Here is a 144,179-nt window from a genome sequence, read left to right as displayed (position 1 = left end):
GTGAGTGTGTGAGGCTGTCTGCCTGTGTGTGTGTGTGTGTTTGTGTGTGACTGCCTATGTGTGACTGTCTGGGCAGACTAGATGGGCCGAATGGTTCTTATCTGCCGTCACATTCTATGTCTGTGTGTGTGTTTGTGTGTGGCTGTCTGTGTATGACTGCCTGAGTGTGTTTGTGTGTGTGTGTGTGTGTGTGTGTATGGCTGTCTGCCTGCCTGTGTGTGTGTGTGTGTGTGTGACAGGGTGTGTGGGAAGGGGGAGGGGGGGGCGCTGTGAAGACTTTTTGCACAGGGCGCCTAAATGCCTAAGGCCGGCCCTGGGTGTGGTCTTGACAGGAAGGGGCAGGGCAAATTTAAATTAGGGGGTGCCAGAGTTCCGTCATGCCTAGGGCAGCACAAATTCAAAATACACCACTGGCTATGAGCATGGACTACCCTGAGTGGAGCTAACCAGCCTAGCTGCTGGTCTGTCGGACATGTATTCACACCCTCTTTTTGATAAGGATGCTAGCTGCAGCATTGGCAAATGGCAATGATTCAATATTCATACCTCTCAATATTGATAAGAGTCAGTCATTTTAATATATCACTAATGTTGTTTGTACTGTCTATGAGCACTTCAAAACCTGTAAAAATTCCATGATGGCCACTCCTACTCTAAATAAAGAGTGGTGTCTACAAGTGGTAATTGCAGTTATATTTACCATATTTATAAATAAAGACCAGTGAATCTATTTACATTTGACACTATCAAATAACTATGTAATATTTTGCTTTTCTGCTTTTTTTTTTTTTTTTAGTCAGTTCCAATTCAAAATTATTTTTTTTAAAAACATATATGGGAAACCATATTGTTTTTCATGGGTTTAGGTATTTCAGTACCTACTTATAGCATGTGAATACGCCTTGATATTCTATTTGGTACTAATATTAAACATTAAGCATGTAGGAAAAAAATAATAAATAATATTGTATATTCAAACACAAAGATAAAGCACCGCGCTTACAGCAGCAGTAGCTTAGTATCCAACAGCTCAAAATACACAGTAAAAACAAAGAGAACGTTACCTGCGCTCTGGCCTAAATCCCTATGTACATTTAAACAAAATGGAGGCGTTTTAGTCACCTGCCACGTCAAGGCAAGCCCCAAAAGGTGAGTCCTACTCTAGCCATTAGATTTGTTGATATCAGCCAATATTGTATCTTTATTGGAACCCACCTGGATATTTATATAATTTTCTTATTTGCTCATTGGTTTAGGGTATATGGGGGCAGAGTGAGACAATACTTACACTTTTGGTGAGCATGAGTAATCACTAATTATAATCAGTGCCTATCCAATAGTTAATTTAATTGAAATTGCTCAACACAACAAATGCTTTCTTTCCCCAAATTTAACTGGAAATTTAACATTTAATGACTTCTCCAGTCTCATAATTATTCAACCCCCTGAGTAGAATCCCTCACAACAGCACAAATATGCAAAACAGGTGTTGTCTCAAGCACACCTAATGCAAACTATCAAGGACTTCATTAGTAGCACCAGGTGCTATGCTAGGTGATATTGGAGTACACGTCATGCCGTCTGTGAGGAAGCTGAAGCTTGGACGTCGTTGGACCTTCCAACAAGACAATGATCCTAAGCATACCTCAAATTCCACCAAGGCTTGGTTGCAGAAGAAGTACTGGAAAATTATTCAGTGGCCATCACAGTCACCTGACTTGAATCCCATAGAAAATCTCTGGTGGGATTTGAAGGTGGTTGCAGCACGCACACCAAAGATGATTACTGATTGGAAGCCATTGCTCATGAGCAGTGGGCTAAGATTCATCAGAAATGCTGACAGTAGCTGATATTTGGCTATCCATCTCATTTGCAGCAGGTTATAACAACAAAAGGGTGCTCTTCTAAGTACTAAAGATGCTTGCCATGGAGGGGTTAAATAATTTTGAGACTGACAAGTCATTGAATTAGTTGCATTGTCTGTTGAATTTGGGGAAACCACTTGAAGCATTCATTGTGTTGAGCTAATTCAATTGCTTTTGTTTGATTTGTTCATTGCAAACAGCTGACAGTCTGACAAAAAAACTGATTTGTAATGTGAGTTGAATAATTGTGATTACAACTGTATATGTTGTAAATAAGTGAATCACTGAGTTGCATTCAAATATCTCGATTACTACTACTCCTTAAGTCACTACACCAGCGTTTCCCAATTGGTGTTTCGCGGAACCCACACCAATTGGGTTTCCGCCAAAAGTTAAAAAAAATTAAATGGCCATGGGCGGCGAGGGAGCAGTGAGCAGTCATCTCCCTGCTCAGCTCTCTCGCGTGCCCGGCAGTAATGCTGGAGCCGGAATATGACGTCACTCCGGCTCCGGAATCAATAAGAGGCGCGCGAGGGAGCTAAGCATGGAGATCACTGATCCCTCACCGCCCGCACGCTAACCGCTCAGCAGCCCCACTGGACCCCAAGGACTCCATTGCCAGCACTCCTAAAGGTATGGGGCTTAGTGGAGTAAAATGTAAAAGAATTAAATAAAAAATGGTATGTGTGTCTGTTAGGGAGTTTGTATGTGTTTTTGTGTCTGTCAAAGAGTATATGTGTGTTTGTCAGTGAGAGTGAATGTGTGCTTGTCAGTGAGTGTGTAAGAGTATGTGTTTGTCAGTGAGAGTGTATGTGTGTTTGTATTTGTGTCTGTAAAAGAGTGTGTTTGTCATTGAGAGTGTATATGTGTCTGTCAAAGAGTATGTGTGTCTGAGTGTGTCAGTGTGTGTATCTGTGTGTCAAGGTTTGTGTATGTGTCACTGTGTGTATCTAACTGTGTGTGTGTGTTTGTGCCAGTGTTTATCAGTGTGTTTGTATGTGCCTGTGTGTATATGTGGGTGCAAGTGTGTGTATATGTCACTCTGTGTGTATCTGAGTGTGTGTGTGTGTATTTGTGACTCAAGATGTGTGTGTCAGTGTGTATCTGTGTGTCAAGGTGTGTCTTTGTGCCACAATGTGCCACTGTGTGTCTGTGTGTCAGATATATATATATACACACACACACACACACAGATACACAATGACACAGAGATACGCACACTGGCGCATATAAACACAGATATACACACCTTGACACACTGGCACATACAAACACTGATACACACACTTTGAAACATAGATACACACACCTTGACACACAAATACATAAACACATACAGATACACACTGTGTGTCAAGGTGTGTGTATCTATGTGCCACTATCTGCCAGTGTGTGTATCTGTGTGTCAGATTCATACACACTGGCACATACAAACACAGATACACACACCTTGATACACAGACACATACAAACACAGATACACACACTTTGACACACAGATACACACACCTTGACACACAGAAACATACATACATACACATACACACACACAGATACCCACTGTGTGTCAAGGTGTGTGTATCTATGTGCCACTATCTGCCAGTGTGTGTATCTGTGTGTCAGATTCATACACACTGGCACATACAAACACAGATACACACACCATGACACACAGAAACATACATACACACACACACACAGATATACAATGTGTGTCAAGGTTTATGTATCTATGTGCCAGTGTCTGTGTATCTGTGTGTCAGATATACACATACACACACTGGCACATACAAGCACCGATATAAACACCTTGACACACACAGACACATACAAAAAAACGGCACAATTTTCTTTTTTTTCCAGGGTGATTCCACGGGAAAAAAATTTTTGGGAACACCTGCACTACACTCTTTTTTTGGTTTCCAGCAATCAGGTCTATTGCATTTATTTTAAATCACAACTGCAATTCTGGAAAGGCACACACAGGGCATTTAATGTAAATCAACTAGAATGTTGGCCGTGAAATGTTTTCTATCCATAACCACCAGGCCTGGACTTCGTCATATTTACAACGTAAAATTTAAAAACACTTCATTTATTTTCAGAATTCAGACTTCTTTACCTTTGTTGCTCTTCTTCTGTCAATGCAGTCAGAACTCTCGCAAACAAGAACCTTCTCCTCTGGGATTGCTTGTTCATCTAATGAATGAGAGGAAACAGTTTGAAAAGTCACATTTACATATATGCCTACAATAGTTAATTTTTGAAATTAAAAGGATGTGCACAAAAATTTGAGTGCAACATAGTACATCATCGACATTCAAACTTAAGCATAGCGATCACTTTATAACCTTGTAGTTGATCCAGTAAAAATTGGTCCCAGAAACAAAAACTGCACTCCTGTTTTTGTCGCAATTTTTGTCTTAAATTGAAATTGAATTTACTTCCCAATATTGGAAGGGGCCACTCATTCTGATATATTACAAATTTTGTTCTCTTAACTAACACCTTTATGGCACAAGCCTGGTAGTTACAGCTGCACCCTGTCTCGATGTGTATCACAAATGATAGACTCAATAATAGAATAAGAAATAAGAAAATAATAGGCTCTTGCAGGCCCGGACTGGCCATCGGGCACACCGGGCAAATGCCCGGTGGGCCGCGGTGGCCATGGGCCGAGGCCGGCAGGGGAAGGTCCCAGGATCTCCCCTGCCAGTCTATGCAGGGCCGGCACTATCCGAGCGTCGGCCCCGCTGTTTTCCATGACGGGCCGGTGGGGAGATCAAAGATCTCCCTCACTGGCCCATTTAAATAGACCTGCGGCTGGGGAGGGAGCTTGCAGCTCCGCCGGGTTCCTTTTGCGAGATTGGGACCGTTGCCATGGCAACGCCCCCGATCTTGTGAGAGAGAACTCTAGCCCTTAGGCTAAAGATCACTCACCACTGGACCACCAGGGATCATGTGCCAGTGCTGGTACCCCCCTCCCAGGTACCACCATGCCTGCCCCCCCCCTTCCAGGCTAAAGGTAAAAAGGGAGGGGGGGATTTAATGCCTGCTTATTTTTTTTATTTGTTTATTTACCCCCCTAGTTTTTTTATTTGTTTATTTACCCCCTTCGTTTTTTATGTGTTTATTTACCCCCTTAGTTTTATTATTTGTTTATTTACCCCCACTTAGTTTTATTATTTGTTTATTTACCCCCCTCGTTTTTTTATTTGTTTTTTTCCCCCACTAGTTTTATTATTTGTTTATTTACCCCCCTAGTTTTATTATTTGTTTATTTACCCCCCTTATATTTTTATATTTGTTTATTTACCCCAACACACAACATTTACACTCAGCACTCTCACACACATCACACTCAGCACTCTCACACTCAGCACTCACACACATCACACTCAGCACTCTCACACTCAGCACTCACACACATCACACTCAGCACTCACACACATCACACACACAAATCACATACAGCACCCTCACACAAATCAATCACATACAGCACCCTCACACAAATCAATCACATACAGCACCCTCACACACACAGAACCCATAGCACCCTCACACACTCAGCACCCTCACACAGCACACCACCCTCACACACAACACCCCTCACACACACATACTGCACTCCTCACATACACACTACAACCCTCACATACACACACAACCCCCTCCCCCCGATACACTGCATCACACACATACACAATACTTCCAAACATATTTATATAATATAGCACCCCTCACACACACAGCACCCCTAAACACATTACATTCCAGATACACACTAGATCCTTTACCCAACTCTGGATCATCTACACACATACACACACTAGATCCTTATATACACTCTGAATCTGTTATATACGCACACTCACTAGATCTCCTATACACATTGTGGGTCCTTCAAAACACACACTAGACTCCTATACATACATTATATATATATATATATATATATATATATATATATATATATATATATATTCACACACTCTGGATCCCCTATACACACACCAGATTCCTTGTAAGCAAACACATACTACACCCCTAAACACACACTCTCTACAAACACTACATCACCTATACATACACACACACACACACACACACACTATAGCCTGTATGCACATACTTGCTACATTCCCCTATACACACATTATCTACAGTCCCTAGCCACATATGCATTACATTACACCACAAACACAACACGACTAAAACCAACCTTATTACACAATACCACACCACAATCAGCTCACTCTACACACATGCAGTCCCACAAGCAGGCTTCAAACACACACACAATACTCTTTCCTGGCATTTTTGTCTCCTGGTATCCATTTATAGAGACACCAGAGACAAGTTGCAAGGAAACACAGTGCAAGCATGTTATTAAATTTTCTTGCGCTGTGTAGAACAAATACAGGGCTTTCTTTAGCAGAGCTCTGCGCATGGTCTGCCCTGGAAGAGCATTAAACCAACATGCTCACTTTGAGATGGAGCGTGTCACAATCGAAATTCTGCAGAATTTAGACTGACTTGGTGTAATTTTGAATCTTAGAATTTTTGAATCGAACTTAAACCAAAATTCTATTCAACTGAAAAAATAAAGAATCAGAACTGTATCAATTGGAAGAACCAAAAATGTTTGCCGTGCAAGTTTAATTGCCTCTGCGAATTCATCAATTTGCTAGTTTCAGATGATTATTTTATGTTTAAAGGATGCTGAAGGCATCTTTTTTTTTCTTTATTATAGGACTTCTCCAGCAATTTTCAGATAGAACCTAAATTTCAAATCAAGCTGAAAAATTGTGCCTGAAGTTCTTCAGAACCGAAGAATTTCGAAAGTCAGAACTGTATCAATTCAGGAGACCTAAAAATATTGCCATTCTCAAGTCTATTATAGAGAATATACTGTCAATAAAAAAAATATATATAAAAAAGATAATCAAGGCAAAATTGGCATTTGATATTGCAGTCTAAGCAATAATAAGAAAAAAATATTCCTCAGAATTTGTAGATATGATTATTAAAATCATTTCCAAAAAATATCTTGGAGGAAATACAAATCAAGCAATCTGTAGGCAGGCAGCAAAAAAAGAATTGGACATATTAACAGTTAACTTTTATTGCATACTGCTTAAAATAACATTTTCATTACTGAATTTAGCTTAAGGAACATTATCCATAACACTGACCTAGAAATTCTATATTCAAGTCATAATCGCCCATTTTTGTTCATATTTTCATCGGTCTAATTCTAACATTTAATATTGTAGAAGACACTGATGGGCAGTAAAACAGTTTGTCCAGAGAAACAGAAGAAAAAATCTTTGTATTTGAGTGAAGAAAAATATAACTGACTGACAACATATCGTATTTTTCCGTTTATAAGACAAAACCCTATTTTTTTTAACCCAAAATTAAGAAATACATATTTTAAGCATCTATAGCACTGAAATCCAGTTTGGCTGATCTGCCAAACTGGACTTTAGATCACACTTTAGATCATAAACTAAGCAACAATATGCAATGTCGGTCTCCCGTTGCAAAAGCTACAAATCAATGCGATTCAACCATTTAAAAATAATAATATTGAAGAGCTAGAAAAAGTGCAGAGGTGAGCTACCAAGCTAGTTAGGGGGATGTAAAACATTAGTGAGAAAAGGCTAGCAAAAAAACTGGATTTGTTTTCTTTAGAAACAAAATGTGTCTATATAGCACTATACAAATATATACAGGGTCAGTACAAACCGTTATGTGCTAGTCTGTTCGTTATCAGGAATATACAACAGACAAGAGGTCATCCTCAGTCATTGAGAATGGAAGAAAGATGTTTTCACTTATAGCAGAGAAAAATATTCTTTACAGTAAGAACATTGAAGAATTCCCTACCTGAAGAGGATGTCTTATCAGATTCTATCGATAATTCTAATATAGGCTTGGATGCTTTTTCTGCATAAACATAATATTATTCAAAGGTATAATTGATATGTCTGTGAACAGGTTGTTGATACAAGAAGAAAGCAAAACAGATTTTATTTTCTATTTTTGTGGCATAATTAGAAATGGCTAAAATTGGGGGGGGTTGCCTTTTTTGGATTAACAGCATAAAAGAATGGGCTTCATGGCTGAACATGATGAACTGTAGTCTTGCTTTTAACCTCTTGTTCCTCTGATCAGTCTTTGCCCCATACCATTAAAAAACTCTCATTACTCCATCTCCCTTCCGTCTCCTAAGTTTGTTTGTTTTTTCCACTGGAAGAGTGACCACCTCCATCACTCTGTCTGTTGGCTCCACATCAGAAGTCTATCTGCAATATATTCTGCTCTCTTTCACTGGTGATATTTGAGTTGGACCAGTAACATGTTTGCACCCCTACTCTCTGTCACAGCTCCTTCCTTCATGTAGAATTCCTTCAGGTCGAATTTGATGCTTAAGAATTGTGTGTAAAGGAGATCGGAGAGAAGTTATGCTTCATCCCTGCCACATCTCATCTTGGATGCTGCACTAACAGATTATCTAAATAAAACGTCTAGAAAAAGGATACGAGCCTGACCACCGTGATAAAACGTGGACCATTTTTGGTGCCTGAGGACTAGTTTGACAACTACTCTACTAGATAACTTAGTAAATATTTTGTCTAAATGTATTCATTATGTTCCACTAGAACAGTATAATAGCTGTAGCACTAGACAGTATAATAGTTGCCTTATTCATTTCCTAAATGTTCATTAGTTTGTCATGTTATTTGTAATTTTCATTTTCTTCCAACCTACATTTCCCTTTATTATTCAATTCCGCTCAACAGCTCCCTTGATGCCCACCCCCTCACATTCTCCTATTCACTGAGGAGTGAATATTGTACTTACTGATTTGTGTCAGAGTCACTTGACTTGTCCAAGCAGTTCAAAGCTACCATTGTCTATAACTGTTAACAAGCCTTATAAATGCTTTTACTGTATACGTTTAATGTGAGATTGATTAGGATACAACTCGTGTCCACAAAGCAAGAGATTTTATCTGAGTCTTTGGGACTTCAGGACTTTTGTCACGGAATGAATTTACTATTCAGGTTTGTTGATAAATACTGTTTGCCTCATGCTATTAAAGGTGGCTTCACTCTTTGAAGCTGTGTGTATGGATGAGATTCCTGCAGATAACCTTAAAAACTAGATGATTGGTGGGAGACAGCACACAGTGGTTCCTACTGCTTGTACTTAATTGAGTGGTTACATGATACCGATACCTAAGCATATTCCTGTATAACTGTTAGTGTATAGTCTAATTTAATGTTACTTTTTATAATGACCCAAATTTTTGCCTCACGCTAGCAATTAATCGAACTCTGCCCTGATTTTTGCTAGTGTTACAATTACTGTACATCACAGTTTATCTTCTGCAACAAATCAGATCTTTTCTGTTTCACAGATGTTGACAGACATTGCATCTCAGGTTCAAACTGCTTCCTCATAAACACCTACACCCTAACAAATTGTGGGTAGAATGTGAATATTCGAGGTAGAATGTGAATGCTGTGCGTGAATCCTGTGGGAGGCGTGTGAATGCTGTTGGTAGGGTGTGAATGTAATGTGTAGGGTGTCCGTTCTGTAGTCATCATCGCCAATTTCCAAGTGCGATGCAGTTGGATAGAGAAAGGTGATTTATAATGGTCGTGGGGGGGGGGGGGGGAGTATGCAAGCTATGACAAAACTCTAAATTAGTGTGGGATTTGAGAAACTCGCAGTGACTATATTTGTGTCTAGAAGAGTTATTTAATGTTGCAATATGACAAGCCTCTAGGTGTTTTAACGTGTGGGTGTTTGGATTTATGGGCTCTTTGTATCAATTACACTGGACAAACGTTGCTGCCTATGTTTCTAGTCATATCTTAAAGTGTAATAAATTGTATTTTCTGCTCCAACTATGTGTCATACTTTGTTTGTGGATATTTGGTCATACTGTCATTTCTTGCGTCTTTCTTAAAGGGATACTGTACCCCCCCCTATTTTAATCCTATTTGTGCAAGATTGTTTAAAACAAAATGTATGTAGAATGCCATGTTGAGAGCTATACACAGGTGTGAATGCAGTGTGCAGTGTGTTCCAGAAGTGTGTGAATGCTGCATGCATGATTTTCTTGCAGGATGTGAATGTTGTGGCAAAGATATTCATTTGAAGGGCAGGGTATAAATGCTATATACAGGGTTTGAATCCTCTGTGTGCTGTGAATGAAAGCTGTATAAAAGGTATGAATGCAGACAGGGCTGGCCTAAGACATTGTGGTACCTCGGTCAAGGATGAAATGCTGCCACCCCTCACCAACACAACGCCACCAAAACTTACCCACATCCTTTATGTTAAATCGTGTTAATCAAAACTTAAATGAAACATATCAGTGTGTGTGTGTGTAGAGGAGGTAGTGCGTTTTTTGCTGGGGATGCAGTGTGTGTAAGGAATCTATTGTGTGTGCTGATTATGCAGTGTGTGTAGGAGATGTAGAATAACATAGGGGATGTACTGTGTGTGTATGCTGGTGATGCAGTGTGTCTAGTGTATGCAGTGTGTATGTGTGTCGTTTGGATGCAGTGTGTGTGTGTTGGGAAAATAGTTTGTATGTGTGTTTGTGCTGGTGATAAAGTGCATATGTGTGTTTCAGTGCAGTGTGTCTGTGTGTGCTGGAGATGATGTGTGTTTACTGGGGATTAAGTGTGTGTCTGTGTATTCTGGGCATGAAGTGAGTGTCTGTGTGTGTGTTGGGGATGAAATGTGTGTCTGTTTGTGTGCTGGGGATGAAATGTGTGCGTGTGTGTGTGTGTGCTGGGGATGAAATGTGTTTATATGCATATTTGTGCATCTCAGCCTTCCCCCCTAACACACCTGACCATTTAGAATCTTGGGAGGCCTCCCAGGGCGCCCCGACAGAGGGATTAGTTGGAGAAAACAAGAGTTGTCCCAACTGGTTATTATCCTATTAGATAATAACCCAATAACCCATGGCCCCATTGGGACCTATGGATGGGCCGGTCCTGAGTGCAGAGTGTAAGTCTAGCACACAGGGTGAGTATTCACCAGAATAGGCAAGCAGTACACATAATAGTTAGCAACCAGATGCAAAATTAAAATATGACACAAAAGAAATTATTTTTGCAAAGCCAAGTATAGTGTGGCTGACAGAGGAGTGCCTATAGGTAGCTGCCTACTCCACCTACTGAGATATACCTTCCGAACTCCTTGCTGTACATACTTCCAATATTTTGCTCTAGCAAGTTGCGATACACCCTTTCCAAGGTAGTTTGAGACTTTCTGCTTAATTAATCTCAGAGAAGGAGAAGTCCACCTTCTGATTGCAGACCTTTCTGTGTTGAGGGGAATCATTCTTCGGAACACATTCGTACTCCCAAAGTACTTAAATACTGCAACCATCAAGAAATTCAAGTGCTGATCCATCTCACTCCACAACCAAGAATAGAGGTTCATAACCGCTGTTCTGTGGTCAAAATCCTCTCCCTGTAACCCTGTATATAGTTACAGCAGTAAAGTTGAATGTTGACTTACCATTTACTCACTGAGGACCAACATATCTTAAACAAGTACAACAATAATACATTCAAGAGCATTAGTATAGAAAATATGTCTTTGTCACCTAGGCAACCTAGAAAAAGATGTCAATGGTACCTTCATTTAAAGGGGTTACCTTGTGTTATACATCTTCAGAGACCTTAAATAAAACTGAGGATTCTGACTGTTTACTGTCGGAATCTCACAATACCCTAGAATAGTTACTCTCTAACTCTAAATCTTGCTCCATAAATATATTACTAAGATATAAAGGGAAACACCGCCCCAAAAGACATGTATAGAAAAGCCCGGTCAACCTTTCCTTCTTGAACAGACGAGACGGGGAGACATTTACACTATAGGGTACAAATGGTTTTGTCCCTTCTCTTGCTGTTAATGAGGATATCTCCTAAGAACATATTTATGTACAAAATAAACAAAATAGAGTCCTTAAAGAATTAGATAGCTGCATTGAAATATGCATGGGGTGTGAAACATATTTTTATTCTGCTCATGTATTAATACTGAGAAGCAAGCAGTGTGCGGTATATGCAGAACATAACCGGTGTGCTACATTAACCACATATTTTCAATTATAAAATGTCAGAATATGCCTGCATGGCTCCATCAAACTCAGACTCAACTTCAGACTCCGACAAAATAATCACCTGCCTTTAGCTATACATCTACGACTAATATTGTGCTTTAGGCTAGTTGAGCATCATGGGAAATGAAGTCCCAAAAAAAAATCTTGTTCTCCAAATTTAGCCATCGTTGGCATTAACGCATGTATTAATCATCTAATATTTATATTTCTAATGTTTATTTTCTTAGAACATTCCTTTGATTATAGTTTACTATATATTTTTAAATGCCTACACATGTAAAATGCATTTCAAGCTAATATTGTCAAATTTTGTTTATTTATATACTTTTTTTTTTTTTTTAGCATTTCTTATATATTTATCTTGTGATCATTACAGCTGACAGTGAAAGGGTTAAATTACGCACAGACTATACACTGCATTATGCATTTATATGATGTGTATTGCATTATTGACATTTTCTATTAATATAAATAAAAAAAGGAAAAGTAAACATACATAAAACAGTGATGCTGAATAGAAAAAAAATGGTCTGCCTTCCAACATAATACTGCGATTACAAAAACCGTCAAGATCACATTGTAATAGACTGCTATTCTCAAAGTGATTATGCAAAAATAGGATTTTAACTAAAAGCATCTTGCAGATTTTGCCATCACCTTAAATATAGACATACTGCGATCACCAATCAAGACGACAGATTCCAGTCCCTGTTAACGCTACATTTTCAAAGCAGCTTATTAGAGTATTTTCCTCCATGGAAACAGTTTTTTTTTTTTTTTTTCAACTTACCCATTGATTAAACGATCCTGTTTTTAGTCTTTTAAATTCTTTAGATCTTTGCACACGTTGTGAAAAAAAAAAAAATGCTCGAGAGCTGCTGATATGTCTCAGGCAGATTCCAGTCACGGCAAAGCTTACAAGGTGCAGACACACTGAAGAAATGTGTTTATCGCTTAATGTGCCCCAGAAATATGGAGCTGGAGTGTCGGAACTCAGCAACCATTCTCTGTGACCGACTCTGATAGACAGTGAAAAAATAAATAAAAAAAGTAGAAATAGTATATGTAGATTTTTTTTCCTCTTCTCTGTAGACTTGCTCAATTGGAGATGGAAAAAACTAAAGCACTTTCATTCCAGTATCGTATAAACAAAACTATTTACAAAAGCTCTTCGATGCAACTAATCCACAAACGATAAATCAAACCAATTAAAGAGCAATAAATTGACTTCCGCTGTACGAGATGCAGTCCACTCAATACAATTATTTTAAAATGACGTCCTTCACCACGTGTGCCTCTGTGAGTTATTACAATATGCTGCAAATTATTAATGAGTGTTATTCCATCTGCATAAACATCAGAGTCTAAAATAATTAACGTGGTAAAGAAGAACATAACATCCTAGAGACTTCAACGGACATATTTATGTTAACTTCACAAAAACCGACCAAGACCTGTCACCCGTGCATTAGAAATGCAGCTTTAATCCTCTTACTGTTTGAAGGCAGAGTTTATACACCATGTGGAGCTTTAAGTCGATCCATTAGACAGTCGACAGGCATTCAAAGTGTTAATTATTATTAGCATGACTTTATTTTAAGGAGTAACGGATATTGTGCCTTGCTATATTGTGGAAAGGGTTCTGGAATTCTAAACAGATAACTGTTTTGGTTTCCTCTAAACTAGAAATTGTGAAGAATTGACAAGTGAATTGAAATTGTTTCATGTTTGTAGTTGCCCAGAGCCAAACCAGCACATTGTCTCATCACACTCTGTTCCCTTTCTTAATTTCTATATAAAAATTTTTGGACTAAAATAACTGGACTAAAATAATAATACAAGAATATAGTTGCATGATATATTAGTAGTGTGATGTGAGGCAGAATCCCAAACACCTCTGTAAATTAATGGCCTGGAGGGTGGGGAGGTTGGTAAATGTCCCGGCTGCCCATTTTTCCAACTCATTCCATGGCCTAAAAGTGGCATTACAATTGAATTTTCTTAATAACCTTGTTTGCGTCTATTGCAATCATCAATATGTATCTAGAGTATGAAAACTCGAATAACAGAACAGATCTTGCCAAAACAGCTTGCCCTTTGGCAAATCACTGCTCAGGTCTCAAAATAGTTTTTGCTTACTTGTGCCATTACAGAGAGAACTTAATTCAAGGCATATCAGACTGAACCCCCCCGTAAGGACAGTCCAGAACCAAAATGCTGGTGAGTTCTCTCTCCACGAGAGATACAGCAACCCCAGATGGCCAGATGTTAGTTTCTGCCAGCCTTGGGCCTCGTCAGCGCTATATGTCCCTCCCATGGACATTTAGTGTTTGGCTGAAGATCATGGAATTTGCAATCCACCAATATCCAACATGAGATTTCTTGGCTGTTTTCATGACAATTTATGAAAACCGTGACAGATTTTAGTAAGCTGATAAAATATCATATAATATAAAGAAATGTATTCTCTATTTAATTGATTTATCAGTGTGCTTTGCTCCATAATGACTGTGTGAAGAGCACTGATCATTTGTGGTTTTCCTTGTTTAATAAATATATCTCCATAATGGCATTTACTGTGTAGATTCAGAAATTAAGAAAATATTGGGTCAACTCAAAATTAAATGACTCATGCTAATATTTGCAGTCCTTAGTCTCATACTTACTCTGTATGTCTTTAATTGTTATTCCCCTTAGTCTCAATGTCTCTTACTAGCAGTCCACTTAAGAATTATGCCTTACAATCACTTACACCAAGCTAGACCTAGACCTTTCCCTTCACATCTTTCTTCCAAGTTATAACTTTTCTTTTATCTTGCTGCCCTATTGTTTTACATGATCTCTCTTTCTTTTCTATAGTTTTATTTATTTTCCCCTTACTACATATTCACAATTACAGATACACAATCATTGATACATTTACAGGTACACGCTCATTGATAAATACACAGAATAACATACATTGACACAAAAACAGGCACACACTCATCAAGAAATACACAAACATTTATTTTGACAGATAATATACACAGGCACATACTTATTTATACTGATACAGGCCCATACACTGACACATATATGGGCTTGCACTTGTTGACACAAACACAGGTGCAATCTCATTGCCATATATATGTACTAATTGGCACATATTTAACTATGCACACTCTTATGGATACATACATAGGCACACATTCACATGTAAGTTCTCACAGACACACACTAACAGACAAACATGCACACAGGAACATGTGTGGACGCTTGTTTACAGACAACAGTACACAAATATGCACAGTTGCAAACACAAGCACAATGTCACACAGTGCACACAGATACAATCTGCATTGCCTGCCTATTACCCCAAGGAGTTTTACACTTTTCTACCTCTGACATTACTTAACATAAAGTGCCCATTTAATGTCTTATAAGTATCTAAGAGGTCTATGCAACGCAATACTATGGCATCGACAGGTCAAGTCTCCCTTTGAACACATTGGCAAGCCCCTGGTGTCTGCAACCCATAAGTTTGTAATCATTGCTCTAAAATATGCAATTCAACACAACTCCCAGTTAAATTAATAAAACACAAATATAATTTATTGTCTGAAAATCGTCTGGGAGCTTTCTCTGGTACCCCCAAGTCGAATCTACATTGAGTTTAACGGGAGCTCAGTTACAAGTTTCCCAATTCCAAACATTTTCAAAAACCTTTTCATTTATTTCCACTTATCTCACCTTGGTCTAACACTGTGACACATTTTCTCCTCACACTTGATCAATTTGGCTCAGACTAACCTTCTCTGGAAACACTTGGTGAATTGATTTTTGTGTACTTCCATTTCTGATCTCCTCTTGGACCTTTTGTGACCAGTACTTAAAGCTCTGATTATCAACCCTTTAGCACCATTATGTTGAGTGGTTAGGCAAATTGTATTATATCATGAAAGTTCTGGAATGTAATCAGTCATGATGGGTTTAAAGAATACTAAATCATGTTTATGTGACCAGAATAAATATTAAGCAACGTGTAAATAAAAATCACTTTCCTCTACTTACAGTGACCATTTTAAAAATAAATTCTTAAAGTATATATTTAGAAATAATTGAGAGGAAAAATGATTTGGCTTTTAGCTAAATATAAACTTGCTGTCTGAAAATCAAGATGTAAAAAAGTAAATTATGGTTTTTCATGGGGATAACATTGTTTTCATGCTTTTAAGGTAAAAATGTGTAAATGTTATATTTAGAAATTCAGAGAATGAATTATATGTATATGAATAATGCCAAATATTTCTAGAACAATTTGACAATATCTTGGAGTACCTTTGACCTAAGCAAAAGAATTGGCAGAGAGATGCGATGACTAGCGTCTGGAATTCAGTAGAAGTTTAAATGATAGAGTAAACAGCCTCCGCTACGTTTCATGGATTTCCTTAAGATGGAAAAATAAGCTAAATGAATTAAAACTTGTTTTGTCTGAAAATAAATGTAACGATGACCTACATCTTGTTTTTCTGCTGAATCTAATGAAGATGTATAAGCCTACTATGACCTTGGCTCTGCATAAGCCTGCAAAGAAGCACTATTGTGTACTCAAAATGTCATCTTTCCTCATGGTCAACAAAAATGAAACCACTTTACCTACAAAGATTTCTGGACACCAAATTGCCTTCTGGGGCATTCTTAAAAATGAATTGCTAGGAGTACTCATAATTAACATTTAGCAGACTATTGGTAATTAACTGTGGATATTCAAACTATGAAAACCTGTTAAGGTAAGTCACGTTTTGTAGTGAATTTTCCTTTAACCAGCGGGATCTTCAGATATGAAAGATATTAAATGTAGGAGAAGCAAACACCATTTTTTGCAGTTTTCCTTTGAATTGTATCACAGTTTGCGATTAGTGAATTAACCCTAGTTGTATCAATTAACCTGGACTCCATTACCCAAGGCCCAATGATCTCGCCATCCTATGAAAAAGCAAGAGATATAGAGAAAATTATCTAAATAAAGTTCCCCCCTTTACTCATTATAAAAACATTGGTGTACCCTCAAGAGTTGTTTACATCGTGTCACTTTCTAATCGGTGGATAACACAATATTAAATAACATGACATTAAATGTAACTACAACATTTAAAAATTTTAAAAAAAAATGTTCTTAATTGTGCACTTAGTAAATTCTCCACAACATGTGCAACTAAAGAAAAGTAACTCGACATAGATTCACCAAGTAGATTGCTGAAATGCCCAATATGACTAGGATTTCAGTTAATGTTTAGAAATTATAAAACTAGTATTACAAGGTGTGAATTACTGTAGGCTGAGATTACAACCTTAATAGTAGTCACAAAATCCAAAACCACTACACAGAAGTGTATATTAAAGGACCACTATAGTGCCAGGAAAACATACTTGTTTTCCTGGCACTATAGTGCCCTGAGGGTGCCCCCACCTTCAGGGTCCCCCTCCCGCCAGGCTCTAGGGGGTGGAAGGGTTTAAACCAGGGATAGGCAACCTTCAGCACTCCAGATGTTGTGGACTACATCCCCCATGATGCTCTTACACCCATAATGCTGACAAAGCATCATGGAAGGTGTAGTCCAAAACATCTGGCGTGCCGAAGGTTGCCTATGCCTGGGTTAAACTTACCTCTTTCTCCAGCGCCGGGCGGGAGACTCTCCTCCTCTCCTCCTTCTCGGCTGAATGCGCATGTGCAGCATGAGCCACGCGTGCATTCAGCCAGTCTCATAGGAAAGCATTCTCAATGCTTTCCTATGGACGCTGGAGTCTTCTCACTGTCAAAATCACAGTGAGAAGCGCGGAAGCGCCTCTAGCTGCTGTCAATGAGACAGCCACTAGAGGATGGATTAACCCATTTATAAACATAGCAGTTTATCTGAAACTGCTATGTTTATAGAAAAAAAGGGTTAAACCTAGCTGGACCTGGCACCCAGACCACTTCATTAAGCTGAAGTGGTCTGGGTGCCTAGAGTGGTCCTTTAAAGTGGGACCACTCTTAATGAAGTGGTCTGGGTGCCAGGTCCAGCTAGGGTTAACCCATTTTTTTTATAAACATAGCAGTTTCAGAGAAACTGCTATGTTTATTAATGGGTTAAGCCTTCCCCCAAATCCTCTAGTGGCTGTCTCATTGACAGCCCCTAGAGGCGCTTGCGTGATTCTCACTGTGAAAATCACAGTAAGAGCATGCAAACGTCCATAGGAAAGCATTGTAAATGCTTTCCTATGCGACCGGCTGAATGCGCGCGCAGCTCTTGCCGCGTGTGCGCATTCAGCCGACGGGGCGGAACGGAGGAGGATCGGAGGCAGAGATCTCCCCACCAGGCGCTGGAAAAAGGTAAGTTTTACCCCTTTTCCCCTTTCCAGAGCCGGGCGGGAGGGGGACCCTGAGGGTGGGGGCACCCTCAGGGCACTCTAGTGCCAGGAAAACGAGTATGTTTTCCTGGCACTAGAGTGGTCCTTTAATAGACAGTTGCCCCCCAGACTATTTAATAAAGATCATTTAAAACTTTTCATTTAAAGAAACGCTATAGGGTCAGGATCCCAAACATGTATTCCTGACACTATAGTGTTAAAACCACCATCTAGCACCCCTGGCCTCCCTTTGCCCCCATAAACATAATACAATCTTATTTGTATTTAAGTCTACTGCTGTTGGCTCTGCCCCTGATCTGCCTGCTTGGCTAACATCCTTAGAAGTGATTCTGTGAACCAATCACAATGCTTCCCTATAGGATTGACTGAGACTGTAAAGGAGGCAGATCAGGGGCAGAGCCAGCACAAGTCAACAGGGGAGGGCTGGCAGCCTTAGGCCTGGGGGGCAAATCCAGTCAAGTGACCCATTGCAAGAGGAGAGTAAAAACACCTTTCCCATGTGATTGAAAGTGTGTGTGTGTGGGGGGGGGGGAGCAGTCAACTAAACAGACAATCAATGACAGGCACACACACTTGCTGATTTGGCACACACTAAAAAACACACACTCGCTGACAGGCACACAGACACACACAGAAAGACACATTGTTACAGGCATACTGACTCAGACAGACAGACATACTGACACACACACACACACACACAGGCATACTGGCTGACACACACAGACAAACTGGCACACACACAGAGACATACTTGCACACACAGACAGACATACTTGCACACACAGGCACACATACTGACACACACACAGACAGACATACTGGCACACACATAGACAGACATACTGATGCACACACACAGACATACTGATGCGCACAAACACAGACATACTGACATACTAACGCACACACAGACATACTGACGCACACACACACAGACATACTGACATACTGACTGACACAGACATACTGACACACACAGACATACTCATACACACAGACATACTCATACACACACACCCAAACTTTACACTTTTAAAACCAGTGGACAGGAGCTTAGTAAGGGTACAGGGCTGTAGTGGGGGACAGGGGGTGGTAGTGGAGGGTATAAGCTGTAATTGGGGGTTTAGGAAATGTACGGGGGGATAGGGGCTGAAGCAGGTTGATGGCTACAATTTGGGAAAGGGGCTGTGGTGTGGGTAATATGGGTTGCAATTGGGGGAGAGGAGCTGTAGTGGGGATGTTATGGGGCTGAGGAAGGGGGCAGGAGCTGAGAGGGGGGAAAGGAGCAGGGAAAGGGTGGGACAGGGGCTGAGGTAGGGGACAGGGGCTGAGGTAGGGGACAGGGGCTGACTAAGGGGACAGGGTCTGACTAGGGGGACAGGGGCTGAGGTAGGGGACAGGGGCTGAGGAGGGGGGACAGGGGCTGAGGTAGGGGACAGGGGCTGAGGTAGGAGCTGACTAAGGGGACAGGGGCTGACTAAGGCTGAGGTGGGGACAGGGGCTGAGGTGGGGACAGGGGCTGAGATGGGGACAGGGGCTGAGGTGGGGACAGGGGTGAGGAGGGGACAGGGCTGAGGTGGGGACAGGGGCTGAGATGGGGACAGGGACTGAGGAGGGGACAGGGGCTGAGGAGGGGACAGGGCTGAGGAGGGAACAGGGGCTGACTAAGGGGACAGGGGCTGAGGAGGGTGTACAGGGGCTGAGGAGGGGGGACAGGGGCTAAGGAGGGGGGACAGGGGCTGAGGTAGGGGACAGGGCTGAGGAGGGGAATAAAAAAAAACACTAAAGTGTATTTCCCCCCTCCCTGAGTGTTAGCTTAGGCCAGGGAGGGGTGGACAGCAGCCAACAGGAGCAGCAACCAGCAGCAGCCAGTGAAGTCGTCCTCTCCTGATGATGTCAGGAGGAGGGGCCGTGACTTCCTCTGCTCTTCTCCCAGACTCCCCAGCGGTCTTGTGAGAAGAGCAGTGGAAGTCACGCCCCCTCCTCCTGACATCATCAGGAGAGGCCGGCTGACTCCACTGACTGCAGACTGCAGGAAGAGTGAGGTAAGTTGAAAAATCTGACTCCTCAGCCAGAAGCAGGGGATTCAGATTTTTCCTTTTTTTGCTTGGTGTGGGCGGCCCTGGGTTTAGGGCGGCCTGGGGGGCAATTGCCTCCCTGCCCCCCTTCCCAGCCCGCCCCTGCAAGTCAAACACAGCCCTGAGCCAATCAGCATATACTCATTGAGATTAATTGAATCAATGCATCTCTATTCATCAATATGAGGAAAGTTCAGTGTCTCCATGCAGAGGGTGGAGACACTGAATGGCAGTGCAGCACTGCCCCAGGAAGCACCTCTAGCAGCCATCTGAGGAGTGGCCAGTGGAGGAATCCCTAGGTTGTAATGTAAAGGCCAGGGTCTGTTTAAACCCTTGGGAGTATTCCTTGGACAGCTGACAGCTAGGGTATCACTGCAGCTGAACACAATCTGCTCAGCCACTGTGACTTCAGAGGATTTAAAGGACAGTTTGAGAACTGAATACAATTCATTGGTCAGTTTCAGGCCACTAAATATGACCCCAGATGACAGAGGGGAGCCCCAGGTATCTAACCCTGCTCAAAAAGTTAGGAGGTATCATCCAAATCGTTAAAGCCCATTCTTTGAAGGAAGACTTAACACATAGAAACATAGAAACATAGAATGTGACAGCAGATAAGAACCATTCGGCCCATCTAGTCTGCCCAATTTTCTAAATACTTTCATTAGTCCCTGGCCTTATCTTATAGTTAGGATAACCTTATGCATATCCCACGCATGCTTAAACTCCTTTACTGTGTTATGATGTCATTAAAAGTGTTAACATGATAGATAATAGATAACACTTAGTAATTATATAGTGTAGGAATTAAGTGTAGGTATGGTAATATAAGGTTAAAGGTTTGTCTTTACTGTTAGGGTATCACTGCAACTTACAGTCACGTGCAGCGGCAATTTCAACTACCATTATTAAAATGGCATCAGGTACCCCCGATGATTGCAACCCCTACTAATCCTTAGCAGACTGAGAAATGTATACACGGGTTCTGTCTTAGATTAGACCTACAGACAAGACACAGGGGTCCATGCATTTTTACCTATTTATTACAGGGAATAACCACACAAACAACAATCACCATTCACGCAGTATGGAATTCTAAAACATATAACAGGCAGGTCATGTAACAGATAGAGAGATAGAGGGATGAATGGATGGTTCGATAGATATTAATGTGATGCAGCTGGGTGTATATTAAAAATATTGTTAAATGTCTCCTCTATTCACTCTATAACACTCAAGCAATATGAATCTGAATATGAAAATAAAGAATAATTACTAGGGATTTGCTAGTTCACTTTCATCTGAAAACTATTCTAAATAGAGTGCGCCCAGGGAGCTTAGGATGAAAAGGAGAGAGATCCCACTAATTCGTTTGATGTTTTAGTAATGAAATGTCACACAGATAAAAGAAAGTCTATTCGGGATCTAGAACGGTATTGCTATAAGAGATTTACTAGCTGCAATATTGTTTCAAATACCAGCATTTCAGAAGTTTTGTCCACATTCCATATTACAAAAAGGCTCAGCTTTGTTTATGCTGGTTCACTCAGTCATAGAGCTGAATTAGCCAACAAACCCTCTCAAGTCTGGCTTTGTGATTTTTCAAATATCTTTATTTCTACATAAATCTCTTGGTAGTCTGAAATGGCAGGGACTTTTGAAAGATAATCCAGAGGGTACGTGCCACTTGTTATTCAACTAGACTCCCTGTACAATCAAGCTTTTGTAGTCTATATTTCTAAAAACAATAGTGTATGATGGGTAAAATAGTTCAGAACAGCTAACGTTCCAAAGGTTACCCATCATACCATCTTCGGAAAACAAATAAAGCAGAGTTGGGTTTTTACTGTCCTCCAACTAGTATCAGAGTATCAAACGTCATCACTGTCAGAGAGGCTAGAAAACAGAGGATGATATAAGCCCTGTGTTCCCTCTTTAAAATATGCAGAACAGGAACGTACCTAAACGCTGCAAATAAACTGAGCGTGAACACAGTTTATTTGTTTTTTATAAAGTGAACATTAGTTCATTAGTCAGATACACTGATTGGCCACAACATTAAAACCACCTGCCAAATATTTGTTGGCCCTCTAGTGCTGCCAAATTAGTTCTGATGCGTCGAGGCATGGACCCCACAAGACCTCTGAACATGTCCTGTGGTATCTGAAACCAAGACACTCCTTTAAGTCCTGCATGTTGCAAGGTGGGACCTCCATGGACCGGAATAGTTTTTCCAGCACATCCCACAGGTGCTCAATCAGATTGAGGTCTCAGGAATTTGGAGGCCAAGACAACACCTTGAACTCTTTGTCGTGTCCCTCAAACCTTCCCTGAACTTTTTTTTACAGTACATTATCCTGTTGAAAGAGGTCACTGCCATCCGTGAACACCATTGCCATGAAGGGTACTGCAAAAATCTCTAGGTAGGTGGAATGTGTCAAAGTAACATCCAAATGAATGCCAGGACCCAAGGTTTCCCAGCAGAACATTGTCCAGAGTGTCCAGAACACTGTCTCCACCAGCCTGCCTAATTTCAACAGTGCATCATGTTGCCATGTCTTCCCCAGATAAAAGATGCACCTGGCTGCAGGAAAGTAGCTCTTTCTATGGAGGAATGCTTGGTCTTGCGCAATCCTCCATAGACCTTAATGCTGTACTCTTCTGCATGAGCTAGAGTACAGCGCTGACATTGGCTGCCGGCAGCTGAAGTGCCAAGATCAAAAGAGGTAGAAAAGATAATGGATACCGCACTCTCCAGGCTTCCAGGGTGCTCAGGACCTGAGGATGGCCAGGTCATACTTCCAGATATAGAAAATAAATATTGATCCAGGCATTCAAGGATAAATTCCAAAATAGCAGTCTTAATTAGAGAAAAACAACAGCAATGCTTCAACCTAGCAGGGTCTTTGTCAAGCAATTCTGATACTTCCCATTATTTTCATTCTAGGGGTTTAATTTTCGCATACACTGCGTGCAGAATTATTAGGCAAATTAGTATTTTGACCACATCATCCTCTTTATGCATGTTGTCTTACTCCAAGCTGTATAGGCTCGAAAGCCTACTACCAATTAAGCATATTAGGTGATGTGCATCTCTGTAATGAGAAGGGGTGTGGTCTAATGACATCAACATCTTATATCAGGTGTGCATAATTATTAGGCAACCTCCTTTCCTTTGGCAAAATGGGTCAAAAGAAGGACTTGACAGGCTCAGAAAAGTTAAAAAATAGTGAGATATCTTGCAGAGGGATGCAGCACTCTTAAAATTGCAAAGCTTCTGAAGCGTGATCATCGAACAATCAAGCGTTTCATTCAAAATAGTCAACAGGGTCGCAAGAAGCGTGTGGAGAAACCAAGGCGCAAAATAACTGCCCATGAACTGAGAAAAGTCAAGCGTGCAGCTGCCAAGATGCCACTTGCCACCAGTTTGGCCATATTTCAGAGCTGCAACATCACTGGAGTGCCCGAAAGCACAAGGTGTGCAATACTCAGAGACATGGCCAAGGTAAGAAAGGCTGAAAGACGACCACCACTGAACAAGACACACAAGCTGAAACATCAAGACTGGGCCAAGAAATATCTCAAGACTGATTTTTCTAAGGTTTTATGGACTGATGAAATGAGAGTGAGTCTTGATGGGCCAGATGGATGGATTGGTAAAATGCAGAGAGCTCCAGTCCGACTCAGACGCCAGCAAGGTGGAGGTGGAGTACTGGTTTGGGCTGGTATCATCAAAGATGAGCTTGTGGGGCCTTTTCGGGTGAGGATGGAGTCAAGCTCAACTCCCAGTTTCTGGAAGACACCTTCTTCAAGCAGTGGTACAGGAAGAAGTCTGCATCCTTCAAGAAAAACATGATTTTCATGCAGGACAATGCTCCATCACACGCGTCCAAGTACTACACAGCGTGGCTGGCAAGAAAGGGTATAAAAGAAGAAAATCTAATGACATGGCCTCCTTGTTCACCTGATCTGAACCCCATTGAGAACCTGTGGTCCATCATCAAATGTGAGATTTACAAGGAGGGAAAACAGTACACCTCTCTGAACAGTGTCTGGGAGGCTGTGGTTGCTGCTGCACGCAATGTTGATGGTGAACAGATCAAAACACTGACAGAATCCATGGATGGCAGGCTTTTGAGTGTCCTTGCAAAGAAAGGTGGCTATATTGGTCACTGATTTGTTTTTGTTATGTTTTTGAACGTCAGAAATGTATATTTGTGAATGTTGAGATGTTATATTGGTTTCACTGGTAAAAATAAATAATTGAAATGGGTATATATTTGTTTTTTGTTAAGTTGCCTAATAATTATGCACAGTAATAGTCACCTGCACACACAGATATCCCCCTAAAATAGCTATAACTAAAAACAAACTAAAAACTACTTCCAAAAATATTCAGCTTTGATATTAATGAGTTTTTTGGGTTCATTGAGAACATGGTTGTTGTTCAATAATAAAATTAATCCTCAAAAATACAACTTGCCTAATAATTCTGCACTCCCTGTATTTTTACATACAATAGGACTCCTAAAGGCTGTCTACTTATCTTTCATCTTTGCTTTGCTTTCTCCTTCTGTTTACTTTCACTCTGTTCTACCTCTCTTTCAGCTACACTATCGTGAATTTTACTTCTCTCCTGCACACTCCATAGGCTAGAAGATAATAGTAGTGGTGTTTTTGTTGACTACATATGCTTCTCTAAGCTTTTCTACCATAATAAGCTAAATCACAGCATTTGTCTGTTTTCATTTATTTTCTTTACTTTCTAAACTGCTTAAGTTTTGATAATGCTGACATTTAGCACAGCAGTGGCATGTAAAAGCCAGGGCAGGACACACATTTGTATGTAAAGATCTGAAAGGCAAAATGGCTGCATAGCAAGAGAGAGAGAGGAAGTGAGGCAAGACAAGATATCAACGCACCTCCTCTCCAGCACCACAGAGATCATAGAGAACAGACAGTCAAACATCACCAGCAACAATGAGTCCTCCAGTACTTACAGACCCGGCACCAATAGCAACATACATACTATTTTTATAAAGCCAGTACCTACATTTTGTTTGTCACTCTTTTTTTGCTCTCATGAGATTTAGTCATGCTATGTTTTAGCTTTATGTTCATAATGTGATATGGTATGTATTATCTTTTGCCCTATTTTTTTATGACTGGGATAATATGTCAACACTCTATATCTTTTGCTTATCTATATGTCGCTCTCTTCTTGAGTGACCGATGACTTTTGAGTGATACATTGTCTTTTTCAATCTGTTTTATGTTCTTGTTATGGTCTGTTGTATACTTCCTATTTGCTATACTAAAACAATAAAATATTATTAATCAGAAACGTCTGAATACAACCCACTCACACTGCAATAAAAAGTATATAATATTTGCATAAGGAATTTCATTTACTAAACTGAAAATTGTGGAGAACCGGTGATGTAATTTTGGTAAAAGCAGACAAGCTGGAAAAATAGCTGAGTTGGGGAATATTTCAAATACCCTGTACTTTGGCTTAAAATGTACAATTTCCCGTCAATTCTTCAAAGTAAAGAATTTAAGGTGCAAACTCTCAAATACCGCAAGCTGCAATGGAAATCATTTTGTGGCTTTTTCTCTTGTAAGAGCTTAACATTATAGAGATTTACTTGAAAAAAATCCTTTGCAAAAATGATCACTTTTGGTTGTGAGATATGTGCATTTTGAAAGTCTTATCTGCCTACAGTTTAAAGCCGCTCGGCAAAGTAGACAATGTGCTACTGTGAGTTCGACATCACAGAGTGGACTCAAATGCAACTGCTTCTCATTGGCTACAGAGTATAAATTATCATTCGAGTTGCCCTTATGAATGTTACTTCAAGCCAAACAAGACATTCTTTCATTAGTCTGAGGCTATGAGAGACAATAGAGTGGTCTGGAGGCTGGAAATGAACAGAACACAAGCAAAGTACATTCATTTATCCAAAAATGATTCTCTGTCAATCGTATTTCTGAAACAAACATGTCAGAATTTTATGTAAAAAACAAAAACTGTCATAGGTCTTAGATACATTATTTTTACACATTCAGAATCTTTGAATAGGAAACTTCTCTGGAATTTTTTTACACAACACTCCCCATAAAGATGCATTGATATAACGTATCTCTATGAGGAGATGCTGGCCGGCACAGAGCAAGTGCAGCGCATGCACAGCAGGTGTCCCAAACATTGGATTAGCTAAGATTAGCATCACAATGATCTCAGCCATGGGAGGAGTAATAGCCACACGACGTGGGAAAAAGGTAAGTAGATATTCTTTATTTTTATGTAGTTTACTATTATCCATAAGTATCTAGTTATGAAGTAGACACATAGAAAGCTCTCTGAGCAAAATCATCCAAAGAGGTGCAGAGAATTGGCGACTATTTATTAGATAGCAACATATGCTCATAAGTAGGATATAATTACGCCAGAAATACTACTCGTAGGACAGGCGAATTAGCTGAATCTTTGGCATCGTAGTTGTCAGAGTGTCAAGAAAGGGAGACATTTCCAGAATAAATTCTACTGTGGAGGACCAATTACAATCAAGTCAAAACCCAAATGTGTTTTTTCTCACTAAATAGCAATTTAAAAAATGATTACCTAAATTAAAGTGATGGGTGTTGCAGTGAGTTAGTGTCTAATGAATCTCATGTAACACATTATATAAAATCCCATATCATTGTTCATACATACAGTGGCGTACACACGACCCATGCGGCCCCGGTGCGAAAATTGATCCGTGGGAGTGCTGAGGGGATTCCCTGGGGTCCAGTGGGGCTGTCTGGCGCGCGATGGAGCAGTCTCCTGGCTGAGCGCTCTCTGCCCAGCTCCCTTGCGGGAGGGAGCTGGGCAGAGAGCACTCAGGGGAGAGTGCTCCCTTGTGCGCCTGCCAGTCAGCCAGCTCGGTGACACCAGGGCCAGCCTCGGGGGGCCCTGAGGTGGCCAGCTCCTGGGCCCCTCAGGAGAAGAGGCTGGCCACACTGGCATGCATATCGGGTCGCAGGGTGGCCGGGCCCCCTGGTGGGCCGGGCCCGGTCGCAGCTGCGACCCCGGTATGTACGCCACTGCATACACATTTTATATAGTAATACTAACTGTGGTAAGAGTAGGAGTTCAATGACTTAAAATTATTGCCAGCATTACAAGGCCATATTCATTTGCAAGACTATTTTCATACACATTAATTTTCCTCCATTAAATTTTGCTGATTATATTGCTTTATTGTATTTTCAAAACCATTGCAAATTTATCTCACTGAAATATTATTTCATACTTTCAAACGTTCGACAATATCTAACATTCTCCCTCCAGAGTAAGCTCTTTCGAGCAGGGTCCTCCTCAACCTACTGCAACACTTTGTAATTGTTTCATTTATTGTTAAATTTACACCTTTATCATATTGAATATAATATAATATTGTGGAATAAATTGACGCTATATAAATGCTAATAATAATTCTCAGTAATATTTCAGCAAGATTAACGTTTCCGCAAGCCGGTGGTTTGGCTTTGAAGAGGCAGACTCATATTTTATACTGGTATATCTACTTGCGCCGCAAATTTGAAAGGTTTATACAGAGAAATCTTTTATTCTCCAGCTGTCAAAATATACTTGTATTTCTTGCAAGCTGGACTAGAAAATCTCACAGATCTTTGGAAACAAAGGCATTTACCACTTTAGAACTTATACTGGTTTTCCCGCATACTAATAAAATGTGGAGTAAATTCCAATATCACTTTGACAATGACAGCCCTTTACAATATATATATATATATATATATATATATATATATATATATATATAGTAATATAGTTGCCTCGTTTCCCTCTCTAAAACCTGCTTTGCACAAAAAAAAAAAAACATCGCTTCTTGGGTGCAGTGGCTTTGGATGGGCGGTAGAGGTGAGTTATACTTACCTGTTGCGGTTTCTCACTGGCTCCACTATCTTCAATCTTCAGCTACTAGTTCATCATCTACCAGGAGCCCATGTCAGTGATGTACTTTCGCACAAAAATGAGAGAACAACACTGATATCTATGAAGCATTCCGCAAGACCACAGAAGCCTCCATAGATATTGTCCTCACGAGAATAAGACCATGCCTTTTTATCACATCCATCGTTACCTGGGTAAAGGGATGAAACTTGAACTGGTGACTTCGCCTTTTGTCAAATCTTGTCAAGTTAGAGATTTACCATAAGACAAACTAGTCCTTATTTTGACTGATTTCTTTTGACTGTGTTGGCATTTCAATGAAGTTCCAACACAGTCTTTATGAGCATCTCATAAAGATGTTATCATTATTAAATGCTCAAAAAAACATTTTTGGGTGAGAGAGCTGCTTTAATAGAGTCCACCTGATCTTAGTTCCAACACCAGGAAAATATTTACCCTCCAAAGCCTCTCATGGGCCTATTTCCCAACTATATCAATATATCAAAATCATTACAACAATCTTAGACATCCACATACAACCTTTCTTAACCTAAATAATGAGTCCCAACCAGTCAGGCTTTGTGGGGGGAAAACACAAAGTTTTACATAAAGTTTTAAATGTGATTTTCCTCATCTTCTCCAACCAAAGGTATTTTGTTTCCCTTGCTCCAATCTATGGCTACTGAAAAGGCTTTCAGTAAGGTTTTATTACCTCATTTGATAAGAGTGTTAACAATATACAATTTTTTTTATATCCATTGTCAAAAACTTTCAAACTTGCCCAATTATATTTTTCTTGTAGCAGGAGGTGCAATATGGCTGCCCCAACCCATGCTTTTGACTCATTGGACTTTTGATATGTACCCTCCTCTTCAACCTTTGAAGGCAACAAGGCATACTCGTAGGCCCAGTTACATAAAAAACTACATTTTGTAGAAAAGACAATATATTACTTTTCAATGACCCTTCCACATCTTTTCTTTCCATAATCATAACTTAATCAGACTTCCAAAAAAGTGGACAGTTTTGTAGTGAAATACACACTGATTTGTTAGCCACCGGAGGACTATAAAGCAACAAAATACCTTTGTTTGGACCTCTCTGCAAGTGGAGCACCAAGGTTGCTTTTCATTAACATCTAAACATTTAGTAGGCAAATCCCACTGAAAAATTCGGACCTCACAGAAACTTCTGCATATAATCTTCCTTATACAACATTAATTGTCCACACAATGCGTGAACATCAATAATATGGATGGAAGTTTACATGTAGGAGCCTGAATTTTTGCACTTTTGTAGTTAACATTTGCCAATTGGATCTCCTGCATTCTAGATCCCCAATACACCTACTAAATCTACACTCTCTAAAATGTAAGCCTCGAGGATAATAAAAAACACGTTATATTTTTGGCAGAATATTCCTTTTAAATATGTCATTTTTTTTTAAATGTGAATTCTAATAATGTAATTCAGCTTGGCCTCACCATCACCATTTATACTCTCAGGACAACTGAGTGAACAATTCTTTAACACTTATGACCGAAGGCACAAAAAGGCAGAAGGTGGCATATACACATATAAAAACAGTCCTAACTACTAGCTCCAATAGCTCAAACACAATCATATTATTTAAAAAAAGATATCAAAGTTTACTTTTCCAAAATATTACAATTTCATACTTTGCAGATTCCCCTTGACCATCGCAGAAACATCAAATTCTTAGTTTAACCATACAGCATAAAAGGATTAAAATATTTGATGCACTGACACATAATTAAGTTTATATTTAACAGTAAAGCTAGGTGACTTTTAAGTTAAACTGCTAAATTTTGGATCAAATAGCCTAGTTGGGAAAGAAGCTAAATTGCAGAATTCTTCCAACTCAGCTTCTTTGGGCTAAATTTTCAAATTTGATTTGTAGTTTCACCAGAAATCTCCTGATTTAAAGGACAACTACAGGCACCCAGACTACGTCATTTCAATCGACGGACAGACAGAGTGTGCATACATCACAGCATATATTTGAATGGTTAATTACAATATACCACACTTTGTACAGGTTTACATCCCACCTTAATGTTCCACATAACGTGATAATTACACATACATTCTAAAATGTGTTAACATTCTCAGTCCATTTAAAGCCTCAAGATCATGTGACGTACCAGCAAGATCTTCAATAATATCCAAAGATGAACTCCAGGAAAAGCGTTCCACTGCACTGTACCCCATCTCCGTCAGTGATGCCGGGACCGTTTCTAGCTCATAGGCACCCCGTTTCTTCCAGTATAGGAACATATTGAAAAAAAAAATTCTAAATAAAATCCTTATTATAAAAAATAGCAATAAACAGGCTTTATTGATGAGATTAATTAAATGTATATTTTTCGTTTCAAAAATACAAATCGTTAGATATTTGGATCTTTTTGGAGCTTGGTTTTAAACATTTTAATGCTGTCATTCTGGGGACGGGGAGAATCGGATGGTCAGTCTTTTCTCCCAAAGCTTTCTGTTATGAACAAATAATTAAATCATTTGCCCAAGAGACAGAATACTGCTACAGATCTGGGTAGATTCGTATACTGGCCAATGGTCTCAGCACTAGGCCAGACAAAGAGACTTTTCTTTAGCCTCCTACAGACGTTTTTAAACTCTGAAGAAATATGACATTTATGATTAGCATAATCAACAAGCAGAGCATAATTATTTCCCACACAACTTCGTACCACGTCGATAGGATATGAAAAGAAATATTTTGACCACAGGCAGTAATATGCCGTTCTGGCATGTTAGTCAAGTCATCGAAAGTGCAGTTCTAAGGCATGAACTTAGCCATTTTTAAAAAGACCAACCAGTAGATTTATTTAAATCCTTTGAAATATAAGCAATGAAATCTGGATTTTTATTCATAGTAATATTCTACTCTACATATTTTAATTAAACTCAAGCTAAAAAAAAAGTAAAGAATATTGGTTTACATTTATAATGTCCTTGAATTTGAACAAATATGTAGAAAGATTTTTCATGTTTTCAAATATATCATGTGATCCTAAACATTACAGTCTTGTTACAAGGTTACACATTTAAGATACACAAAACATAGATAATCATCAGCTATCGCTAGTTTAATTTGATTGAAAAAAGCTAGAGACACAGAGGGGCACCACTTGTCTCAATTTCTCCTGATTTTGTGTACAAACATATAGAGGAACCCATAAAAATAAGTATGGGTGCTCTAAAAACCCCAATATAAACTTCAGAAAGGACCTAACCTCTGCCAAACCCCCACTCCCTGTTATGTGGATGGGGGACTGTCATTTTCATGTTTGAGCACCCAAGGACTTTTGTGTCATTCCGCCTTCAAAGGGTGGTGGGATGGGAGTAATAATATACATAGGGGGGCTGACATCTCTAACTGCCCTATAAAAAGGTGGATGTTTACCAGAATTCACCAAAAATCTTATTCTAACTGCATTGTGTCAGAATAGACTAAACCCTAGCATGCAGGTCAAATAGAGAAAAAAATATTAGAAAAAAAAAAAAAAAAAGAGGAGGAAGTGTATTACCAGTCCTTGAGATTAGCTGGATTTAACTCAAAATGTAAATAAATAGCAGAAGCCTGAGACAAGGGGTACACAGTATCGATAATAGTCAAGTTCAGGATAACAGATGTGCAATTGATCAAAACAAGCCGAGGTCTGAAATACCAGACAAACACACAAATATAAGCTTATCTATAATATATCAGAAAGATAATAAAAAATGTTATGTGACAGGAGGCGCTTAGAATATGTGTGTTTAGCTATTGATCATACAATTCGTGCAGCTGAAAACACTCAATGGCTTTCTCAATAAACCAACCAAATAGGGGGGCGTGGCCTGACTGTGAAGCTGTGCAGTCGCACATGTTAAGGGCTCCTGGGCCTGGGCCTGAATACCGGCTAAAATCAGGGGCAATCTGCGCAATCCTGAACCCTAATTTACCACAAATTGTTCTGCAGAAGCTGACGACCTAGGGGACACCCCACACACCTAGAATCCCTGCCGGAATGACCGACCTGAGGCCTGGTGCCTGCACCAAGCTCGAGGGCAGCAGCCGATCTCCAGATGCTGGGTTCGCTGCACGCCACAGACCTCCTGCCAAACCGCAACCCCCCCCTATGGACCGGCAGGGGATATCCCGGTCCCCACTGGGGAAGCCTCACCTCCACGAGGGGCATTGCTCCGTGAACCAGCAACCGCATGGCGCGTCCAAGATGGCCGCCAAGTCGGACCGCACGATCCTCTCAGACAGCCCAGAGATCCAAGCGTGGAGAATACAATTTGAGCACAGATTCAACATGGTGTGCCAGGCATTCTGGGACCGAATCCAGCAAAGAGCCCAAGACACCGCGCTCCCTGCAGAGCCAGGGACTCCAGCTCCCACTCGGGAATGCCAAAGCCACCCGGGGCCTGGTACTCGACAGAAGGGGAAACCCGCCGACCGCACAAGCAGACTAAAGCACTCTCCTAACATGAAGACACCTTGAACTGGGAACTCAGGGCAAACTGAACAAAAGCTCCTGACACGGGCAAAGAGGACACGGCCCGAAACACGGATACCGGAAAAAGCCAAGCATGCACACCGCAACCCACCCCAACCCACCAAGCCACATCACAGCACCGAGCCCCAACGAGAAACCAGCAGACTTATGCACCCCAAGACTGACAACCTACCAGACAAAGGAATTGGATGAACAGCCACATGCAGGCCCCTTGGGGTCATGCTCCACTTTGGGGGCAAGAGATGAACTGGCTTGCAGCTACATCTCCAGCCGTTCATTAAATTGCATAATCTCTCCTCTGATATGACCAATGATGGGGGGCAACCTAGTGGTCTTATTGTTTTATTATTTTATCGTTTATTAGTATTTTCTTTAACTTTGTTCTGCAGTGCATTTTAAAAGCATAATGTTTCGACATAACCCTGCCCTCAATGATAAGCACTCAGACAGCATAACCATATATTTAACTAAACGCCTGCCCTGGCGGGTTCATACTACAGTGAAATACAGTATGTCTTGACTCAGCATGTAGATAATTTAGCATGTCTTTTCAAACTTACATTTAACTCTTAACACGCCTAGTTACCCTAGCATGTTATGTCATATAAGAGACTTGTATTAGCCTAGTCAGGGCCGGCGCGTCCATAAGGCGGCACAGGCGGCCGCCTTAGGGCGCACCAGCTCTGGGGGCGCCAGATTTCAGTGACCGGCAGGAGGGAAGCGCTCCCTCCTGCCAGGTCACCTTCTGGACCCCCGGCGGGCAGCAGCGTTCTAATGAGAGGCTGCGAGGGAGCTCTAACCTGTCTGCTCTGCTCCCTCGCGCGCCGTGTGCTGATGCTGCGGGAGCCGGAATATGACGTCATATTCCGGCTCCCGGCATCAGCAGACAGCCCGCGAGGGAGCAGAGCAGACATGTTAGAGCTCCCTCGCAGCCTCTCATTAGAACGCTGCCGCCCGCCGCACTGAAGCCCCACTGGACCCCAGGGACACATCCACACCAGCTCTCCAGGTAGGGAGGCTGGGTGGATATTAATATTTAATTGTGTGTGTCTGAAAGTGTATGTGTGAGTGTCTGTGTCTGAAAGTGTATGTGTGAGTGTGTGTCTGAAAGTGTGTGTGTCTGAAAGTGTGTGTGTCTGAAAGTGTATGTGTGTGTGAGTGTGTGTGTGTCTGTGAGTGTGTGTGTCTGAAAGTGTGTGTGTCTGAAAGTGTGTGTGTGAGTGTGTGTGTGTGTGTCTGAAAGTGTGTGTGTGAGTGTGTGTGTCTGTGTCTGAAAGTGTATGTGTGAGTGTGTGTTTGTCTAAATGTGTGTGTGTCTGTGTATGTGTTTGTCTGTGAGTGTGTGTCTGAAAGTGTATATGTGAGTTTGTGTGTGTGTCTGTGTCTGAAAGTGTATGTGTGAGTGTGTTTGTCTAAATGTGTGTGTCTGTGTATGTGTTTGTCTGTGAGTGTGTGTCTGAAAGTGTATGTGTGAGTGTGTGTCTGTGAGTGTGTGTGTATGTGTCTGTGAGTGTGTGTGTATGTGTCTGTGAGTGTGTGTGTGTGTGTCTGTGAGTGTGTGTGTGTGTGTCTGTGAGTGTGTGTGTGAGTGTGTGTGTGTGTGTCTGTGAGTGTGTGTGTGTGTGTCTGTGAGTGTGTGTGTCTGTGAGTGTGTGTGTGTGTGTGTGTCTGTGAGTGTGTGTGTGTGTGTGTCTGTGAGTGTGTGTGTGTGTCTGTGAGTGTGTGTGTGTGTGTGTGTGTGTGTCTGTGAATGATTGTATGTATGAATGTTTGTGTCTGTGTGTGTGTGTTTGTGAGTGTCTGTCAAATCAGTGAGAGTATGTTTGTGATTGAGTGTGTGTCAGATCAGTGAGTCTGTGTCTGTCAGTGACGTCTGTGTGTTTATCATTGAGTGTGTGTGGCTGTTAGTGTGTATACACCACTGAGTGTAGCGTGGCGGAGCGGAGCGCAGTACAGGAGCTTCTGTTTCCTGTACCCGGCCAGACTGAGAGGAGGTGCTCACTGAGAGAGCACTTCCTGTCAGTCCAGCCAGGTACAGAAAACTGAAGCTCCTGTAGAGGGTCTGCTCCGCAACACTACAAGACAGGTAGGAGGCACACCAGGAAGGGGAGTGTGACCGCTAAGAGGTTGGGGGGTGCACCAAGGGACAGAGAGGGGAGGGGAGAGAAAAACCAAGGGACAGGGAAAAGAGGGGGGAGGGGAGAGGAACACTAAGGGACGGGGAAGAGGGAGGGGCTGGTTAGGAGGCACATAGGTGAAGATGTTAATTTTAGAGGGGGGGAGGGCGGAAAAATTCTTCTTCGCCTATGTACCCAAAAATCCTTGCACCGGCCCTGAGCCTAGTCTAACTAAATCATACTACAGCAAACACAGTATGTCTTAACTCAACCTGTTGTTAATCTAGCATGTCTTACCAAACTTACGTTTAACTCTTAACACGCCTAGCGACCCTAACATGCTATGTTATATAAGTGACTAGTACTGGCCTAACTGAACCATACTGCAGCAAACACAATGTTTTTTAACTCAGCCTGTTGTTAATTTGGCGTGTCTTATCAAACCTACATTTAACTCTTAACACGCTTAACTACCCTAGCATGTTATGTTATATAAGCGACTTGTATTAGCCTGGCCTAAATGAACCGTACTACAGCAAACACAATGTGTTTTAATTCAGCCTGCTGTTAATCTAGCATGTCTTATCAAACTACGTTTAACTCTTAACCCATCTAGCTACCCTAGCATGTTATGTTATATAAGCGACTGACTCTTAACACGCCTAATTACCCTAGCATGTTATGTTATATAAGCGACGTGTATTAGCCTGGCCTAACTGAACCATGCTACAGCAAACACAGTATGTTTTAACTAAGCCTATTATTAATCTAGCACGTTCCATCAAACCTACGTTTAACCTTTGATACGCCTAATTACAATGGCGAGTTGTGCTATGTTATATAAGAGATCTGTAAAAGCCTAGCCTACTTGAACCATACTACAGCACACACAGTATATCTTCACTCAGCCTGTGGTTAGACTAGCATGTTACTTCAATCCCACATCTCACTTTTAAAATGCCTACTTACGCTAGAATGTTATATTCTAAAAAGCAATGTTTAACAGCCTGTTACTCTTCTGATTATACAAAAATGTGCCGACCAAACTGCCACATATTGGAAAGTCTTGAAAACGCTTGTAGTCGCTGTTGTGGCTCTACACGCCTGTTGTTATCGTATGCACAAGAAAAATAAAGAATTAAAAAAAATAAATAAACCAACCAAATAAACAGACAAAATTGTATTTAAACTCCCACTGTTATGGTGCTACCATTTAGCATTCCACAGAGAGAGTGAGATTGCAGCGTAAAAAGATGTATAAAATATAGGCACTTACCCCTTTAAAAACAAACTTCAAGGGGGTATTGCATACATGAAAATACAGAAGAAAACACAATAAGTAATAACGTATGCAAAACTCACATGGTAGAAAACTAGATGCAGCGTAATAAATATATATATATATTTTTAATTCTTTCTCACCTTTTATGGAGCATATTAGAACTGGCTCCAAGTATACAGGTATTGTGTCAAATTAAGGGTTGAGTCCATCCTCCTTAGACCGGATAGAAGATGCAGTGGGAGAGGTAAGTATATAAGTAGCTTTAATAACAAATACAAATAAAAATATATGTTTATTAGGGATGAGCATGGGGAAAAAATTTGGTTCGGCATTCAGAAATTCGGGACTTCAGATGTTCTCTTGCAGCCTCTTAGTAGATAACTCCCTAATTCCCACGGTATTAGGGAGCTATTTACCAAAAGGCTGAAAGACCTAAATTGGTCTTTCAGCCAAATTTACTAATACTAAGTAAAAATTACTTAGTATTAGTAAAATATGCCCCTACTCACTATACCGCGGCCTGTGGCTGCTCAATGTTAAAAAAAAAAACAACAAAAACAACGGGGCCCTGGCGAGTGGGGGCTTTTAAACTGAAGGGGGGACCTACTGCCCCCCCCCCAACCCCCATCCCTGTGCGGCAGGTTGGGGCCCTTAATTACTTCAAGGGGGGGGGACCCCCCCCTGGCCCGCACCCCTGAGCGGCGGGTGGGGGGCCTAAAGTAAAATAAAGGGGGGGACCTATTGTCCTCCCTCCCAGCCCCCACCCCTGAGCTGTGGGTGGAGGCCCTAAATTACTTGAAAGGGGGGGGGACCTATTGTCCTCCCCACCGGCCCCCACCCCCCCCCTTTTATTTTACTTTAGGGCCCCCACAGGCTGCTCACTGTTTACTAGACATGCCCCTACTTGTGAGTAGGGGCATAATTTACTAATACTAAGTAATCTTTACTTAGTATTAGTAAATTTGGCTGAAAGACCAATTTAGGTCTTTCAGCCTTTTAGTAGATAGCTCCCTAATACCGTGGGAATTAGGGGGTTATCTACTTATTCACTCCCGTCATTCCATTGACTGGCCAAGTAACTTACATTTTATATGAATGTGTGTTACTTGATTGTTGTAAGTGTTGCAAATGCTAACAGCTGAATCCTGGCTATGTTTGTATACTTTTTATTTAAACTTGTATACAGTGTAACATTCTTCATTCCTCCACTGGGTAGGTATATTAGTACTTTGGCAATACTGTGCTGCGGAACTTTGGCACGTCGGGACTTCAGCTATTTGGACATTCGGAAGTATCCGAATTGCCCAAAATTTGTCCGAATTCACATTCTGAACGAAACGGATTGCACATGTCTAATGTATATAAAAAGAATTTATATAAAAAGACAACAGTCTTCAAAGTAAATAAAAATAACCATAAAAATGTCCTCCTCCCCTGTCAAGACGCGTTTCGCCTGGTTTGTGACTTTCTCAATCGATCTATACCAAATGCTTTGACAAAAAAAAAAACATTCTCTGTGTACCACAACCACTACACTGAGCTGTAGTGGTTATGGTGCTTAAAATGTCCCTTTTACCCATTTGCCTGTTGGATGCTTATGGACATTTAGTTACTTTGGATATAGATTATTTTGTAGGTAGATAACCTATTGAACAGTAGGCAAAACATATTTGTAGAATTATACATTATAAGAGTTCCTTGGAACCTGGTGTACTGGTGCTTTGTGTCTGTTTTAGAATGGTTGACAACTACAACCAATGCCTTATCACACCTCACATAGAACGTTTCTTTATGAAATAGGGTACAAGGCAGCGTGTTTTTTCATTCGGTATGGTAGCACTGTTGATTATACCGGAGATTCTTTTCACCAGCCTTGACCCCGACGATGTGAGCGACTGCTTAGCCACGAAGCTAACCAAGGCCGTGCATTGGCTAAGAGAATCAGCTGGTCGATGAGGACAGTCTATTATTGGACATGTGCAGGTAAGTGAAGACCAGATGCAGGAGAAGACCAGGTGCAATGAGTATGTCCAGTGGAACAAGTACACAATTACACAATTTGACAGTTTTGATAAAATTAGTGGGCAGGTGCCTTTAGGCTCCTTGCACCATAAACATTACAGTAAACTGTAGTGGTTATGGTGCTTTAGTTAACCTTTTAACTTCTCTTCCTAAATGAATCATTTTTTTTTCCATCAGTTTTTTGGCATTCGCATTGCCAGCAGTGATTTTGTGAGTGTTTCACATGATTTCTAATACTGTTATCTCTCCCATTTTAGCCTACGTTGCATTTTCCTCACATATAATCACCAATTTCATTTTCATCCTCTCTATAAAACAAAAATTATCCAGAAACAAAAGGAAGGTTTCTATAACATAAAAACAAAAAAAAATTGAAAAAAGGCCATCTATCCTTTTTATGGAATGGCAAGAATTCTGGTTATCTTTCACAGTATGATTTGTTTGAAAAAGCATTGATATAATAAGAAGGTAACATAAATTAAATAAATTCATTTATTATTTTGTCTATAAAAAAAAAACCCTGGAAGAAATGCTAATATTTTAGGATTCTTTTATCAAGGGTGTATTCTGATAAGGGTGTCTTCAGCACGTGAATAAACATATCGTAGCTAAATAGACAATGTTCGTAATATTTTACAGTCACTCCAATTAGAAACCTTTTTCAATCATTAAATATATTGAGAAATATGAAGAAAGGAAAAGAAAGAACGCTCACTGTTGAAAAGTCGGCTACACTAACTATGCCACTGGAAACCACTAGAAAGTAACCAAGAAATAGATATCTAGAAGTTGAAGGAAACATGGTGGATTATTAGTGTAGGACCCACCTACAGAGGCGTAACCTAGGGTCTCCAGCGCCCTTGGCGAGGAGCTGTATCGGCTGCAAGAACTCGTACCCATGAAATAGCAAAGCTCCATATACAATGCTTTCCCAATATAGGGAGTGCAGAATTATTAGGCAAGTTGTATTTTTGAGGATTAATTTTATTATTGAACAACAACCATGTTCTCAATGAACCCAAAAAACTCATTAATATCAAAGCTGAATATTTTTGGAAGTAGTTTTTAGTTTGTTTTTAGTTATAGCTATTTTAGGGGGATATCTGTGTGTGCAGGTGACTATTACTGTGCATAATTATTAGGCAACTTAACAAAAAACAAATATATACCCATTTCAATTATTTATTTTTACCAGTGAAACCAATATAACATCTCAACATTCACAAATATACATTTCTGACATTCAAAAACATAACAAAAACAAATCGTCTTTCAGCCTTTCTTACCTTGGCCATGTCTCTGAGTATTGCACACCTTGTGCTTTTGGGCACTCCAGTTATGTTGCAGCTCTGAAATATGGGCAAACTGGTGGCAAGTGGCATCTTGGCAGCTGCACGCTTGACTTTTCTCAGTTCATGGGCAGTTATTTTGCGCCTTGGTTTCTCCACACGCTTCTTGCGACCCTGTTGACTATTTTGAATGAAACGCTTGATTGTTCGATGATCACGCTTCAGAAGCTTTGCAATTTTAAGAGTGCTGCATCCCTCTGCAAGATATCTCACTATTTTTGACTTTTCTGAGCCTGTCAAGTCCTTCTTTTGACCCATTTTGCCAAAGGAAAGGAAGTTGCCTAATAATTATGCACACCTGATATAGGGTGTTGATGTCATTAGACCACACCCCTTCTCATTACAGAGATGCACATCCCCTAATATGCTTAATTGGTAGTAGGCTTTCGAGCCTATACAGCTTGGAGTAAGACAACATGCATAAAGAGGATGATGTGGTCAAAATACTCATTTGCCTAATAATTCTGCACTCCCTGTAATGCCAAAAATAATCTGTGTTATCAACCTCAAATTATAAATATATATTTACACACACATATTTAGACTTGCACGATGATCAAGGCCGGCGCTACCATAAGGCGGCCCAGGCGGCCGCCTTAGGGCGCACCAGCCCTGGGGGCGCAACATCAGGCTGACCGGAAGGAGGGAAGCGCACTGCGCTCCCCTCCAGCCGGTTACTATTTGTAGCGTGGCCGAGCCCAGAGATTCCCGCCTGCGGAGCCCAGCCTCTGCCCGCCCACTTCCTACCCTGGTGTCTGCCGACTGCCGCAGGCTGTGTGGAGGGGGCGGGGATATGACATCATATCCCTGCTCCCTGTGTCCCACACAGCACGGCTGGCGCCCAGTGATGGGGCTGGGCTGCAGGACAGGACTCCAAGGAGCCGGACAGCATGCACCCAGAGGACAAGATTGAACTGATGTAAGTATGAAATTATGTATGTATGTATGTATCTGTATGTCTATGTCTGTCTGTCTATGTATGTATGTATGTCTATGTCTGTATGTCTATGTCTGTATGTATGTTTCTGTGTGTATGTATGTCTCTGTATGTCTATGTCTGTCTGTCTATGTATGTATGTATGTATGTATGTCTGTCTCTATATGTCTATGTCTGTCTGTCTATGTATGTATGTATGTATCTGTATGTATGTATGTCTCTGTATATTTATGTATGTCTGTCTATTTATGTATGTATGTCTCTGTATGTATGTATGCATGTCTGTCTCTGTATGTATGTCTGTCTCTGTATGTCTATGGATGTATGTATCTATCTGTATGCATGCATGTATGTATGTCTCTGAATGTCTGTATATATGTCTCTGTATGCATGTGTGTAACTGTGTGCCTTTATGTCTCTGTATGTACGGATGTATGTATGTGTCTGCCTGTCTCTGTATGTCTTTGTATGCATGTTTCTGTATGTATGTATGTATGTGTCTGTATGACGGTTTGCCTCTGTATGTATGTATGTATGTATGTTTGTATGGGTCTGTATGCCTGTATGTCTTGTATGTATGTTTCTGTATGCCTGTATGTACATATGTATGTGTATGTATGCCTGTATGTCTTTGTATGTATGTTTCTGTATGCCTATATGCCTGTATATATTTATGTGTCTGTATGGCGGTATGTCTTTGTATGCCTGTATGTATGTATGTTTCTGTATGTCTTTGTATGTATATTTCTGTATGCCTCTGTATGTATGCATGTCTTTATATGCCTTCATGTCTCTGTATGCATGTATGTCTCTGTATGATTATTTCTGTGTTTGTATGACAGTGTACCTGTATGACTTTGACTGTGTGACTGAAAAATAATGTCTGTGGCTTGGGAGGAAATACACACAGGTGAAGATGCATTTTTTTTATTTATTTTTTAAAGGAGGGTAAGGGCGCCAAAATGCATCTTCGCCTGGGTAACTAAAAATCCTAGCACCGGCTCTGACGATGATGGTGATGTGCCAGAGGAATGCTTGTCAACATATTGCAAGTATAGTAGAGGCGCATCACACCTTATGACAAGCACAGCACAGGCCATTACACCTAATTGCAAGCAAAACATTGATAAATCACACCTTTTTACAAGCATAACACTGGGACATCACACCATATGAGTGCAGGAGTGGGGATAAAAATCAGCCCCAGAAAAAGTTTTCTACCCATTCACAGTACTTGCCCCAGGACTTTCCCCAGCACAGAGATTGCACTCACATGACTTTTCACAGTACCCAGTACCCTGGCATTTAGATTGCACTCACAGGACTTGCCCGAGGACTTCACAAAGCCTCCTGCATGCACCATGCAGAAGGAAAAAGATGCCGGATATGAGATTTCCGTCAGCAACACATTCCGTCAGCGATATCACATTGGCCGAGAGAGTACTCTCTCACACTATTGTGGCCACATCTGCATCCCACCACTGCCAAATTCTTAAAGGCCGCATCCCACAGGGCCAGACTGGAAATGAAAACCAGCCCTGGACATAATTGCATACCAGCCCAACAGCTTACAAACTAATACACTGCCCCCTACCCCATCCCTCCATTCTAATACACTGTCCCCCCCCCGCCCTTCCCTTTCCTCCCCAATTCAATACACTGCCCGCACTTCCTTCCCCCAATTTAATACACTGCCCTTCCTCCCAATTAATACACAGCCCCCACCCCCTCCCGATTTAATACACTGCCCCCACTCCCAACAATTTTAAAACACTGCCCTCCCCTTGCATCCATATCTCCCCCCCCTTGCCAGCCACCCCCTTCCATCCATATCTCCCCCCCTTGCCAGCCTCCCCCCTTGCATCCATATCTCCCCACCTTGCCAGCCACCCCCTTCCATCCATATCTCCCCACCTTGCCAGCCACCCCCTTCCATCCATATCTCCCCACCTTGCCAGCCACCCCCTTCCATCCATATCTCCTCACCTTGCTAGCCACCCCCTTCCATCCATATCTCCCCACCTTGCCAACCTCCCCCTTCCATTCGTATCTTCCCCCTTGCCAGCCTCCCCCATTCCCCTCCATTTCTCCCCCTCCCATCCATTACTCCCCCTTGCAAACCTCCCCCTTCCATTCATATCTCCCCCCTTGCCAGCCTCCCCCCTTCCATTCATATCTCCCCCCCTTGCCAGCCTCCCCCCTTCCATCCATATCTCCCCCCTTGCCAACATCCCCCTTCCATCCATATCTCCCTTGCCAACCTCCTCCAATATCTCCCCCCCTTGCCAGCATCCACCCTTCCATCCATATCTTCCCCCTTTGCCAACCTCCCCATTCTTCACCATCTCTCCCTTGCCAACCTCCCCTCTTCCATCCATACCTTCCTCTCTTGCCAACCTCCCCATTCTTTATCTCCCCTTTGCCAACTTCACCCTTCAATCCATACCTCCATCTCTTGCCAGCAGGCAAATAGTGAAAAACCCTGAATGGTGCAAGGGTTATGTGGTGGCTGGCCTGCGCTTGCTATCCTAATGCACTTAAAAAATAAAAATAATTAAAATCCTGTTAGCCTTTTGATGGAAGTTGTAAAACCTTCATATGCATCCAACGGTCAGGTAGGGAATGTCTGCTAAACTAATAACTAACAAAACATTAAAAGGTGCCCAGTCACAAGAAAAAAAACTGTAATTTTTTTTTATTGAATATAGTAAATGTAATCTGAATTTGTCAGAAACCTACTTTTTTATTTGTAGGTAATAAGCTGGATAAGATCCCATTAAGAGTCTCTTAAATGAGAGTCTGTTCTGTGTCAATTTACCACTAACTGCATGAAACAAACCCATTCATTGACTGCTGTCTGCAGTTCTACATTATGTCTGCTTAGGAGACTGCAATGTTATTATTCATATTCCACAAAAGGCTTTCATTTGGCACCCTATCACATACCACAGGGGAAAAAGGCATTTTGTATGATGGATTTAGCAAAGAAAAAAATGAAAATTGCACAAGTGTTTGGGCAGATGGTAATGTGGCATGGGCATAAGACAGACAAAAAAAAAGAGGGAATATTCCATTTAGAGTAACACATTGTCAATTATAAACATACTTAGGGTAATTAGGATATAGTGGTGAGGGTGGAGGAAGCCATTAAATAGCTTACTGCCATAGAAAAGAAAGGGGAAAAAAAATTGTAACCATGGCTTGATGTCATCAGAAATATCTAAGTAAAGTGTGTTCTAAAAAAGGAAGCACAAATAAAACAGAAAAATGGTGAGCCCTAGTAAGTCATTGTAACGGATCGACGGGCACCTCCATTGATGGATGTTCCTAGCGCTTCCTGAGGACTCCAAGCACTGCAGCAGACACCACAACCACCGAACCGGAGAAGCATACGAATGCTCTCAAGCATGTGAATGCTGTAAACAGCTGAACAGGAAAAGCATACAATCAGCTTACACTCCTGGCAATCAGCATACAATCCAATTCCCCCAATAACGGGACAACACTTCGTTTTGAGGTCAAGCAGAACTGACTGTATTGGCACATACAGCCTCTTTTATTCACATTCTACAAACATAGTACTGCCCACCGGGTTTTGAAACACAACCAATCAATCCATACAATGCACACAGACAACACAAAATCCTCCCCTCTGCCTGTGATATGATTACTGAACACAATGGTTAATATAATTATCACAGGCAGAGAAATACAATATTATAAAACATATCACAGGGACCCCAAAACATGCAATAACCCCATAAATTATATCCTCGGAACCGGCAGATCTGGGTGAACCACATATCCAAAATTCACTCAGATCCGTTCAGTAGTTTGGAAGATACGGTTTAATGCAGATTCTGCAGAACACAGGGCCGCCATCAGGGCATGACAACCGTGACAATTGTCACGGGCCCGGCGGCCCGGGCCCCACGTATATCAGCTTAACTGCCGCCGGTGCATTTGCACCGGGGCCTACCAGGTGGCCCAAGCATTTAGGGCCACCCAATGGGCCCTATTATCTTCAGGGGCCCGGTCAGCGCTGTAATAGCGCGACCGGGCCCCTTTTTAAAAAAAAATAAAAAATGCAGCCGGAAAAGGAAGTGCTGCTGGGAGGGAGTGACATCCGGCCACTTCCTCCCTGTTTACTCCGCGCGGGAAGGAGAGGAGAAAGGCCGCGAGGAGAGGCAGCCGACTCACATCATCCCCAGCCACCCTCCTGCGATGAAATGGTAAGGAAGAGAGGAGTGTGGCTGAAAATGAGGTGTGTGTATGTATGTATGTATGCCAGTGTATGTGTGTATGCATGTATGTGTGTATGCCAGTGGATGTAAGTGTGTGTGTGTATGTATGTATATATCAGTATGCAGTATGTGTATGTATTTGTATGTTTGTGTGTGCGTGCGTGTGTGTGTGTCTATATGTCTGTCTGTGTGTGTGTGTGTATATGTCTGTTTCAGTATTTGTATATGTTAGTGTGTGTGTGTGTGTGTGTGTGTGTGTGTGTGTGTGTGTGTGTGTGTGTGTGTGTGTGTACCTGTGGGCGGGATTTGGAGTCGGGCTTGAAGGGGGGCCCTTGAACTGTGTTAGGGGCCCCAAAATTTCTGATGGTGGCCCTGGCAGAACATATACAGGCTATATGAAAAATAATTACTGTTAAATGTGCCCCCTGTTCTGTAGTTTAAAACTACTGCACGATGTCTTTGTGCACCAAATACTGGCGAGATGGCACCGTGAAGAAAAGTCAAAACAGTGTCTGTGAGTTAAAATGTTCGCCATCCATTGTTCTCACCATGTGCCTCTGATACATAGAATACAGTAAAAAAATTTTTAAAAAAATGTAGAAATCCAGCGCACTCACTTATCAACTAAACAGCTACTTTGATGCAGACAGATTTTACTAGTTTTATTAAAAACACCTAATCTAGGCAAAAAAATAATGGGGGTTTGGTTACACTATATGATCATACATTGCATAAGCCTGCCGCAAACGTCAATGTACCCCATCTTTGGCAGGTCCTACTCACTGCCAACTGTCTACTAAATGAGCTACTCACTTGGGGAAATCCTTCCATCTTGAGTTCTCTGCAATACAAGGCGTAAATAGGGTCCTGAGATGAGACACCTGTGACAGGGGGCGGTGCAAAACCAAGGAGCTGGCTAGACTCCTAAATATATATGGGAAAACAAGGGGCTGGCTGCACTCACCTAAACATGCTTAAATTGGGTGCTGCTGGGGGCCAAGTAGTACAGTAAAAATGAAATGGTGGCCACCCAGTAACTCCACAGTATGTCCCCAGATGGTTCTTAAAGGGCCAGTAGCAGCATATTAAAATACAATATGCCCAAATCAGTTCCTAGAAGGGCAATACATCCCAGGGCCAGTCGCAGGGCAGGAGGCTGGCAAACAGGCCCCTCCAAAAACCAGTGGCGAGGTCACTTTCGCCAGAGCCATTATTCAACAATGGGTGTTTTTTTTTTTTTATGCCAATTCCTATCAGCAAAACCAGGGACACAGAGACCTACTGCATTCTATAGATTATTTAGAAGGAAAATAACTTAATTCTTCCTCTAAATAAAGGGCTATGCCACCTTTTTCGCATGAGGGCTATATGCCCTGTCTGTGTATGGATGGAAGGCCGAAATCTTAAAAAGAAACTAAACATTTAATATAGTAATGATAATAAAAGTGATAGTAACACACTGGAAACGACCCAATTTCTTAATTCTGATATTTGAGTATTTTAATTTGGTTTCCTTATGCGAGATTGCAATATACACAGATACCAAAATTAAGGAGGGCCCTACTAAACAGCTGACAGATCAAAAGTTGCAGCTTTTTGGTTCTTCCTCTTCTCATCCATGTCCCATATAATTTTTGAATATAGAAATTATATATAGTGACAAAAGTACTCCTTTCCTTCGGTACCTTGTCCTGGGATTAGAATGTTACACACAGTCTTTTCAGGCTTCAGAGACATTTCACACGCTGGATGAGGTAAAAGGACCTGCTCTTTTTATTGTGATTACAAAATTCAACAATAAGCAGTAAGGTATAACAAAGTATAATGAAATAAAGAAAAACAAAATCCTTGCTCTTCTGAACACTAATTTAACAATATAATAAACTAACTGGGTTATTATTATTATTATTATTATTATTATTGCCATTTATATAGCGCCAACAGATTCCGTAGCGCTTTACAATATTTTGAGAGGGGGGATGTAACAATAAATAAGACAATTACAAGAAAACTTACAGGAACAATAGGTTGAAGAGGACCCTGCTCAAATGAGCTTACAGTCTATAGGAGGTGGGGTATGATTGAAGACTAGGGGAGAGTCTGATGGCAGTAGGCAAGTTATTCCAAAGGAGAGGAGCCGCCCGTGAGAGGTCCTGCAAGCGTGAGTTGGCCCGTACGGGTGCGAGCAGCGGTCAGGATGTGGTCGCGGGCAGAGCGGAGGGTACGAGGAGGGGCATACCTCTGGATCAGTGAAGAGATATAAGAGGGGCTGGAATTGTTCAGTGCTTTAAATGTATGGGTTAGCACTTTGAATTGACTCCTATAGGATACAGGGAGCCAATGTAAGGACTGGCAGAGGGGCGAGGTGTGAGAGGACCGACTGGATAGGAAAATCAGTCTAGCTGCAGCATTCATTACAGACTGTAGCGGGGCAGTACGGCTTTTGGGGAGACCAATCAGGAGAGGGTTACAGTAATCCATGCGGGAAATTACTAGAGCATGGACAAGCTCCTCGGTAGCATCTTGCGTAAGAAAGGGGCGGATGCGGGCTATGTTTCTGAGTTGGAACCTACAGGACTTGGCAACAAACTGGATGTGAGACTCAAAGGTGAGACCAGAGTCAAGTATGACGCCAAGACAGCGCGCTTGTAGGGATGGACTTATGTGGATATCACTGACTTGAAGGGAGAGTGAGAGAGGAGGATCAGTATTAGGAGGAGGAAAGACAAGGAGTTCAGTTTTAGAGAGGTTAAGTTTGAGAAAGCGTGACGACATCCAGTCAGAGATGGAAGAGAGGAAGGCAGTGACACGTTGCAGGACGGCCGGGGAGAGGTATATCTGAGTGTCATCAGCGTACATGTGGTAGTTGAATCCAAAAGAGGCAATAAGTTTTCCAAGAGAGGCAGTATAAAGAGAAAATAGAAGGGGACCAAGGACAGAGCCTTGGGGAACTCCAACCGAGACAGGGCGAGGGGAGGAGGTATCCTTGGAAAAGGAGACACTAAATGAGCGTTGGGAGAGATAGGAGGAAAACCAAGAGAGGACAGAGTCACAGAGACCGAGTGATTGAAGAGTTTGAAGGAGGAGAGCATGATCAACTGTGTCAAAGGCAGCAGAGAGGTCAAGGAGAATTAATATGGAGTAGTGACCTTTGGATTTAGCGGAGATTAGGTCATTAGTCACTTTCATAAGAGCGGTCTCAGAGTGGAGAGGGCGGAAGCCAGACTGAAGAGGGTCAAGGAGAGAGTTGGAATTAAGGAAGTGAGACACACGGGTAAAGACAAGTCTTTCCAAAAGCTTTGATGAGTAAGGGAGCAGGGATATGGGACGATAGTTAGAGGGGGAGGACGGGTCAAGAGATGTTTTTTTCAGGATAGGTATTACAGTGGCATGTTTAAGGTCAGCAGGAACAGTGCCAGAAGAGAGAGAGCAGTTAAAGATGTGTGTTAGGATAGGCACAAGACAAGGGGAGAGAGATCTGATGAGGTGAGATGGGACAGGATCAAGTGGGCAAGTGGTGGGGCGAGAGGAACGGAGAAGTGCAGCCACCTCTTGTTCAGTAGCTGGGGAGAAAGTCTGAAGGGTAGGGAAAGCATGATTTATGTGTGGTTGAGAAAGAACGGCAAGGAGGGGAGAATTGTTTCCTTAGCTGTTCAATCTTGTCAGTAAAGTAATATGCAAAGCTATCAGCTGTAAGGTTAGTTTGGGGGGTGGCCACAGCAGGGCGGAGAAGGGAATTAAAAGTGTCAAAGAGACGTCTGGGATTGCGGGAGCATGAACTAATGAAAGAGGAAAAGTAGGACTGTTTGGCGAGGGCAAGGGCTGCGCTGTATGAAAGCAACATGAATCTATAATGAAGATAGTCTGCCTGGGTGCGGGACTTCCTCCAGGAGCGTTCAGCACAGCGGGAGCAACTCTGCAGATAGCATGTTGATTTATTATGCCAAGGTTGGGGTCGTGTTCTCCTCGAGGTGCATGTTTGGAGTGGGGCTGCAGTGTTCAAGGCAGATGTGAGGGTAGTGTTATATGTGGAGATGGCCAGTGAGGGACAGGAGAGGGAAGGGATGGATAGCAGTTGTGAATCAATGTCAGCCGACAGCTGCTGGAGGTCAATAGAGTTAAGGTTCCTCCTGAGCTGAGGGGGGTTAGGCTGAGGTTGTTGGGTGAGGGGGTAATTGAGAGCAAACGATAAGAGGTGGTGATCAGAGAGAGGAAATGGAGTATTGCAGATATTAGATAATGTACATGAATAGGAGAAAATAAGGTCGAGGGTATTGCCAGCTACATGAGTGGGAGAATTAGCCCACTGCAATAGTCCAAGGGAGGAAGTAATTGAAAGTAGTTTAGAGGCTGCTGGGGTTAAAGGTGGGTTAATGGGAATATTGAAGTCTCCAAGAATTAGGGATGGAATTTTGGAAGAGAGGAAGTAGGGTAGCCATGGTTTGTCAAGGTAGGGCTGGATGGTTTGTCAAGTTCCAAACATATATAAACAAATACCCACCTTACTGTTTTAGGTTCTCTAAGCTTTCTCTTTCAACTCACAGGAAGCAAACACACTCTTCCCTCCTCCTTTGGCATGGGAGAACTTAATAGCACCTGCAAGTAACAATCTTTTTCAGGTGAGGTAAATCAGAGTGTTGAAACTTTGGAACTGGGCTCCTCACCTGCAGTTTCCAAACAACCTCCAAAATGTGAAGTGGAGCACTGGCCCACCCTACTCTCCATGTGCTCCACCCCAGGGACCAAACATACACCTATAAAAAGTGCAATAATCATTTTAATACAATACATTTCCCTGATGTCAATTACACAAAGTGGGAACCTTGCAGAATCTGGGGAGATATATAGACTCCATCCAGCACAATTCCTTGCTCAGTCACAATATGCACACACACACACACACACAATTTTTCCATGACACAATGGGTTAAAAGTTTACAAACCAGTCCGCATGGCCCACCACGACGTGCTGGAACCATAAGGAGTAGCTTGCCATGTTCCACACATGTCTCCCTCGCGGCCGCTCTGTAGCCAAGTCAAGCGCCACTAATGTGCGCCGCCCGGAGCAGTGTGAAACTCTGCGGCTCAAACAGCTCCTGCCAATCGAAGCAGAATGTGACGGGCCGGTGTATTGCGGACGTCGGGCTTAATGCGGCCGACCTCTGCTCTAAACCCTGCATGTTTCCTACAAGGTTCCTTTAAAAATGCATTCTATATACACCTATGTTCTGTTTAACAGCCACATATTTGCATAGTTTGTAGAATGGTCCCATGAATGAGATTAGGAAAGAAAAACAAACACATAACTTGTACAGAAACGGACATTGACGGTATGAGCAGGTTATTGGTGGAAATGACGCAAAAGGGATTGAAGGGTTAGTGACATAAATAAATGGTATAAGTGAGTAATGCCAATAAATATCCTTTTTGTTAACCAAGTAAATCATTAACTTTAGAACTATTTCATGCTAAATGAAATGGCTCATACATTCTAATGCACACTTAAAAAAATCTTTATTTTGTATGTGCATAGATTGTACAAACACGTTTGCAGCGCCGCAACAGCGAGAGCAAACAGAATCATAGACATAGTGAGACATTTGATTGGCATTCAAGAACACTGCACATTTTTTAAACGGTAATGTAGAATACGGGAACATAGAAAACATAGAAGCTATGGAGCCACTCGGTACACATAATTAAAGCATAAAACAGAAAACCCTGCACTATTAAACAGGATGGTATGAAGATTTCGGTCAGCATGGGATCACCAAATACCACAAACAGTCCTCAGGCAGCCCGTCTCCACACCAGACTTAAAGTCACCACTCACTCTCACAAAGGCCCCAAATGGTAGCCAGGTTTCATGCAGATGGTCAGCGGGAGGTTTGTAGGCTTAATTCCTCTGTGTCTTGACTTGATGGGGAGCCAGTAATGCATTCTTAGGAATCCACTCAGTGTGAACACAGGCCCCAGGGCTCTGCGGTTTGCAAGGAGCCTTCCGGCTACTTGAGTGGGTGGGGTGGACGCACCTCTACGTGGGCCTCCTGCCCAGAACAGGATTGATGAACCGTTGCCGCTTCCTTGTTCTCCGGAAACGCAGGTGAGGAATGCAAGGAAGGTCTGTGCTGTAAGCTTGGCATATCTGCTCAAAACGGATCTCGACGTTCTTTCTCTATTGCCGGAGCACTGGACCCTTTTGAGTTTGCAAAAGGTGCAGCATGGCGGCCATCTTAAGCGCGGGTGTGCCTCGCTGCTTGGCAACAGATTCCCTTGTTGCATGTAAGTGTGATCCCCCACCGTTCCAAAGGAGGGGGGGGGGGGGAGAGAATAGCAGGGAAACAGGGGGGCTTTTGTGTCACCAAGTTGCCTTTCATGCTAGGCCTCATAAGCAGACCCCAGCCATCCGGCGACAACCACTAGAGAGATCAGCATCATGTCGCCTGTCCTCTGGTGGTCTGTATTTAGCTTTTCAGGGCTGTGTTGTGCTGTTTTTCCACGGTATTTGTTATGTGGACCAGCAAGTGTCTGCTCAGCTCTGAGTTCAGACCCCACCCCCCTAATGCACACTTTTTAAAAATAAGCCTGCACAAATATGAGTTTATATCCAATTCAGGTCTAGACAAATTCCACCCTGATGGGGGAAAAATACGTTTTTTGTTTTTTTTTAATTCTTTATTTTTGTTGTGCAGAAATTAGACAGACAAGTTTGCCGTGCCACGACAGTAAATACCGATTTTTCAAGAGGCATAGGACTATGGCATACGATAGAACTGCACATTTTTAAATGTAAACATATTAATGCATATAATGTTGCTTAACAGGAAAATTGTAGGGTTGCTTGAGACATACTATATAGATTGACATTAACGTAGTCGATCATGATAAAATAAAGATAAAGTAACATGCTAAACCGTGGTTAATTTTCCAGTAGGTTAGCCGCTGGGCACCGTGGGCGCGTGGGAGACTAACAGGGTGTAAAATTATGGTTGCACGGTCATGCCCATCTCAGCCCGAATGCACCCACAGCAGTAGGGAGGATGTCAGTTAAATAGGCTTGTGTGACCTCAGCGAAATGCCGCCCGGGCAGGGAGCCTGCATGGCCCACTCTAGCTGTATTATGACAGTATGCTTACGTTGAACAGTTGTCATGGGATAGCAGGCTACATGGCTACATACATAGTGATTAATTAGCGCATGGCATTGAAGAGTTGGAGCCCTGTTTCACAGCCAATATAATAAACATGGTTAAGGCATAATTTCATGTTAGCTGGAGGAGGCAGATGGGTTTAGCCGCTTTGGCGTCTGAAGATTCTGCCGATGGGGCTGATGGCAGGGTGAACTTGCCGCCATATTGGGTCGCGACCTGGTGCCGGATCTATGGGCTGTCGCTTCGTCTGTCACCGCAGGTGTAGCAGGTGAGTCTCGAAGGGTAGCTCTGTGCTCCAAGCGCCTCCAGAATTCCTGTCATATAAGATCGAACCACATCTCAAAACGGTCTTTCCATGTCTGGATCTCTTGTTCCCCTCGAGATTGCGGAGGTTGTGGCTCAGCGGGCATTTTGGGTTCAGCCTGTATACTTTGCTCCGACAGGAGACTCTTGCTGTAGGTATCTGGACTTCCCCAGCGGGGACCGGGATAACCCCACCGGCCCAGGGGGGTGATGCGGGGAGCCAGGAGAGTTGTTGCTCTGAGAGGCCCCCAGGTTGGAAGATCGGCCGTCTCCCCCATCCCTTAGGCCTCCGTATGCTTTAGGCCGCATTTGTGAGGTGTGGGATATCTTGATAAAAAAAATCACGGAGCTGGTACCCACGAGCTCCCACTCGATTCAGCAACAATCCACAGTTATGCAAAGCTGCAATTTTCACGATTTTAGTCAGTTATAGCTGAATTTAGGCTCCTTTATGCCAGAGCTCTTTGTAAGCACGTCTGCTTAGCTCGGCAGTCAGGCCCCGCCCCCCAAAAATACGCTTTTTTAATATGCGGGATCAAATCCTTTTTCTTTCTTTTGTCTACAATATCAGGGTGACAGTCTTCCTTTATGAGCTGTCAAGGTAACAAAACCTACATTTTAAAAAGGATCTGGTCTGAACCTCTGTCAGTTTTCCGCAGTCAAACACTTCCCCAAAGCCTTCACAACTGTCACCTTATGTCACCTTATGCCAAGTGCAGACAACAAACGACAACACAATATTGAAAAAAAAAAACTTGAAATCTTTATGTAGAAAACAAATATTTACATAGCAAAGCTGTTCATTTGCTGAGAAAAACTGGAAAAAAAAAAAATGTAAAAACAGTTTTCAAATTTGGGATGCCCGCATTAGAAGTAACATACTAAGGAAATTATTGATGCTCGCGCCTCTTTAACTTCTTGTTTATCTTCATCTTTCCAGATCCGCAAATGTTAAAGTCATATTCCGCAGTCACATATGGAATTTCTCCTTTAATTCCACGCTGCAAATTTGAAAATGATTTTTTTTCAATTAGAAAACAGAATAAAATATATAAATGAATGTTTTAAAAAAAAAAAAAAAAAAAAAAAAAAAAAAACAACAACATAGCTTAGGCAATACATAATTGAATTCACTTTCTCTCCGGTTACACTCCCACATTAGTTGGGGGCAAACATTTCAAATATTGACAGGACACTCCAAAGCAGATTAACACATTAATTAATACTTTTCCTAAGTGCCCCCATTTTGCAGCAAATTCTCAGCATCAAGTCATTCTCCAAAAATATTAAAATATGGAGGTCTTTTTCATAGCTGTATCAGTATTCTTTATGTGTGCATAGGTAACGGAGTTTGCACAAATGTGTATAAAACTAAATATATTAGACACACGTGTGTAAATTAATCCGTAAAAATCAGTCATAGGTGGTCATTTGGGCTTCAATATTCAGTCACTATATAAGAACAGGATTTTATCCGTTTACCCAAAAGATCATTGATAAGGGGCATCCGTCTCCAGGCTCCCAATAAGAACATTATAGTTGCCACTTTTACATGAAGGGCCTCTTATCTAAATACCATGTTTAAGGGCATTTTGACAATTTGGGGTCTTTGTCAAATAATACCATCTGAGCTTGCAACTACCAATGAAGAGTATAAGAAAACCTAAAGGTCAACACCATAAGTGAAGCTTTGTATGTAGAGATGGCCACTCTTTTCACCCAAGATATTTGTGATCGACACGTTTTTCTAGATGCTCAGACAGGTGCCTAAAAAGGTACACACCACTGCCCAAATACAAGAAATAAATACAAATAACTATTTGGTAGAAGTTATATACCCCAAATGGAAACATGCATATATTTGATTATGTTTTTTTTGTTTGTTTTTTTTTTTTTAAATTGAGGGTATATCTAAAAACAGTTTTGCAAAACCTGCAGTTCTCGTTTTCTGCTGCTTCCCCAACCCAGACTTTCTGTGGCTATGCAATCACAGACTTCCCAATACAGCTCAATGAGAAGTCTTTGCAAGACCAGAGCAATTTCCTGCCTCTTGAACTAAACAAAATCAGGCAATGACAGGACCGGTTATCTGCTTGAAATCCGGGGGTGTGACAAGGTTAATTTATAAAAGTGCCCCTAAAGACAAGTAATAAAAAAAATAATATATAGATCACACACTGAAGTGCATTAGGGGTCCGAACGTTTCATCAAAAAACTTTTTTTTTTTTTTTAAATAGTGGGTTCCCCTTATGGGACGGCCCTTGTACTTAATGGATAAATACGATAGGAAGATTACTGGCTGGAAAGCCACTAGCACACATTGCTAGTTTCAGAGTTAACAAAAATGCCCTATGGGATTTCTACAGTGAATTTTCTGTCACCACAATGCTGGAAATGTATCAAAGTGTAAAGGTCTAAAGTACTAAAAGTGGGGTAATCAACATGGAAACCAGCAGAACCAGTCGGCACATTTTTGTGGGGGGAATTCCTCCCTTTTTACATCTTTTTAGAACAGACACTTTAGATCAAAGAAATCTGGGATGTCAACTTTGGCCACCACCATGATCTCAGTCACTTTCATAGGATTGCATGATAAGACTAAAAACCCACAAACATGTTTGTGTTGAGGAGAATTAATTTGAAAAGAAACAGTATTGGTTGTTAAAGATTCTATTTTTACCTGGTTCTTGAAGATAGCATGTGGTATGGAAATGTTCCCAACTAACAAGCAGTTTACTAATCGCAGAGTCTCAGGCGGAACAGGTGTTAGGATGTGGTAAACCTTTCTTTCCATATTAATACCTCGAACAATTCCTAGAGAGAAACGTTTTAAGAACATGACATATTTCATCAACCACATGTTATGGATGAAAAGATTATGACACTGAAAGCTTATCCTGCATTTAACAAACACACTCTCTCTGTCCATGATCTGATAAAACAGCTAGACATTTCCAAATCTATATTTTAAATCTACTCAGTCATTTCAAATAATAATAATAATAATAATAATAATAAACAAACAGTAAAACTTAACACACAGAAAAAAAATTAAAATGATCCCTTACCAAATCCCAGGCAATCGCAGACCGGTGTCTGATTTAGTATTACAGGACCATCATCTTCACTTCTGATATCATCTAGAATGTAGCACAGCCCAACCCAGCTGGCGTTAACAGAGTACATGATGTGGGAAGGTGAGACATCGGAATGGATCACACGCAATGCAACAGAGCGGAAAGGCACCTAGAAAAAGAAAGGAAAACAAGATGTTCTGCCAAAATGTTTCACGTTGAACCACTACACTTTAATTCAAAATAAGATTCTTAGACCACAAAGTCATTTAAGGGTTAAACCCCCCCCTCCCCCCCAAAAAAAAACAGATTTCCTAAAACAGTAAAGCTTTTCAGCTCAGATGTTTGTGAACATTTACAATGGTCATGGGACCATTTAGGCTGGCTAAGCATCATGGGAAATATAGTTAACCATCTGATGTTTTCTCATAGTAAACCGCACATAGAAATAATCGAAAATAATGCGAACTGACTACTAGCATTAACTTGTGATACAAAACAAAAAAAATTGGAATTTAAATGTTTAAAGGTAATTTGGAAATCAATTCGTATAACCTTGAGGACGGCACATTGTGTTTGTTTGCCAAATGACTACATTCCGTTCTTTCAGAGTACAATGTTCTAAAGATATTTAATCAAACCCTTCATAAAAATACCAAAGCTAAGGTGTAATAAATGAATTTTAAGCCAAAGGAAAATGATAGCGAAATGCAAGCGTCAGTTATATTAAAGTTACACGAATATAGAATTCATTTTCTACTTTCACTAGAAATAGCTAAATAAATGTTTTCTACCCAACATTCTTATGGAACATTTGTAGGTATTGTTCTCCTAATCTTTCTCCTAGTAAATCATGGGATTTGCTTCCTCTGCTAGAAAACTAGACTAAGAAGTTTGTGAAAAGAAAAAAAGAAGAAAACAGAATGTCAATCTCAAAATCGTTCACACACGCGATCTTAACATTGGTTATCATGGGAGAAGCTCTGTGGTGTATAAAATAAATAAATAATAAATCTCACCTCATAAGGCAATAGACTATTCAATGGAATAACCTGCAGAGGATCAAATTTCTGCAATTTACTGAGATAGCCCATCATTGCAAGATCACGCAGAATACTACTATGGCACCTCCTTAAAATTTAATAAAGGAATAGGATTAATATATGGAAGAAAGAAAAACCACAAAGCTCTGCATTTTAATCAAGAAAAGTGCATAGGTTATATAACATATTAAACAGACAGGAATTCCTAAATGTTATAAAGGCAATGACAATGAAATAAGAACTTGGATTTGCTACTTACACATTGCCAGATTCTCCAGCTCCAGAAAACTCGGATTCAATAGAAATGAGGTGGTGTTCCAAGGATGATCTGAAGTAAAGGCTCTCTGCATAGTCTGGCTCATCATCTTCAGAGAAATCTGACCTTTTATTTCTACTTCGGGACTGAGAGCTGTTTTTTGTTAGGAACCCTGGAGAGTTCTGAACATAATTCTGTGTCAGGGGCTCCATGTCATCACTGCCCTTAGCAACAATTTGGACAATGTGACTGGGAGACAGAAGTCGAATTAAGTCAATGAGGAGAAGCAATCCAAAACCTTTATTAAAAAAAAAAAAAAGTGAATAAATTGGCACAAATTAGACAAATAAAATTGCTGAAATTTGCCATAACATAAAATCATACCCTAGTAGAAAATAACCTGGCTATTGGCATCGGTGAATCCAGCGTTCACTAAGCTTACCTAACCATACTCTACTACTACAAAATCTGGCAGACAAATTCTTAACATAACTGAGTGAGTGGACGGAAAAGCTCATACAGAAGATACCTATCTGTTCATTACCTCCCTTTGGTCCCTCTAAGAACCGGGTGCTGTGATACCCCAGAATTTTCAAGTTTTTTTTTAGGTCTGTCCTTTATTGCATTGTTATGCTATGACAAAACCAAAATAAAGAATATATATAATAAAAAAAAATAAAAAAATCAAACCCTCGTTACAGTCTTGACATAAATAAGGACGTTGTATTAAAAGATCACTATAGTGCAAGGAAAACAAACTCGTTTTTCTGGCATTATAGGGTCATTAGGTCCCCCACACCCTTAAAACCCCTACAGCGCCGGGAAACTGTCCTCCCTCTGACTATGTCAGATCCGAACGCGCGCATTCAAACCGCCCATAGGAAAGCATTACTCAATGCTTTCCTATGGACGTCAGCGTCTTCTCACTGTGATTTTAAGCGGAAGGTAGCGGATTTTTGAGCGGAAGCTAGTGTCTAGTGGCTGTCAGTGAGACAGCCACTAGAGGCTGGATTAACCCTCAGTGAAACATAGCGGTTTCTCTGAAACTGCTATGTTTTCAGCTGCAGGGTTAAAACTAGAGGGACCTGGCACCCAGACCACTTCATTGAGCTCAAGTTGTGTTGGTGCCTATAGTGGTCCTTTAAATTGTACTTGATTTGGCTAGGAAATGGCTGAAAGCAAGCAGCAGAAAGGCGTATTGGCCACTAAAAGATATACACTAGATTTAATTTCACAGCCTGGGTTTATTCACTAAGCCACGATAGTTGTGAATAATTGACAAGTGGGATTGCTAATTTTAGGCCAAACTAGCCAAGCTGAATTCCCAACTTAGTGAATAATAAACCTGTGTGAGTAAACAGATCTTGCCTGTTCACGTCAGCTGAAAATCCTAACATCCTCAAAAAATGTGTTCTTGACAAAGTATCCTCGTTTAAAAAAACCATGCAAGATAACATTATATGGGCCAAACATAGCCAGGCATGCTTTAGATAGTTTAGTTATTAAATGTCACCATAGGGTATGTATCACCTTTCTAAAGACATTAAAAACACCACATAAAATTGTATATTTCTTTTGTGTAACGTTTCCAACAAAATCTCATCTCCCACTTTTTAATGGAGAATTCATAAGTATGTATGTCATCACAAATATGCAAATATTGAATTTAAGTTTATGAATTTCATCTGATGTATTATTTCCACGAAATTTCATCTAAAGTACAATGTTCCTTCTTTGTATTATTTGACACCACCTACTCTTTGCGACTAGTTTCAGAAGAAGATCCACAAGACTCGCTTTGTTTTTACTCTTGATACTCTTCATACTTTGTTCATTTAACTTCCAGTACAACTTATACACTGATAACACTAATAGAACTTGCGTTCCATCCTGGATAATTGTCAGTTTCCTGAAACTCAAACCACCCCAAAAAAGATCTTATCTTTCCTCTGAAATCAAACCCTTTAATGTTGCCATCATTTCAGGTCAATGAATGAACCGATCACCAAACCTTGCAATGGATCACCTTCAACTAAACACAGGAAGCAACAAAAGGCACTTGCTTATTCACTTATTTCAATCATGCCACTCTATAATCTGTAATGAACTCTGCTGCCAGAATCATTTTTACCCGCTTCCCTTTGCCAGTCATTAAACTGGCTTAGATGCATGCCTCTTCATGACCAGTTGGCTCAACCAGTGCCGTTCGCTAGTCGTCTGTTTATACCAACATGGCTCACTCATTTCCAGGCTTTAGAGTAGTACCATTCCTATGAAATGCACTTCCTGGACAATGTTACTGGGAAATCTTTTAGAACACCAATCTACCTATGTGTTTTATCATTTAACTCATAACACCTATACACATGCCATATTTTATTTATTTATATATATATATTTTTTTTTTACATGTTTCTTAGGCGTTCCACCTATACTGCCTTCTATCTCCTTTGGCTTTCTTTAGACTGAATGCATGTTTTTGAAGAAGTCCCATCTTCACATCTATTAGGTTCACCATTTAATTGGCTATCAAGTTTTTTTTTTGTTTTGTTTCTTTTTAGGTTTCAATTGCAAAGCATAGCTGATTATATTGGTCGAACATAATTAAAATAATAGTGATCTTCAACTGGAAGAAAAGAGATTTCATCAAAGGCAAAGAAAATTTTTTTTTTTACAATAAGAGCAATAAGGATATGGAATTCTTTGCCTGAAGAAGTGGTTTTGTCAGAGTCTATACAGATGTTTAAACTGCAATTGGATAAATACTTGCAAAAACACAACTTACAGGGATATAATTTCTAATTAGTGGTGTAATAGCTGCTTGATCCACGGAGACATCTGACTGCTATTTTGGGGTCAAGAAGGATTTTTTCCCTAGTTTGTTACAAAATTGGAAGCGCTTCAGACTCGTTTTTTTTGCCTTCTTTTGGATAAACAGCAAAAACATATGTGAGGAAGGCTGAACTTGATGGAAGCAAGTCTCTTTTCAGCTATGTAACTGACAAACTTTAGATATTGTGACCAACACCTTTATTCCCCCAGTTTACAGAACAAAATTTAATGGAGAAGCAGTCAAATCAATCACTACCAACAATTGCTAATAATTACCTTTTACCCATCCCATAGTATTGATGATCAAGGGCTGTTCTCGTTTGTAAGAAGCAAGAACATATTTCACTGATTCGACAAATCGCTCCATTTCTTGTTCACAAGTAGTTTCCCCAAAGTAAACCATTTTCTGTGCATCACGCTGGTGACTGAATGGAGGACCTAAAATTTAAAAACATCATTAAAATTTCAATTTAAATAAAAAATAAAATATATAGACTTTCATAAATTGTAAGCAACCTTGACATTTCAAATTATATATGGAACCGTGACATGGGAAGTGCAGAAATTTGGGCCGAAAAAAAAAGCAAATAAGAAAAACTGGAGCTTATTTTTTATATTTTTTTGGGCCGTTTGGTCTAAAATTAGCAAATCCTTTGTCAATTCTCCACAATTAGTGGGGGGGGAAAAAATCCATCCAGTGATAATACTAGATAGGTAACAGACTCAGACTTGAGATTCCTTCAGCTTAAACCATTTTCCTCTATTGCATAGAGTACATTTACAGAAATGGCAAACTTGGCAACACGAGCGTTTGTTAAACCACTTCCAACAAGGCATTAGCAGCTCCCAGGCTGGCAGTGTTTTATGTAAATGGTGCAATGCAAAGGACAGAGACGGGCTATTTAGCAAAACTAATTTACCCTGAGTCAATCATCAATCTCTTACCAAAAACCGGTTTGGTTATGTTCATCAAAGACACACATCCTGGAGGAGTGAATTCAGTTTGTCCCAAGTCACAATCAAGATAGCCAACACTGGGTATGCTTTATTTTAAAGAAAGAAACAAAACAAAGGCTGTTTAGATTACAGGAAGTTATAAAGCAAGTCTACAAAAAAAAAAAAAAATATATATATATATATATATATATATATATATATATATATATATATATATATATATATATTCTAGATAAATGAGAGATAAATTTTTTTTTGGGGAACAGTGCCAGAATTTGTAAAAAAAAAAAAAAATATATATATTATATATATATATATATAAATATAAATAAAAAAACAGTTTAAAAAGTCACAGCCAATGCTGTAAAAAAAAAGTTGAATAGTAAAACATTCAGTATGCTTCCAAATCAAATCATTAAAGAGAGTTACTCCAAACACCATGACCACTTCAGTGTTTTGAAGTGGTCATAATGCAAGGCGCCTGTAAGTACAGAGTTTCAGTATGAAACCCTGTACATACAGAGTTATTTGAGCTTGCTGACGGAGGTGTAACTCCCCCTCCAGAAGCATCATTAATCAGCGTAGAATGGACTGAGGCTGGCTAATCTCAGTTCTGTGCATATTTCTATCCACAGCCAATGAATGGGTGGCAGGATGGGCATCTGCAGGTTTGTAGAAGCCAGATCCAGTAACATTATATGAGGCTCGGTGCCTGGCAGGACTCAAGCAACGAGGCAAACTGTTGCAAAACAGTTTGTCCCATTACGGAGGAAAGGCGCCAGGGTACTCAGTCTACTACAGCAGTCTGTAGTAGTTATGATGCTTTGAGCAATCCTGTAATGGTAACACAAACGTTTGCAACATTATATGTTGATTTAAAAAAAAAAAAAAAAATAACAAAATATAGCAGCACTCTGAGCAAAATACTAGTTTTGTATGCCAAAATAATGAAGGCGTTTCTACCGATTAGGATTTTATACTGTTAAGCAGGTAGTATGTGTTGCACCTTCTTTTGAAGTCAGCAATGTAGAAAATTCCTTCAGATTGAATTCAACCAAACACAGTTGGAATCCAGTTTAAAGAGACACACCTATCACCATAATAACTTTGGCTAAATAAAGTTGTTATGGTACCAGATGGCCCAGGCACCCTCTTACGTTAAGGGGTTAAACCTTGCCTTCAGCATAGATCCCTAGGCGGCATCCAACTTTTAAATCTCCCTTACAGGAAGCGCTGATTGCCTGCTCATTAGCTCCTCGTTGATTTAAATTTTTTTTATTTTTTAAAAGACCTCCTGGCACCATAACAATTGTCATCTAAATTAAGTTGTTATAGTGACTGGAGTGTCCCTTTAAATTAAAACCAGTAGCAAGTTGTGCATATGTACAAATAAGAGCAATATATTTCAATGCATATGTACAATGGATACATTTATAACAATGAAGATTGCCTCTCACTTTACAAATTCCCAAAGAGAAGACACATGAAGGCTATACAAGGTAAAACAAAATGTGAAACTAAAGTGGCGAGGTACATGCTGAGCAGATTGAAAGAAGCATTAGGGAAATGTGTATTCTGTTCATAGTTAGCGTACACATGACATAATCAAACAAATATAAAAATCTACTTACTGGTTTAATAATTGGTTGATTAAATATCTATTAAAGGTTGATTTTCCAACATTTTTGGGCCCACATACAAGGATGATTGGGCAGCCATGGTCTTCTTCTGTAACACACAAATTAGTAATTATATTCTCAGCCAGTAAGATTTACTTTAAGAAATGAAACGTTTTTTTTTTTGTTTTTTTTTAACCATTTGATAAATTAAAATTGGTTGTCAAAGGGAAAATGTGGATATTTCCAAGACAGAACGCTCGAACATTAACACAAAGAAAACAATATAACACTAACACACCTCAGTTTAGTAAAATTAAAGGACCACTCTAGTGCCAGGAAAACACTCGTTTTCCTGGCACTAGAGTGCCCTGAGGGTGCCCCCACCCTCAGGGACCCCCTCCCGCCCGGCTCTGGAAAGGGGTAAGGGGTAAAAACTTACCCTTTTCCAGCGGTGGGCGGAGAGCTCTCCTCCTCCGATCCTCCTCTTCTCCTCCCCGTCGGCTGAATGCCCATGCGCGGCAAGAGCTGCGCGCGCATTCAGCCGGTCACATAGGAAAGCATTCATAATGCTTTCCTATGGACGCTTGCGTGCTCTCACTGTGATTTTCACAGTGAGAATCACGCAAGCGCCTCTAGCGGCTGTCAGTGAGACAGCCACTAGAGGAAATAGGGGAAGGCTTAACCCATTCACAAACATAGCAGTTTCTCTGAAACTGCTATGTTTATGAAAAAATGGGTTAACCCTAGAAGGACCTGGCACCCAGACCACTTCATTAAGCTGAAGTGGTCTGGGTGCCTAGAGTGGCCCTTTAATCAAATGTATTAAAATAAAGAATATATGAATACAAATATAAATAACCCTTCTTTTGCCATTGTTTATTGTTTTTTTCTTTTAGTACTACAACTAACTAAAAAAAAAAAAAGTAAAAATAAAACACACACGTCATATGACTTAAACTTCAAGACTCCATCAGCAATTCTGCGTTGCTGACCAAGTAATTCTCAGTAAATCTGAGGTTAGATGTGAAATCTCAGAACTAACTCTAAAGGCAGTATGAAAGGCAGAATATTGCTTAATTTTAGTTGAACCTGCAGAGAGTGCCATAAAAGGTTTATAGATGTTAGGCTGTAAAACAAAAACAAAACACTTTTAACAACAAGTAAAAGAGTAAATTATTTTCCAATACTTACCAATGCAAGCATGAGTTAACTGCTGTAGTGAAGATTTCCACTGGTCAGACACATTAATGCCTGTATCTGGATCTTGATTTTCAATTCCAATAGAGTGTAAAACCGCATTGTCAAAGGAGGAAGATACTTTTTCTTTCTGTTTAAGAAGATGAAGGAACATTAAAGAACTCACACCATTCAATAAAACATTACCTATATCTTGTTATCAAATGCCGTTTCCTTTTCCATTTATATTAGAAATTTAACAAATTATAACATAATCCGGTCCAGATAAGGCAAATGCACAGAAAGCATTGCTAGTGAAGAGGATATATACAATCAGTTTCATTTCTCCTGTTCTCTGTATACTTTCTCTATGTTTGTACAAAAAAAACTATATTTATATTCAAAGACTTTTGACACGTAAATATAGCTACGAATACAAAACAGTAGAGTATAAGAGTCATAGATACATAAAATTTGTGAAACAATGTCACCCATCTAACATTGCACATACACACATTGAGTCCTGAAGATGGATTATCACTAATCAATTATTTAAACACATTCATCAGGCAGCAGGCATTCCCAGATAGGAAGATGAGCGTATAAATTGGTAAGACAAGGAAGCGTGGATACAGGTGGAATGAGAGAGATTTTCTCTATGATGACTGCCAATTGCAAAAGACAGAGCTTATTGCAATTATTGTAATGGGGCTAAGATGGAGATGTCCATTGCTGCAACCAAGGAAGCACCTCTAGTGCCTGTCTGAGTGACTGCCACTAGAGGTGTTACTAGGCAGTAATGTAAACACTTTTTAGGATAAGCCATTGTTTACATTAAAAAGCCTGCAGGCACAGGCAGTATACACCAGAATATCTATATTAAGCGGTTGTTGTTCTGGTGACTATAGAGTACCTTTAAAAAGTCTCAACTTTGAAAGAATGCAAAGGATATGGAATATGGAGCACCCTGACCTACTTTCAGTCTACTCTTTAAAATTGAGGGTCATTTGTAGCCCATTTTTCTTTCTAAGAGAACAACTTTTTCTTGTTTACAATCTAATTTATTTTTCAGACAATTGTAAAATAAAAATGTGTGAACATTCCACACAAACAAAAAGCTAAAATGGACATACCGGTTTAGTAGAGAATAAATTTGCATAATCTGGGTGAGACAGGATAAAATTTGTTGCTGAATTTTCTATACGTTCCAGAAGCAAAATTGAGGATGATGATTTAAAGCTCTTCATTACAGCACGTCTGCAATCTATGAGAGGAGACATTGGAAAACACAGGGGGGAAAAAAGGAATTATCTAAATACATATATTTTTTTTATAATGTGGTAATTGTCAGACACAATTTATTAACATGTAAGGACTGTTCCCTGATCTGCAAAGGGGTTAAACTACTACATAGTGACCTACAATCCATTTCCAAGACAAAAGTCCTATAGATATAAAATATATATATATATATATTCTCTTTTAATAAATAAAAGTATTTTTTACCGAGAGAAAGACATCCTCGCATTGATGCCCTGGCCTCCATACGGATCTCTTTTCGAGTTTTTGATGATTTCTTATTCATTAGTCCTTCAATTGACAATGGTGAAAGAGTATGTGGTGATAAAAGTTCACAATTCGATTGGTTACGGGTGACAGTAAAGCCCAAAACTTGCACACTGCCATACAGGCAAGTTAGGCGGCATTTTCCATAGAAGGTTAATTTCTAAAAGACAAAGCATACAATATATACAATTAAGACAAAGTTAGAGAAGGCTTCCAATATATGTATCTAATAGTTGTGTTTACAGTAAGAAAAACGACATAAGGCTTTTATCATAGGAACACGCATCAACATTGAATATTACATTATTTCAAATAAAAATAGCAGAACATTCCAGCTCTGTTGTAGGTTTTCAAATTTCAGTACTTCCTGCTTCTCTTTAAATATATATGTAGAACATTGTTAAATTTATATACAAGAGCGATTAAAAGAAGTGAGTTGGTGTATAAAGCATAAGAAAGAAGCAGATAAATATGAAGAAACTAATTAGATTTACCTGCTTTTTTCAGCCTGTAGAGTGAGGCAACTGTCTCATTCAAAACAAAAGGTTTTGAATGAAACAGCTTTCTCAAAGTGATGCATGTCCTTTTAAAAGATGTAGCTGTAGTAGTTATGCCAGAAGTGCCTTGGTGCCGCATTGTAAGAAGTCAAACAATTTTAGAACAGTTTGAATCCTTACCTGGCGTTTACTGGGCTTCCCTATTTCTACTATTTGCAGGGGGTGCGCCAGTGACCTCCTGGTACCATAATCCCTGCAGCACGCTGTAGAAACACTCCCAAAAAATTTTAAACTTCGAAACGCTTTATATATTGTGAAGAGAGTATCCTCGTTTTGTGCCAGCAATTGCCCAGAGCACCTTGGAAAAAAGTCTTAATGAGCTATATAGGGAAATCTGTAGGACAGCCACAGAAAGTTTGGATTGGGGAGGAATGGTAGGGCCTGCAAAAGCAGCAGACTGGAGATCTGCAGCATTTGCAAGCTGTTTTAAACATACCCCAAAAGGAAAAGAAAATGCATAATTAAATGCTTGCATGTTTTCATTAGGGATATATTTTCTACATTGTGACTTTTTGTTTACTTGGGCAGTGGAATGAGGGGGGGGGGGGGGGGTTAACCGTGAAGTGGATGCCAATGTGCTTTGTGTCTCACAATGAATATATTTGCGGCCTGGCAAGTTTGATATGCTTACTTTTAAGGCAGAGGAGGCACCTGCTCTCCCCACATTGCAGGTGCCTACTCTGCTAAAAAATTTACCAGGCCGGGGAAGAGGACTCTGGCAGCGGCGATGGAGCTCAGTCTGTTCTTCCTGCTCCTCCCCTCGCGGGTGTAGTAATGCCAGGTGCCGGAAAACAACACCATTCCGGCCCGGCATCAATAACTGCACGCGTGAGGGAGCAGTGAGGAGCAGGAAGGGAGATCTCCAGAGAGGATTCCCACTGGACCCCAAGGAAAGGCCCCACACCAGCTCCCAAATGTAGGAAGCAATAAATAAAATGATTTGTGAGAATGTGTAAATGTGTTTGTCTGTCAGTGAGTGTTTTGGTCAGTGTTGAAATGGCCACGGCTGGACAGTGGAGGACATGAAGGTGCATGGAGGCACACAACGCCACCTCACACTCCGACGTGACACCAACGTGCTCCACCTTCACAGGATTTCAAGGAGTAGCGGGAGAATCTGCTATGGCACAGGGTGCAGACGGCGCCATTGGGGGTAAACCAAAGGCTGGACTCCAGAGTTGCATACTGGCAGCGGCAATGTGACTGGAGTCTGCTTGTTTGCTAATATTGTTTTTTTTTTTTTTTTTTAAACAGGGTCCAGGGTTTAGTATAGAGGGGGGACAGGGACTGAGGTTTAGTATAGAGGGGGGACGGGGACTGAGGTTTAGTATAGAGGGGGGGGGACGGGGACTGAGGTTTAGTATAGAGGGGGGGGACGGGGACTGAGGTTTAGTATAGAGGGGGGGGGGACGGGGACTGAGGTTTAGTATAGAGGGGGGGACGGGGACTGAGGTTTAGTATAGAGGGGGGGACGGGGACTGAGGTTTAGTATAGAGGGGGGGACGGGGACTGAGGTTTAGTATAGAGGGGGGGGACGGGGACTGAGGTTTAGTATAGAGGGGGGGGACGGGGACTGAGGTTTAGTATAGAGGGGGGGACGGGGACTGAGGTTTAGTATAGAGGGGGGGACGGGGACTGAGGTTTAGTATAGAGGGGGGGACGGGGACTGAGGTTTAGTATAGAGGGGGGGACGGGGACTGAGGTTTAGTATAGAGGGGGGGACGGGGACTGAGGTTTAGTATAGAGGGGGGGACGGGGACTGAGGTTTAGTATAGAGGGGGGGACGGGGACTGAGGTTTAGTATAGAGGGGGGACGGGGACTGAGGTTTAGTATAGAGGGGGGACGGGGACTGAGGTTTAGTATAGAGGGGGGACGGGGACTGAGGTTTAGTATAGAGGGGGGACGGGGACTGAGGTTTAGTATAGAGGGGGGGACGGGGACTGAGGTTTAGTATAGAGGGGGGGACGGGGACTGAGGTTTAGTATAGAGGGGGGGACGGGGGCTGGGGTTTAGTATAGAGGGGGGACGGGGGCTGGGGTTTAGTATAGAGGGGGACGGGGGCTGGGATTGAGTATAGAGGGGGGACGGGGGCTGGGATTGAGTATAGAGGGGGGACGGGGGCTGGGATTGAGTATAGAGGGGGGACGGGGGCTGGGATTGAGTATAGAGGGGGGACGGGGGCTGGGATTGAGTATAGAGGGGGGACGGGGGCTGGGATTGAGTATAGAGGGGGGACGGGGGCTGGGATTGAGTATAGAGGGGGGACGGGGGCTGGGATTGAGTATAGAGGGGGGACGGGGGCTGGGATTGAGTATAGAGGGGGGACGGGGGCTGGGATTGAGTATAGAGGGGGGACGGGGGCTGGGATTGAGTATAGAGGGGGGACGGGGGCTGGGATTGAGTATAGAGGGGGGACGGGGGCTGGGATTGAGTATAGAGGGGGGACGGGGGCTGGGATTGAGTATAGAGGGGGGACGGGGGCTGGGATTGAGTATAGAGGGGGGACGGGGGCTGGGATTGAGTATAGAGGGGGGACGGGGGCTGGGATTGAGTATAGAGGGGGGACGGGGGCTGGGATTGAGTATAGAGGGGGGACGGGGGCTGGGATTGAGTATAGAGGGGGGACGGGGGCTGGGATTGAGTATAGAGGGGGGACGGGGGCTGGGATTGAGTATAGAGGGGGGACGGGGGCTGGGATTGAGTATAGAGGGGGGACGGGGGCTGGGATTGAGTATAGAGGGGGGACGGGGGCTGGGATTGAGTATAGAGGGGGGACGGGGGCTGGGATTGAGTATAGAGGGGGGACGGGGGCTGGGATTGAGTATAGAGGGGGGACGGGGGCTGGGATTGAGTATAGAGGGGGGACGGGGGCTGGGATTGAGTATAGAGGGGGGACGGGGGCTGGGATTGAGTATAGAGGGGGGACGGGGGCTGGGATTGAGTATAGAGGGGGGACGGGGGCTGGGATTGAGTATAGAGGGGGGACGGGGGCTGGGATTGAGTATAGAGGGGGGACGGGGGCTGGGATTGAGTATAGAGGGGGGGGGGGAGACTGGGATTTAGTATAGAGGGGGGGGGAGACTGGGATTTAGTATAGAGGGGGGAGACTGGGATTTAGTATAGAGGGGGGAGACTGGGATTTAGTATAGAGGGGGGAGACTGGGATTTAGTATAGAGGGGGGAGACTGGGATTTAGTATAGAGGGGGGAGACTGGGATTTAGTATAGAGGGGGGGAGACTGGGATTTAGTATAGAGGGGGGGACTGGGATTTAGTATAGAGGGGGGGACTGGGATTTAGTATAGAGGGGGGGACTGGGATTTAGTATAGAGGGGGGGGGCGTTTTATTTAGTATAGAGGGAGTGGGGGGGGGGGGAGAGACTGGGCTGTGGCAGTACATTGCAGTTTCTCAAAAACTGCAAGACTAAGGTGGACAGGGACACTACATCCAGACCATTTCAATGAGCTGAAGTGGTCTGCGTGCCTATAGTGTCCCTTTAACTGGTTTGGGGGCATACATATTTAGGGAATACTTTCTTATTTGAGCATGTAATAGCCCCTACATCATGCTGGATAATCTCAGTAAATGAGGAATCCTAACTATGATTTAAAAGAATCGCCAGGATATTCTCCATTAATGAACGCACACTTTATAACTCAGCTCTGCCGGCTGACGGGAGTGGTAGTCCGGGGGCAGTGACGGGAGTGGTAGTCCGGGGGCAGTGACGGGAGTGGTAGTCCGGGGGCAGTGACGGGAGTGGTAGTCCGGGGGCAGTGACGGGAGTGGTAGTCCGGGGGCAGTGACGGGAGTGGTAGTCCGGGGGCAGTGACGGGAGTGGTAGTCCGGGGGCAGTGACGGGAGTGGTAGTCCGGGGGCAGTGACGGGAGTGGTAGTCCGGGGGCAGTGACGGGAGTGGTAGTCCGTGGGCAGTGATAGTCCGGGTACTGACCTGGCCAGGCTCCAGCACGGTCACACACATGCCATCCTCCACCAGTAAGGCGGGTATCTCCAGGCTCGTCTCCCCGCTCTCGGACGTGCTGGGCGGTGGCTGGCAGTCCGGGGCCCCCTCTCCGGTGCCAGCATGGCGGGGCCGGGCCAGCCGGGAGGTACTAGAGGTGCCGGCCCAGGCGCTCTGCAGCCGCTGCTTCATGGTTTACAATGAGCGCCGCGGGTCTGACTACCACGGCGGGGGAGATCCGGAACACGGGCCGAACATTCACACCCCGAGGGTTAATTCTGCAGGACAGACACAGCGCTGGATTTCCCAGGGTTACTGCTGTTTGTGCTACTCGTACTGCGCATGTCAGAGAGCTCAGTTTGTGAACCAATGGGGATTGTTCCATAGAGCCAGCAATGCAGACCTCCTATCAGCTCTAATAAGAGGGACACTGTCACCTAGGGGTGTTAGTGGGGTAATAAGAGGGACACTGTCACCTAGGGGTAATAAGAGGGACACTGTCACTTAGGGGTGTTAGTGGGGTAATAAGAGGGACACTGTCACCTAGGGGTAATAAGAGGGACACTGTCACTTAGGGGTAATTAGAGGGACACTGTCACTTAGGGGTAATTAGAGGGACACTGTCACCTAGGGGTAATAAGAGGGACACTGTCACTTAGGGGTGTTAGTGGGGTAATAAGAGGGACACTGTCACCTAGGGGTAATAAGAGGGACACTGTCACTTAGGGGTAATTAGAGGGACACTGTCACTTAGGGGTAATTAGAGGGACACTGTCACCTAGGGGTAATAAGAGGGACACTGTCACTTAGGGGTGTTAGTGGGGTAATAAGAGGGACACTGTCACCTAGGTGTAATAAGAGGGACACTGTCACTTAGGGGTAATAAGAGAGACACTGTCACCTAGGGGTAATAAGAGGAACACTGTCACTTAGGGGTGTTAGTGGGGTAATAAGAGAGACACTGTCACTTAGGGATAATAAGAGGGACACTGTCACTTAGGGGTGTTAGTGGGGTAATAAGAGGGACACTGTCACTTAGGGGTGTTAGTGGGGTAATAAGAGGGACACTGTCACTTAGGGGTAATAAGAGGGACACTGTCACTTAGGGGTGTTAGTGGGGTAATAAGAGGGACACTGTCACTTAGGGGTGGCAGTGGGGTAATAAGAGGGACACTGTCACTTAGGGGTGTTAGTGGGGTAATAAGAGGGACACTGTCACTTAGGGGTAATAAGAGGGACACTGTCACTTAGGGGTGTTAGTGGGGTAATAAGAGAGACACTGTCACTTAGGGGTGTTAGTTGGGTAATAAAAGAGACACTGTCACTTAGGGGTAATACGATGGACACTGTCACTTAGGGGTGTTAGTGGGGTAATAAGAGAGACACTGTCACTTAAGGGTAATAAGAGGGACACTGTCACTTAAGGGTAATAAGAGGGACACTGTCACCTAGGGGTAATAAGAGGGACACTGTCACTTAGGGGTAATTAGAGGGACACTGTCACTTAGGGGTAATTAGAGGGACACTGTCACCTAGGGGTAATAAGAGGGACACTGTCACTTAGGGGTGTTAGTGGGGTAATAAGAGGGACACTGTCACCTAGGGGTAATAAGAGGGACACTGTCACTTAGGGGTTAGAAGAGAGACACTGTCACCTAGGGGTAATAAGAGGGACAGTGTCACTTAGGGGTGTTAGTGGGGTAATAAGAGAGACACTGTCACTTAGGGATAATAAGAGGGACACTGTCACTTAGGGGTGTTAGTGGGGTAATAAGAGGGACACTGTCACTTAGGGGTGTTAGTGGGGTAATAAGAGGGACACTGTCACTTAGGGGTAATAAGAGGGACACTGTCACTTAGGGGTGTTAGTGGGGTAATAAGAGGGACACTGTCACTTAGGGGTGGTAGTGGGGTAATAAGAGGGACACTGTCACTTAGGGGTGTTAGTGGGGTAATAAGAGGGACACTGTCACTTAGGGGTAATAAGAGGGACACTGTCACTTAGGAGTGTTAGTGGGGTAATAAGAGAGACACTGTCACTTAGGGGTGTTAGTTGGGTAATAAAAGAGACACTGTCACTTAGGGGTAATAAGATGGACACTGTCACTTAGGGGTGTTAGTGGGGTAATAAGAGAGACACTGTCACTTAAGGGTAATAAGAGGGACACTGTCACTTAGGGGTGTTAGTGGGGTAATGAGAGGGACACTGTCATTTAGGGGTGTTAGTGGGGTAAGAAGAGTGACACTGTCACTTAGGAGTAATAAGAGGGACACTGTCACTTAGGGGTGTTAGTGGGGTAATGAGAGGGACACTGTCATTTAGGGGTGTTAGTGGGGTAATAAGAGAGACACTGTCACTTAGGAGTAATAAGAGGGACACTGTCACTTAGGGGTGTTAGTGGGGTAATAAGAGGGACACTGTCACTTAGGGGTGTTAGTGGGGTAATAAGAGAGACACTGTCACTTAGGCGTAATAAGAGGGACACTGTCACTTAGGGGTGTTAGTGGGGTAATGAGAGGAACACTGTCATTTAGGGGTGTTAGTGGGGTAAAAAGAGGGACACTGTCATTTAGGGGTGTTAGTGGGGTATTAAGAGGGACACTGTCACTTAGGGGTGTTAGTGGGGTATTAAGAGCGACACGGTCACTTAGGGGTGTTAGTGAGGTAATAAGAGGGACACAGTCACTTAGGGGTGTTAGTGGGGTAATAAGAGGGACACTGTCACTTAGGGGTGTTAGTGGGGTAATGAGAGGGACACAGTCACTTAGGGGTGTTAGTGGGGTAATGAGAGGGATACTGTCATTTAGGGGTGTTAGTGGGGTGATAAGAGGGACACTGTCACTTAGTGGTGTTAGTGGGGTAATAAGAGGGACACTGTCACTTAGGGGTGTTAGTGGGCTTGTTATGAGATATCTCAGGCTACTTAATAATAACAACCACTTATGCAATTACAATGTAAATGGTAACAATGTATCTTATTTACACAGATTGATTTATAAACACATTTATTATAGTTTAAAAATATATTACAGTGAGTATTACTGCTGCGGAGCTCTGTTATACACTCACAATTGGAATACTGAGCTCCCTGAAAGGAGGCAAATGGATAGAAAAGAGGGACAGAGGGGTTTGGGCCCAAAATAGGGACTGTTCCTCCTAAATAGTGTCCCATTTGGGAGGTATGGCGAATGCCCCTAATAGCAGGGCTACTCTATGTAAAATGAATGCACAATACAGGAATGGTGTGTTTCACAAGGCATGAACCGTATAACACTGGGGAAGCTCTTATAGCTGTTAATGATCAATATAGCAAAGAACATCTAGTATAGCGGGGAATGGTCTATAACAAGGCATAGTTTCCAACATTTGAAAAACAATTCCAGGGCCACTTTGTACTACGTATGCATTTAGATATGCACAGTCAAAAACACAGACAGATATATTCAGTGACACACTGGCACCCACACAGATACAGTGACAAACTGACATATACAAAAAAAGGGCCCTGCAGTGGCTTTGGTAGTTCTGGTACTGGAATGCAGGACAGAATCTGGGACTTATTTTTGCCTCGACAGGCGCCTAAAATATGTGACTGTGCCAGCACATTTGGGACAGATGGCAACTATGACAAAGAGCGCTCCTTATAGTAAGGAATGTCCCATTTAGGGGGAAGTGCTGATAGTGGGCAGTGCTCTGTGTAACAAGGAGTGCACCTTATAGCCAAGGCTACTAGAAATCTCGGGGGTCCCTTAAAAATTATTTGGATGGTTCCCACCTAGAAAAACACTCAATGCCAGGCACAAAGATCCACACTCTTCAGAATGCACATTGCCAGATATACATACACTATGTCAGGCACACAGACACAGATTCCTGCTTTCATACACACATGCACAGTGTCAGTCCCACATATAGACATGCAAACACAGTGTCAAAGAGGCACACAGTCGGCCCATACACACCGTCAAACAATCTCTCATATACTTTGCACACAAGGTGTGGAGCCCTCCAAAAAAGTGTCTATGTTCGCTGTATACAGTATTCATTACGAGAGAATGTGATCGAACCATTATATTTTAAAGAACAAGTTTGTCATTGATAAAAAAAACATGATCTGTGTTGAGCCTCGAAATAAAAATGAACAAAAATAAAGTGTTAATGTTGCCCGTCTATTAAGCCGCACCATATTACTACAGTAGTTTTGGCCAGGGCCGGATTAGCATAGGGGCTGATGGAGCTGCAGCTCCAGGCCCAGGCCCATGGAATAGGCCCATTTAAAAAAAACAAAACACTTTTTTATTTTTTTTACACACTACTCTTGGGTTTGCCACCTGACTAGTATTTTACTACCACAGCTGGTATTTGAGGCTGCCTGGCCGTGCCAGTATAGCAGTAATACCGGCAATACAAATGCAGATATTTTTCTCAGTATAAACAGAGATTACTCTGCAATACCAGCACCAGCCAGTAGGGGTCACTGTGTGTGGAGAGAGGCAGGGATAGGAAGTTACAGCATATCCCTCCCTGCCTCTCTCTACTCACTGATCTGCAGGGGAGCAGCAACAGAGCACAGATAGTCCCAGTATCTACATGTCTCCCAGCCAGTGTCCTTAGTGTCTCAGTTTCCCCATGTCTCCCAGCCAGTGTCCCCATGTCTCCCAGAGTCCCCAAATTTTTCAGTGTCCCCATGTCTTTTTTCAAGCTGTCCCTTGAAAAATGCAGCCAGTTCGTGCCGAAACGTTGGGGGTGGGAAGTATTGTGATTCGTGTTTCTGCCCAGTTAGGCTTGTGAGAACTCTGGTAAATTGTTACTGTTTGATTTTTGTTGCCTGTTTATTGTCACTTTGTATATTTTTTGCAATATGCATATTTAACCAATTGTTGGTTTATTAAATATTTGCATACATTTCTTTTTGGTTCTGGTGTGCATTATCTTTTATATAATATTAATGTATTCACAAGTGCCCCCATATCTCCCAGTGTCCCCTTGTGTCTCAGTGCCCCTGGTGTCTCAGTGTCCCCATTCCTCACTGTGTCCACATGTCTCTCAGTGTCCCCTAGTATCTTAGTGACACAGGAAACACTGAGACATGGGGACACGGGAAGAAATGAGGACACTGGGAGACTAGGGGACTGGGCGACATGGGGACACTGATGCCAGGCTGGCCTTCCAATTGTTTGGACAGACATGCCACCTTTTTGGGCATGTTTTCCCCTTTGGCAGTTCTGGTCACGTGATTCACATCAGTGGCCCACCCTTTTACCCTGCCCATTGACTTGCTTCACTGGACACTGCTGTTAGGGGGTATGGATTTACTTGAAAGATAAAAGCATAAATTAGAGAGAGATTAGCATAGAGTATGTGTTTTCTTATAGCTGCAGCCTTTGAGTTTCCCTCCAACACCATCTCCATCAGATACATGACGCTTGGGAGGTATGACTGTCTTAGTGTTTTTGGTCGATAAGATTCTGTAATTAGGCCCTTCATAATTTTCAGCACCAGGCCTACTGGGCTCTTAATCTGGCCGTGGTTTTGGCACAAACCAATCTTCCATTGTACCTTTTGCTGCTGACAAATTGTCAGTCTCCATGTACCCATTAGCCAGCACTGAAAAGATTGATAGACTACTGTCATTCACAGCAGTGAAAAACCTATTTCCAAGGTTTACAATCTCCCAGTGTGTGCTCAGAAATAAAAGTATTTGAATATATCAAGTGCATGTAAACCAAGCAGGTCAAACTCAAAGTCTAGCATGGGCCACATAAAAAAAGCTTAAGTTTATGTGGGCCGCAAAAAAAACAAAACTACTTACATTTTCATAGAAACGTAGGTTTATTTTTATACCGCAACCCCCTCTACTAAATCCCAGTCCCCCCCTCTACTAAATTCCAGCACCCCCTTCTAGCCAACAGGAAGACTCCACTTACATTGCTGCTGCCAGTATGCGACTCCGGAGTCCGGCCTCTGGTATTCCCCAAAAGGCACCGTCCGCACCCTGTGCCAAAGCGGATCCTCCAGCTACTTCTTGAAACCCTGTGAAGGTGGAGCTCATCGACTTCACGTCAGAATGTGACATGGCGTGCCTCCGTGCACCTCCAGGTACTCCACTGTCCAGCCGCGCCATCAAAATACTGACCGACACATTCACTGACAGACACACACTCACGGACAGAGACACACACACTGACAGACACACACACACTCACTGACAGACACACAAACCGACAGACACAGACATACACACTCACTGACAGATACACACAGACAGACACACACACTGACAGACACACTCACTGACAGACATACACACACACTGACAGACATACACACACTCACTGACAGACACACACTGACATACACACACACACTGACAGACACACAGACAGACATACACACACACTGACAGACACACTCACTGACACACACACACACTGACAGACACAGACATACACTCACTGACAGACACACTCACTGACAGATACACACAGACAGACACACACACTGACAGACATACACACACACTGACAGACATACACACACACTGACAGACATACACACACTCACTGACAGACACATACACTGACAGACACACACACACTGACAGACACACACACTCACTGACAAACACACACACTGACAGACATACACACACTGACAGACACACACATTGACAGACACACACACACACTGACCGACACACACAGGCATACACACTCACTGACAGACACAAACACACACTGACAGACAAACACACACCCACTCACATCATTCCCTGGGGTCCAGTGGGAATCTTCTATCTGGAGCTTAGTGTTCCTGTTCCTCACTGCTCCCTCGCGCGTAGATTAGTGATGGCGGGTGCGGTAATATGACGTCATGTTCCGGCGCCCGGCATCACTACAGACGGCGCGAGGGAGCAGTGAGGAGCAGGAACACAGAGCTCCCTCGCTGCCACCCGTGTCCTGCTTCCTCTCCTCCGGCCGGGTAAATGATAGCAGACTAGGCACCTGCAATGTGGGGCGAGCAGGTGCCTACTCTGCTTTTACACGAGGCATGTACTCGTGGCTCACCGGGCCGCAAGGAGGTCTATTGTGGGCCGCATGTGGCCCGTGGGCCGCGAGTTTGACATGCTTGATGTAAACCATCATTATTATAAGAATTAATAAATAAATCAATAATTTAAGTCTTAGTTGAGGGGGTGGGCTTTGTTCTCCCATTTTTTTTGGTCAGGATGCTTAGAAATGTTACTGCCCCCATAACCACTACAATAAGCTTTATTGACGAACCAGCTTTAAATGGTTCCCTTAACCCCTTAAGGACACATGACATGTCTGACAGGTCATAATTCCCTTTTATTCCAGAAGTTTGGTCCTTAAGGGGTTAAAGGACCTCTAAGGTCAGGGTGTGGTGGGCCTGAAGGTTTCACTCTGCAATGTAAAATAATGCATTTTTTTTTTTAGAAACTGCTATATTTACATTACAGGTTAAATCTCCTCTAGTGGCTCTCCTACTGGGACTAGAGGCACTTTCTGCTGCAGTAAATGAGTTAACTTTGTCACGTGACTACACTCCCACTGGAAAGCACTAATTCTATGCTTTACTATGGTGAAATATCATGCACCCAGAGCGCTTGCCCCGCTTGTGCATCAGGTCCCCAATGCTCTTTTATGAAGACCATTGGATCTACTCCAGAGGAGGCCATGCCTCCTTGACGACACCACGGAGGGAGGAGAGTTAAGCCGCACCAACAGAGCCTGGGAACTGTAAAAATGTGAGTAAAAAACTATTGTTAGTATTTTTTATTCTGAACTGGGGGAGGGGGGACCCATTGCTATTAGGTGCAGGGACACCAAAGCATTAGGAATACAATTTTTTTTATTTCTAACTCTTTAATTTGAAAAAAAAAAACTAAACGATGCACAATTTCCAAACATGCACTAACATGAAGTGAATTGGTGGATGCCTCATATATTGGTACATATTTATATTAGTACGGCATATAAATCCTAATGCTATGACAGAACCTGAGGGATTGGTCTTCAGGTATGCATAGCCCAGCTTCATATTTGCTATCAAGTCTTCCAAGCATGATGTATAAATTAAATATATTCCCGAGCAAAGACAAACATGTTCTATGGATGACTGGTTCAGTGTAAGCCCATATTTTTTCTTCTTTTATATTATCCTCTTGCTGTCTTACAGTTCTGCTGTATTCATTTTTTTAAGTACAAAATAGCTGCTTTGTTTACGCTAGAAGTGCTAATTTAAATGTGAAATCCGTGTTATTTCCATAGCAACCTTACGTGCTGCTCTTGTTCCTAAATGTATACATTCACATTATTTTATTTGTATTTGTACCAATTGTAAAAGTCACTTATAAAGTTTGTTCAGTTTGAATAACATGTCGTGTGAGCATACATTGTATTTACATTTGGATGTGATATATCGGATTCTTTATATTCCCTCTTTCATAATAGCTCTGCTGCTACAACATGTAATGGGATACACATACACAAATACTGTATGCTAATTTTGTGGTGGGACCTGTATTTATAATATGTATTTACTCAAAGACCTCATCTGGAGAAAGGCAGAACAAACACTACTATTTATAGACAATAGAGCTAACATTTGCCCATACAGCGTCCTTCTTTTTGTTGCCAGACATCCCATAGCCACGCATCAGAACCTGGTCATCTGAAAGAAAATTATGTTTATTTGTAAAAAATCTGTTTACTGGCTGTGTTCTCTTTTTCAGCTGTACTTTGCTTTGGTTTGCCAAGAAGATAACTACAACAATGACTTTAGTATTCCCGGAGATTATATAATTGGAGGTCTGTTTCCAGTGCATGTGTCTGGTGCCGCTTCCGGATCTACTCCGCGAATCAGCATATGTAACAAGTAAGGAGAACATTTATTTTGTAACGCTGGTTATACTTTTATTCTCAACTCGCTTACATAGTTATTCATTAAAGTGAGACTTCGAAGTCAATTTCAAATTTAAGGTGAAACTAGCCAAACTGGAATAATTCTCAGTTCGGCTACTTTCGTCTTAAATTTGAAATTCACTCTGAAAACTTTCCCGAGTAAACACATCTGTTTTCACAAATTCCCACCAATCCACAATTCAGTGAATTAGACCGTTACTGAATGTAAAATTGTATAGTCGAATTGGAGAAATTCACGTGACATGTTACTTATGAAACTACAAATTGCAGCGATTTTTGTCCAGGTGAGCTATTTTAGTCTGAATTTTGCCATTCGACTTTCAATTTTCTACAATTTTGGTTTTGTGTACAAACATCTGACATGTTTTCAGTTTGGCTTATTCTGCCATAAAATTTGAAATCCACTTTGAATTTCCAACAATTCACATTTAAGTAAACCTGACGTTCTGTTTGATTTCCCTTATGTTACTCAAGGCAGTATGTCACCCATACGTAATGCTGATCAGTTGGAGACACTTTGTTGGATTTTCTGCTCATTTTTATATATTATACAACTATAAATATATTCAATAATGAATACAGAATTCAAGGACACAAAAATCTATTTGGTTGACATAGTAAAATGGGTAATAACATCAGCTGAAAGCTAACTAGCCAAGCTAATGTGCACATAATTTATGTGAATGTGGAGATGTTATTGATTTGCTTCCAGCCAAGATCTGCAGTAGAAATGCTTCATAGAAACATAGAAACATAGAATGTGACGACAGATAAGAACCATTCGGCCCATCTAGTCTGCCCAGTTTTCTAAATACTTTCATTAGTCCCTGACCTTATCTTATAGTTAGGATAGCCTTATGCCTATCCCACGCATGCTTAAACTCCTTTACTGTGTTAACCTCTACCACTTCAGCTGGAAGGCTATTCCATGCATCCACTACCCTCTCAGTAAAGTAATACTTCCTGATATTATTTTTAAACCTTTGTCCCTCTTATTTAAGACTATGTCCTCTTGTTGTGGTAGTTTTTCTTCTTTTAAATATAGTCTCCTCCTTTACTGTGTTGATTCCCTTTATGCATTTAAATGTTTCTATCATATCCCCCCTGTCTCGTCTTTCTTCCAAGCTATACATGTTAAGATCCTTTAACCTTTCCTGGTAAGTGTTATCCTGCAATCCATGAACCAGTTTAGTAGCCCTTCTTTGAACTCTCTCTAAGGTATCAATATCCTTCAGAAGATATGGTCTCCAGTACTGCGTACAATACTCCAAGTGAGGTCTCACCAGTGTTCTGTACAATGGCATGAGCACTTCCCTCTTTCTACTGCTAATACCTCTCCCTATACAACCAAGCATTCTGCTAGCATTTCCTGCTGCTCTATTACATTGTCTGCCTACCTTTAAGTCATCAGAAATAATCACCCCTAACTCCCTTTCCTCAGATGTTGAGGTTTGGACCCTATCAAATATTCTGTACTCTGCCCTTGGGTTTTTACGTCCAAGATGCATTATCTTGCACTTATCCACATTAAATGTCAGTTGCCACAACTCTGACCATTTTTCTAGTTTACCTAAATTATTTACCATTTGGCTTATCCCTCCTGGAACATCAACCCTGTTACATATCTTAGTATCATCCACAAAAAGACACACCTTACCATCAAGACCTTCTGCAATATCACTAATAAAAATATTAAAGAGAATGGGTCCAAGTACAGATCCCTGAGGTGAGGTACCCCACTGGTGACAAGCCCAAGCTTCGAATATACTCCATTGACTACAACCCTCTGTTGCCTGTCACTCAGCCACTGCCTTACCCATTCAACAATATTGGAATCCAAACTCAAAGATTGCAGTTTATTGATAAGCCTTCTATGTGCAACAGTGTCAAAAGCCTTACTGAAATCTAGGTAAGCAATGTCTACTGCACCACCCTGATCTATAATTTTAGTTACCCAATCAAAAAAATCAATAAGATTAGTTTGGCATGATCTCCCTGAAGTAAACCCATGTTGTCTCTGATCTTGAAATCCAACGGACTCTATGTTCATATAATTTCTTATTTCACCACTGGTGGGATATTCCATGCATTTACAATTCTTGCTATATGCTGCTCAAAATATGTTCCAGGTGGTCACTACCCATTGAAGATGATGTCTGTCTGTTAAATGAGGAACACATTATTATTAAGTCTGTCTGTCTATCAATCAATCAAATTTCATACTTGAGCCGTGTACACTTCATCAGTAAACCTTTCTATATCCTCCATACTCATAAGACCTATCTAAGTAATATGCATTTAGCTTTTCCGAATCTGCATTTGGTGATACATTGACGGCATTTTAATAAAATGCTCCTATGTCACATAATATATTTTTCCCCTTAATAATAATGTGTTCCTCGTTTAACCCCTTAAGGACCAAACTTCTGGAATAAAAGGGAATCCTGACATGTCACACATGTCATGTGTCCTTAAGGGGTTAAAAGTGAAGCCATCTACTCCAAAATTCAGAGCTGCCTATGCATACGATTTCTTAAAGTTAACCCCTGTGTTTGTCCGTACAGAGCCTCGTTTAATTCCCAAGGATATCACTTGTTCCAGGCCATGAGATTTAGCATTAAAGAAATCAACAACTCCAGCACGTTGCTTCCCAATCTCACCCTAGGGTATGATCTATTTGACGTCTGTTCAGACATTGCCAATGTGTATGCGACGTTAAAATTCCTCTCCAAGTGCACAACATCATATATTGAGATGCAAAACAACTATACTGAATACAGCCCTAGAACAATAGCGGTGATCGGACCTTCCAGCAGTAACTACGCTTTTGTAACTGCAAGCATACTAGGATCTTTCCTTATCCCACAGGTAGGTGGTACTCTATTCGTTTTGGGCTGTTATATAATATTGTAGTAAAAGGTACTGTTTGATTAAAACATTTTGGATTCCGTACCGATGACTCAAGTTGGAAACAGTATTACAAATGTTAACAAGTCACAAACAGTTTAGTACATTCATATATTCCCTGATCAAAATCATTAAGTAGATGCATAGATAAAAAAAATATATAGGTAACGTCAGACAATGAGCAATATATAGGTTGCTTGGACAATGGAAACAAACAGTCAGACACATAGTGAAAAATAGAGATACATGTGGAAATATTAACACATAAATATAGCAATCAGGTGAGATAAACAGAGAGATTAATAAGTAATCTGATAGAAATTATTACAAATTAATAGTGAATGATAGATAGTTGGACAAATAAGCTGGCATTCTAATAGATAAGACGGATGGACTAGAAATTGAGGCGGAAGTAGCCAAGGTATGACTGTAGCTAAGTTGAAGATATTTTCCAAATCAGCAGTTTTAAACTCAATTTTGAGAGTTTAATTAATAATCCTGTATGATTAATAGATAAATAACAATATATACAATAGATAGGTTAAAGGGACACTTTAAGCTCCAAAACCACTACAACTTAATGTAGTTGCCTTGTGTCTAGATGCTTCCCATGTAGTTTGATAAATGAAAGTATTGCTGTTTTGGAGAAACGGCAATGGTTACATTTGTCAACTAAATTTCTTCTAATGGTTGTCAATCAGACAGCACTAGAGGCACTTGCCCTGGAACATCTTCATTTTCCTAAGGTGTTCAAGTGTTTGTCATGAAGCTAGATACATTTAAATATCCACATGGAGATTTGTTAGATAAATCTCTATGAGTAGAATCTTGTTAGAGCATTGCTTCTGTGATGAAGCATTTAATTAGCCAAAACTGTCTGGATCAAGCATGTCAAACTCAAAGTCTAGCACAGGCCACATAAACAAAGCTTAAGTTTATGTGGGCTGCGAAAAAAAAAAACTACTTAAATTTTCATAGAAAGGTAGGTTTATTTTCATACCGCAACCCCCCCTAATAAATCCCAGTCCCCCCTATACTAAATCCCAGTCCTTCCCCTCTCTACTAAATCCCAGCACCCTCCTTATAGCCAACAAGCAGGCTCCACTTACATTGCCACTGCCAGTATGCAACTCCGGAGTTCGGACGCTGGTATTCCCCAAAAGGCACCATCCGCACCCTGTGCCAAAGCGGATACTCCCGCTACTTCTTGAAACACGTCGACTTCATGTCAGAATGTGATGTTGCGTGCCTACGTGCACCTCCAGGTACTCCACTGTCCAGCGGTGGCCATCAAATCACTGACCGACACACACTCACTGACAGACACACACACACTCACTGACAAACACACACTCACTGACAAACACACACACAGACAGAGAGACACACACACAGACAGACAGACACACAGACAGACAGACACGCAGATAGCCAGACAGACACGCAGATAGACAGACACAGACATACACACACTGACAGACAGACACACTCATTGACAGGCACACTCAATGACAGACACACACAGACAGACACACTCACAGACTGACAGACATACACACACACACTGACAGACACACACACACACACACTGACAGACATACACACACAATGACAGACAAACACACACACTGAAAGACATACACACACAATGACAGACATACACACACAATGACAGACAAGACAGACACACACACTGACAGACACACACACATTGACAGACATGACAGACACACACACTGACAGACATGAAATCACACACAATGACAGACACACACATACACACAAACTGACAGACACACACACACACACACACACACTCACTTACTTACATCATTCCCTGGGGTCCAGTGGGATCTTCTATCTGGAGCTCAGTGTTCCTGCACCTCACTGCTGCCTCGCGCGCAATTTAGTGATGCTGGGGAATATGTCATCATATTCCGGCACCCGTCATCACTACAGATGGCGCGAGGGAGCAGTGAGGAGCAGGAACACTGAGCTTCCTCGCTGCCGACCGTTTCCTGCTTCCTCTCCCTGGCCGGGTAAATGATTGCAGAGTAGGCACCTGCAATGTGGGGCAAGCAGATGCCTACTCTGCTTTTACACTAGGCATGTACTCGCGGCTCGCGAGGAGCTCCATTGTGGGCCGCATGCAGCCCGCAAGTTTGACGTGCTTGGTCTGGATGAATGATCTCAGCAAGAGGAGGATCTCCAGCAAGACTGGGGACCGATCATGGAAAGGTGAGTTAAACTTTAATATTTTAACTTTTTTTAGGATGCCAAGTAATATATAATTAATAGATGAAATATTATGATATTATAAATACAGATATATATTTATAACATGATCATACCCCTTTAAGGGTGATAGAATGATCAAGTTACTTATAACAAGAGACAGACAGATTAATCAGAATTTCTTGCATATACAGTATTGCATATGGAACAATATTTTATTACAATTTGTTCTACCTTTACAGTTTTGCAAGCATTGTTCACTGCCTTTGTACACCTTGCTTTATTTTGTTTAATGGCAATCCTAAATTGCTTTAGTATGGGAAGCAACCATTGGCATCATGATAATCACCAGGAGGCTCTTTTTTAATTTAAAGGATCACTATAGGGTCAGGAAATGTGTATTCCTGAACCTATAGTGCTAAACCCACTATTTAGGTGGCTTGCTCACCCTTAGCCCCCCTATAAAAGTTGAAAACTCACCTTATTTCCAGTACTGGCTCTGCCCCCTTTGTGACATCATGAAAATGGCAGATTTTTAGCCAATCCAATGCTTTTCCATAGGAAAGCATTGGATTGGCTAAAATCGGCACGGGGGGGGCAAATGCTGTTTTGGCCAGTCAGGACCTCCTCATAGAGATGCATTGAATCAATCTCTATGAGGAAAATTCAGCTTCTCCATGCAGAAAGTGGGGATGCTGAACGTCAGGGCTGCGTTTTCGGCAGCACTGAGCAAGGAAACAACTCCAGTGGCCATCTAAGGAATGGCCCCTTGGAGATGTCCCTAGGGGCAATGTAAACACTGCCTTTTCTCTGAATGTGTCGCCTAGACAGTGACTTGTTATCATAAACTTCTCCGTGCCTAGCTAGTTATGCAATTTACAAAACTAAATGTATACCTCGTTAGTTCAATCTCTTATGCTCTGAAAAGACAGTGTTTACATGAAAAAGCCTGAAGGGAGCTATTATACTCACCAGAACTAATTCAATAAGCTGTAGTTGTTCTGGTGACTATAGTGTCCCTTTAAAGAACTGTCATGTCTCTGAAATTTAAACCATCAAATAAAACTTTGAAAATCATCTACCATATATCTTGTGTTAAGTTGTTTTCATGAAATGCTCCATTTGGTGTTAAAGTCATTGTAAAGATTTAGAATATATTTCTCCTATCTTATTTTAATTTTATGTTGTATTACATATAGGTACAGCCTGTTTTTCTAAAATTTGATTAATAAATCTTTTGGGGCACATACCTACAACCTTAAGCATAACTAATACTAGCATCAGCATGTGTCGCCTACACAGTGACTTGTTATCATAAACTTCTCCGTGCCTAGCTAGTTATGCAATTTACAAGACTAAATGTATACCTTGTTAGTTCAATCTCTTATGCTAGCTTATGTTCTGATCACTAGAAGCTAGACTTGACTGAATAGCTTAAATATTGATATAACTACCTAAGCCTGCTTATATTATATTATAAAATTGTGCTTGTTACTCATATGTCCCGCATGTTAAGCAAGGAAAACGCCTGAGGACTGCTTTTGGGGCACTTCAAGCCTGCTTGTACCATTTATATGCACTGCAAAAAACATTAAAAATAAATAAATAAATAAAAATAAACCTTTTGGGTTGACTTTTTATTTTTCAGATAAGTTATTCATCTTCCAATGAACTTTTAAGTCTTAAGCAAATCTACCCGTCGTTCCTCCGAACCATTCCCAGTGACAATCTCCAAGTTGAGGTGATGTTACGTCTACTGCAGAGGTTTAACTGGACTTGGATTGCAATTGTTGGCAGTGATGATGCCTATGGAACTCAAGGTTTGCAGGACTTGTACACATTGGCCAGCAGCAGTGGAATCTGCGTAGCTTACCAGGGGCTCATTCCAGCCAGTCTAAACAAAACAGAAATAAAGAAAATGATCACAAATATAATTCAAACCAAAGTCAAGGTGATCGTGGTCTTCTCTGCTTACACCTATACAAGAGATTTTTTTAAAGTTGTTGTGCAAGCAAACATTACTGATTATGTTTGGATTGGCAGTGAAAGTTGGTCGATAGATGTCCAAACTGCTGGCACCCAAAATATAAGCACCATTGGTACTGTGTTAGGGGTTGCAGTGAGCAAAGTCAATCTCCCAGGACTGCTTGATTTTGAAAATGATTATATCAGATCCCTCAGTACCGGTGTGACCCGTAAACATGCTTGTAACCAAGCCTGCAATATATGTGAAACTTTCACTGAGCAGACTATGCCAGGCCAAACTCAGTTTTCGATGTCAGTCTCGTTCAATGTGTATGCAGCCATTTACGCCATTGCATATGGCTTGCATGAACTGCTTAACTGCAAATCTGGACAATGCAGTAAGAACACGTTTTACCCATGGCAAGTAAGTATTTACTTTCTGTACAAATACAGTGTATTTATGTCAGCATCACATTTTTTATTGTACTATACAAAGTGTTAAAATGTGTGTTCTTTATGTATCCCATATTACAGAGTTATTCATAAAAAAAAAACTGATTTTGTCCACATGGATAAAATCTGGTGAAAATGGCAGAAATCTGATTGGAATGTTGGAATGTCAATTCTCATATGTACTAACGTTAATTCCAATCGGAAATCAGTCAACCTGACCAAAGCAGGGTGCACTTTCATACACTATTGTTCTCTTGCTTTTATGTTAGCGAATGATAATTTGAAGTACTATTTGTCACATTGCAGCGCTAGCAGCCAGCAGGCAAATTGTTAAAAAAAAACCTTGTGTGAGCGATAATCATGTGGCTGCTTGCTAGCCAGCCTCCACATTATACGAAGTGAATTTACAAAAAAAGCCTATGTTGGTGTAATGTTTTGGGGTGAATGGACTCAGTATGCAGATAAGAGAAAGAGCAAGGAAACTTTAAGAGAGAGACTCTGAAACTTAAAAACTGGTAAGGACAATCCAGAGGCAGGGTCAGGTAAGCAAGGGTCAAAACCAAGCAGCAAAGGTTCAGGATCAGGCAACAAGCTTAAAGTTTTTAAGCATCACAGTCTGACAGTCGAGGCTTGTTACCTCTAGAGAGCTCATAAAACATCTGAGCAATGAGCCATGGGAGGACAGGATTTAACCCCTTAAGGACACATGACATGTGTGACATTTCATGATTCCCTTTAATTCCAGAAGTTTGGTCCTTAAGGGGTTAAATAGGGAAGTGGAAAAGGGAACCCATGGGAAGCTGCCTAGGGACCCACATAAGTAGGGATGGCTTCCCCCTAGTTTGTAGGTGACCATGCCCCATTTGAGGGCAGGATGCTATGTCAGATCTCCCTACCATCTTGCTGCTTTGCCAACTGCTCCTCCGGAGTCTAGTCTGAGCCGCTTAGGGCTCTGACACTCAGAGGAGAGCACCAAACAGAACTCCACATGGAGTGCCTGGCCTGCTGAAGTGGAGTTCGGCTGGAGGACAAGCACGTTGCACCTCCTACTCCCGGCACTCCGCAACCCACGTGGAGTGACTGCAAGGGTCGCCAGCTGGGGAGCAGACACCATGCACCTTTCACTCCCGGCACGCTGTGACAACAGGTCAATACAACACTTATGTTACTATATGAAAAGTGTAAAATTATACTGCCCATTATTTCTGCTCAATCACTAGAAATATGGGGGGGGGGGGGGGGGGGGGGGGGGGGGGGGGCAGCACAGATTACGGTCAACTGCTGTAATATTCCCAGTCATGAATCATGAGACTTGCTGATTTATTGCCCCCCCCCTTACTATTAATAGGTTAAAGGCGTAAGTAGAATTTTTTTTTTTTTATTGGGGCTAGCTATGGGCTAGGGGAACCAAACCCAACCGGTGGGGACGAATAACCCTAAATATTGGGCAGGGGGTGTACAGTACCAGCCTCCTCCTTTTGTTTTGATACTCGAAATCCAAGTGTATGGTGTGAATAATAGCATAAACAAAGAATAGTTGGCCAGATAGGAGGGTGTTTTGGTTTGTCCCAGAGGACAGACAAGGGGGTAACCCTAATTGAGTTAATAGAAACAAATATATGTCCCTCAAGAGTGTAAATATATGTATATAGAAAAATAGATAGAAAGGACAGTTAAAAGATTGTACTTTATTATATGGAAAAGAAAAAAGAGACTCACACACATTAATAATACAACCCTAACCGTAGCTACCTAGCTAAATGTAACAATACCCAAAAAGGGGGAATCTGACTGTTAATGTAAGGGTTAATAATACGTGCAGATGCACGAACAGAGGGTTCCACATAAAATAATCCAATTCACACTGGTGACGGGAACTGAAATAGACAGTAACCATAGCCCATAAGTGTAGTAGATAGCACAAAAACTGTTTGGGGCTAGAAATCAAGAATCAAATAGAAAGAATGGTGCCTTCGTGGGCACCAGGTATAGCAAAGGAGTGTGGAAGGAAAGATTGAGTCAGGTAGCTGTATAACATTGAGTAGTAATATAAGAATTCTGCAAGTTAGAAGTTGGTGATAAATCAGAGTACCCTGATTAGTAACAGACTTCTTGTTCGGCTAAGACAGCTGTCAGCCGTCAAAAACCTAAAAGTCCCAGAGGGTCTGTATGATAACGCCACCGTAGAATATAATCACTGGGAGAAAGAAGGGGGGGGGAGAAATAATACCAAAAGAACAAGAATAACAAAAACTATATCGGATCTGTATAGATCACGAGAGATCGGGTGAGTGTCACTCCCAAACGTGTCACTCCCGACGCGCGTTTCGCCTGGATTAGAGGCTCATCAGGGGGAACTGACTCCCCAGACAGGTAAGGTTTACAAAGCCCGCTCTCAAAAGTCATTGGTTGTGTCAGAGATCGTGGGGAGGAGGGTTGGTACACTAGTACGGTAGCCGAGAATGCTCAAAAGAGTGTTCCAAACCTCTTGAATCGTTCGTGATATGTATGCCCGTAAGATCACAAAGATGGGCACATATATATTAGTCCATTACACTGGAAACGTTTCCAAAGCGGACATCTATTGTCAAGAGAAATTTTAAACAAATTATAAGTGAACACATAAAAAAAAATGACGAAATTTAAGACATTAGAAATTTGTGGGGTCCCCATTGTAACCACTTAAAAGATACCTGATGGTGGTTCAAGAAAAGGATTGAATGAATGTTGCAGAGGTTTGCTGAGCTTGACATGTGGGACACAATATAATGGATTATGGTTACAAAATAGGCAGTATACCTTGACATTGTAACATTTCAGAGGATAATGGAAAGAGGAAACCGTATCTAAAGTGTAATGTCCTGGTGAGATTATTTTCAATGTCATGATTAAATAACGCAGTGAAAGAACTGCATTATGTAAGTAACAAGAAAGATATGTTATATTAATATGCATATGGAGTAGTGCCAATATTGTAAGGAGTATTTAGAGCGGTCTAATCATTACTGGAATAATTAGAACAAAATAATTATAAATTATTGTGAAAAGTTAGCCTGATAGTAATAGATCATTAATGTATAGAAACATAGAAACATAGAATGTGACGGCAGATAAGAACCATTCGGCCCATCTAGTCTGCCCATTTTTCTAAATACTTTCATTAGTCTCTGGCCTTATCTTATAGTTAGGATAGCCTTATGCCTATCTCACGCATGCTTAAACTCCTTTACTGTGTTAACCTCTACCACTTCAGCTGGAAGGCTATTCCATGCATCCACTACCCTCTCAGTAAAGTAATACTTCCTGATATTATTTTTAAACCTTTGTCCATCTAATTTAAGACTATGTCCTCTTATTGTGGTATTTTTTCTTCTTTTAAATATAGTCTCCTCCTTTACTGTGTTGATTCCCTTTATGTATTTAAATGTTTCTATCATATCCCCCCTGTCTCGTCTTTCCTCCAAGCTATACATGTTAAGATCCTTTAACCTTTCCTGGTTAGTTTTATCCTGCAATCCATGAACCAGTTTAGTATAAATGGTGTATAGTTGAATTCCTCATTCAGACCAAGGGGAGCCAGGGTCTTAAATTAAAAAATCCATTGAGATTCTTTTCGTAATAGAACCTTGTTAAAGTCACCCTTTCTGGGGTTAGGAAGTAATTTTTCAATGGCTTGGAATCTTAAATTCTCAGATTTACCGGCGTGGAAGTTCTGAATATGTCTTGCCACCGGAGTTGGTGTAACAATATTGTTAATAGACGTTATATGTTGTAGGATTCTGGAAGTTTTTTCCAATATATTGGATTCCACAGCTGCATGTAATTAGGCAAATTATTCTAGTAGTGCTGCAGTTCACCAAGGCGTTTGTATCTATGGTGATGTGAGTTTGTGTGGATGTGGTTGACTTTGAGGGCAGGATATACCGACAAGCCTTGCAGTGCCCACATTTATAGGTTCCCTTAGTATCTGTTAACCAATTTGTAGCGGCTGAGGGAGATGCTAGATGGCTATGAACAAGTTGGTCCTGTAGATTACTGGGTCTACGTGCTGTCAGAGGAGGATAGTCAGGTAACACTTTAGCGAATACAGGGTTATGTAGCAGTATTGGCCAATTCCTTTTAAGGATCTTGGACATAGGTCCCCACCCCTGGTCGAAAGTAGCGATACAGCATGGGGCCTTTTGTTCCTGTTTTGGCTTGGTAAAGTGAAGGCTTGAATTCCTATCCATATCACATAACCGATGGAAAGCCCTTTTTAAAACTCGGTTAGGATAACCCAGTTCCTTAAAACGAGGCCTTAATATTTTACATTCATTGTAAAAAGTTTGGTCTACCGAGCAATTTCACCTTGCTCGTAGATACTGGCCATAAGGGATAGAGGCTTTTAATTTGTGTGGGTGGTAGCTATCCCAGTGTAACAGACTCTTAGTGGAGGCAGCCTTCCTGAACAGTTCTGTTTGGATAGTTCCATCCTGTTGTAGCAAAATCTTGAGGTCTAAAAAGACTAATTCATGCTCGTCAATGACATGCGTCAACTTTAAGTTGATATCATTGTCATTGAAACACTTTACAAATTCCTCAAACATGAGGAAGGAGCCAGACCACATTAGCAGCATGTCGTCTATATATCTGTGCCAACTTAAGATATATTCGTGAAAGCGGCTAAATTGAGATGTCATGACGACACACTGCTCCCACCACCCCAGAAATAAATTGGCGTAGGTGGGTGCGCAGGCCGTCCCCATAGCAGTCCCAGAGACGTGTAAATAGTATTGGCCATTGAAAACAAAATAGTTATGTGTTAAAATGAATTCCAAAATGGCTGAAATGAATTTTTTATGAAGGTCACTGTATGCAGTATTGTCCTAGAAGAACCTGCATGCTCTTAGGCCCATCACATGGGGAATGTTAGTATATAGTGCAACCACATCCAGACTCGCCAGTTGGGTATAAGGTGGAACTGTCATATCCTGTAATTTCAAAAGTGATTTTGTGTCCTGTAAATAGGATGGTAATGTTAACACCATAGGGTGAAGGATTTTCTCAATAAATTTACTGAGAGCTTCAGTAAGACAATTGTTGCCTGATACAATGGGTCTGCCATGGGTAGGGGGGAGAATGCCCTTGTGTATCTTTGGCAGACAATAGAATGTTGCAATAGTGGGATTTTTGTGTGGTAATAAAAACCGAAATTCATCTTGATTGATAACCTGTTCATTTAAGGCGTCATTTAGAAGTATATCTAGCTCACCTATAAAGTTCTTCGTGGGATCCGAAGGAAGAGTTTTGTAGTGTGGCTCTCCTTGGTCTGAATGAGGAATTCAACTATACACCATTTATACATTAATGATCTATTACTATCGGGCTAACTTTTTACAATAATTTATAATTATTTTGTTCTAATTATTCCAGCAATGATTAGACCGCTCTAAATACTCCTTGCAATATTGGCACTACTCCATATGCATACTAATATAATATATCTTTCTCGTTACTTACATAATGCAGTTCTTTCACTGCGTTATTTAATCATGACATGGAAAATTAATCTCACCAGGACATTACACTTTAGATACGGTTTCCTCTTTCCATTATCCTCTGAAATGTTACAATGTCAAGGTATACTGCCTATTTTGTAACCATAATCCATTATATTGTGTCCCACATATCAAGCTCAGCAAACCTCTGCAACATTCATTCAATCCGTTTCTGGAACCACCATCAGGTATCTTTTAAGTGGTTACAATGGGGACACAACGAATTTCTAATGTCTTAAATTTCGTCATTTTTATTTATGTGTTCACTTATAATTTGTTTAAAATTTCTCTTGACAATAGATGTCCGCTTTGGAAACGTTTCCAGTGTAATGGACTAATATATATGTGCCCATCTTTGTGATCTTACGGGCATACATATCACGAACGATTCAAGAGGTTTGGAACACTCTTTTGAGCATTCTCGGCTACCGTACTAGTGTACCAACCCTCCTCCCCCCGATCTCTGACACAACCAATGACTTTTGAGAGCGGGCTTTTTAAACCTTACCTGTCTGGTGAGTCAGTTCCCCCTGATGAGCCTCTAATCCAGGCGAAACGCGCATCGGGAGTGACACGTATGGGAGTGACACTCACCCGATCTCTCTCGTGATCTATACAGATCCAATATAGTTTTTGTTATTCTTGTTCTTTGGGTATTATTTCTCCCCCCCTTTTTTCTCCCAGTGATTATATTCTACGGTGGTGTTATCATACAGCCCCTCTTAGACTTTTAGGTTTTTGACGGCTGACAGCTGTCTTAGCCGAACAAGAAGTCTGTTACTGATCAGGGTACTCTGATTGATCACCAACTTCTAACTTCTACCTGACTCAATCTTTCCTTCCACACTCCTTTGCTATACCTGGTGCCCACGAAGGCACCATTCTTTCTATTTGATTCTTGATTTCTAGCCCCAAACAGTTTTAGTGCTATCTACTACACTTATGGGCTATGGTTACTGTCTATTTCAGTTCCCGTCACCAGTGTGAATTGGATTATTTTATGTGGAACCCTCTGTTCGTGCATCTGCACATATTATTAACCCTTACATTAACAGCCAGATTCCCCTTTTTTGGGTATTTCGGGTTGGGTTTGTGATATTAGTAGTATATAATACACCTAGCTTTCTAGCAAGTGCTAGGTGACTCTCAGAGTTCGTTTTGAGGCTGACGACATTAGATATATTGTTTGATTGCATGATTTCACAACTTTACTGTATATATTTCAGCGCTGACAGCAGTAGCGTGTCACCATCTAAGTCTCTCAACCATCAGGATAACTATTCCGCATGAGTTTCTAGGTGGCGGATTGCATGTTGACTAACCTTCTTTACGCTTTAATCACATTGTTGCATTTCATTGATGCACTTTTGATACACCGCTGTATATTACTATTTGTTAGCTTGTGTAACATATATAGTGTTACATTATAGAGCTTGAGATCGATACATATATATCTTTTGACATATTGCGCCTAGTTTCTAGGTGAGTTCTCTATGCCTTATGCAGCTTTTTAGCTAGCTCTTTAAGGTACTTATATCTTTAGTCAGCCTAGTCTAATATATTTTATTCGTTCACTCTTTGTGTGTTATTTTTCACTTCCCTTTACCTCCCCCTCTTTTTGTTCCTTCCGTAGACGACCGTCACTAACTTGTTACATTTAGCTAGGTAGCTACGGTTAGGGTTGTATTATTAATGTGTGTGAGTCTCTTTTTTCTTTTCCATATAATAAAGTACAATCTTTTAACTGTCCTTTCTATCTATTTTTCTATATACATATATTTACACTCTTGAGGGACAGACCCTCCTCCTTTGTTTCTTTTGAATAATAGCATGGTCCACCCATTCTTTAGGGTCTGGGGGACATTAGTACTTTAGTAATAGAGCCCCCACCTGTCACTCTTATTATTATTATTATTATTATTGTTATTGTTATTATGTTTAATCTTCCAACCAATCCCCACAGGTTAGTTCATGGGGGAACTGTGACAGGTCCTGCCCAGTTTTTTAAAGACCTTATGCCATCACCATGGTATAGGGCCTTACTAGTGAATGGGCAGCATGGGTGCTCTCTGTAGCTAGTTTTTAATTACAGTGAGCAGCCTCTGACTGCTCATTGTTTAGTATACATGCCTCAATCCATGACATGGTAGGTGGATACATAAAGAGATGTTTTACAACTCTCTTATAGTAATATAGGTCTCATATTGACATATGCTTTTAACATTTTTCTTGTATGTAAATATGGTGGCCGACTAGCAAGCCATGACCTTCTGCCACGCTAGGGATACTTTAGACCCTTAAAGGTTGCTGAAGTGCTTTATTTGTGAACAGTGTGTATTACTTTTTCATTTTACAAAAGTGCAGAAAATTGGCACTTTTATAAACTAACTTTATCACACTTCCCCCCCTCCCCGCTCAGGTGTCAATAAGACAACAAGTCATGTTACTTCCTGGTTGTTTAGCTCAGTAAAATTTAACTCAAAGGCAGATTATTTCCAAGAGCACCTGCCTTGCCCAGACCTCTCACTGAGCTGCATTGGGAAGTCTGTGATTGGACAGATAAAGAAAGTCTGGCCGTGGGAAAAAGGGGAGGGCTTACAAAAGGCTTCAGGCAAGAGAACTGCAACTTTTAACAAGCTGTTTTTAGAAATACCCCCAATGAAAATGCATTGTTAAAGCATGCATATTTTTGTTGGCACTATATCTACTAAACAGTGATTTTTTTTATTATTTTATTTTTATTTGTATTTGAGAAGTAGAGTGTCCCCTGAATGTAAATGCATTTAAATAAACCACCTCCAGTAAATTCTGTTGCAAGTTGGCTATTTGTGAATAGCCAAATCTGCTAAGTTATCTGGAGGTTTGGCAGAATTCATCAAGGAATTAAATTGCACCTGTATGGATGTTAAAACGCGGTTTAAATAACCAAACTTGCTTTTTTATAAATAGCTGAATGCATTCCATTCGGTTGAAACAGTGAACTACAACAACCGAATAGCATTTGACTGCCGTTTGGAATTTAGTTGATATACTCCAGTAATGCTGAAAGCTGTTTTCCATCTCTGCTAATGTGATTTACATTTTGCATGTTGCTTCTAAAATTGCCACAACTTGCACTTTAACGAATGACACTCCTCAAAACATATGTACAAAATGTTTATATATGCCATGCAATTATGTAATTTTTACATGACCCTGCAAAAAGTTACATCTAGTAAAGTTACATTGTTTCCATATACACCTAATTAATCATTAACCCCTTAAGGACCAAACTTCTGGAATAAAAGGGAATCATGACGTGTCAGACATGTCATGTGTCCTTAAGGGGTTAAAGGGACATTATAGTCACCAGAACAACTACAACTTATTGAATTTGTTCTGGTGAGTAGAATCATTACATCCAGGCTTTTTGCTGTAAACACAGTCTTTTCAGAGAAAATGCAGTGTTTACATTACAGCCTAGTGATAACTTCACTGGCCACTCCTTAGGTGGCTGTTAAAGATCCTTCCTGGGTCATTGCTGCCTAAAATGCATCCAAACATTCAGTGTCTTCTCCCACTGCATGCAGACACTGAACTTTCCTCATAGAGATTTGTTGATTCAATTAATCTCTATGAGGAGATGCTGATTGGCCAGGGCTGTGTTTGAATCATACAACAAAAAAATGAAAATACAATTTGTGGCGCTAAATGTTGCAGCTAAAACACACTGGTGGGAACAATCACAGAAAATCCCACAAAAACTGAATATACAAACAACAAAAAGAGTGTAGCGCATATACAAAGTTCACACTATACCCTGAATATCAGTGTATACCAAGTGAATAGGTGTAAACACAGAATACATACCCAAATATTGGAGCAATCAAAAGGAGTTGTGTACCTATACATAAAAAAAGTGGAAAAACAACTTCTGTATGGTCCAACTCACATTCTCAAGAGCCTGTTCACAGAAAAAAACTGGCTCAGGTAGTAGCGTTTAGGGGTATAAACTTGAAAAAATTCCAGTAGGTGAAGCTTGATCCTCAAAAGAAGAGGCACAGGAAAGGTATACTGATTAGAAATAAAAGTATAATAATTTATTTAACAAATATATAAAATCTTACATTCATAATGCAGTAATGCTGTTCCCAATAAGCACAACGCGTTTCGACGAATAAACGTCTTCCTCAGGTGCAGTAGTTACATCAAGCTTCACACAAATATTTAAAACCCCATATTGGAGCTCTTGTAACGAATGCGACCCGGAAGTTCAGACTGCGGCATGAAACCGGAAGAGATTATGGCGCGGCGGTATGGGAAGCTCTAAGGACATAGAGACTGTTGATTGGTCGTTGGGCAAAGGGTGCGGGCCTTCAATACCCGTTTCCCGCGCCAATATGGGTGATTTAAATATTTGTGTGAAGCTTGATGTAACTACTGCACCTGAGGAAGACGTTAATTATACCCCTAAACGCTACTACCTGAGACAGTTTTTTATGTGAACAGGCTCTTGAGAATGTGAGTTGGACCATACAGAAGTTGTTTTTCCACTTCTTTTATAAAACAGTATTACGCTATGTTTTAATTTTTATGTTTTTATGTATAGGTACACAATTCCTTTTGATTGCTCCAATATTTGGGCATTTATTCTGTGTTTACACCTATTCACTTGCAATACACTGATATTCAGGGTATGGTGTGGACTTTGTATATGCGCTACACACATTTTGTTGTTTGTATATACTGTGTTTGAATTATGCTGACTCTGCCCCTGACCTGCCTCTTTGTCAGTCTCAGCCAATCCTATGGGGAAGCACTGTGATTGCATCAGGCTACCACTTCTGATGATGTCAGCAGACTGCTTGTTTTTCTGAGTCTAACAGAATGCATTGTTACAGCTTCAGGCTTGAATACAGTAAGATTTTTACTATATTTATGGAGGAATGAGGGGCTCAGGGGGCTAGATGGTGGTTTTAACACTATAGGGTAAAATCTATACCATGCTCTTTCCGTATTCAAAGTCTATGTCAACCTTTCTGTGTTTCCAGCTTCTAGAACAAATCAAGAAAGTAAATTTTACCCTGTATAACCAATCTGTTTCTTTTGATGAAAATGGTGATCCTTCAACTGGTTATGACATTGTTATGTGGGACGGGAGTGGAGGCAATGTATCCTTCAGTATCATTGGCAAGTTCAGCAGAAATCCTGAGAGTCTGGAGCTTAATAAGGATGTCATATGGTACACAAAAGACAACTCAGTAAGTCACTTACAAGTTTTACTTTATTTAAAATTTAGAATTCTATACAGTGTCCAAAAATGAGTGTGAGAAATGTACCTTTATTTGAGATAGACCAGCGGTTCCCAAACTGTGTGACGTGCACACAGGGGTGCCGCGGAAACATTACTGCTCAACAGGGGCCCGGTCGGGTGCCGCTGTCATTTAAGACCATGACCGGGCCTCTGTAATGTCGGCTTGCTGGGAGGAAGTAACAGCCTGTCACTACCTCTCAGCATCCTGCAGGGAGACAGCGCAGGAGGAGGCAGCCGCAGCGTGAGAGGAGAGGAGCACGAAGAGCTCCAGACCCCTCACTCCCACCAGCAGCAGGACTCCAAGCCACCCTCCTGGCACATAAGGTAAGCTAACAGGAAGGTGGTTGGAGATATTAAAAAAAATCACATCTATGTGTATGTGTATGAGTTTGAGTGTGTATGAGTGTGAGTGTATGTATGTATGAGTTTGTGTGTATGAGTGTATGAGTGTATGTGTGTATGAGTGAGTGTGTGTGTGAGTTTGTGTATGTGTATGAGTGTTTGTATGTATGAGTGTGAATATAAGTGTGTGTGTATGTGTGTGAGTGAGTATGAGTGTGTGTGTGTGTCAGGATATTTGTTAGTGTGTGTGTCAGGGTGCGCATCTGTATATATATATGTCAGTGTGCTTCTGTGTGTGCGCACACATCTGTGTGTGCGCACACATCTGTGTGTGCATGTGTGTGTCGTGTCAGGGTGTGTGTTTTTATGTCAGTGTGTGTATCTGTGTCATGGTGTGGGCATGTATCAATGTTTGTGTGTGTCAGGCTGCGTGTGTGTATATGTCGGTGTGTATCTATATGTGTTTATTTGTGTGTATCTAAATGTGTGTATGTGTCTGTGTATGTGTCTGTGTATTTATATGCATCTGTGAGCATGAATATCTGTGTAAGTATGTATGTGCATACATCCAAGCAGTCAAACACCAGCACAACATACAAGCACACTCCTGCAATCTAACATAAATATTACATACAAACACACCCCTTCACGCAAACACAAATACTTCACACAAATGTACATTCGCATTTTAAAATGAACATTATATTCAAACACACCCCTGCAATCAAATACAAACATTACATACAACCACACACCTGTGTTAAACACAATAACTATACCCCTTCAAACGCCAACACTGTACATTACACTATTGCGCCACTAAATGCAGCAGCATATACAACCTCGAAATTTTGACTTGAAAACTAAAACGTTTGGGAACCACTGAGATAGGCCATTTTTTTTTTAAATGTCATGTCATGTCATACTTGTATTTAACATACTAGGTTTACGTTATTTACATTACATTTACATTATTAGACAGAGGGATTAGAGTAAAGAATTCACAGATTTTACTATTAACATGACGTAAAGTCATGATTGTATTAACGACACGGAGGCGAGTATTATGCTGCACTCTTTCTTTATTTCCCTCAGCAGTAAAGAAAAATATAACATAAACAGTATGGTAACAATAAATAGTCTGAGTGGTACATCTTCCTAGCGACAGGAACAGCCAATCGGATTCCACTCTCCAGCATAAAAGGCGGAGTCTAGTAAACTGTTTCCTCTTTATTTGTGATCCTGAATACGGAGAAAAGGGAACACCAACAAAGAAAATGCCCATAAGGATACGATGTCAAATTAAGCTGTAATAGAGAGGAGAAATATGGTAACATCCTGGTATAAAACGGGATGTGCACATAAGTCATAGTGCATATCATCAAACATATCTAGGCAAAATAGAGCGACGTACTACAGATTGAATTCAGACAGTCATAACAGGAAATCCCATACTCAAAGACTTACCGTGAAGTCAACTTACCCATATTCAATAAGGATCCTCAGGATGGATGGGAGGGAGAATACTCGCCTCCGTGTCGGTAATAAAATCATGACAATAATACGTCATGTTAATAGTAAAATCTGTAAATTTTATTAAGACATGGAGGCTCCTATTATGCTGGTTTAAAGCTGGGAAACTATAGTCCCCGTGAAGTGCTGTATAGGTCTAAAATAAAAATCAAGAAAGGTAGACTCCAAGGACCAGTCAGCCGCTTTCAAATTGCCCACAGGGACATAAAGGTTACAGCCAATAATATTACAATGACAAAGATGAACACTCCCAATGCAAACAGACAATCCCCTTCTCTCTGCCTGTGAGATAATTGAGTCAGCTAACTTGGAAAGTATCCTAAAACACATAGTATCCCCATAAAAGTAACATCCCCTGATAGCCCTGATCTGGGTGACCAACATATCCAAAAATCACCCAGATCAGTTCAGGGGTTTTCAAATTTTATGGAAGTCCCATTTGACCGACCGCACACGAGACTTCTGCCCAGAAACAGTTCCACGAGTTTAGGCTGTGCGGTCGATCTATTTCGAAAAGTAAAAAAAACGAATAAATGCATGAACGGAACTCCCTGGATCATAGTTGCGATTGTTCCCATGGTTTGTGGGATCCAAACTACCGAACAGCGCTCTCCTGGCTGTTCGGGAAAAGGAAGCAAGCGTTTGTATGGTTTGACCGGTGTTCGGGAAGTCGAGTGTCCAATTTTAGTTCCAGACACTCGATGACCAAGTCCCGCTGCCTCCTTTCGTGCAAACAAGATGGCCGCCATTTTCTCTCGCATGTGGCCTTCGGCTATACGAACGACGGCCACACAGGGAGAGCGCTTAATCAACAGTTTTCTTTGAAGATAATGAACCAGGGGGTGGTCAGTGTTCAATAGTTACAGCTATTGAACCAATAAAACATAAAAAGTGGCAATAAAAGTCTCGAATAACATGCTATTTTCTTCACACCAGAGCTCTGACATGAGAAACCCTCTTGCAAGATATTAGACAGAGGATCATGACTAGTTTTGCCGACAGTTGCTTCAGAGATAGAGAGGTATTAGTCGGCCAGGATTCGAGAAAGTTGAGGATGATAGAAATGTCCCATAATACTGAATAACTTGGCAATGGAGGACGTGCAAATTTGATACCACGTAGGAGTCTACACAACATAGTATGCTGTCCGACCGGGGCTCCATCCACACCTTAGTGTCCAGCCGATATGAAAGAACGGTAGAGGTTCACTGTTCGGTAGGCTTTACCATCATCAAATAGTCAGGTTAGGAAGTGGAGGATCGAGATCAAAAGAGCCAATCCACTGTGGTGTTACAAAGACCAGGAATATATTCCGCTGTAACGGAAATGCCTTATGCCAGGTAGAACTGCCAAAAATCTTGTGCCATGTTCGCTAGGATCTTTGATTTCGTACCTACTAGGTGGTTGATGTAAAGGACAGCTGATATATTGTCCATCTTCAGGAGGATAGAGCACTGGGTCTGAGGAGAAACTACGGATTGCAAAAGAACCGGCCAGGAGTTCTAGGCAATTGATGTGGAGGGACGATTCCAAATCGGATCATCTGCCAAAATTGGCGCGACCATGCCAAGCTTCCATGTGAAGAAGCCACCATTTCAGTTCGTCTTTCGCCTCCGAGTCCAGAGTGACCATATCTGTGTAGGATACGCCGTCCTTCATATGGTAGGTCTGTAAGCGTTGTAGGGCTCGATAGTGAAGAGGGCCTGGAAAATTAGCTTGTATGGAAGCCGGCAGGAGACCAATCATTCTCGCCAATTGTTTGAGAGTAAGTTGAGGGGCTGCCAGCATGCGCCTTGTAGCGAAACCGACCTCGCCACGTGTCCTTGGAGGGGGCTGCTTGCCCGCCTCTTGCCTTTGGACTATGGACCCGACTTTATGTGAATGTGTTAACCCAGATAGCTATGCCATGGTGCCCATTCGTATAGTTAAAGACTTCGGCTCCATGGCAATTGAACTGTGTGAATAGGATCTGAGCGCTATTCGATAGTTTTGTGCGCTCAGATCCCAGCTATCTGGGGATATGTGACATGTCTGTGTTTTATGTATAATATGTGACTTTGTGTATTTTATAGTATTTTAATGCTTTGTGCTCACCATGTGCATAATGGAGTCTTCTCTCTGTCCTGGGAGATAATTGAATTACTTCTCAATTATCTCGAGGACAGAAGACTCTGAAACCGGTCTGGGCCAGATAGCCATGTGCCAGCCAGGGCCCAAAAGATATTTTACTAACTTCTGAACCCCTGGTCTGATTCATGCAATTTTTTGATATGTTGTTCCCCTGAATGGATTGATTGTGAATATGTAATTTTTGTATGTATGGTTTTAGAGTTATGAATGTCGGTTAAAAAGTATGTTTTACACTGTATGTATAATTGGATTACCTCTCAGGCTAAGGGGAGGGAATCTGTGGGATGTAACCAATGTGTGATTGGTGTATTGTAAATCCCTCCCTTGCATGGGAGAATCCTTTATAAGGCAGTGTGTGAATAAATCTTGAGTTCCTGTTTAACCCTCAAAGTGAAGTGTCGTCTCATTCTTGGGGGAGGATTTATTGTATGCTGTTCCAGTTTGACTGCTAGGAGTGCAAACCTATTTGTATGGTTCCTATTCAACTGTCTACAGCATTCAGAGGCTTGAGAGGATTCATATGCTTCTCCGATACGGTGATTTTGGTGTCTGCCAGAGTGCTTGGAGACCTCAGGAAACGCTAGGAGCATCCTTTAAACGGAGGTACCCAGTCGGGGTGCCAGGCGATCCGCTACACGCCTGATTTCCTTTTTGAAAAACTACAGGTCAGTTTTGTCATTGGAAGATGAAGGGTCTGAAGAGTAGAATCTACGATGAGACCCAAAATTTCTATGTGTTGTTTGCGAACCAAGATAGTCTTTTTCCAATTGATTAGGAAGCCTAAAATATGCAACAGAGTCAGAGTCTAGTTCAGATGGGTCTTGATGAGTTGAATAGTTTGAGCTAGGATGAGGATGTTGTCCAAGTATATTATGAGACGTACTCCTTGACTACGTAGTTTGGTGAAGCACCACGGGGCTGAAGACAGTCCGAATGGGAGGAATGTGAACCTCCATTTCCTTCCTTGCCACATGAACTGCAGGAAATCTTTGTGTTGTAATGCAATCGGCATCTTGTAGATCTAACTTAGCCATCCAGTCCGATGGCTGGAGAAGGTCTCGTAAACAATGTATTCCGTCCATCTTGAAATGGTTGTAGGTTACATAAGCGTTAAGTTGCCTCAAATTTATCACTGGGCGGACACCTCCGCCTTTTTTGGCAACCAGGAATAGGTATTCACATAGCCCGGAGTAAACATAGGGATTTCTATGATGGCTTGTTTGTGCCTCAGATCCAATAGTTCCTTGGTGCATCTTGTTGGGAAAAAAACAATTTCCCCTAGAGGGGGATATTGTACTGTCAGCTCATGTTATTAGGTGACACCTAGAACACAGGGTTTTATTCACAACTTGTGTATTGACTATGGGGCAAGGACTTTCCTCTCGCACACCCTAGGTATAGGAGTGACTTTAAGATACGGATTCAAGGGAGATGTAACATATCACGCATATGGGTGGGGTGTAGTTCACGGCTAGCACACAATTTCTACAGGGAGTCAAGTCAGCAAATGTCGTGCCCAGTCCCTAAGATATAGTGGGTGGCCATAGGGTCATCGCAGTGGGAACAGTTTAATCAATACCCGCCTGATGGTGCGTAGAGTTCCGTGGTCATGTAGTATACGTATGCCTGGCTGAGCTTGGTTGTATACATTGCTAGGGCTAATGTTATTAAGCAAAAGTCTATGTCCATGGGTGTATACTTGTTTAGAGGAGTCCGCCATGTGTAGCAGGATTCAGGGGTTGTCTGTGCTGGCGTCATCACCGGAGCTGACCAGCAGGCAGCAGTCCGGGTCTTCTCACCCGCTTACCCAATTCCCAGTCTGTGGGTATGCTGTCCGCTGTGCTTTTATATCTCTCTGCCGCCTTTCTCCTCCGCCGTCCACCCGCTCTCACTGCTTTGCCGGGGTGATTTCTCTGTGTGTCTGCAGAGCTCGCCCGAGATCTTCTAGGAGCCGCTAGTGTGAGGGTGCTTGTGAGGGTGACCTTCTTACCCCAGGTCTGTGTGAGGTCTTGCATCGTTGGCCACAAACTCGGTGCATGGTGCAATCAGAGTTTCCTCCAAATGTGGGAGTAATAGAGGGCCCGGCATTTCGCTTGTGCTTGCGCTGCTTGGGCCTCCATTTGTGTGGTTTATGCGGTCAGGTGTTTCCCGGTCTGACCTTCAACCCGGATGGGCTCTGTGGCTTGGGGTTAAGTGGGGATACTGTCGCTGTGCCCAAGGACTTTCCCCTCACCTCCCTCTGCCCGTGGCTCTGCTCACCCTTGATCTGTGAAGTGTTCTGTGCGGGCTGGGCTGCTTGATGCCGCTCCCAGAACTGTTCCCAAAAGCGGTTGAAGATGTCTTCTATGCATTGCATGGTGTCTTGGTGCAGCCTTTTGTGTGTGAGCAGGCCCTGTTCGAGTGCCGCTGTTTCAGCCGCCATCTTAGGTGCACCGAGCATAGGTGCGTTGCGGTTTTGCGGTGTAACTTTTGGCAGGCTGATTGTTCCAGACCTCCAGCTCGGACCGTGATATCCCCCATCGGTCCAAAGGGGGGGGGGCAGGAGGTGAGTGTACAGAGGGGTCGGTATGCGTAGGTGCCGGTGCGGAGAGCGGCCGCCTCTCCCTGGCCTCATGGCAGGTAGGCCCCATGCTGTGTTTGTGGGTTCCCGGAGGTTTTTTGTTTCGGGTTTGGTCTAGTTTTATTCCTCCGGGTGTTCCCTTCTTCACTGTCGCTTTCCAGGCAGTATGTGTGCCACTTTTCTGGGGTTTTACCCCTTGTTTCCGTGGTTTGTGCCAGGAGCTGAGGGATAGCACGTCCATTCAGCCTGACATTTAGCTCCGCCCCCCTGAGGCCCCATACTCTTATGTCAATGTTAATGGTTTTAACCGTAGTAGGGTCTTGGGAAGGGTCATCGACTCCAATGTCAGAATCATGATCCGATGGATCCTCCAAACCGTCCATATAGGACTCCTCCTCAATATCGCTGAGATTTGACTCAAAATCTAATTGGGCTTTTGCCCTCTTCCATAGTCTAGCCAATTTTGCCCGGCTAGTGGCTCTTTTGCGCAGTGGCAGATTAATCGCGCCATCTGTGACAGGTGTAAAGCTGTCCATATTGAGGAGTGCTTAACCTTAGCAAGGGCTTTGCGGTCAGAATGAGGCTGCACAGGAGTTGTTAAAGGCAAAGCCTGGGTAGTAGTCGGCTGAGCCGATCTCTGTGCCTGAATCAAGGCTTGTGCAAATGTCTGTGACAGGGAGTCAGACATCACTTTTAACGTAGAATTATCAGTCAGGGTCTGCATTTTAGCAGAAGCATCAAACTCAGCGGGGGAAAACCGCTCCATCTCCAGAGGCACCTGAAGGTGCATCAAAACCAACCTGACTAGGTGCAGTAGACCCAGAGGGTGCTGAAGCATCTTTGTCAGATGGCATTTTGATTAGGTGTAGAACTGACAGGTGCAATAATACAAAATATAATACCAAATATAACCTAGGTGAATGGTTGATTAACCCCGAAATAGAGGGTCTAGTAGGAAGGAAAATTGTTTTACTCACAGAAAGTGAAACAGTAGTAATTATAAGCAGGAAAACCAGAGTCATCCTACCGCCACTAAAACTAAACCACAACTCCAATTCCGGCTGTTGGGGGCAGTACCAGCGTCCTATGCGTTCGCGAGAAAAAACTCCAGAATGCTGCGTTCGCAGGAAAAAACTCCTGAACAGGATAACTGAATGAAACGCGTGTGTGCACATTCAAATCCAGTAAATGGCGGTTGGACGGTTAGAAGTGAGGAAAAATTATGTGAAGGCACTGAACAGGGCACCAGAACTCCCTGCAGACGTCCCTGAGCTCTATTAACCCCTTAAGGACAAATGACATGTGTGACATGTCATGATTCCCTTTTATTCCAGAAGTTTGGTCCTTAAGGGGTTAAGGAACATTGGGCCCAGGGAAGTCAAAAAGAAAATAAAACAAGATCAAAATGGAAAATTATATATATATATAATATTATATATAATATAATGTTATATATATATATATATATATATATATATAACAATAAAAATTAATAAGTAATCATACAATCAAATAGTAATACTAAAATAACTAAATAAAATATTACAAATATTAAACTCCACAATATAATACTGTAAGAAATATGTAATAATAATTAAGAATATTATGTAGAAGAAGACCCCACAGTTAAGAAACCGTGGGACCTGGTGCTACTTAACTGAAGGAGCAGCAAAGAAAGAGGAAACAGTTTACTAGACACCGCCTATTATGCTGGAGAGTGGAATCCGAATGGCTGTTCCTGTCGCTAGGAAGATGTACCACTCAGACTATTTATTGTTACCATACTGTTTATGTTATATTTTTCTTTGCTGCTGAGGGAAATAAAGAAAGAGTGCAGCATAATAGGAGCCTCCATGTCTGAAAGGGACACTCCAGGCACCCAGACCACTTCTGCCCAATGGAGTGGTCTGGGTGCAAACTCCCATCACCCTTAACCCTGCAAGTATAATTATTGCAGTTCTGTTCTATCAGACAGCCACTAGAGGGACTTCTGGGTTCTTAAAACCTGAAAAGTGTTTTAAACTACGCTGGACGTCCTCACGCTATGCATGAGGACTTCCAGCATCGTCGTAATTCCCATTGCCGCACATGCACATTAGGTCTTCCCCGCCGACATCAGGGTGATCGTGGGCGGAGCCTGACCCAGCACCGAGGGACATCGGCGCTGGATTCAGGTAAGTCACTGAGGAGGTTTTAATGGGGGGTTGGGAGGGAGAGGGGCACTGTGTAGTCTGCATACCTAGTTGGCCATGTGATAAGAGTCAGCTTGGATCAGACAGAAGCCGGGGTGATGGTTAAACTGGGGGAGCAAGCATTATATACACGTCCACAAATCGTGCCCTAACTAAACTTCTAAAGAAAATTATGAATGTAGTTCTGGCATGATTACATTCAGCTAACAATCATGTATTGCAATTGTTATTTCAATACTACGACATGGGCTTTGTTCTAGACTTTATGTGCTTGCATTTAATAAAATGTATCACCATTTATTTCCTCTTAAGATTCGAGTAGGTTTTACAGAAATGTTCGACAAAATTTACTAAATAATATGTATTGCAAAACTAAAAATAGCGTACTATTCATTTGCTATATAATTTTACTATAAACCCAGGTCCCCGAATCAATTTGTTCCAAGGAATGTAATCATGGAGAGAGAAGGGTACAGATGGGTTCTTTCGTATGTTGCTTTGAATGTATTCCATGCCCTGAAATGACCTTCCTTAATAGAAGTGGTAAGTAGCACTCTTATTTGTATTTTGTTTTCTTGCTGGTAAAGTTTGTCATTATAATGAGTTCTAAGTTCTAAGATTAAAGGATTCATTGCTATATTATGATTTTTATTATTATTATAATACTGCAATATACAGGCAGACATTTTTTTTTTACCACTTTAATTCTTTATTTTTGGAGTGCATGAAAGTATAACAAGAGGGCTCGTCGTGCCCCAACAGCATTGACAAGTATATAACCAGACATATGTTAACAGTTGGTCAGCATGTGGAAAGATCAGCACAATTTTTATGTAACATAAACAGATTTAGCGTTCCTGTCTCACCGATCCATGCATAACATGCTTGTTGGCAGGAACTTTTCTGGAAATGCTGGGTGAAACATTGCGGTCTAATAGAGAGTGAGTGTTCACTACGGAAAAGGTAGTTTGTTAGTGTGAGAGGCCTCTCTACGTATAATACCTATTGAGAAATACTAAAATAAGAAAAATAGTAAAATAATAGAAAATTAAACAGGCTTACATCTAAGCAAGTTAGGTACACAAAATGCTATGATGCTCGGAAAGTTAAGCTAGTGTATCTGCAATATACGAGCATGTTGTGCCATGTTTTTAGACAGCCAGGATATGAGACTAGTCGATTGAGACGTATTAGTTAAGCTTAATTTCTAACATTACTGTATGTATGCAATAATGACTGTATAGACAGGCTAGTACATGTTGCTGACGAGTAAAAAGGGCAAACAGGTACATACAATTTTGTAGTGTCCCGACAGCATATGCAATTGTTTATGGCTAGAGACATTGACTTCTTAGGGCATAGCAATATGAATACAGTGCACATTTCTCTATTGTATCGTACAATGCTGCAAAGTGGGAAGCTTCTCTAAACATAAAGCAAAGTAACGAAAACGTCGGTGGTATTAAAAATGTATAAGTAAAAATAAGCACGCTTAGATAAAGAGAGTTCTCACATGTATGCCCAGGCACAGGCTATGAGAAATTTTGTGGGTTAGTTCCTGTGAGATCAGCCGATGCCCGATCTGGAGGCTGTAGTTACACGCCTGATGGACTCGTTGGGGTTGATGGTCGACCAGGGGTTAATCGGTTGCCCTCTCCCACTCCGGGCTTGTTGCGAGGCCGGTGTCTTGTTGCCACGGACTCGGGGAACCATGCTGTTGCTGTGCACCACAGGGCTCCCTTCCCCATTGTGCGCCGTGATTTCCATGCTGCTGCTGCTAATCCAGCGGCCGCTGGGATGTGGGTGCGGTAAGATTTGTGTAGTCGCTTACGTGATCGCTGTGCTGTTTTCCGCCAGTGTGGCCTGCACCTTCGGGTTATACCCTGTGTTGCTCTCAGCCCAGGAGGGCCTTGGCTGTAGGACGCTGGGGTGTGGGTTGTGGAGTTGCCCTGGTAAGTGTCCCCAGTCCTCTGCCCGCCTTTGGCTCCGACCTTAGCAGGTGTTTGTCGGCGCAGGATTTCAGGCTGCATGCAAGCCTCCAATTTTGCCCAGAAGCTGTCAAAGATTTTAGTGATGAGTCTCTTGAGCAGTCTTTGGTTACTGCTATGTTAGTTTGGTGCCATCGCTTAACTGACACTCTCATGTCGGAGTGATCCACCATCCTGTGGGCCTCCAACTCCATTTTGTGTAGGGGGTTCGCTGCGTCTATCGTTTGGTGTGGAGGTCGGAGCACCCTGTCCGGTGGGGACCGAGATCTTCCCCATCGGTCCATAGGGGGGGGGGTGAGTGTGGTCTGTACGCTTGGTGCGGTTGGCATCTGGCGGGAAGGCGGCCGTCCGTCCCCGTGCCTCCGCTAGGCTTCATATTGCCACTGCGGTTTCCAGTCGAGTTCAGCGGTATGGAAGGTATCGGCAGGTCAGTAGGAGCTTCCTCTGTGTGTTGTGCCCAATTGCAGGTAGATTCCAGCAAGTGGATTTGGGATATTCGCAGGTTTTGGGCTCACACTGCAGGAGCTCAGGAAATGTGCGACTGATCTGCTAGCTAGTTCGGCTCTGCCCCTCGGATTCATTGCTATATTAGTTAAAAATATGAAGATGATGAACATGAAAAACAGAAAATACATTATTACTCATAAACATTTGGATATGTACTGAAAGGCGCACGCTGGGCACCAATACAACTTTAATGCATTTGAAAGGTTTTGACCTCATTAATATGCTGGAGTTTTTGCATGCTCAAATCTTAAGAATTTTTGCACAAAAAATTGATTTCTTGCAGACTTCTGCTCCATAAGCCTGCCAAACCCCCTTGTGCCAGAAATACCTGACTGCAGATAGTCAGAGAACTTACAAACAGGCGTCCTCTCCTTCTAATGCATCTCATTATGTTGTTCAGATCATTCAGTACTGCCAGTGAGTGAGCTATGTGCATACATTAGATAAGGATGTATTTGAGGGGGTGTGCAGTGCCGGCCTTAGGGGTGTGCGAGCTGTGCAGGGGGCGCCCTGCGGCCGACACAGCTCACACATGGCCAGCTGGAATTAAAAAAATATCTATATATATTATTTTGCAGTGGGGGCGGAGCTTACCTGCAGCGGGACGGGGCTTGCCTGCGCCAGATATCTGCTGCAGGGAAAGCAGGAAGGAGTCTCTGCTTTCCCACCAAATAGTCTCCAGGAGCTGCACTGCCTCCACAATGAACTCCACAGGTTACTGTGTGATTGTCAGTGTGAGTGTGACTGTCTGCCTCTGTGTTTGCGTGTGTGTGTATATGACTGCCTGTGTGTGTGACTGTCTGTGCGTGTGTCTGTGTGTATTACTGTCTGCCTGTGTGTGTGTGTATCTGTGTGTATGACTGTCTGCCTGTGTGTGTGTGTGTGTGTGTGTGTGTGTGTATGACTGCCTGTGTGTCTGTGTGTGTCTGTGTGTATGACTGTGTGCCTGTGTGTATAACTGTCTGCCTGTGTGTGTTTGTTTGACTGTCTGTCTGTGTGTGTGTGACTACCTGCCTCTGTGTGTGTGGATGTCTTCCTGTGTGTGTATGGCCGTCTGACTCTGTGTGTGTGTGTGTGTGTGGCTGTCTGCCTGTGTGTATGTGTGTGGCTGTCTGTGTGTGTGTGTGTGTGTGGCTGTCTGCCAGTATGTGTGTGGCTGTCTGCATGTAATTATGTGTGTAAGACTGTATGTGTGGCTGTGTGTGTGTATATGTGTAAAACTGTATGTGTGGCTGCCTGTGCGTGTGTGTGGCTGTCTGCCTGTAATTGTGTGTGAGTGTGTTTATCTACCTGTAACTGTGTATGTGTGTTACTGCCTGTACCTGTGTGTTTCTGCCTGATCCTGTGTATGTGACTATCTGCCTGCGACTGTGTGCATGTGGTGGATTTGACAGTGTATATGTAACTGTGTGCATCTGACTGTGTGCACATAACTCTGCAAAAATATACACCTGCATTCACACACAGGCCTAAATGCATGTTTTTAAATAACCATCACACACAGCCAATACACCCATTACAAATATCACACATAGCATACATATCACACACAGTCATCACACCTACTATCACACAGACAACACAAACATTACATCATACATGGATTACGGGGGGGGGGAGGGCGCTGTGAAAATATTTGGCACAGGGCGCCTAAAGGCCTAAGGCCGGCCCTGGGGGTGTGGCTAAAGAGGCTGGTACAGTATTCTGCAATACATGTATTTATTTTATCCATAAACTATAAGGAGTTGAGAATGCAAGAAATACAGCATATTAATGAAGTCAAAACCTACCAAATCGGTTCTCTTGGTGCCTGGAGTGTCCGTTTAGTGCAAGCACAAAAAAAACCCACACATTTTTAAATATTAACACATTGTAATCAATTACAAGTGAGTATATATTTAAAATAAAATACATATAAATGTTGGAAATATTGCTTGCAATCATAGCATTTTATCTTTTTTTACAGAAAAATACACTTTGCCTTTAAGGACCACTATAGGCACCCAGACCAATGCTTATCACCTACAAAGAATGATAAGAATGAGTGGCTGAGCTTGGCAATTCAAAACAAAATAAATTGTCTGAGTTTGGCAATTACAAATAAAACTAAATCATACTATAATGCACTGCATCAAAAATGAACAATACACCACATTAAATTAATTCATTCCTCTCTTTATTAACTGTTCAAAACATTAAAACATATATTTTTTTATTTTTTTTATATTTAGTGGCCCCATCCGCTGGCCACAGGTTGGGGCAAGGGGGTGGACAGTGACCTGTCTACCCTCAGTTTGTAATTCATGGTTCCCAACCCAATGCCTATCTAGTGACTGGACAACAAAGGCTGCCAAGTTGCTAGTTTTAAATATTTAATAGATATGCTTCCACCTGCCACGTGACAGGTGGGAGCATAGGGAGGTTTAAAACCTCTCTTATAGTAATATGGGGGTCTTATTGACCCCCATATGCTTTTTGATTTATTTATTAATTTATTCACTTTTTTAATGTGACAGATTACAGATTAGTGGCCACGTGCCACTTGGTTAACCCCTGCAGCGCCAAGGGTTTTTAACTACTTGCCCACCTTGTGACACTGTGAATACCATAAAATATGCAATCTGCGAAAAATACTTGAATCTTGTCAATGGCGAGTATATTATCTTGCAATTTGTGATAACAATCAGTTTGTTATTGTGTTTATTCTCCAGACCTGTATACATGCCAAAAATGCCAGCTCAACCAGTGGTCTCCAGCACAGAGTGAAATATGTTACAATAGAACCACAGAGTATCTTACCTGGACCGATCCAATATGCGTTGTTCTTCTGGTTATAATTACACTGCTATTACTATTGATCGTCACGGTAGCAGTTGTTTTTGTCAGGAATCTAACTACCCCTGTGGTTAAATCTGCCGGAGGAAAGATGTGTTTGGCGATGCTAACATCATTAGCGCTATCTTGCTTAACGTTGTACTGTTATTTCGGAAAGCCGACCCCTGTCATGTGTATGATTAGACAGCCGGTCTTTGCTGTAAGTTTCACTGTGTGTTTTTCGTGCCTTGTGGTTCACGCCTTCCAAATAGTATGTATTTTCAAAATGGCCACCCATTTTCCCAAAGTCTATGAAATTTGGGTTAAAAAGAATGGATCAGATATCTTCATTGTCGTAAGTTCTACGGGACAGGTGTTAATCTCCGTTATATGGATTGTTGTAAAGCCTCCGCAGCCAGTTGAAGATTATTCCACGTTCCAGGACCAAATCATTTTCAAATGCTCTGAAACAGATTCCGTGGGCTCTTTTATTGAAATCATTTACATTGGGATCCTCAGCATGTTCTGCTTTATTTTCTGTTACATGGGAAAAGATTTACCGGAGAATTACAATGAAGCAAAATGTATCTCGTTCAGTTTGCTGGTGTATTTTTTCTCTTGGATTGCGTTTTTCACCACCTATATCATCTACCAGGGGAAATACATTGCAGCGGCCAATGTCATCACCATATTGTCCAGTGTCTTTGGCATCCTTGTTGGCTACTTCTCTCCAAAATGTTACATTATTCTGTTTAGAAGAGAATTAAACACCACTGAACATTTCCAGACTGCAATACAGAACTATACAAAGAAGCTATCAGAACAGTAGAGGAATGCCAATATTCAGTATGTTATAAATCTTGTTATATATTTCCTGCATTAAAATATATTTTATGGCATTAACAAAAACAAATGTATGACATTTCTCCCTTCCGCACTGGTAGATAGAAGGGACACTATAGGCACTGTATCTGCTTTATCTCATTAAACTGGTTATTGTTTGTGGGGTTCCCTGGTTCCATCATTTCATTCAGCATTAAACAGTGTTTAATATTTTTATGGTTTAATGTTAAGTCCCCCGCTGTCCCTTCACTCTGTGCTTCTTGGGCTAATGAGGAAGGTTAGCCTAAGCATCAATGGGCAGCTGTGATTGGCAGAGAGTGTCAGCTGACTGCTTTTAGGCTATCAGAGCTCCAACTGGTGGTATGAATGGTGTGACTACAAGAAGTGTGAAAGCTCTGTCTTAGCCAGTCCTCCATAAGGGGATACACTGTTGGTTGCCAGGGACCCTTATTTAATGTTAAACTTCTCTTAAATGCTTAAATTGTTTAGCACTCAATGGAGGGACAGTGCCAGCAGAATCCAGGCATTATAACCAATTCAAAGAGATGAAATGGTTATAGTGACTACAGGACCCACTGGAAGTATCCCAAGGCTGTAATGTAAACACTGCTTTTTCTCTAAAAACACAGTGTTTACTGCAAAAAGCCTGAAGGGAATGATTATACTCACTAGAACATTTACAATAATAAAAATAATAAAAACACAGTTTAGATGGCCAGCCCCCTTGCCTCCATTTGAAAAGGTAGTATACCTACCTTTTTCCAACGCCACGCAGGTCTCGCCGTGGCTGACTATGCCCTGCTCCCCCTCTTAGTTGAGATGATCACATTTCATGATACCAGCCAATCCAATGCTTTCCCATAGGAGAGCATTGGTAGACTACTGCGCAGGTTTTGCAAAACACTGTGATGTGCCAATCAGCATCTTCTCATAGAGATGCGTTGAATCATTGCATCTCTATGGGGAGCGTTCAGCATCCATGTCTGAGTGATTGCCACTAGAGGTGTTTCTAGGCAGTAATGTAAATAAAAAATCTCTGAAATAACAGTGTTTCAATTAAAAAGCCTGCAAGGACAATCTATAGACACCAGAACAACTTAATTAAGCTGAAATTGTTTTGGTGACTATACTGTCCCTTTAACTAATGATAGGTTTGGATTAATTTGTTTGGGATTAATTTGCTTCTGGATAAATAATATATTTACTGCAATTAAATGATGAATAACAAGTAGATTTCCAGTGGCTGTAAGAATCTGCTAAATTATTTTGGCATGAAACCTGTCTAAAAGTTGATTAATAAAAAAAATCTGATTAGGCAACTTTTACAGTATTTAGATAATTACAAATATCCTACTTTCATCAACTGCCAGTTCCTGATTGAGAGATGCATTTGTACATTTTAACAGATACATTATCTTAACCGCAGGCTTTTGGTAGGAACCCTTAAGCAGCCTGTATCTCTGATTTCTGTCAAATGAAGTCATGTATTAACCAGTTTTCATTGAACTTTTTATAAGATGCATTAATAAATCATGATAATGTAAAAAAATAAATCAAGTGTTGCCAATAGTTTTATCTGTAACTTTTGCAGAACAACAGCTCCCATGATGTTGTCACTCTACAAAAACTAGGAATCTACATTTGGACCATTCCTAACATAAGTAATAAATATAAGATTGTAAGCTCTTTTGAGCAGGTCCCTCTATGTTGTCTTTGTTAACAATTCTAACTGTTTTTTTTTTTCTATTGTATTCCCTTTTTCAATTGTAAAGCATAGTATGTCTCATGAACATAAAATCTCACATCACCCTGGTGTTTTTAAGACTACCCACTAGGGGGAACCATATCATATGTTTTTTCATAGTTACCTCTGTTGTCTGAAATTGATAAGATCAAAATATCCAAGCTTGACTATTTGGGCCTAAAAAATTTAATTCTCTGGGCAGTTCCCAACAATGGATTCAATTTAATATTTTGGCGTCATTGATCCCACAGATACACAATTTTAGCATTACCTCTTTTTATGTTACTAAAAAAACAAGCCAACCAGAAGAAGCAACATATTCCTCCTCGTTTGAGGAATATATATTACACGTTCCTTAGCATACTCGGCACATTTGAACATGCTGGTGCTTAATAATGAATGCATAATGATGAAATTTTACAAAATTTTGGACCATAGAACACTGCAATGTATGTTGGCGCTTTATAAGTAGTATAATGATATTTAAAGTTTAAAATGAGACAGAACCCAACTTTGTACTATTCAAAAACCTTAAACACAGAATTCTAAGCAAAACCCTAAAGACCTAACAAAACTGAAACTTAATATTCAAGTGTATCGCAAAAGGGAACTAATCAGTAATTATAAAATGACACAAATATTAAGGTAGTATAGATTGTCTACCTGATAAATATTCATAAGGAAAAAATAGTAAAAAATAATAAATATAAAAAAAAAAACCTTTAATCAATATGGATACAATGACACCAACCAGTTAAAAATAAATCCAACATTCAAAGGTTGGATTAGTGCCTAAGTAGTAATAGTGAACAAATGTTACACGAGAGGCTCTAGGAAATGACTGTTCTAGAGTCCTTATTTTAAATCAATAAAGGGTTAAACACTAGCTGTCAAGTCTATCTGAACGAGACTTTTGGTACACAAAAACTGTCATCCAAAGGGTCTATAATACAGTCTTTTTAAAACATTAAGTAGTGCTGCTTGATCTATAATGTCAAATGAGCATCCCCTTATATGACGCAGTACGCAGTACAAGTCAGCAACATAGTATTCATTAAACAAGCTTAGCAGTTACCTAGTGTCTAAGATAGATAGCCCACCGTAACAGTTTCAATATACCGGTATGCTAGCACATGAATATAAATCGCTTATATTGATGTGCTAGCTGTCTGCAAGTATGATGATGACACTCATATACTCGTCTATCCGATAATGCCCAGAGAGGAGGAAAAAAAGGGTGAATGAGAAAAGATATTAGGGTAGATCACAGGAACCTAAATTAGCACTGTAGCCATGTGGAGTCAGATGATTTCTTAGATGTTCTTAGTGAATATCCCCATAGGAATTCTATGGAAGTCTAATAAATCTGAGTATATAAGATTTATAAGACTTTCATAGAATTTGGGTGAATTCGCGTGGAACATCTAAGAAACCATCTGACTCCACATGGCTACTGTGTTAATTTATGTTCCTGTGATCTACACCAATATATTTTCTCCTTCAAATAAATAAACTTGGTTTGAGATCTTTTCTAATTTGGTTATTTATGCCTTAATTCAGTGGTTCCCAAACTTTTTAGGATCAAGGCGCCCTTAATATTTCAATATTTTCCCAAGGCAGCCCAAGTCAAAATTTCTATGTTGTATATCTTTAGAGCGCTGCCGCATTTATTGACGCTGTAGTGTAATGTACAGTGTTGGTGTTTGAAGGGGTGCTTGTATATAGTTATTGTGTTTTAATACAGGGGTTGTGTTTGTATGTGATGTTTGCATTTGATTGCAGGGGTGTGTCTGAATGTAATGTTCACTTTTAAATGTGGATGTACATTTGTGTCAAGTATGTGTGTTTGAATGAAGGGGTGTGTTTGTATAATTTTTTTTTAGTCAGAATGCAGGAGTGTGTTTGTATGTAATATTTGTGTTAGATTGCAGGAGTGTGCCTGTATGTTGTGCTGGTGTTTGACTGCTTGGATGTATGTACATTAACACACAGATGCATATAAATACACCAACACATACACACAAATTCATATACACACCGACACATACACACATATATATATACACCGACACATACACACACATATAGATACACACAGACATATACACACATGCACCCTGACACACACAAACATTGATACATGCCCACACCCAGGGCCGGACTGGGAAAAAAATTAGGCCCGGGCATTTTTCAATCAGAGCGGCCCCCTAAGGGGGCGGGGCCAGAGAGGGTGTGTTTTGTCATCACTAATTACAAGCACGCCCCCTCTCAAAGTGAGCATGTTGGTTCAATGCGCAGAGCCGCGCTGAAGAGCTCTGGCATTAGAAAAAGGCCCTGAATTTGTTCTGCGCAGCGCAAGCAAATTTAATAACATGCTTGCGCTGTGTTTGCTTTTAAATTGTCTCTGGTGTCTCCACAAGTGGGATACCAGAGGACAAAAGGGCCAGGAAAGTGTATGGTGCATGTGTTTGGAGCCTGCTTGAGGGATTGCGTGTGTGTACAGTGTGGTGTGGTATTGTGTAAATAGGTCAATTTAATTTGTGTTTGTGGTGTAATATGTGTGGCTAAGGGCTGTAGAGAGTGTATGTGAATAGAGGGCATAGTGTTATAGGTGTTGTAGCGAGTGTGTGTGTGTGTATAGGTGACGTAGTGTGTGTAGGGGTTGTAGAGAGGGTGTGTTTAGAGAATGTTGTATGTGTTTGCTGACAAGGAATGCAGTGTGTGTGTGTAGGAGTTCTAGTGTGTAAAGGACCCAGAGTGTGTATAGGACATTGTGTGTGTGTGTGTGTGTATATATAGGAGGATTAAGAGTGCATATAGGGTAAGGGATCTAGCGTGTATCTGGAGCGTAATGTGTGTAGTGGTGCAGTGTGAGGGTTGCTGTAGTGTATGTGTGTATGTGTATATATATATATATATATATTTGAACGTATTGTATGTGTGAGGGGCGTAGTGTGTGTGTATGTAAGAGGGGTGCTGTGTGGGAGGGTGTTTTTATCTGCCGTCACATTCTAGGTTTCTAATTTTCTTTGTTAAAGGGACACTCCAGGCACCCAGACCACTTCTGCTCATTGGAGTGGTCTGGGTGCCAACTCCCACTACCCTTAACCCTGCAAGTGTAATTATTGCAGTTTTTTATAAACTGCAATAATTACCTTGCAGGGTTAAGTCCTCCCCTAGTGGCTGTCTACTAGACAGCCACTAGAGGTCACTTCCTGCATCATAGCACAGATTATCTGTGCTAGAGCGTCGCTGGACGTCCTCACGCTGTGTGAGGACCTCCAGCGTCGCTCTATTCCCCATAGGGAAGCATTGAAATTCATTTTCAATGCTTTCCTATGGGGTGCGCCAATGCGCATGCGCGGCATTGGGACTCCTCGGCCGGTGGGCGGGATCAGTCTCGCCCACCGGCCGACGGAGGAAGAAGGTGGAGCGGCGGGGGAGGAGCAGGCAGCGACGTGGGACATGTCGCTGCCTGAGGTAAGTGACTGAAGGGGTTTTCACCCCTTCAGTAACCGGGGATTGGGGGGTGGGAGGGAGAGGGACCCTCCAGTGCCAGGAAAACGGATTGTTTTCCTGGCACTGGAGTTTCCCTTTAACTCACTGAGGGTTAATATATATATATATATGTGTGTGTGAGTGTGCTGTGTGTGTGTGTGAGTGTGCTGTGTGTGTGTGTGCTGTGTGTGTGTGTGAGTGTGCTGTGTGTGTGTGTGAGTGAGGGTGCTGTGTTTGAGGGTGCTGAGTGCGCGCGTCTGAGGGTGCTGAGTGCGCGCGTCTGAGGGTGCTGAGTGCGCGCGTCTGAGGGTGCGCTGTGCGCGCGTCTGGGGGTGCGCTGTGCGCGCGTCTGGGGGTGCGCTGTGCGCGCGTCTGGGGGTGCGCTGTGCGCGCATATGGGGGTGCGCTGTGCGCGCATCTGGGGGTGCGCTGTGCGCGCATCTGGGGGTGCGCTGTGCGCGCATCTGGGGGTGCGCTGTGTGCGTTGTGTGCGTCTGGGGGTGCTGTGTGTGTTTGGGTGCTGTGTGTGTGTGTGAATGTATTTTGTATTTAAATTAAAATATATATTTTTGTATTAATAATAATAAAAAAAAAAGTTATATCCCCCCCTCCCTTCTTACCTTTAGCCGTTCTGCCATGCAGTGAGCCGTTCTGCCATGAGGGGGGGGGACCATGCTTCCTTCCCTGGTGGTCCAGTGGTGAGAGTGAACTCTAGCCTGCAGGCTAGAGTTCACTCTCGCGAGATCTGAGCGTTGCTGCGGTAACCGCGGCAACGCTCAGACCTCGCGAGAGGACCCGGCGGAGCTGCTGGATAGAGCTCCGCCGGTCCTCTCTCCTGCCTCCCTCCCCAGCCAGTGGCCGCATGTCAGTGCCTGTGGGCCGGTGAGGGAGATCTTTGATCTCCCCACCGGCCCATGGAGGCACTATGCAGGGCCAGCGATCGGGTAGCGCGCTGGCCCTGCAGGGGCTGGCAGGGGAGATCCTGTGATCTCCCCTGCCGGCCTCGGCCCCACGGCCATCGCGGCCCACCGGGCATTTGCCCGGTGTGCCCGATGGCCAGTCCGGGCCTGCCCACACCATGACACAGATACACACTGACATAAAAACACACACCCTGACACACAGATGCATATACACAGATGTGTGCGCGCATACTGACACAGAAGCCCACTGACATATGTATACACACAGATGCACACCATACAAAACACGCACACACTCATACACATACACTCACTCACACACATACAAACACTCATACACTCACACACTCATACGCACACACTTATACACATACACACACTCACACACACGTGATTTTTTAAAAGAATCTCCAGCCACCCTCCTGCTAGCTTACCTTACGTGCCAGGAGGGTGGCTTGGAGTCCTGCTGGTGGTGGGATTGACGGGTCTGGAGCTCTTCATGCTCCTCTCCCCTCACGCTGCAGCTGCCTACTCTCCCTCCCACGCTGTCTCCCTGCAGGATGCTGGGAGGAAGTGACAGGCTGACACTTCCTCCCAGCCGGCCGATATTACAGGGGTCCGGCACTCGACCGGGTCCCTGTTGAGCAGTAATGTTTCCCCGGTGCTATGATTATAGCACCGGGGAAACATTCCACGGCACCCCTGTGTGCATGTTGCGGCGCCCCAGGGCATTGCGGCACACTGTTTGGGAACCACTGGCTTAAATAATTAAGTTTAAAGTATTTGAAGTATTTTTAATATGTTTTAGTTATGTTAGCTGATGCGGTCTGGGTGCTTATAGTGTCCCTTTACTAAGTTTCTTATCAGCATATTAAAATTAATTTCAATTAAATACCCTAGTATTTTACTTTTAGGGCTATTTATTAAAGTGAGACATTTTAGAAATTTAAAATGAGCTCAAAGTGATTTCTTTTTTAAATTTAAGGTCAAAGTAGCCAAACTGGAAAAATTCTCCAAGTCAGTTATGTTTCTGGTTTTGTCTATCTTAAATTTGAAACTCACTTTGAATTCTATAAAAATAACCCTGTGTACAATATGATAGAAAATTAAGAAGAAAATGAATGTGTACAAGGCAATGTGTTACAACCCAATACAGCCAACAAAGGGATAACACAGTGTATGCCAAAGGATTTTAGGACAGATATTTACCTAAAAGTTCCGGAAACCAAAAAGAATTGTAAAAATAAAACAAGATCCATTTATTTTGTTTATATATATAAGAGTAAAATTTTATTCACAAGGTTACTGTGTTGACATCTAATCAACAACCACCATAGATGTATAAACCTTAACAAAGTTTTTCATTAAACTATAATCAATGGGAGTTTACAACTGGGGTGCAAGAAGTTGACTGTCCCCACTGCGCCACCTTGTGGCACTCGGAGTTTAAATATTTTTGAACGTCTATATCTTCATTATGAAGAAAACCCTGAATGTATTCAGAGGACCTTCCACTAAGGAAGTTTATTTGAGACATTATCTCTACTGGAAAAGAGGATCACACTGATTGCAATAATCATACTATCCTCTTAATTTCATCATTAGCGTGTGCGCCCATATCAATATGATAGGGTTAAATGTCAGCTTGTCGTAAGTTCTTCTACCAAGGTCTCCAAAAGGTCTTGCTGCTTGTGGATAGCAGTGCTTCATTCATCTGGTAAGAAGAGTTTTTCAGGTTCCTCCTGGGCTGGCTCCAGCCTTCAGGATAAGACTCGAATTGGTGGAAATGATTGAGCAGTTTAACTTGTGTGTGCTCTTGGATGCGATGCATGGACAGAAAAGAGAGAGTTTCATGCAGACACTTGGAGTATCCATGGCTGTATTCTAGGGTGTTATTTCTCGTTTCTGTTTTATTATCTGTAAATGAAAAAAATAAAACACTTGTGAGAACAAAGCTTATATATTCGAATATCATCAAATAAAAGTTGTTAACACTTTGAGAGCTAGACAACGTTTAAGCAAAATTATATACCTAACTGTATTATCCCCAGAACTCCATATTTTATCTTTAACATTAGAAGCAATGAATGTCATATGTAGCTGAAGGGGCAAAAATGAAATAATAAAACTATTCATGATAATGGTGTCTAAATTAACAGCTTTGATGTATTGTATGTCATTGGAGCCAACAGATAATTAACCAACTGGTGTTGAGAAAAAACTTAAACCTCTAATCTCTAGGCACCAGTTAGCCAATACGAAGTAACGTGTGTTTGCTGAGATTTGTAAGTGTTGTAGTTCAATAGAACTAGTTGATCCATTCCATTGATTGTATCAGAGTTTAATGAAGTTAATAAAACAGTAGGTGGTGGTTCATATAAGTTCTCTGATCCTTTAGTAGATATATATAAACAACTTTATGCATGGGTAATTTTACTTTTTATTTTATTTTATTTTTTCCCCTCATGTAAGACCAATTGTGTGTGTCCGGTCTACTAGCTATAGCCCGTCTTTGTCTTCTCTTGTAGATGCGGTTGTGGCTATTATCTGCTATTATTGAATTTAATAATGTAAATTGACATTTTATGTCTTAAATGATGTGTGTATTTGTATGGTATGTTATTTCCGGGTTAAAATGCCTTCTTTTTCTGTGGCATCTTGCCCGTCTATGTGACACATTTGTCTTTTTGTCTTCCATTATAAAAAAAAGAAAAAAATATTTTTCAATAAAAAATAAGCAAGCAAAAACAAACAGTAGGTGGCGATAGCACATTAAGAACATTTTGTAAAGCACAAACCAGGGATAGTTTTAACTCCCCAAGGACCAATGAGATTTGATGCCCTCATTCCAGTTTGGCCCTAAGATGCTTGGGCTAGCATGCAGTGTTTTATTTAGCATCAGAAACTCTATAGCGCCCTGCTGCGGATTAAACAAATATATTAATCTATCTTCAGTGGTTTAGAATATCATACAGGGCTATTCAATAAAGTGTTACCTGCTCGGAATTCAAATCAAATGACATTATTTTAGTACAAATCTGAAGAATCGGAAATAATATCCAAGTCAGCTATGTTTCTAGCTCAGATAAATTTTAATAATTCTCTTTGAAATCCCACCATTTTACGCATAAATAGATAAACCTGAAAGTGTTTACCTGGAAAATATACATTTTGATTTCTTCATGTTATAATTAGCCAATATTATCAATATACATCTTTTTTAAACTTCAGAATTATAAGTTTTTTTTAGACTTCCAAGAACTAAGCTTTCCAATCTGAGAGAATGCATTGAAACTATAACCTCTGCACTATCTCACTGGGTTACTATATCAATGTGAAACCCATCAATTTCAAAACGTACCTCTAAAGTGCGGTTAAGGTTACATCTATAACACCTGAACGAAGGTGTAACTACAAAAATACAACTAGACTCTTTCTGAGCATGATGGGTGTTGAGATATAGAGCAACGTTTGGGCAGTAAGCAGAAAAGATTTGAAGACTTGTTGGGTAATATTGCTTATTCTAAAATACACAATTCAGAGAGTTACAAAGATTTACCATTTGGATAACGGCAGATCTGTTGTTTAAGGAACTGCACTGCAATTTCTAGAATATCGGCTTTCTCTGGCTTGGAGTCTGGTTGGAGAAGCTGGAATTCCTGTTCCAATAGTTTTCGCAACTGATTGATGCTGAGATTAATCCGATCCCTACGCATCTTCTCCACCACTGGTTTCCTTATCTGTATGATAAACAAACAAAAAAAATCTATGATTATTAGTAAATATAAAGTATGAAAAAACAATAGTCATACTAAATTCCATAGGTTAAAAAAAAAAAAAAGCCCCTGTGTATTCAAAAAATAGATTGAATTTTTTTTACATTTCCAAAGCCGGGCTAGCCAATCATTGTTTCCCCTTTAGAGATGGAAATTGAATAAATGGAGATATATTTTTACGTTTTTTATTTTACGCCTGTCGATTTAAGCTAAAGTTTTCTTTTGTTTTTCCTTGTTGACATTAGTTATAACTGGAAAACAACTTTCTTCTGGATATTGAAAATATTTATAATACAATTATAATATTATAATATTTATACCATCTATATTTTCTTTTTTTTTACAACTTTATAATTATTATTTTTTTTTTTTTCACAACTTTCTTCTGGCAACTGAAAATATAATCTAAATATAATATTAATATAATAATATATTTATAATAATTATTTTTACCACTATAAAATGGTCCTGCAATGCACTTGTACTATTCAATGAAAACTTTAACCTATGTATCTTGGAAAATGGTCAAAAAGCCAATCACTTTCTGGCACTACAATTCCCATAAGGCTTTGCCATACTTGAGTTTGGCATCATGCGATTTGTAGTTATGCCCTTTGACCATCCCTGGTTTAAAACTATTACAAATTCCACTATAGGGAAGGGTTGATTATAAAATAAAAAATGCTATGAAAATAATTACTTTTACACAAATCTCAGTAAATTTATTTTTCGACTTACCCGATTTTTCTCTTTAGTAGTGAGTTTATCTTCTGGGTATTCTTTGGCTGTGAATAGGGCAACACCATTGACATCCATGGTGTCACTTTGTTTGTCAGTGTAGAAAGATATTTAGCTACAAGCCTGAGCTAGCTCATATTTATAGTCCCAGTTCTGCAACTTAGTGCATGTGTGCCTAGCAGTTCCGAGTTTCCCACACTAGGCAGCCAATCAGAGCGCCAGAAGGACAACAGTCACTTTCATTCATGCTTGTGAAATTAGCTGCTGTTGCCAAAAGACAGGACCCCCACCCAGATGTCAGGAGTGTGTGCTGTACAAAAGACAGTAGATCATCCACTTGGACTGACTATCAGAACCTGGGAAAGTCCCACCCACAATATCTCTGACCTGCTGCCAGAGGCAGACTTGACAGATAATAAGGAGGATTGGTTTAAACATAACACAGACTTGCTACATTTATGATGCCTCCAGGGTGGAAGAGGCGTTAGGTGACATTTAGGACTATACACTTAATGGTTTGAAGACACGGTAGTCAGTCCAGCGTCTGTTGCGGAACGTCCTTTAGTTTTGCAGAAACCCGACGCTTAAATAGATTCGTTAAACTAAAATTCATACAGGGTTATTCACTCGAGTGAGAATTTGAAGTGAATTTCAAATTTAAGGTGAAAGTAGTCGAACAGCAGAAAAAATTCTATAAGTCAGACGTGCATTTAGTTCGGCTAGTCTGATCTTAAATATTTTATTCACGTTGAATTCTCAGTTTAGTAAATAACCCACGTTAGTATTATTAGTATCATATTAAAATAATAAGTCATCTTCAAACCCACTTACGAAATACGCCATCGTAATCTAGCAGCGTTTTGACATGTTACATTATATCGGCAGCCCTGCTGGTTTTCTAGACGAATTGTGATGCAAGTAAAAAAAAATGCTAAAGGGCTTATTAGCTAAATTCTAAACTGTAATTGATATACATTTGAATTGCTAAATTAATGCTAAAATAACCACATTGTCTCTATAGCTTTATTGGAAAACGTCTCAAAAAAAGAAAATCTATTTAGGCCTCAGTTATGCTGTTTGGATTGCAATTTGCTACAATTTGGAGTTTAGTGAAAAAGCCGACAGTGCACCGAAATAGCTTCATGATTCGGTTTTTGAGTAAACAAGAGAATAAGAGAAAGCCGATATTCTAGATATTGCAGTGCAGTTCCTTAAACAACAGATCTGCCGTTATCCAAATGGTAAATCCTTGTAACTCTCTGCATTTTGTATTTTAGAATAAGCAGTATTACCCAACAAGTCTTCAAATCTTTTCTGCTTACTGCCCAAACCTAAATTATTTTTCTGAAATATAGAATTAAATATTCAACAACTTTAGAATGAAAGTGCATAAAGGGAAATAAGGTGGAAAGATATTATAAGAGGGGTATGAACATGTTTGATGTTGTTTTGCCGTTAGTCACTCAGGTATAGTCTGTACGTATCATTTCATTTTTTATGTTTTTTTCTATTATTCTATTAAAAAAAACACATATATGGTTTTTCCATTGTATCAGTTAATATTGATTTTTTTTTGTAATTTTTTTTTTTTGGTGCAATCCACAGGTAAATTATAACATTACATACAGACAATAATATAAAGCGTATACAGTATTGTATGAGCATATGAGGAATCGGAACATGCATTATGCAAGTCAATGAATTATTTAAATTATTTTTTTTCGTTATGAGACTTATTATTATTATTTTATTATTTATATGGCGCCAGCAATTTCCATAGCGCTGTACAATAGTTATGAACTGTGAACCGTACAAGATACATCTAGAATGACTCTACATAAAATAAAAAATATAGACCATGGACTTTGTAAACCTAAACAGAATGCAACAATCTTCACTAGATAACATAGAATGTATTATGGAACAAGTACATTTTACGCCTAGCTATTGCAATACTCAGTATGTCTTAGGGATATTTATTTGGTATTTAAGCCATTCGATCTGAGGAATGCATCTAAACAGCGCACAAAATAAAATCTAAAACGATCAAACATAAAGAGTAGAGAACTTGATAAGGCCACATTAAAGAAGCACTATAGTGCCAGGAAAACAAACTTCTCCCCCCACCCTCAGGGTCCCCCACTTACCTTTCTCCAGCGCCGGGCTCCCTCGGCGCTGGGGAACTCTCCTCCTCCTGCCAATGTCAGATCCAAATGTGCATGCGCGGCAAGACCCGTCCGCGTATTCAAACAGCCCATAGGAAAGCATTACTCAATGCTTTCCTATGGACGTCCAGCGTCTTCTCACTGTGATTTTCACAGTGAGAATCGCGGAAGCGCCTCTAGGGGCTGTCAGTGAGACATCCACTAGAGGCTGGGTTAACCCTCAGTGAAACATGTTTTCAGCTGCAGGGTTAAAACTAGAGGGACCTGGCACCCAGACCACTTCATTGAGCTGAAGTGGTCTGGGTGCCTATAGTGGTCCTTTAAGTGAGGACAACTTGTCACATTAGAGGAATCATGTGGTAACTGCAACACATAAGTTCGGTGTGGACTCTCTTGGGGTAAGCGTGGCCACATTCGCCGGATCCCAATGGTGGATTATAGAATTGACTGCTCGGGGCCCTTTATGTTACTATTCTAACTATGTACACTTGTAATTCTTTTCCGCATAGGCTACAGCCTTATTAACTAAAATGACTTCACTGAATTATAATTAAGCATATAATTCAGCATATCATTGCCGCATACTACAGGGCACATATTTTTATGCATAAAGGACCAATATTGTGGTCAGAAAACATATTCAATATATCAAACTACTGAGCAGCAAGTGAGCTTGCAAATGGCTTGTAAATATAATATCCAGATTGAAAACCACACTGTCAGTTGATCTAACCATTATAATTTAGGAATTTGGTTAAAATCCTACACTAAGAGCATAAAATCCCATGGGGAGTCGCTCTTAGGAAGCCGGGGCTCAAGAGGTACACTAGTTATTGTGAGTAGATATTTAGCCCTGGCACAGTGAAAAATTCACCCCTGGTGAGTTTGCCATGGACCCTCCAGGTTTGCAGTGGTGAATATCTTATAAAACCTGGATAGTAGTGTAGGACTTTAAAGGGACACTATAGGCACCCATAACACTTCAGCTCCTTGAAGTGGTCTGTGTGCCTATAGTGTCCCTTTAATATTAATATTTTTATCTTGACGGTAAGCAATTTCACCTGTTATCCTTGTGATTTAATTACAATTTATAGTTTTGGGAGAAAGAAAAGAAACATAAATGGCAAATCATCTACATGACACTAATGACCCCTGGTCCCTTAATACTTAATCACAGACTTGCAGACACACTCCTAAAACAGTATTAGACAAATGCTAGTACTCCCAGAAGCGATGTCTGTCAAGAGGTCCCACAGTAGTGTAACTGGAACACCAAGTAATTCATCAAGCGCATTTAACATTAAGTGGCAGCCAGAGGGGGTAAGTGCACACACGCCATATCGGCCTATTTGGAATACATTATTGCAATCAATATAGAACAACAATAACGGCCCATTAAACCCGTTTCCCACAGTGGGCGTTTTGCCTCTGGCTTTTCAGATTTTGTTTGACGTTAAGTAAGCATTGTTTATAGAGATAAGAATCTTTTAAAAATGTACATTAACCTGTAGTCACATTACATATAGTGTCTCTCAATAGTATTTTCTAAATTAATTTCTCCTATATTCCATCATGCAGTTTTATAGCGTCCTTTAAAACAACTGTAATAATAATATCTCTGCGTGATCTTTAGACTGTAAGTTCCTTTGAATTGATTTGCCACCCACACCTTCTGTTCCTGTGCGCACTACATGATGTCTTCTTCCAGCTATTTGAAGGTTAGGATTGTACAATACTGCAGCAAAACGTTGGAAATAGCAAACAATAAAATAAAAAATACAGGTAAAAAAAAAAAAAAAAAAAAGAAATAATCTATATCATTACTGTATATGAGGGGGAGGAACAGAAGTTCACTGAAGGGTACACCATTCCCAGGAATTCTTGGATTAGAAATAAAATGGATGTAGCAATATTTCAACCAGACCATCATCGGTCAAAACATTGCCGCATACCACCCAACTGTCAGGAATCCAGCCCTGATGTTGGGTACTGTTTACAGACAGTACAATGCGTGGACATCAGTAGACGCGGAGGACACTGGGTCCATTCAGAAGACGCTTCAGCAGAGCTGTCTGCATGATGTGCCTCTCCTGTGAATGCCGTAGCCCCTTTCTGGGAGAGGCAGGCCATTTTAGGCACCACCATTGGGGTCACCAGCATGACCATTTAGGATCCCTGCTGTTCCAAGTACGAAAAGACAGGACTGAAGAGAAAGATCATGACAGCCCTGGAGGATTTGTCACAGATGGCATCACACCTAATATGTTTTTCTACCTAAGTATGTGATATATTATATATAAGTACTTTCGGTTCGTAAAGTAGGATCTAAATATGGGAGAAAACTTGCTTCTTTCCTAAAACAAAAAGGGTTCATGAAACAGTGAGAATACCTGCAGGAGGAAAATACTTTTTAGCAATCATAGTGGAGAATATTTTCTGTAAAAACTCGATTTAATGTTTTGTTTTGTTTTACCTACTTTCGGAAAACCAGAAGGTTTTTTTCCTCAGAATTCCCAGGTAAAACATATCAGGTTTGTTTTGTTTTGCTGTTTTGGAGAGACATTTCACCCATCCCTGGCTAAGTACACTAATATATCATTGGTACTGATAGAACCCTGCAGTAAAGGTGTGAAAGTTGATCAATCACCATAGAAACTAGTGGAAGCAACAGTAACATTTACGTAATTAGTTTCCATGGTGCTTCACTTTTAGGACTTTGACCCACTTTCCATTAGTGACTGACACTTTGATAAATCTCACCCAGCGTGTTCTAAGGATGTAAAATCTAAACAGTGCTGCTTGCTAAATCTCACCCATCTCTTTAATTCTTCCAAATGTCTTTACCGAATGGGCGCTGTGCTGTATTTTAATGGAAAGATTTATCTGCTATTTCTCAAAATCTCCTTAGGTAATGTTGAAAAAATAATTACACAAGTGAAGCCGCACTCAAACTGATAGAAGCTGCTGTGCAGGGGTACATGCACACGTGCCCCAGGATTGTCTAAGAGACTTAGCCACTTCCTGGCCTGGGCAAAACTCGATGCTGAGGTTGCAGTCCCTGTAGATTTATAAATGCAAAAACCACCCATAATTATTATTATCGTATAATTATTTTTTTTAAATAAACATTTTATTATATATTAAAAGTTTTACGTGTTGTTCACATGTTTAATGTCACTGCACATACCTGTACATAACTAAAATAATGACAAATAAAGGGACACTATAGTCACCAAAACAACTTAATGAAGACATTTTTGTGTATAGATCATACCTATGAAGTCTCACTGCTCAATTCTCTGCCATGTAAGAGTTATTTAAGAGTTAAATAACATTGGTTTCTATCTATGCAGCCCTGAACGCACATCCCTGCCTGTGACTCACGTGGCCTGCATGAAAAATATGGTTTCATTTTCAATCAAATGTTAACTTGTCTTATAGGTTTTTAGCTCCTGCTCTTTAAATTGAACTTTATTCACAGACAAGGGGTTCCTGTAGAGTCTAGCAAGCTATTAACAGAGCAGGAGATAAGAAATTGTAACTTAAACAGAATTTGCTATAATGGAAGTGTAAACATTAAATGACTCTTTACAGGAAGTGTTTAGGAAGGCTGTGCAAGTCACATGTAGGGAGATGTGACTAGGGCTGCATAAACAAAGCGATTTAACTCCTATAAAGCAGATAATTGAGCATTGAGCCTGCAGGGACATAAACTATACACCAAAACTGCTTCATTAACCCCTTGAGGACACATGACATGTGTGACATGTCATGATTCCCTTTTATTCCAGAAGTTTGGTCCTTAAGGGGTTAAAGGGACACTCTAGGCACCCAGACCACTTCTGCTCATTGGAGTGGTCTGGGTGCCAACTCCCACTACTCTTAACCCTGCAAGTGTATTTATTGCAGTTTTTTTATAAACTGCAATAATTACATTGCAGGGTTAACTCCACCTCTAGTGGCTGTCTATTAGACAGCCACTAGAGGTCACTTCCTGGGTTCTATCACAGGAAGCCTGTGCTAGAGCGTTGCTGGACGTCCTCACGCTGTGTGAGGACCTCCAGCGTCGCTCAAAACCCCATAGGAAAGCATTGAAATGATTTTTCAATGCTTTCCTATGGGGAGACATAATGCGCATGCATTTATGACATGATTAAGACTGATCTCGCCCACCGGCCGACGCAATGAAGAGGAAGAGCGTCGCGAAGGCGGAGACAGCGACGAGGGACATCGCCGCTGCCTCAGGTAAGTCACTGAAGGGGTTTTCACCCCTTCAGTAACCGGGGATTGGGGGGTGGGAGGGAGAGGGACCCTCCAGTGCCAGGAAAACGGGTCGTTTTCCTGGCACTGGAGTTTCCCTTTAAGCTAAAGTTGTTTTGGTGACTATAGTGTCCCTTTAAGGAACATTTACATTCAAAGAGCTACATGTAGGTATTCCTATATGTAATCAAATCAATTGTCATCGCTAGGTATTTTAGTTTCATTAGACTCTCCTGCAGGCAGCAGGTCCCTTTTGATAAGCCAGAGCAGACTTTGAATCTTAAAGGAACAGGCCACTAATCTTGAAGATAACATCAGGGACAGCTTGTGACAATAGTGTGATGCAGCAGTGTAAAACCAGATTCCAACTTTCCCACCATCTTCAGTCAGTTGCAGTGCTGTTGGTGAACAAAAGGTGATGATTTAATTGCGCTATGGTAAATTGACTGTGAAGTGCTTTGAGAGGATACAGCCTCCCCTAACAGATAAGCAGGGAAAGGGCATTTGTTAAAAACAAGGGCATAGTTTAAGACAAGGAGGCAAGTGGACAAGCATGTAGAGTGTTGCAGAGAGATTTATTACAATATACAAGTTCAGAATCCTTCTACATTCTAATGGAACTACAAAGAAGATAAAATACACTAAACATTATAGGGGTCTATTCACTAAACAGAAATTTCTGTCAGAAGAAAACAAGCCGCGATTATAGCGATGGATGTTGTTGGGATGGATATATAGCGAGCGAAAAAATACTGAAAAATATATACAAGGTTATTTACTAAGTGAGAATTCAAAGTGACTTCACCTACTGTTTCTGTATGTCGTCTTAGAATGAAATCTTTTTCTTGTTTGAACTATGTATATACCGCCAACATATTCTGTACAATGGTTAAAGTGCATTCCAAATTCAAATAAACACTATAGGCACCCAGACCACTTCATCTCAGTGAAGTGGTCTGGTTGCCATGTACCCTCCATGTACCCACCATGCTTTTTAATCCTGTAAAATGTTGTGATAGATATGACAGCCAATAGAAGCGTTTTTGTAAAGTAGCAGAGTAGCAGGAGACCACCTGATTGGCACAATGCGGCATTTTGCTGCGCATGAGCACTTGCCTCTCAATTAATGAGTTCATTAATATTTTTCTAGTATCTATTTATTTTGTGGTTGTTGCTATTTTAACCATAAATTTGAAAATGACTTTGAATTCACCCTGTATTACTTACTTTAGTGAATATGTTAATCGAGTGGAAGTTGGTAAATAGAAATATTTTTGTAACCCTGAATAAACATAAATATATCAAGCAGTATCTAAGCTAAAAATAAGAAATGCATTAAGCCAGGGGTTTATTTACTAAACTGTTGAATCTGATGAACATTTTATTGAGTTGTAAATTGTATGTCAAAACAGACAAGTTTAAAAAAATCTCTCAGTTGTGAAACTTTTTGTCAACTTGCCACGACTTGCTATTTATCAAATAAACCCCAAATACTCTATCACAACTTTCCTAGAAAGACAAAATTATGATCATGATATAAAAATAGTTTTGGTTGTTGGGATGGATATAAAAATTTATAAAAAAAGTTCAGCCTCTTCGAAATTATTTTCTTTTACTGTTACCGATGTTTTACACAAAATAATATTTTTGTTATAATAAGGCGGCACATTCCAAACTAAAATCATTTTTATGTTCTACAAGTTAAAGAAAACACACCGATGTTAATTTACTATAATGTTATTGCTCCAGCTGACAACCAAACTCACAACTTTGCTATTCTGCATTACTTATTGCTATGGTAATGCTCAATTACCAAATGCTAACCAGTTATACCAATAAAAAACATGGTACTTTTTTCGAACTATAAAGAAATAATAATGGGATTTTTTTTTTTAAATGATGAGTTATTTGATGTCTCACAAACCTGTCAAAGTATCTCTTTTAAAAATATGACACATTTTACTTTATAAGAGATTAAACGCAGGCCTATCCAACCTGCGGCCCCCCAGATGTTGCCAAACTACAACACCCATGATTCTTTCAATGAAACAGATAGCCAGGGAATCATGGGAGTTGTAGTTCAGAAACATCTGGGGGGGCCGCAGGTTTGACAGCCCTGGATTAAAGGGATACTCCATACTGTGTGCTCTGAGCTAACAATAGCCACTTTTCAGTCGCATTTGCCCCTGCTCATCATGAAAAGACCAGAGAATGCTCTTTAAAAAGACGTGTTTAGTATTAGTATTATAATTTTATTATTTAAATAGCGCCATCAGATTCCGTAGCGCTGTACAATGGTGCTCTGCCAGATGTATTCTTGCACTTTTGGTGAGGAGAGTGTTCCTTTAAGAGTATTTTCTAACTAAAGGAAAGGACAAGTCATTATACTAATAAAGGCCATTTGAATTAGAGGATTTAGCTCCACTGTAACTCTTCAACTATACTGTTTAGAGTTTTTGCTATTCTACCTATTGCCACTAGGGTGAATTCAAGTTTTGTTTTATCCAAATCATTGTTAGTGTGTGTTTTTTACTTCCATAACCAATATGGCCACAAGGGGTCTTTGAATTCTATGTATGTTTGGTTCGGGTGTTTTTTATCTGCTATAACACATATGGCCACAAGGGGCCTAAATTCGCATTGGATATGTGGTTACCTTATTTATGTAGTACTGCACGCTTATTACATTACAACAGAGGGAGACTGCTGATAAATGGACTGCAGCCCTTCCTATACAAATTACAATTAACGACTGGTCTTATATTTTCCAAAAAGTAAGGCATAACTCGGTCAGTCAAGCTAAAAGGGAAATATTCTATAAAAGAGTATAAAACACCAGCACTAATCAATTTATATTTTCCAAGTTTAGATAAGACATGTTGAAGGTGTGGACAGGAAATAGGCACTTATGAACATATTTGGTGGTTTTGCCCCAAGATTCAAGTATTTTGGCAACAGGTTATTGACTATATAAAACAGGTGCTGCCTTCTATCTCCCTCTCAGATACTGTTGGTTAGGCCAAATTCATTCTTAGAGGCTTCCTTACATTGAATGAAGCAAATGCCTTAATATGTACCTTTTGGAAAAAGACACTTATACCAACTATGGCCCAACGGGTAGACAGAGTTGAGAATACAAGAGCTATGGAAGAATTACATTGGGGAGCAAATACTAAAAAGCAAAAATATCTAAAAAATATGGTAACCCTGGATTAATTATTGGAATTCTGGGAAAGGGAAATAGGAGGGATTACATATTGTGAATTGGTGATCATCATATTGATCGCATATCAAACTGGAGCAATGTTAATATAGAAGGTTTGGTATTAACGATGAAGCACTAGGAAGGATCTTATAAGCACCACAGCTGAGTTGATTTGTGATTTGTGACTGTGATTTGTGATCCAGGAGTTATGATTAATAATTTATGACATGATTAAGAATGATAGAATCTTTATGAAATACTCATATTGACTCTGTTGGAATTTCACTTAAATTTCAACCCAGTCAAGAGATATACTGAGGCAAAGTTGGGAATATTTCCTACTCCTAACACTTGTAGACATTGGGCCGAGCTACCGTCGTCTATAAGTGTCAATCTCCCCCAGCTGTCAACAATGACGACTGCTGAAGAGAACCCGCTGGAAGAAGAAGGCCTGCCCGCAAGGGACAGGTTCAGGTAAGTAGAACTCACTTTTACCTGCCCACCCCCTGGCCACTGGACCCCAGCAGCGATGTCATTGTAAATTGAACATTTTGCAAAGCCCATGGCCATAGCACGGATGGAAAGTCATAAGAGAGGAATAGATACTTTTAAAGTTTAGTGGAGGAAAAATACTTGTGCAGTTGTTAGGTATGCATTGAGAAAGCAATGCATACAAGTCAAGATGGAGTGGAGAGACATGCAGAGGTAGTGTTTAGAGTTGAGTGATTGTGGCTGAGTAGAGGGAAGAGAATGTTTGAATTAAAGCACTGAACAATTCTAGCCCCTCTTATATCTCTTCACAGATCCATAGGTTCTCTCTTGGTCTCTCCACTCCGCCCGTGACCACCTCCTGTCCGCTGCTCACACCCGTACGGCCAACTCACGCTTGCAGGACTTCTCGCGGGCGGCTCCCTTCCTATGGAATAGCCTGCCTACCCCCATCAGACTCTCCCCTAGTCTTCAATTGTTTAAGAAGTGCCTTAAAACCCATCTCTTTGGGGAAGCTTATGGCCTCCCAGAGTAACCTCTACCTCACATACCCATCTCTTGCTCTCTCCTCCAGCTCTGCTGCACTCCCACCTTATTTGATTGATATTTCCTGTCCTAATGTGTTTTATACCCCACCTCCTATAGACTGTAAGCTCGTTTGAGCAGAGTCCTCTTCAACCTATCAGTCCTGTAAGTTTTCTTGTAATTGTCCTATTTATAGTTAAATCCCCCCTCTCATAATATTATTAAGCGCTACAGAATCTGTTGGCGCTATATAAATGGCGATAATAATAATAATTGTGTGGAGAGTCTAGTCAGGACTGGGTGCACCATAAAAGGCTAAATATCAGAGAACCCTACAGATGTCCAGATCCTGTTAGTATAACTTCAGATCTTATTATCTGGTGGAACGTAACAGATGTCAGGGCTGTTAATGACCTAATATTTAGCCTCCACAACCTGCTGGAAGATTTTCCAGCCACATCTAAATGCATCACAACAACCTCATTCTTGTGCTTGGCGCCAACATTTTGTGGCTGACCATACATGATGTTCATGGAGAAAACAAGATTAGCCTCCCTGCAAAACCCCCCACACACACTTTCAAAAGCTCTTGTCGGCCTAGCTTGTGTTGGTGATTGTTAAAGGCTGGACCCATCAACAAATCTTTCCGACAATTGCTAAGATAGTTTCGAGAGAGGTTACGTTTAGCTTCCTCTCAAATACAATCTTCTCGGGCTTCTGTCTTTAATTCACTCCATCAGCACATGAATTTGTGAGTCCCCCGCTTGCTTGCGTTTCCCACACTCCCCTTTGCAATTGTTCACTTCACCCAACAATAGAGGATTCAATTACTGCGCAGTAAATTGACTGTGAATGACCTTGGGATAATAGCAGATGAACAGGTGGAGGGAGGGTGAGATAAGAGTGGAACTCAGGATGAATGAAGTCTAACCTGGGACAGTGCTAATTCCTCACAAGGCACACACAGCCTGATGTTTGGAATGAAGCATTTGTAGGCCACATGAAACTTCCCTGAGAAAAAAAGCGATAAAGTGGGGACACACTTCAAGGCGGGAAAGAGATCAAAAGGCAGGAAATATAAATCTATTCAGTCAGGGCCCTTTTTTTTTCACGGACTTCCTAAAAGAAGAAAAAAAAACAAAAAAAAAACACCAGGCCTGTCAAGGTTTCAAGCAGATTACGTATTTATGAGCTCATGGCAATCTAGAAAATAAAAGGCAGTATTCTTCAAATGCTAATAAACCCAGCTTTAACCTCACAAAAAAACACACAACAGATTTATCAGCTTTGATTATTCAAGGTTTTTTTTTTTTTTTCGTTCTTCTTGGGGGAAGAGTAAAATTACTAAGCCTCTTTTGTATCCACTTTGTGTAAAAGGAAAGTATAAAACAAAATATCAGTGCAACAATTTAGGCAAAAATGAACACGGGATAAAAATATATTCTGGTAGGATCTACCAATTAATCAATCTATATAACTTTCTTCAAGACCGTTTAAAAAAATATATTTTAAATTGAACACATTTTAGCAAAATACAGCAAAGTTTTAATTTGCAGTATTTCAGGCTATACATCTCCTTGATGTATGAAGTTGCGTGTGTGTATAGATGCTCGGACTGACAAACATAGTGAAATAGATAGACGCACACACGTAATTACATTTTGTAATGGTTTTCCAACAATAATAATGATCTTATCTCACTTGTCTATTTTCACTTAAAATGTACATGTCCCTCGTAAGCTATATACAGTTAAGAGAATAACCCTGCATGCTACTTCTTTTCGTTCAACTGTTTTATTTTTAGTCCTAACCAACCAGTCATCCAAACCTACATGATTTTGTTTTAAATAACTGCCTTCACAACTATCTGAAATAGCCCCAAGTATAATAAATCCAAACCATTTGTTAAACCCTTTCGGACTCCTGCCCTCTTACTAACATGCATAGTGATGTGTCATGAACAGAAGTGTGGATCGATATACAGGGCTGGTTAGCCAGGGGGGCAGCTGGAAGCAAATGGTGGGCTGCAGTAACAAATTATTGGCAACTAGGGGGTGTCTGATTCACTCAGGCTCAATTTAACGTCGTCAGTAAAGAGCTTTCATAAACTGTTACTATGAACAACGGCCAGTAGTTAGTAGCGCTTACTAATTTCCAGCCATGTCACTATAGATACCGACTACTTGTAGATTAGTCACTCACTGGTAATGAGTATAAACACATGCAGTATTAATTTTCACCATAGCATTTTTGCTGGTAAAAAAGGCCACTCTGAGCACTTTGTGGTTAGTTTTAGCAGGAGATAGCGACAGTGTATGTAATATATTAAAGGGACACTATAGTCACCAAAACAACGTTAGCTTAATGAAGCGGTTTTGGTGCATAGAACATGCCCCAGCAGCCTCACTGCTCAATTCTCTGCCATTTATGTTTGTTTCTGTTTATGCAGCCCTAGCTACACCTCCTGAAAAAAAAATGGTTTCACTTTAATCCGATGTAACTTACTTTAAAAGTTTTTATCTCCTGCTCTGTATATTGAGCTTTATTTACACACAGTAGGCTTCTGCAGGGTCTAGCAAGCTATTAACTGAGCAGGAGATAAGAAATTCTAACTTAAACAGAATTTGCAATAAAGGAAGTGTAAACATTAGATGACTCTTTACCGAAAGTGTTTAGTAAGACTGTACAAGTCACATGCAGGGAGGTTTGACTAGGGTTTATTAACAAAGTGATTTCACTCCTAAATGCCAGAGAACTGAGTGGTGAGAGCAGGGGCATGATCTATAAACCAAAACTGCTTCATTAAGCTAAAGTTGTTTTGGTGACTATAGTGCCCCTTTAAACTGTGATTCTAAACTATACCAGATACACTGTATGGACAAAAGTATTGGGACAACTGACCAACACAATAGCAGGGACTTTTATGACATTGCATTCTAAATACATAGACATTAATAGGTAGTTTGTTCCCCCTTTGCAGCTATAACAGCTTCCACTACTCTGGGAAGACATTCCACAAGATTTTGGAGTGTTTCTGTGGGAAAATGTGCCCATTCATCCAGCAGAGAATTTGTGAGCTCAGACACTGAAGTCGGGGAGAAGGCCTGGCTCACAATTTTCATTCCAGCTCATCCCAAAGGTGTTCACGGGGTTGAGGTCAAGGCTTTGTGCGGGCCAATCAAGTTCTTCCACACTTAACCATGTCAGTGCTTTGTGCACTGGGGCACAGTTATGCTGGAATAGAAAAGTAAGTGTTCCTACAAAACTGGAAGCCTAGCATTGTCCAAAATGTCTTGGTATGCTGGAGCATTAAGATTTGCCTTCACTGGAAGTAAGAGGTCTAGACCAACCCTGTATTATTATTCTTCCTCCACCAAATTTTACAGTTGTCCCAAAGAAGTCAGGCAGGTAACGTTCTCCTGGAATCTGCCAAACCCAGAATTGGCCATCAGATTGCCAAACAGAGGTGTCGTTTCACAGAACACGTTTCCACTGCTCCTGAATCCAGTGGTGTTGTACTTTACACTTCTTGATTCAAAGCTTGGCATTGTACTTGGTGATGTGAGGTATGCATGCAGCTCCTAGATCATGGAAATCCATTATATGAAGCTTTTGCTGCACAGTTTTTGTGCTGATATTTCTGCCAGTAGAAGTTTGGAACTCTTTAGTGGAATCAGCAGAGCCTTGGCAATTTTTACACATCATGTGCCCAAGCACTCGATGACCACGCGCTGTGACTTTACATAGTCTTCTATTTCATGGCTGAGGTTTCTGTTGTTCCACGTTCCAATACTATCTCTTATAGTTGATTGGAAAATCTAGCAGGAATGAAATTTCACAGTACCACGCATGTGTATGTGTGTATCTGTGTCCTTTCGTATTAGTGCGTGTGTTTGTGTCTGTGTGTGTATTCGTGTGGGTGGGATTTGGAGGCGGTCCCTGTGGGCGGGCTTGGAGGCATGCCCCAGGGGGCCCAGACCCTGAGCGGAGTTAGGGGCCCCAAAATTTCTGATGGCAGTCCTAACTCTATAGTATTTAAAAGAGTTTCATCTGGGGTTTTAGACCAGCCTTTTGGCACATTTAGCTCATATAGCAATCCCCATACGTATTCCCCAGGTACCGCTGATCTCTCTGAGCCTAATTTACCCTCTCTTGTCTGGCAGCCTGGGGCTAGGATTGTAGGGCTGATGCCTCCCCATTTTTTCTCATTTTGTTATTGGACAGCTAAAGTAAAAGGTGGGGGAGTTTCTTATTTTGTTTCTTCTCCACTACTCTTTTCTTCCTGTCAAGCATCAGAAACCTTAGCTGCTATAAGGATTTTATTAGCCCTATTTGGGGACTTATCTATATTATTGTGTTTTTCTCCAACAAACATTACCTTTATCCTATAAGCTGTCTGGTGACTCTATAGTATTTAAAAGAGTTTAATCTTTGGCTTTAGTTCAGCCTTTGGCAGATATAGGTCATATAGCAATCACCATTCGTAGTCCCCAGGTACCATTGATCTCTCTGAGCCTAATTTACCTTTCCTTGTTTGACAGCCTGTGGCTACCCTATACATAACGGTTAAAGGGATCCTATAGTGCCAGGAAAACAAACCCATTCTCCTTGCACTATAGGATTAATAGGTCCCACCTTCCCTCGCACCCCTTCAGTGACTTACCTGAATCCAGCGCTGAATCCAGCGCTCCGGCCATGCTCCTCCTCCACCGACGTCAGCTTGCGGGGAAGACCTTCTGTGCATGCGCGGCAATGGCCGCAGGCGCATTAAACCTCCCTATAGGCAAGCATTAATCAATGCTTTACTCTGGGGAAAATCTGACGCTGAAGGTCAGTGAGGATGTCCAGCCTCAGATAACGGACCAAAAGTCTGTTTGGATTTCGAAAGCGCCTCCAGTGGCTGACTGGTAGACAGCCACAGAGGGCAGACTTCGAGCTGCAATGTAAACATTGCAGTTCTCTGGAAATGTTTTACATTGCAGCACTAAGTGCAAAAGGGTCACAGCACCCAGACCAATTTAATGAGCTGAAGTGGTATGGGTGCTTACAGTACACACTTCAGGTGTTTCCTGTATTGGTTCCATAAGTAGTTTTTGAAGTAGGGTTATCATTTTATTCAGGGAAGTGCAGTTACAGGGACCCCTCAGCACTGTTGCTCCGCTGCCCCTTGTAGATTTTTACTCTGGGCAGTGCACCAACAGTTCTGATTTTTACTATTGACTAAAATCTGGATATGCTTGTGATAAATGATCCCACATACAACGAAAATAATGTCTACAATGAATAATATTTTATTAAAAGTCTTTATTAAACTTTGCTATGTTGTAATAACTGGTAAAAAAAAATATTTTAAAAATATCAAAATGACAGAAAATAAGTGAAAAGCATGATTGCATAAGTCTTTGATTGTGTCAGATTAATCAGAACTTTACATCATGATGTGACAAGTGCCTTTTAGCATTTCTTAGAAATAGTAAGTACAAAACCTCTTCAATATGAAGCAACATGTAGTAAAATATTGAAAAATAAACTTTTCTACTTAAAGAGGAGCCTGCGGTCATTTAATATGCCCTAGTTTGCTCCTCTGATTTTTTTAAATGTCTCGTGATGGAAGAACTGCAATGTGTAGAAATTCCAGTGTGGAGTTGTTAAGAGGTCAATTCTCTACCACGGCCTCCATATTGATGGTGTTGAGCATGAGGACTTTCTCATCAGATTTTCTTGTTTTAACTCCTGAGCTATTGACAGGGGTCCATTGAGATGATCAATCAGGATTCTGGTTTTTGGTGCCTCCTTCTCGGTGAGAGCAAGATATCGGAAAGTTTCTTCCATGCACCTGTTGTACCCTTGATGGTAGTCCTGGAAATGACTTTTTATGACACCTGTGGCAGCTAGAAAAAAAATATATATGTATACATAATTTAGTTAAAATGTATACGATTTGTTTAATTCTTATTTTCACTTTTCTATTGATTAGGAATTTCAAAAGAAAAAAAATATATACATTTAAAGGTACACGAAATTCACCAAAACTATATTTATTTCTCTTTATGCAGTACTAGCCACACCTCCCCTGGCTGTGATACAGCCTGCATGAAAACAAAATGGTTTAATTTTAAATTACATGTTAACTTATTTTAAAAGTTTGTATCTCCTTCCTGTAAATTGAACGTTAATTACATACAGGAGGCTCCTGTTGGGTCTAGCAAGCTAAGAAATTCTAAATTAAACAGAGTCTGCAATAAAGGAAGTATAAACATTACTGACATGATTTTTACAGGAAGTGTTTAGGAATGCTGTGTAAGTCACATGATGGGAGTTGTGACTAGCGCTGCATAAACAAAGTGATTACCTCCTAAATAGAAGTGAATTGACCAGTGAAACTGCAGGGGCATGATCTCTACACAAAAACTGCTTCATTAAGCTAAAGTTGTTTTGGTGGCTATAGTGTCCCTTTAAGATTAAATTTCAATAATTTCTACCATTTTACCAGGGACACATTACAAGATCTTTAAAAATAAACACCAGATGTACGTGAAAAGTTAAAGATATAAAGGGACATGCCTTAAGAGTACAATTATATCACTAAATAGAAGGAGAGAGATTTAGCAAGGAAAAAAGTTTGTAATTCTTACCAGTCCTTTGAAGGTGCTGTTGTTTCAGATAGTTGACTGTCATCTCAAGGATGTCCGCTTTCTCCAATTTTGAGTTTGGTTGATTCTTCTGGAACTCTTTCTCCAGTAATAACCTTAGCTGTTTAATGCTGCTATTAATTCTGTCCCGTCTCATTTTCTCCACCACTGGCTTCCTGACCTACGGGAATACAAAAAGACTAATTAAATTATTGACTTGTTCATTGTACAACTCTATGCAACATGCTAGCTTTATAAACGTCCACAGATGACTCCAGCTATATATGGAAGCGCCTATAATTATTATTATAATTTTATTATTTATATAGCGCCATCAGATTCCGTAGCGCTGTACAATGGGTGGACTAACAGACATGCAATTGTAATCAGACAAGCTACAATCCGAGCCCTCAGCAACTTCTGGTCCTGTACAATCGACTTGTCTCATTGTAAGAGCGTGTCTAGTCCACCTATGGTACAGTGCATCAGAATATCTAGACACTTTATAATCATCATTTTATATACATATATATTTACACTAATTATGTGAAACTCTTCAAATATATCCCCAATGTTAAATATGACAGGATTACCCATCCTGGCCCCAGGATTAACCAAAATTGTGGGGAACTGTGTAATGCAGTCCAGTGAAAGCTGGAGGGATATATGTTTTATACCTCTGGTGCATAACCTAGTATTGTCCAACTCATAAGAAAGAGAGCTGCCCATCATTAAGATATATACGTTGGGTGGAAGGCAGGTTTAACGCTCTTCTTTTATTATCCTTGTTATTTACAATGTGTCAACTTATTCTGCAAAGCTGTATAATAGGGGGACTAACAAACAAATAATTGCAATAACACAAGTTGGACATACAAGAACAGAAGGCGCCCTGCTAAATGATTTTATAGTACAGGGGTAGGCAACCTTGGGCACTCCAGATGTTGTGGACTACATCTCCCATAATGCTCTAAGGCAGGGTTATCCAACCTGTGGGCCCCCAGATGTTGCTGAACTACAACTCCCATTATTCTTCTAATGAAACAGATAGCCAGGGAATCATGGTTGTAGTTGTAGTTCTGCAACATCTGGGGGGCCGCAGGATGGACAGCCCTGCTCTAAGGCATCAAGGTAAATGTAGTCCACAACATCTGGAGCTGAAGGTTGCCTACCCCTGTTATAGTTTATTAAACTGGATACTTGTAAGGTTGACAGCCATTCTGAGGGACATATAAAATCCATTCAAGGTCATTTTGGCACTGCATACCTCCTGTTGAACACCAGTGGTTAAAATAGTAATCCAATCATTTAAAATACAAATGTATAAGAGCTGCAAAAAATATCAAAGAAATAGTTAAAAGAATAATCTGGTACATACCCTAAGAGAATTTCTGGATTTCGGGTTGCCATTGAGAGACTCCATCGTCGGTTTGGGAGAGGCACTTGGGTGCATACCGTCTGCACTGATTTAGACACGTTCTCTGACTTCTGGGCACGTATGTGAATATCTTCTATTTATACTTACTTATCACCAGCTGAATCTGTGAGTCCTCTTCTTGTTGAAGTTTCCCACAGTCAGCAGCCAATCCTTTAACAGTTTGAAACAATACAAACAGCTTCAATTACTAGATGGTAAATTAACTGTAGGACTGCCTTAGGATAACAGCCCTCTGTTAAGGAGCAGGTGGACTATGGAATGACAATAGAGAAGTAGTCTGTAATGATACATTAGATTCTGGGAAAGGCACTTGTGGTCAAAAGACACGTGTTGCATGCGTCTGACGAGACAAGGATCAAATGTTACAGTAAAATGAAAAACTGTGTGAGAGCTGGTAAAACTGTGGAGGGTATTGGAAAACTGCCATAATCTATTAAAATCTATTTATTAGAGGAAGCAGGTTCATAGACACACGAAAAAACAAACATGAGACCCATAGAATTGGTTAAGTATGAAAATATAAAACATGTGCAAACTTACGAAGCATCTTGTATCTCTCAGGGTCATTCATTAAACAGTGGGGCTATTCACGAATGAATAATGAATTGAAGTGAAATGTCGGTTTAAATAGCCAAACTGTGCAAATATAAGGAGAGCCAGAATACATCATGATCACCTATTTTCCTGAAATTTTAAAATTCACTCAAATTAAACATTTGGAGAATAAAGCAATTACCAATGTAAGGCTCAAATAGCCAAACTGAAAACAGAAATAAAAAAAATAAAATAAAAAAAATTAATCTATATTTCCTGCGCAGGTATTTAGCAAAGACTTCTCAATAAGCTGCAACAGTTCATTGAGAAGACTGGAATTGGACGCTCTGTGCAGGGGAAGATTGGGCTTGACTGGGCTTCTTAAAGAATGGGCATTTGTCCTACTAAGTTCAGGTGTCTGGAATGTGCTGATGAAACCCTATAATACAAACTGAATAAATTGTGCTTTAAGGGACACTCCATTGACGAATTTAAAAATACATAATTAAAAATCACTATTTAATAAATATACCCCCAGTAAAAACATTCATGCATTTAACCCCTTAACGACCGTGGACGTACTAGGTACATCCTACAAAAAAATGGTCGTTAAGGACAAACAGGAGCCCTGGACTTACCTGGACCAGTGATCAGCAGCTCCGGACACCCCGGCCCTCCAGGGCCATGTGATCACCATGATCACATGGCCGCAATAGGACTCTGGGAGCTGCCAGCAAGGGGACTGTCTAAACTGTCAGGCATTCCCCCAGGCTGTTAAAAAGTAAAAAAAAATAAAAAAAATTTTTATATATATATAGATATATATATATAGATATATATATATATACATATATATATATATATTATGCATATATTATATATGTATAATATATTATAAAATAATTAAAGCATTTTATAATATATTATATATTATATTATAATGCATATATATGATTTCATTATAAGTGAACTTTGAGATATATACACATATATCTCAAAATACACTACACTTATAATGAAATCATATATATGCATTATATATGTATAATATATAATATATTATAAAATGCTTTAATCATAACAAGTGCAGTTTTTGTGTAAAAAAAAAATGCAAAAAACAAATATGAACGCTAACTTTCGCAAGCGTTTGTGGCTAAGTGGCTACTACAAAAGACTGGACATAACCCATTTTGAATACACTGGGTTGTCTACATTTGAAAATGATATGCCATGGTGGGGTTATTTCACATTACTGGGCTACCATATGGTCTCAAAAGCAACACAGACCCAGCAAACTGAATTGAGCAAGCCCTATATTGACCTTGTAACTTTCCAAAGCCTCATAAAACCTGTACATGGGGGGTATTCTTATACTCAGGAGACTTTGCTGAACACAAATATGAGTGTTTATTACAGTAAAACTTATCATGACGAGGAAATCACCAGTAAAAGTGCCGTTTTTGTGATAAAAAAATGCAAAAAACAAATAAAAATGCTAAGTTTGGCTAGCGTTTGTGACTAAGTGGCTACTAAGTCTTTTAGACCCCAGAGAACCCGACACACCTATACATGGGTGGTATCACTGTATTTAGGAGATGTTGCTGAACACATACCGGGGTGTTGGCAGTAATACATAACAGGAGCTGAGAATCTAAGGGGTAGCTCATCGCGTATGCCTATTAGGTCCCCTCCGCCAGTTAAAGGACCACTATAGGCACCCAGACCACTTCAGATCAATGAAGTGGTCTGGGTGCCAGGTCCATCTAGGATTAACCCTGCCTGCTGTAAACATAGCAGTTTCAGAGAGCCATGAGGGTGGGGGCACTCTCAGGGCACTATAGTGTCAGGAAAACAAGTTTGTTTTGTTTGTTTTCCTAGCACTATAATTTTCCAAATTTTCTAATTTGGAATCAGGTAAGTGATAGATGTTTTTTTTTTTTTTAGTACCATAGGGTTGTGGGTGGAAGGGGGGGGGGGGTGCACGAGGGAGGGGGCATTATAGGTCACTATAGTACCAGGTTAACAACTTTGTTTTCCTAGCACTATAATTTTCCATTAATTATGCATTTTTTTGTTTGTGTGTCTGTCTGTGTGTGCCTGTCAGTGAGTGTGTATGTGTGTGTGTGTGTGTTTGTGTATGTCTGTCTGTGTGTGTCAGTGAGTGTGTGTGTATCTGTGTATGTCAGTGAGTGTGTGTCTGTCTGTGTGTCAGTGAGTGTGTGTGTGTCTGTCAGTGAATGAGTGTGTGTGTCTGTGTGTGTGTGTGTCTGTCTGACAGTAAGCGTGTGTGTCTGTCAGTAAGTGTGTGTGTCTGTCAGTGAGTATGTGTGTGTCTGTGTATGTCAGTGAGTGTGTGTCTGTCTGTGTGTCAGTGAGTGTGTGTGTGTCTGTCAGTGAATGAGTGTGTGTGTCTGTGTGTGTGTGTCAGTGAGTGTGTGTGTCTGTCTGACAGTAAGCGTGTGTGTCTGTCAGTAAGTGTGTGTGTCTGTTAGTGTGTGTTTGTGTGTCTGTCAGTGAGTATGTGTGTGTCTGTCTGTGTGTGTCAGTGAGTGT

At 41.2% G+C, this 144,179-nt stretch overlaps 5 protein-coding genes across 5 annotated transcripts in view; 1 reads left to right on the top strand and 4 right to left on the bottom strand.

Annotated features, from left to right (window-relative positions):
• Window positions 1–30,738, bottom strand: part of PLEKHG5 (pleckstrin homology and RhoGEF domain containing G5) — a 336,555-nt gene extending 305,817 nt beyond the window's left edge. The window contains exons 1-2 of the mRNA XM_063436446.1: window positions 30,633–30,738; window positions 3,988–4,064 (exon numbers count right to left, since the gene is read on the bottom strand). Coding sequence (XP_063292516.1) covers window positions 3,988–4,064; window positions 30,633–30,699 — 144 coding nt within the window. The 5' untranslated portion in view covers window positions 30,700–30,738. The remainder of the gene's footprint in view (window positions 1–3,987; window positions 4,065–30,632) is intronic.
• A 22,421-nt stretch (window positions 30,739–53,159) lies between these two features.
• Window positions 53,160–69,781, bottom strand: NOL9 (nucleolar protein 9). Its single transcript, XM_063436933.1, has 12 exons — window positions 69,446–69,781; window positions 64,879–65,098; window positions 64,506–64,636; window positions 63,388–63,523; window positions 62,209–62,305; window positions 60,566–60,663; window positions 59,897–60,058; window positions 56,792–57,086; window positions 56,509–56,620; window positions 55,484–55,661; window positions 55,096–55,229; window positions 53,160–53,416 (listed from the first exon to the last, which is right to left on the bottom strand). The coding sequence occupies exons 1-12, from the start codon at window positions 69,644–69,646 to the stop codon at window positions 53,306–53,308; spliced, it is 1,875 nt and encodes a 624-aa protein (XP_063293003.1). The 5' UTR covers window positions 69,647–69,781; the 3' UTR covers window positions 53,160–53,305.
• Window positions 69,782–78,046: 8,265 nt separating this feature from the next.
• TAS1R1 (taste 1 receptor member 1) lies at window positions 78,047–111,685 on the top strand. Its single transcript, XM_063435589.1, has 6 exons — window positions 78,047–78,353; window positions 80,965–81,268; window positions 85,191–85,931; window positions 96,528–96,737; window positions 105,970–106,090; window positions 110,754–111,685. Exons 1-6 carry the CDS (start codon window positions 78,163–78,165, stop codon window positions 111,683–111,685), a joined length of 2,499 nt encoding a protein of 832 aa, XP_063291659.1. The 5' UTR covers window positions 78,047–78,162.
• Window positions 111,686–119,179: 7,494 nt separating this feature from the next.
• Window positions 119,180–122,702, bottom strand: LOC134577617 (transcription factor HES-5-like). Its single transcript, XM_063436459.1, has 3 exons — window positions 122,379–122,702; window positions 121,424–121,604; window positions 119,180–119,781 (listed from the first exon to the last, which is right to left on the bottom strand). Exons 1-3 carry the CDS (start codon window positions 122,454–122,456, stop codon window positions 119,525–119,527), a joined length of 516 nt encoding a protein of 171 aa, XP_063292529.1. The 5' UTR covers window positions 122,457–122,702; the 3' UTR covers window positions 119,180–119,524.
• A 15,684-nt stretch (window positions 122,703–138,386) lies between these two features.
• LOC134577619 (transcription factor HES-5-like) lies at window positions 138,387–141,868 on the bottom strand. Its single transcript, XM_063436461.1, has 3 exons — window positions 141,033–141,868; window positions 139,658–139,835; window positions 138,387–138,913 (listed from the first exon to the last, which is right to left on the bottom strand). Exons 1-3 carry the CDS (start codon window positions 141,105–141,107, stop codon window positions 138,687–138,689), a joined length of 480 nt encoding a protein of 159 aa, XP_063292531.1. The 5' UTR covers window positions 141,108–141,868; the 3' UTR covers window positions 138,387–138,686.
• Window positions 141,869–144,179: the final 2,311 nt, after the last annotated feature.

This window comes from Pelobates fuscus, chromosome 11 (genome assembly GCF_036172605.1).
Source record: "Pelobates fuscus isolate aPelFus1 chromosome 11, aPelFus1.pri, whole genome shotgun sequence".
NCBI classification, from domain to species: Eukaryota; Metazoa; Chordata; class Amphibia; order Anura; family Pelobatidae; genus Pelobates; species Pelobates fuscus.
The sequence above is the reverse complement of the archived record's forward strand: the minus strand, read 5'-3'. Positions and strand labels throughout refer to the sequence as shown.

Excerpts from the sequence above, each read along its gene's own strand:
- NOL9 (XM_063436933.1), bottom strand. The coding sequence starts at position 69,646 with ATGAAGCAGCGGCTGCAGAGCGCCTGGGCCGGCACCTCTAGTACCTCC. Across the intron at positions 55,662-56,508 it reads ATAGTCTATTGCCTTATGAG|GTGCCTTTCCGCTCTGTTGC; the intron begins GTGAGATTTATT and ends TTCTTTTTCTAG. Across the intron at positions 55,230-55,483 it reads CTGCGATTGCCTGGGATTTG|GAATTGTTCGAGGTATTAAT; the intron begins GTAAGGGATCAT and ends GTTTCTCTCTAG.
- TAS1R1 (XM_063435589.1), top strand. The coding sequence starts at position 78,163 with ATGTTTATTTGTAAAAAATCTGTTTACTGGCTGTGTTCTCTTTTTCAG. Across the intron at positions 81,269-85,190 it reads GATCTTTCCTTATCCCACAG|ATAAGTTATTCATCTTCCAA; the intron begins GTAGGTGGTACT and ends TTTATTTTTCAG. Across the intron at positions 96,738-105,969 it reads GGTACACAAAAGACAACTCA|GTCCCCGAATCAATTTGTTC; the intron begins GTAAGTCACTTA and ends CTATAAACCCAG.
- LOC134577617 (XM_063436459.1), bottom strand. The coding sequence starts at position 122,456 with ATGGATGTCAATGGTGTTGCCCTATTCACAGCCAAAGAATACCCAGAA. Across the intron at positions 121,605-122,378 it reads CTACTAAAGAGAAAAATCGG|ATAAGGAAACCAGTGGTGGA; the intron begins GTAAGTCGAAAA and ends TTTATCATACAG. Across the intron at positions 119,782-121,423 it reads GATCTGCCGTTATCCAAATG|ATAATAAAACAGAAACGAGA; the intron begins GTAAATCTTTGT and ends TTTCATTTACAG.
- LOC134577619 (XM_063436461.1), bottom strand. The coding sequence starts at position 141,107 with ATGCACCCAAGTGCCTCTCCCAAACCGACGATGGAGTCTCTCAATGGC. Across the intron at positions 139,836-141,032 it reads AATCCAGAAATTCTCTTAGG|GTCAGGAAGCCAGTGGTGGA; the intron begins GTATGTACCAGA and ends GTATTCCCGTAG. Across the intron at positions 138,914-139,657 it reads ACAGCACCTTCAAAGGACTG|CTGCCACAGGTGTCATAAAA; the intron begins GTAAGAATTACA and ends TTTTTTTTCTAG.